Raw genomic sequence first — 144,179 nt, forward strand, 5'->3', positions numbered from 1 at the left:
TCGGTTTCTCAATTGCCAGAGGAGTACCGAGAGTTCCTAGACGTGTTTGACAAGGTGCGTGCCGGTACGTTGCCTCCTCACCGGTCTTACGATTGTGCCATAGACCTGCAACCTGGAGCCATTCCTCCTCAGGGCCGGGTGTACCCTCTTATGTTGCAGAGAATTGTGCTATGGAGGAAAATGTTGCCGATGCTCTGTTGCGGAGGATCATCCACAAATCCTGCTCTCCTGCAGGGGTTGGCTTCTTCTTTGTGAAGAAAATGGGTGGCAAGTTAAGACCATGTATCGATTATATGGGTCTTAATCGTCTTACCATTAAGAATGCTTACCCTATTCCGCTTATTACTGAACTCTTTGACTGCCTCAAGGGAGCTACGTTCTTTACTAAACTTGATTTGAGAGGAGCGTACAATCTCGTTAGGATTAAGGAGGGCCACGAATGGAAAACAGCATTTAACAGCAGGAGTGGGCATTATGAGTATCTTGTAATGTCCTTTGGCCTATGTAATGCTCCTGCTGTTTTTCAGGAATTTATTAATAATGTCCTACGAGATATGTTGCAACAATGTGTTGTGGTGTACTTAGACGACATCCTCCTACACTCACCCACACTTGAGGCTCATCGTTCTGATGTTACATGGGTTCTTCAGAGACTTGTAATGCCCTTTCGCCTATGTAATGATCCTGCTGTTTTTCAGCAATTTATTAATGATGTCCTACGAGATATGTTGCAACAGTGTGTTGTGGTGTACTTAGACGACATCCTCCTACACTCACCCACACTTGAGGCTCATCGTTCTGAAGTTACACAGGTTCTTCATAGACTACGTGAGAATGGCCTGTTTTGTAAACTCGAGAAATGTGAGTTCCATCAGACTGAAGTAACCTTCCTAGGTTATGTTTTCTCCGTTGCAGGGTTCTCCATGGATTCTGACACATTATCTGCAGCACTGCAGTGGCCTCACCCAGTTGGTCTTCGGTCTATTCAAGGTTTTTTGGGGTTCGCCAATTACTATAGAAAGTTTATTAAAAACTTTTCTTCCTTGGTCAAACTTATCACAGACATGACCCGTAAAGAGAATGATCCACTCCATTGGTCACCTACTGCCATTAAGGCCTTTGATAGTCTTAAGACTGCCTTTGCTGCCGCTCCAGTTCTGGCTCATCCTAACCCTGTCCTGCCTTTCTTTCTTGAGGTTGATGCGTCTGAGACTGGAGTAGGTACCCTCTTGTCTCAACGTCCTACGCCTGATGGTTCCTTGCATCCATGTGGTTTCTTCTCTAAGAAATTGTCTCCAGTGGAGTGCAATTATGAAATTGGCGACAGGGAATTACTGGTCATAATTTTTTACTTAAGGAATGGAGGCATATTCTTGAGGGTACTAGCGTGCCAGTGCTCATTATTACTGACCACAAGAATTTAACTTATATGTCTGAAGCAAAACGTATTTTTGTCTCGGTTTAATTATGTGGTCTCCTACCTGCCTGGTAGTAAGATTGTTTGGGCTGATGCCCTCTCTCGACAATTTTCGCCTCTGTCCAAGGAGGAGTCTGTACTTACTCCTGTTATTCCTCCTGACCATATTTTTGCTACCATACGTACTAATTTGACTTCTCCCTTGGGGGAGGAGATTCTGGTTGCAAAAACCAATGCACCTCCTGAGAAACTTTTGCACACTTACCACTATCCTAAAGCCACAGGTCATCCAGGCAAGAACCAAATGATTTGGTCTGTCACTCGACAACTCTGGTGGCCAGGTCTTCGTTCTGATGTTGCTGCATATGCTACTTCCTGCTCAATTTGTGCACAGAATAAGACTCCTTGATGTCTTCCTGTGGTTCTTCTTCAACCTATTGCTAATCTATCCATGGACTTCATTGTCGAGCTCCCTGTTTCCAATGGCAATACTGTTATCCTTATGGTGGTTGACCATGTTTCTAAAATGTCACATTGCATTCCCTTGATAAAGCTGCCTACCGCTCAGGAGCTTGCTTCAATTTTTGCCCGGGAGGTCTTCTGTTTACATGGGTTACCCAAGGAGATAGTGTAGGACCGGGGTAGCCAGTTTGTCTCCAGATTTTGGCGTTCCTTTTGTGCTCAAATAGGGATCCAGCTTTCCTTCCCCTCGGCATATCACCCTCAATCCAATGGGGCTGTGGAACGGTCTAATTAAGCTCTGGAACAGTTCCTCCATTGCTATGTCTCAGATCACCACAATACTTTGGGCATAGTTTGTTCATAATAGTATTATTAATGCTTCCGTTCATGGAAAATTATGGGTTTCAACCATCCTTGTTAACCAATTCATTCATGTCTCAGGGTATTCCGGCTTTGGAAGAGCATCTCCGGCAACTCCGTTCCACGTGGGTACAGATTCAGGAATGGCTTCATCGTTCTATGCAGCGCCAAAAGTTCCAGGCTGATCGTAGGCATCTGCCCGCACCTTCCTACCAGGTTGGTGAGAGAGTTTGGCTGTTCTCCCGCAAATTGAACCTTTGTGTGACTTCCAATAAATTGGCTCCCCGTTATGTTGGTCCTTTTTTAATACTCCGACGGGTTAATCCTGTGGCCTACGCTCTTGACCTTCCTCCTGCTATGCGCATCTCCTATGTTTTTCATGTCTCCCTCTTGAAACCATTGGTTTGTAATCGGTTTACCACTGTGTTGCCTCATCCCCATCCTATCTTTGTTGACAACCATGAAGAGTATGAGGTCAGCAGCATTATTGACTCTCGTATGTCCAGGGGCCATGTACAGTATTTGGTTCACTGGAGAGGCTACGGTCCAGAGGAGTGTTCTTTGGTTCCCTCCTCTGATGTTCATGCTCCCGCCCTTCTCCGTGCCTTCCATGCCCGTTTCCCCAATAAGCCTTTTGTCCTCCCGTGGGAGGGGAGAGTACTGTCAGGGTTTTTTCCCTGTTGTGATTGCCATGTGCTGCTAGCAGCCATTTTACTCACCTCTCTTCCTGAATATGGTGCATTGTGGGAGATGCTGCTCAATTCCTGCACTTCCTTTTATGGCCAGACTGGTGTGCATCATCCATGTGAGACAGGATGCAGTCTCAGAATTGTGATGTCATTACTTATTATTTGAAGGGCCTCTGTTCAGTATGCTTTGCCTTTGCGTTGTCTTAGACCTGTTTGTGAGAGTTCCTGTATATTACCTGGCTGCCTGATGTCCTTCCTGGTTTCTGATCCCTGGCTTGTTCCTGTTTTCCTTGTTCCTGATTCCGGCTTGTCTGACTATTCGCTTTGGCTCCTGACTCAGCTTGTCTGACTACCAGCTCTGGTTTTGATTCCTGGCTTGTTATTTGACTTGTGAACTTTTATTATTTTTTGCTATTAATAAAGGTGTGATTATTTTTGCACTTCTCGTCTCAGTCTGATTCCTGGCACCCTGACAGTGGCGGGATAGGGGAGCTTGGGTTTTTTTAGATTAGGTTTTTATTTGGGGGGTTGGTTGTGTGGGTGGTGGGTTTTACTGTTTGGGGGGTTGTTTGAATTTTTTATTTACAGGTAAAAGAGCTGATTTCTTTGGGGCAATGCCCCGTAAAAGGCCCTTTTAAGGGATATTTTACTTTATTGTAGGTTAGGGGGTTTTTTATTTGGGGGAGGGGCTTTTTTATTTTCATAGGGCCCTTAGATTAGGTGTAATTAGTTTAAATCTTTGATAATTTATTTTTTATGTTTTGTAACTAAGACCTAGATTTGGAGTTTGGCATTATCCGTGAAAACCAGCGTTAGAGGCTCCTAACGCTGGTTTTAGGCTACCGCCGGTATTTGGAGTCACTAAAAATAGGGTCTAACGCTCACTTTTCAGCCGCGACTTTTCCATACCGCAGATCCCCTTACGTCAATTGCGTATCCTATCTTTTCAATGGGATTTTTCTAACTCCGGTATTTAGAGTCGTTTCTGAAGTGAGCGTTAGACATCTAACGACAAAACTCCAGCCGAAGGAAAAAAGTCAGTAGTTAAGAGCTTTCTGGGCTAACGCCGGTTTATAAAGCTCTTAACTACTGTACTCTAAAGTACACTAACACCCATAAACTACCTATGTACCCCTAAACCGAGGTCCCCCCACATCGCCGACACTCGAATAAATTTTTTTAACCCCTAATCTGCCGACCGCCACCTACGTTATCCTTATGTACCCCTAATCTGCTCCCCCTAACACCGCCTACCCCTGTATTATATTTATTAACCCCTAATCTGCCCCCCTCAACGTTGCATCCATCTGCCTACACTTATTAACCCCTAATCTGCCGACCGCAAAGCGCCGCCACCTACGTTATCCTTATGTACCCCTAATCTGCTGCCCCTAACACCGCCGACCCCTATATTATATTTATTAACCCCTAATCTGCCCCCCTCAACGTCGCCTCCACCTACCTACACTTATTAACCCCTAATCTGCCCCCCTCAACGTCGCCTCCACCTACCTACACTTATTAACCCCTAATCTGCCGAGCGGACCTGAGCGCTACTATAATAAAGTTATTAACCCCTAATCCGCATCACTAACCCTATAATAAATAGTATTAACCCCTAATCTGCCCTCCCTAACATCGCCGACACCTAACTTCAATTATTAACCCCTGATCTGCCGACTGGAGCTCACCGCTACTCTAATAAATGTATTAACCCCTAAAGCTAAGTCTAACCCTAACACTAACACCCCCCTAAATTCAATATAATTTACATCTAACTAAATTAATTAACTCTTATTAAATAAATTATTCCTATTTAAAGATAAATACTTACCTGTAAAATAAATCCTAATATAGCTACAATATAAATTATAATTATATTATAGCTATTTTAGGATTTATATTTATTTTACAGGTAACTTTGTATTTATTTTAAGCAGGTACAATAGCAATTAAATAGTTAAGAACTATTTAATAGTTACCTAGTTAAAATAATTACAAAATTACCTGTAAAATGAATCCTAACCTAAGTTACAATTAAACCTAACACTACACTATCAATAAATTAATTAAATAAAATACCTACAATTACCTACAATTAACCTAACACTACACTATCAATAAATTAATTAAATACAATTCCTACAAATAAATACAATTAAATAAACTAGCTAAAGTACAAAAAATAAAAAAGAACTAAGTTACAAAAAATAAAAAAATATTTACAAAAATATTACAACAATTTTAAACTAATTACACCTACTCTAAGCCCCCTAATAAAACAACAAAGCCCCCCAAAATAAAAAATGCCCTACCCTATTCTAAATTACTAAAGTTAAAAGTTCTTTTACCTTACCAGCCCTGAACAGGGCCCTTTGCGGGGCATGCCCCAAGAAGTTCAGCTCTTTTGCCTTTAAAAAAAACCCATACAATACCCCCCCCCCCAACATTACAACCCACCACCCACATACCCCTAATCTAACCCAAACCCCCCTTAAATAAACCTAACACTAAGCCCCTGAAGATCATCCTACCTTGTCTTCACCTCACCAGGTATCACCGATCCGTCCTGGCTCCAAAATCTTCATCCAACCCAAGGGGGGGTTGGCGATCCATCATCCGGTGGCTGAAGAGGTCCAGAAGAGGCTCCAAAGTCTTCATCCTATCCAGGAAGAAGAGGCGATCCGGACCGGCAACCATCTTGATCCAATCGGCATCTTCTATCTTCATCCGATGACGACCGGCTCCATCCTGAAGACCTCCACCGTGGACCCATCTTCTTCCGGCGACGTCCAACTGAAGAATGATGGTTCCTTTAAGGAACGTCATCCAAGATGGCGTCCCTGGAATTCCGATTGGCTGATAGGATTCTATCAGCCAATCGGAATTAAGGTAGGAATATTCTGATTGGCTGATGGAATCAGCCAATCAGAATCAAGTTCAATCCGATTGGCTGATCCAATCAGCCAATCAGATTGAGCTCGCATTCTATTGGCTGATCGGAACAGCCAATAGAATGCGAGCTCAATCGCATTAAGAATATTCCTATCTTAATTCCGATTGGCTGATAGAATCCTATCAGCCAATCGGAATTCGAGGGACGCCATCTTGGATGACGTCCCTTAAAGGAACCGTCATTCTTCAGTTGGACGTCGCCAGAAGAAGATGGGTCCGCAGTGGAGGTCTTCAGGATGGAGCCAGTCGTCATCGGATGAAGATAGAAGATGCCGCTTGGATCAAGATGGTTGCCGGTCCGGATCGCTTCTTCTTCCCGGATAGGATGAAGACTTTGGAGCCTCTTCTGGACCTCTTCAGCCACCGGATGATGGATCGCCAACCCCCGCTTGGGTTGGATGAAGATTTTGGAGCCAGGACGGATCGGTGATACCTGGTGAGGTGAAGACAAGGTAGGATGATCTTCAGGGGCTTAGTGTTAGGTTTATTTAAGGGGGGTTTGGGTTAGATTAGGGGTATGTGGGTGGTGGGTTGTAATGTTGGGGGGGGTATTGTATGTTTTTTTTTTACAGGCAAAAGAGCTGAACTTCTTGGGGCATGCCCCGCAAAGGGCCCTGTTCAGGGCTGGTAAGGTAAAAGAGCTTTTAACTTTAGTAATTTAGAAAAGGGTAGGGCATTTTTTATTTTGGGGGGCTTTGTTGTTTTATTAGGGGGCTTAGAGTAGGTGTAATTAGTTTAAAATTGTTGTAATATTTTTCTTATGTTTGTAGATATTTTTTTATTTTTTGTAACTTAGTTCTTTTTTATTTTTTGTACTTTAGTTAGTTTATTTCATTGTAGTTATTTGTAGATATTGTATTTAATTAATGTATTGATAGTGTAGTGTTAGGTTAAATTGTAGGTAATTGTAGGTATTTTATTTAATTAATTTAATGATAGTATAGTGTTAGGTTTAATTGTAACTTAGGTTAGGATTTATTTTACAGGTAATTTTGTAATTATTTTAACTAGGTAACTATTAAATAGTTCTTAACTATTTAATAGCTATTGTACCTGGTTAAAATAATTGCAAAGTTGCCTGTAAAATAAATATTAATCCTAAAATAGCTACAATGTAATTATAATTTATATTGTAGCTATATTAGGGTTTATTTTACAGGTAAGTATTTAGCTTTAAATAGGAATAATTTATTTAATAAGAGTTAATTAATTTCGTTAGATTAAAATTATATTTAATTTAGGGGGGTGTTAGGGTTAGACTTAGCTTTAGGGGTTAATCCATTTATTAGAATAGCGGTGAGCTCCGGTCGGCAGATTAGGGGTTAATAATTGAAGTTAGGTGTCGGCGATGTTAGGGAGGGCAGATTAGGGGTTAATACTATTTATTATAGGGTTAGTGAGGCGGATTAGGGGTTAATAACTTTATTATAATAGCGGTGCGGTCCACTCGGCAGATTTGGGGTTAATAAGTGTAGGCAGGTGGAGGCGACGTTGAGGGGGGCAGATTAGGGGTTAATAAATATAATATAGGGGTCGGCGGTGTTAGGGGCAGCAGATTAGGGGTACATAGGGATAATGTAAGTAGCGGCGGTTTACGGAGCGGCAGATTAGGGGTTAAAAATAAAATGCAGGTGTCAGCGATAGCGGGGGCGGCAGATTAGGGGTTAATAAGTGTAAGGCTAGGGGTGTTTAGACTCAGGGTACGTGTTAGGGTGTTAGGTGCAGACTTAGGAAGTGTTTCCCCATAGCAAACAATGGGGCTGCGTTAAGAGCTGAACGCGGCTTTTTTGCAGGTGTTAGGATTTTTTTCAGCTCAAACAGCCCCATTGTTTCCTATGGGGGAATCGTGCACGAGTGGCCGCTTGCGTAAGCAACTCTGGTATTGAGATTTGAAGCTGCGTTAAAAATGCTCTACGCTCCTTTTTTGGAGCCTAACGCAGCCATTCTGTGGACTCCAGAAAAAAGCCGGCGTTAGTTTTTCGGGTCGTTACCGACAAAACTCCAAATCTAGCCGTTAGTGTTTATTTTTTTGTAGCTTAGTGTTTGTTATTTTTTGTAACTTAGTTGTTAGTTTTTTGTAACTTAGTAATTTTTTAGTGTAGATTTTAATTATTTGAGTAGGGTTAGGTGTTTAAATATATAATATAGTTAATTTAATTTGTAGTTTAACGTAATTTTAGTATAAAAGTTAAGGTAGATTAATTATTAATTTAATATAGTTGAATTTAATTTTAGTATAACAGTTAGGGTAGATTAATTATTTATTTAATATAGTTTAATGTAATTTTAGTATAAGAGTTAGGATAGATTAATTATTAATTTTATATAGTTTAATGTAATTTTAGTATAACAGTTAGGGTAAATTAATTATTAGTTAGTTTAATGAAATTTTGTATAACAGTTAGGGTAGGTTAATTATTAATGTAATATAGTTTAATGTAATTTTAAAGGTAAGTTTAAATTTATTATAAGATAGGGATGAGTTAATATTTAATATAAAGTTAGCGGGTTGTTAGGTTTAGGGGTTAATAGGTTAATTTAGTTTATGGCGATGTGGGGGGCTGGCAGTTTAGGGGTTAATACATTTATTCAGTTGCAGGGAGCTCCGGATGCAGCGAGATAGGGGTTAATAACTTTACTTAGTTGCGGTGGGCTCTGGGAGCAGTGGGATAGGGGTTAAACATTTTAGTATAGTGGCGGTGTTTAGTGACAGTATACAAATGCAGCTGGGAAAAAGCCGAATAGAAGCGAGATCGATGACTGTTAGTTAACAACAGTCCGCTGCTCATCGCCCCGTACTTGGTGCGTGGATTTTTGACAGCTTTTTTTGTTAAATATGGATTGCGTATTCAGGTCTGTGGAAGCGAGGTTAGGTGATGTCAGGCCAGCGTATTGGTGCGAATGCAGCACAGTTGACGACTTGATAAATAGGCCTCATAGTGTTATTAAGAGTGTAACTGTACTGTTATATGTATTTTAGATGTGTTTTGTGACACTTTTTTGTTTTGAGAAACAATTAACCAGAGCTCTGAGGATGCGATATCCCGACTCGTGTTAACTTGAATTGCACTCAAGCAATTGTGTTTAATTTAAAATTGTAATACAGGCGCCACATCCGATGCACGCGAACACTCACAATAAACTTCTTTTTGATTGCGCGTAACTGTTTTCACAACACTCGTAATCTGGCTGCATCATATTGTATAGCTCACTTTCGCATAGATTACGAGTTTTGCACTATAGAGGGTGTGAAAAGAACGCAAAAAAAGTTGCGTTTTTTCACCCTACATAGCGATTCCTTTACAAGTTTCTGAAAATCTGCCTGTGCGTGGGATATAGTGGCGATAAGCTCAATACCGCACAAAATCCAAGGGCTGCTTTGATGTGCTTGTGCATGTTTTCCCTATAGACATCAAAGGGGAGAGAGTGTTAGAAAAAACATTTACACCTGAAACGCGGAATGAAAAGCTCCATAATGCAACCCCATTGATGTCTATGGGGAGAAAAAAGTTAAGTTTAAACCTAACACCCTGATATAAACCCCTAGTCTAAACACCCCTAATCTGCCGCACCCAACATTGCCAACCCCAAAATAAAGTTATTAACCTCTAACCTGCCGCTCCCGACATCGCCGCCACTAATAAAATGTATTAACCCCTATTACGCCGCTCCCAGACATTGCCGCCACTATAATAAAGTTGTTAACCCCTATTCCCCCGTAGCCCAACATCAGTGACACTATAATAAAGCTATTAACCCCTATTCTGCCGCTACCTGAAATCGCCACCACTAAATAAAGTTATTAACCACTTAACCTCTGGTCTCCCACATCACCGCCACTAAATAAACCTATTAACCCCTAAACCGCCAGCCCTTCACATTGCAAAAAATTAATTAAACGATTAACCCCTAAACCTAACAACCCCTTAACTTTATATTAAAATTACAATATCCCTATCATAAAAGAAATAAAAACGTACCTGTGAAATTACAAAAACCTAAGTTTAAACTAACAATTAACCTAACATAACTTTTATACTAAAATTAAAATAACTACTAATTAAAAAAACTAAATTACACTTTAAAAAAACCTAACACTACTAAAACAATTTAAGTCTAGAATTCCAAAAAAAAATTACTAAATTACAAAAAATAACAAACACTAAATTACTAAAAATAACAAATTAAATTATCCAAAATAAAAACAATTACACCTAATCTAATAGCCCTATAAAAGTAAACCACCTCAAAAAATAAAAAACCCTAGTCTACAATAAACTACCAATAGCCCTTAAAAGGGACTTTTATAGGGCATTGCCCTAAAGAAATCAGCTCTTTTACCTGTAAAAAAATACAAAGACCCCCCCAACAGTAAAACCCACCACCCAACCAACCCCTCAAAATAAAAAACCTAACTCTAAAAAATACCTAAGCTAGCCATTGCCCTGAAAAGGGCAGTTATATGGGCATTGCCCTTAAAAGGGCATTCCGTTCTTTTACATTGCACTGAAAAGGGCATTCAGCTGTTTTAAAAACAAACAAACCCTATTCTAAAAAAAAAAAACACCCAAAAAGATTAAAAAAAACCCTAACCCCCGAAGATCCACTCACAGTTTCTGAAGTCCGGACATCCATCCTCATCCAGGCGGCGAGAAGTCTTCATCCAGATGGAATCTTCTATCTTCATCCAGACAGCATCTTCTATCTTCATCCTGGCAGCGTCTTCTATCTTCATCCCGGTAAGCGGATCCATCCTTGAAGACATCCAGCATGAAGCGCCCTCTTCATATGGTCACCGCTGTACACTGGATCTTCAATGCATGAGAGACTTTTCAAAATGGCATCCCTTGCATTCCTATTGGTTGATTTGATTCTTGAAATTCAAATAAACAAATAGGATGAGAGCTACTGAAATCCTTTTGGCTGTTCAAATCAGCCAATAGGATGAGAGCTAATGAAATTCTATTGGTTATTCAAATTCTATTGTCTATCATTCTTTTTCAAAGGTCTCTGTGAGGAACTGTGTTATCTCATATCTTGTAACTGTCTATATGCCGGACAGCAGAGCAGTTAAGTGCTTTTTCTTCCAGTTGGGGAGACCATGCACATAACAAATTAAAAGACACTGCTTTTTTATTGGGACATAGATAATCTTGTTGTATGGGTTACACTGGGGCATGAAGCAAGCACTGTAGCATGTGTGAGACTAACATTTAAACTCTGTTAAAAAGAAAGGGTAAAATGTTTTATTAGGCTTTATTTTCTTGATATTACTTGATACAACAATACAAGTTTAAAGGCTGATTTTTTTTATTTCAGCAGCTTATTCATTTCCCCTTTGCTTTAAAATAAAATGATGCATTATTTTAAATTGTCAGGTTTGAAAAAGCGATTATTTCTGGTACTCGGTGTACTAGGAAGTAGTGCCTCTCTGTGTCGCAGCAGTAATTTGAGCTTGGCAGTTGCAGTCACATGACAGGCTTTACTTCATAATCTTTCTGAAGAGAAAGTTGTTTTTCTCCATTTCTGGTTGATCCGGTCTTAATTGGGAGTGGTAAGGCACCTGAGTAATGAATGTGGGTTGTTGCCTGAGGGGTATTTTAGAAGTTTATTTGATGCTTATTAAATGTTTTTTCTTAACTTTTATCACATAATTTTAGCTGGGGATCAATCCTAATTTGGGATTAAATTTAAAGTGTATTTTTTCCATGGCTTATTTTAATTGCTTATCTGTACAAGTTTATTTACTGTTTCACAACATGTCTGATATGGAGCAAGAGCCTACTCTCATTAATTCATACTCATTATGTTTAGATGCACAAATTGCAGCTCCTATGCAATTTTGTTCTTCATGTGTCAAGAAAACCTTGCAAAATAAAGGTAAAATGTTTGAGCCTAATGTCTCTCAGGATGATGCTGTTAAAATAATACCTCAGCTTTCTCCTGCTATGTCCCAAGCCTCAATGGCGTCACATGAAGTGCCCTGTGGTTCCTCAATAACTCCTAGTGGAGTTTTTTTAAAAGCAGAATTTGCTGCCCAGGTATCTTCTGTGGTATCTGTGGCATTCCCAGATTATAGTGAAAACGCAAGAGGAAATCTAGAAATTCAGAAAGTAAGGTGCCTGTCCTTAGTTCTGCTTCCCAAGTTGACCTTTCTCATAAGTTTGCTGAGGAAGATACATCGGGACTTTCTGAGGGTGAAATCTCAGATTCGGACAGTATAATTCCTTCTTCTGAGACTGAGGTGTATCCTTCAGATTTAAGTTTAAAACCTTTGTGTAGTGTTAAAGGAGGTTTTAGCTACTTTAGATGACTCTGATACCCCTGTCATTGTCACTCCTAAAAATCTAGTAAAATTAATAGTTTATTTGATGAACCTTCCACTTCAGAGGTTTTTCCTGTGCCGGACCGTGCTAGGGAGATTATCTCACAGGAAAATGTTTCCTGTCCAGGACTCCATTAATGACCCTTGGTATACTGTACCCAAAGTTGAAGGGGCCATCTCCACTCTGTTTAAGAGAACCATTATTCCTATTGAGGATAGCTGTTCTTTTAAGGATCCAATGGACAAGAAGCTGGGGGCTTATCTGAAAAAAAATATGTTCATCAAGGTCTCCAATGGCAACCTGTGGTGTGTATTGCCACCGTGACTAGTGTGGCATCTTATTGGTTCAATGTCTTTTCTGATTCTCTTCAAGTAGTGACTTCTTTGGATGAAATTCAAGATAGGATTAAAGCTCTTAAGTTGGCAAATACCTTTATTGCAGATAACATTTTACAGGTTGTTAGACTAGGAGCTAAAACTTCTAGTTTCACTGTTCTAGCTCACAGGGAGTTATGGTTCAAATCCTGGTCTGCAGATGCTTCCTCTAAACTCAATCTTCTGGTGATTCCTTACAAGGACAAAACCTTGTTTAGGCCCAGTTTGGCAGAAATTATCTCTGATATTATGGGTGGAAAAGGGTATTTTCTACCTCAAGATAAGAAGAATAGGCCTAAAGGACATCAGAGTAATTTTCGTTCCTTTCGTAACTTCAGAGGAAAGCCTTCTTTCAAGAAGGAACAATCCAAGTCTTCTTGGAAACCCTATTAGTTTTGGAACAAGGGGAAACAATCAAAGAAACCTGCAGCTAACTCCAGATCAGTGTGAAGGGTTTGCCCAAATCTCAGTTCAGGTGGGGGGCAGACTTTCTCAGTTCTCTCAAACCGGATACGAGATGTCCCAGATCCCTGGACTGTGAACATAGTATCACAGGGTTACAAATTGGAATGTAAGACGTTTCCTCCCAGAGAGGTGTTCTTGAAATGTATACAACATTTTTCCTCCCTGGGAGTGATAGTTCCAGTTCCAGTGCAAGAACAGGGTTTTGGGTTCTACTCCAACCTATTTGTGGTTCCCAAAAAAGAGGGACATTTCCATCCCATTCTAGACTTGAAGTGTCTAAACAAGTTTCTCAAAGTTCCATCCTTTAAGATGGAGACTATACGCTCCATTCTTCCTTTAGTACAAGAGGGTCAGTTCATGACAACCTTAGACCTAAAGTATGCATATATTCATGTTCCTATTCACAGGGACCATCACAGATTCCTGAGATTTGCCTTTCTGGACTAACATTTCCAGTTTGGGGCCCTTCCATTTGGTCTAGCCACGTCTCCCAGAATTTTTTCAAAGGTTCTGGTTTTTTTTTTTGCAGTGATCCATTCTCGTGGAGTTTCTGTGGCACCCTACCTGGACGACATATTGATTCTTTTCAAATAGCAAAATCTCACACAGAGATATTCTTGTCTTTTCTTTGTTCCCATGGATGGAATGTGAATCTGGAAAAAAAAGTTCCCTTTCCCCTGCTACAAGAGTAGTGTTCTTAGGGACCATAATAGGTTCTCTATTGATAAAGATTTTTCTGACAGAGGTCAGAAAAAACTAAATAATTTCCTCTTACCTCTCTCTTCAGGCTAGTGCTTATCCTTCAGTGGCTCAATTTATGGAGGTAATTGGTCTGATGGTGGCTTCCATGGACATCATTCCTTTTGATTGATTCCATTTGAGAGCTCTCCATTTGTGCATGCTCAGACAATGGAATGGTGACCATCTATCTCAGAGAATAGAGTTAGATCAGTCGTAAAGGGACTCTCTCCCATGGTGGATTTCTCAGAAACATCTGTCTCAGGGCACATGCTTTTGGAGACCTTCCTGGGTGATCGTAACCACAAATTCCAGCTGGGGAGCAGTCTGGAACTCGTTAAAATCTCAGGGCCTTTAGACTCTGGATGAGTCTGCTCTTCCCACCAACATATTGGAGTTGAGGGCAATTAGCAATGCTCTATTGGCTTGGCCTCAGTTGTCCTTAGCCCAGTTTATCAGGTTCCTGTCAGACAACATAACCTCTGTGGCTTACATCAATCACCAGGGAGGAACTCAGAGTTCCTTAGCAATGAAGGAGGTTACTTGGATTCTTCAGGAGGCAGAGACCCACAATTGCATTCTATCTGCCATCCACATTCCAGGAGTAGACAACTGGGAAGCAGATTTTCTGAGCAGACAGACTCCATCCAGAGATGTTTTCCAGCTTAGTCCTCAAATGAGGGGTGCTGGACTTAGATCTGATGGTGTACTGTCAGAATGCCAAGCTTTCAAGGTATGGTTCAAGGTCAAGAGATCCGCAGGCCGTTCTCATAGATGCTCTGGTGGTTCCTTGGGTTTTCAGGTTGGTATACCTGTTTCCTCCATTTGCTTTTCTTTCCACGAGTCATTGCTCGTATCAAACAGGAGAGTGCGTTGGTGATTCTAATAGCCCCTGCGTGGCCTCGCAGGATTTGGTTTGCAGACCTAGTGGAGAAGTCATCTCTCCCACCTTGGAGACTACCTCTGAGGAAGGACGTCCCAATTCAGGGTCCCTTCCTTAATCCAAATCTCATTTCTCTGAAGCTGACTGCTTGGAGATTGAATGCTTAATTCTGTCTAAGCGTGTTTTTTCTGAGTCTGTCATTGAGACCATGATTCAGGCTTGCAAGCCTGTTACTAGAAAGTTTTAACATAAGATATGGCATAAATATCTTTATTGGTGTTAATCCAAGGGCTACTCTTGGAGTAGAATTAGAATTCCTAGAATTTTATCTTTTCTTCAGGAAGGCCTGGAAAAGGGATTGTCAGTCAGTTCCCTGAAGGGTCAGATTTCTGATTTATCAGTTTCACTGCATAAATGCTTGGTGGATGTGCCAGATGTGCAATCTTTTTGTCAAGCCTTGGTCAAAATCAAGCCTGTCTTTAAGTCTGTTGTTCCTCCTTGGAGCCTTAACCTTGTTCTTAAAGTTTTACAGCTGGCTCATTTTGAGCCGTTTCATTCCATAGACATTAAATTGTTATCTTGGAAGGTTTTGTTTCTTGCTGCTATCTCTTCACCAGCAACAAGAAACAAATGTTTGCTTACCTGATAAAAGTATTTCTTTCCAGATATGGTGAGTCCACGGCCCCACAATTTATTTTAAGACAGGTACCTCTACACCTTGTGTTACTCCTTTTTCGCCATTTCCCTTTGGTGGAATGACTGGGGGTTGTTGGTAAGGGAGTGATACATAGCAGTTTAACTGTGGTGCCCTTTGCCTCCTCTTGCTGGTCTGGAGTGATATTTCCAACAGTAACTACTCAAGCCGTGGACTCACCATATCTGGTAATAAATACAGGGAGTGCAGAATTATTAGGCAAATGAGTATTTTGACCACATCATCCTCTTTATGCATGTTGTCTTACTCCAAGCTGTATAGGCTCGAAAGCCTACTACCAATTAAACATATTAGGTGATGTGCATCTCTGTAATGAGAAGGGGTGTGGTCTAATGACATCAACACCCTATATCAGGTGTGCATAATTATTAGGCAACTTCCTTTCCTTTGGCAAAATGGGTCAAAAGAAGGACTTGACAGGCTCAGAAAAGTCAAAAATAGTTAGATATCTTGCAGAGGGATGCAGCACTCTTAAAATTGCAAAGCTTCTGAAGCGTGATTATCGAACAATCAAGCGTTTCATTCAAAATAGTCAACAGGGTCGCAAGAAGCGTGTGGAAAAACCAAGGCGCAAAATAACTGCCCATGAACTGAGAAAAGTCAAGCGTGCAGCTGCCAAGATGCCACTTGCCACCAGTTTGGCCATATTTCAGAGCTGCAACATCACTGGAGTGCCCAAAAGCACAAGGTGTGCAATACTCAGAGACATGGCCAAGGTAAGAAAGGCTGAAAGACGACCACCACTGAACAAGACACACAAGCTGAAACGTCAAGACTGGGCCAAGAAATATCTCAAGACTGATTTTTCTAAGGTTTTATGGACTGATGAAATGAGAGTGAGTCTTGATGGGCCAGATGGATGGGCCCGTGGCTGGATTGGTAAAGGGCAGAGAGCTCCAGTCCGACTCAGACGCCAGCAAGGTGGAGGTGGAGTACTGGTTTGGGCTGGTATCATCAAAGATGAGCTTGTGGGGCCTTTTCGGGTTGAGGATGGAGTCAAGCTCAACTCCCAGTCCTACTGCCAGTTTCTGGAAGACACCTTCTTCAAGCAGTGGTACAGGAAGAAGTCTGCATCCTTCAAGAAAAACATGATTTTCATGCAGGACAATGCTCCATCACACGCGTCCAAGTACTCCACAGCATGGCTGGCAAGAAAGGGTATAAAAGAAGAAAATCTAATGACATGGCCTCCTTGTTAACCTGATCTGAACCCCATTGAGAACCTGTGGTCCATCATCAAATGTGAGATTTACAAGGAGGGAAAACAGTACACCTCTCTGAACAGTGTCTGGGAGGCTGTGGTTGCTGCTGCACGCAATGTTGATGGTGAACAGATCAAAACACTGACAGAATCCATGGATGGCAGGCTTTTGAGTGTCCTTGCAAAGAAAGGTGGCTATATTGGTCACTGATTTGTTTTTGTTTTGTTTTTGAATGTCAGAAATGTATATTTGTGAATGTTGAGATGTTATATTGGTTTCAATGGTAAAAATAAATAATTGAAATGGGTATATATTTGTTTTTTGTTAAGTTGCCTAATAATTATGCACAGTAATAGTCACCTGCACACACAGATATCCCCCTAAAATAGCTATAACTAAAAACAAACTAAAAACTACTTCCAAAACTATTCAGCTTTGATATTAATGAGTTTTTTGGGTTCATTGAGAACATGGTTGTTGTTCAATAATAAAATTAATCCTCAAAAATACAACTTGCCTAATAATTCTGCACTCCCTGTAAATGTATCAGGTAAGCATACATTTTTTTTTTTATAGCTGAATTGACATTTTTCAGCGTTAAAACCGTAACGCAAAACTTGTAATCCAGGTAAATATTTCCCATTGGCATCCCAGAAGATGTGAGCGGGCCCTGTGAACAGCAGTAGATCTGTGCTTTTGTGAGCAGAGATCTTGTAGGGGGAAAATACCTCATGTTATCTGTCTAATTATTTACACAAAGACCTCCTTCTTTTCTTAATTAATGTCAAAGGCCAATATGTAAAGAGAACAGTGGAAAATGAGCATTTTAGTACATCTCTGTCTAAGCGCCCCGCAGGGAATATTACTTTATCTAAACTTTCTTGTTTATTTTAAGCATTTATGAGTACTATGCTGCTTGGAAATGCCCCACCTGGAAATCTTGGAGATGTGCACCTCTTACTTTGTTTTTCTGGAACCCCTGTTGCTGTGTATCCCTCATCCTGGTTTCAGTCACTGCAGGCGATCAGTCAGCTGGATGGCTGAGAAGTTCCAGCTTGAGCATTGTGCACTTTACATAAAATGCCACTACAATTGTGAGTGTTATACCTTCCTTTATTACTATTATAGATGATACAGTGTCGTTTTGGAAGTAAAGAGCCAATCTTCCATCACAAGGAGCTGCCTTGGTACCAACATTTAGAAAGTTTTCTTGCCTTTGATTGACTGAGAATACAATTTTTCTATATATCAAGTCTATATAAGGATCCTATTGGGACTATTTTTTGCCTTGCTTGACTTTTATTGCTACACGTTTGTATTTTCCTTTGTACTTGGCATGTGCCCCCTATGATATATGTGCAGATGTATAATAATTTAATATTTATGATATGAAAAAACTAGATCACCTCTCTTTAGCCATCACTCAAATGTAATCTATTAATTGTCATTGGTAATGCAAACAATAAAAGTATTCATTGGTATTGTCGGTTCTAAGTTAAAAATCTTAAAACAAGGTATATCTTGAAAGAGCAAAGAGAAAGTGTATGGGGTAATCCCATAGCATTAAACTATTTTCTATAGCATAAATACTAGATACAAAACTTCCATAATAGAACAGCAACTTTCTTTTACATTTTCTTCATTTAAATTCATTTGTAAGAGTATATACTTAGGAATATATTATAGCCCCATTAGTGACATGACGTTATTTATAGTTTATATTGTTCATTTTTGATAATGAAAGTAATAAGACTTTGAAAACACTATTGTTGAATAAAGGATATCAATAAATATGATAGCAGGTAAAATATATTTACAGTTTTGTCACATAAAAAAGATCATCAATGATATTCAAAGTTCTTCTTAAATAACATACTGTTTCTGTCTGAAGTTTGATTCTATCTGTATTATCAATAAAACAAACAAACACATACTTTTTCATGTGTAGCATGTAGACCAGATGAAGAACACTTTTATATCTTTTTTTTGTGTGTGTTAGAACTTTAAAGAAACCAATCTGAAGGCTGCATTGATCTTTCTTGCAGTTCTGCAGAAAATACAGTAATTTATTTACTAGTCATGTCATCCGACACAGACAGAAAATCAAAAATACATAAATATTCAACAAGTTTCCTGAATTACATTGCATGAAAATATTACTTTTAGAACAAAGTTTTACAGTACAAACAATATACATATCTGCCAGTTTACTTCTGTAACAGAGAAACAACTCATGAGACTATTATGAGTAAGAAGTATATATTTACCATTTCTTGACTTGATGCCATTTTTTATTGTGAAACAAACTGAGCAGAAAATAAAAGAACTAATACTGAAACTGATCTAGGATTTCTGATATATATACATCTATGTCCATCAATCTATCTATCTATCTATCTATCTATCTATCTATCTATCTATCTATCTATCTATCATCTATCTATCTATCTATCTATCTATCTATCTATCCTTCAATCATCTATCTCTCTTTCTCTCTCTCTCTTTCTTTCTCTCTCTCTCTCTCTCTCTCTTTCTCTCTCTCTCTCTCTCTCTCTCTATATATATATATATATATATATATATATATATATATTTTCTCTCTCTCTCTCTCTCTCTATATATATATATATATATACAGTATATATATATATATATATATATGTATTCATGTGCAATTTCTTAAGAAAATCAGAAAAAACTAACACCCATACTGGTGCGGTACCCCAAATAACTATAAACCCCCTACTCTAATAACCACTAAACCACCACATAGTCCAATGCAAAGTACCCCACTACACTATTAACCCCTAAACCGCCACACCTCCACATTGCAAAGTTCCTGCTACACTATTAACCCCAAAACCACCACACATCCACATTGCCTACTACTCGTTACACTATTAACCCCTAAACCACCACAACCCCATTGCAAAATACCCCTCTATGCTAATAACCCCTAAATCGCCACAACCCCATCGCAAAATATCCATTAACATCTCAACACCCTAACCAGCTAACCCTCCTAAACTAACACCTCTTAAGTTACCAACAAAAAAAACTAACCTTATCTAAAAATAAAACTATTTCCAAAAAAAAAACACAATTATGCCTATTCTTAAACTGAAGCCCCATTTAAAAAAAAACACCCCAAAATAAGAAAAACTATACTAACACTAAACTATAACAATAGCCCTTAGGAAGGTTTTTTGTAGGGCGTTGCCCTAAAGTGATTTAGCTCTTTTTTCCAAAAAAATACCAGCCCATTCTACAAGTACCCCCCCCCAAAAAAAAAAGGATAGCTAAAAAAACTACTTTATAAATTACCCTGAAAATGGCATTAGGTTGGGCATTGCCCTTAGAAGGGCATTTAGCTCTTTTGCTGCCGAAACCCCACCAAAAAAAAATAAAAAAAAATACTGTCACTAATTGAATCTTGCTCCTAAGGTGGCAGCGGTCCATCTTCATCCCGGTGGCGGTACATCTTCTTCCCAGTGGCGGTATTCTATCTTCATCCATCTTTTTTTCTTCTTATCTTTGGATCTTCCTTCCTCAATGTCCTCCTCATGCAGTCACCCACCACATAGGGGTATCTTTGCATTTCTACTGGCTGATTTTTGTTTTCAAATCAGCCAATAGAATGAGAGTTTTTCTATTTCTACTGGCTGATTTGAATTTGAAAATGAAAAAAGTCAATAGGAATGCAAGGGTACCTTTATATAAAGTGGGTGCCTCACATTCCAAATTCAGTGTGTGGCAGGTGGCCGCATGAAGAGAATGTCAAGGATTGGAAATCTGAAGATAAGAAGATGCATGAAGACAGAAAAATGCTGCCGGGATGAATATGGTCTGCTGCCGCCAGGTAGGAGCTGGATTCAACTTTGGTGAATACAATCTTTGGGGTTTAGTGATAGGATTTTTTGGGTGGGTTCTTTTTTTAGAATAGGGTTATTTTTTTGTTTTTGTTTTTCTGGGCAGCAAAAGAGCTAAATGCGATATAAAGGGCAATGCTTTGAGTAGGTTTCTTAAGATAGCCTTCTTTGGGGCGGGTTACTTGCATTGTAGGATGAGTTAGTATTTATCATGAAAAAAAGTTAAATCACTTTAGGGCAATCCACTACAAAAAGCCCTTCTAAGGGCTTTTGTTATTGTTTAGTGTTAGTATACGTTTTGTTTAAGTGTGGCTTTAGTTTTAGAATAGACATAACTGGGTTTTTTTTTGGGGGGGTTGGTATTTTTTTTTCAGGTAAGGTTAGTTTTTTTGGGGGGAATTTAGGTAGAGTTGGGTTAGGGAGGTGGGTATTTTGCAATGGGGATTGTAGCAGTTTGGGGTATAATAGTGTAGTGGGGTATTTTGAGATGGGGTTGTGGCATTTTAGGAGTTAATAGGGTAGTGGTGTATTTTGCAATGGGGGTTGGGGCAGTTTAGGGGTTAAAAGTGTAATGGGTATTTTGCAATGGGGGTTGTGGCAGTTTAGGAGTTAATAGTGTAGTTTGGTATTTCACAAATTGAGTTTTGGTGTTTTAGGGGTTAATTGTGTAGTGGAATATTTTGTGATAGGGCTGTGGCGGTTTAGGGGTTAATAGAGTAGTTTAGTGCAACTGTTTCCTCTGGCCAAACGCTTGATCGATAAATGCGATTTGCCTGAGAATTTTTTTTCCACTTTTTTTTCTCCATTGACTTCTTGTAAGTTTGTTTTTTGTGCAGGTCGAGTTAGCGGGAGAACGATAACTTTTTACTTTTAACTCGTGATACCAGTGCAAACCGATGCATGCATTTTTTTTCTTCTAGCACAATTAGCGCTATAGCAAAAGTGCTAAATCGTGCTCTACTTGTAATCTAGACCATAATCTTGTACGCAACTAAAATGTGGCAGCTGAAAAGTTGAGTTACACATTAAAGGCCAGTAGAGCACTAACTCTGCTAGAAGTAAGCTTTTTGCGCGTACTGAGTAGCGCTCATATAACAAGTTGAAAGTAACCTGATGCACGCAAACAGCCGAAGTTTGGATATTGCACGCATGTTGACCTATTCCCCCATATATATCAATAAAGCAAAAAAAGACCCTACTTGCTCAAAAACCTGATCACATATTTTCTAGTCCTTTAACCAGACATGAAAATATGAATATTTCACATTTCATTGTTCTTTTTATAGCAGAATATGTTCTATTTATTCATAAATACATATTCCTACAGGGAGTGCAGAATTATTAGGCAAGTTGTATTTTTGAGGATTAATTTTATTATTGAACAACAACCATGTTCTCAATGAACGCAAAAAACTCATTAATATCAAAGCTGAATAGTTTTGGAAGTAGTTTTTAGTTTGTTTTTAGTTATAGCTATTTTAGGGGGATATCTGTGTGTGCAGGTGACTATTACTGTGCATAATTATTAGGCAACTTAACAAAAAACAAATATATACCCATTTCAATTTTTTATTTTTACCAGTGAAACCAATATAACATCTCAACATTCACAAATATACATTTCTGACATTCAAAAACAAAACAAAAACAAATAAGTGACCAATATAGCCACCTTTCTTTGCAAGGACACTCAAAAGCCTGTCATCCATGGATTCTGTCAGTGTTTTGATCTGTTCACCATCAACATTGCGTGCAGCAGCAACCACAGCCTCCCAGACACTGTTCAGAGAGGTGTACTGTTTTCCCTCCTTGTAAATCTCACATTTGATGATGGACCACAGGTTCTCAATGGGGTTCAGATCAGGTGAACAAGGAGGCCATGTCATTAGATTTTCTTCTTTTATACCCTTTCTTGCCAGCCACGCTGTGGAGTACTTGGACGCGTGTGATGGAGCATTGTCCTGCATGAAAATCATGTTTTTCTTGAAGGATGCAGACTTCTTCCTGTACCACTGCTTGAAGAAGGTGTCTTCCAGAAACTGGCAGTAGGACTGGGAATTGAGCTTGACTCCATCCTCAACCCGAAAAGGCCCCACAAGCTCATCTTTGATGATACCAGCCCAAACCAGTACTCCACCTCCACCTTGCTGGCGTCTGAGTCGGACTGGAGCTCTCTGCCCTTTACCAATCCAGCCACGGGCCCATCCATCTGGCCCATCAAGACTCACTCTCATTTCATCAGTCCATAAAACCTTAGAAAAATCAGTCTTGAGATATTTCTTGGCCCAGTCTTGACGTTTCAGCTTGTGTGTCTTGTTCAGTGGTGGTCGTCTTTCAACCTTTCTTACCTTGGCCATGTCTCTGAGTATTGCACACCTTGTGCTTTTGGGCACTCCAGTGATGTTGCAGCTCTGAAATATGGCCAAACTGGTGGCAAGTGGCATCTTGGCAGCTGCACGCTTGACTTTTCTCAGTTCATGGACAGTTATTTTGCGCCTTGGTTTTTCCACACGCTTCTTGCGACCCTGTTGACTATTTTGAATGAAACGCTTGATTGTTCGATGATCACGCTTCAGAAGCTTTGCAATTTTAAGAGTGCTGCATCCCTCTGCAAGATATCTCACTATTTTTGACTTTTCTGAGCCTGTCAAGTCCTTCTTTTGACCCATTTTGCCAAAGGAAAGGAAGTTGCCTAATAATTATGCACACCTGATATAGGGTGTTGATGTCATTAGACCACACCCCTTCTCATTACAGAGATGCACATCACCTAATATGCTTAATTGGTAGTAGGCTTTCGAGCCTATACAGCTTGGAATAAGACAACATGCATAAAGAGGATGATGTGGTCAAAATACTCATTAGCCTAATAATTCTGCACTCCCTGTATTTTGGTACAATATATAACTTTACTTATATATACATGATTATATACAGGTACAGATATGTATAGCTATATATAGGAATATCTATTTATAAATACAAAGAACATATTCCCCTATGTGCAGAACTTTGCAATGTGAAATATTTACAGTAAATACACAGTATAACACTTTATTAAATATGAATATTGCATAAATATGCTCTTACATGTTTTCATCTACTTGACTTAAAAAAATGGCTCCAATGCACTTGTATACTGTATATGTCTATATATGTATGCATATGTATTTATGTGTTTATATGTGTATATATGTCTGTAAATACATATATGCACATATACATACATTTGTACACACATATGAACAAATATATATTGTTATTGAAGCCGGATGAAGCCCCAGTGCCTAAGGGGTTAAATTTCGCATAGCTGGCCAATAGTTACATGTCTAACAGGTTGAAGTACAGTGGAGAGTGGCTGATGATTTTATTCAGGAGCTGTCAGGACCTGTAAGAGCTAATTAATTATAACACCTGCTGATGATAGACTTCCGGTGGGCGGCAATCTAAGATGGCCACGGACTGCTGAGGCTCTGCAAAGCTCATGGCAAGAAGTGGTTATATATTGTGCCATCCTTTCCTCCCTTGGCAACACCTGTGCCCGGGAACTCTCCTGGATCAAGGAAAACCATCCCTTGGCCGCCGAGAAGCAAGTTAAAGTTGAAAAAGCCGTTTGGCGTTGTGGGGCATTTTTCGCCGCCACGCTACCACTTTACTTCTGACATCTTCTGACGCTCATCTCTCACTTTGTATGATGGATATAGCCGGCACTGTAGGATCCAGTGCCCACATCTCTATCCTATCTGAACTAAAGACCCTACTTGCGCCTAGATTAGATCGACTCCTTTCTGCCTGCACGGACCTCTGTGCAGCGGTGCAGTCAATGGAGCGGCCTCTCCGACTAAAAAGTTTCACCGATAGCCAAAAGGGCTCTGTTCTACAATATACTACAAACAATGTCACACGCAACACAGGGGAAACCAATTGCTCCACAGATACAGCTCACCCACAGATGAGAAAAGCCGCAGTGATATCAGTGGCTGGAGCGACTCCATTCTACCCGCACCTGCCAGATCATGACATAGGTTCACTTATGGATCCAGAGACAGACCCGCTGCTACCCTTGGGGTCCCCCCCCACATTTACCGTGAGTCCGGACACAGATTTGGAATCTAGCATTCGGGAGAGCCTAGCCTACAGTACCGCTAATCTAATAACGATGGCGGGGGAAATCTCTCACTTGCATTACCAGCTCAACCCCACACGCGGGGACCGGAATGGCCAGTATCCAGTTGGCGGGCTTGGCTCCTGGTTTACTCTTCCAAGAAATGGGATCGGCTAAAGTATGGTGATTGTGCAGGACTACCCATGTTGCATAGGCGAACTCTAAAGGCTGCAAGCTTTTGATCCTTTTGCTGGGAAAAACTTTACCCTGAAATCACTACTTATGGGACTTTAAGCCACGTAAAAGATGCCGTTTAATAGTGTGTTCACATTGTCACCGTGCTGTGGCGGGGATATCAGGGCTAAATCTCATGTTACAATAAATAAATGCACACTGAAAGCCACCCCTCTGAAACGGCACCGTAAAAATATATCTGTCTGCAGGTTCCTAATGATCATCACACATAGTACTTGTGCAGTATAACAAATTGCATGCAGTCCTTCCTAAATGAGCATAAAGTGTGCTAATGTTTAGTCATGTATTTGTTCAAAGCATTTGGTTAGATATAGGATTGGGATGGGTTTTACATCCAACTAAGAATCTTTAACACTGTTTGGGTTTGGTTTCTTTTTGCAATGTTGGACAATTCATATGACCGTCCTGCCATCCTCTGTTTGCTCATAACCTAATTATTGTCTTGCTTGCATCACAGCTACTTAAGTCATAGTACTATAAGAACCTCTGCCTGTCATAATGTACAACATACCAACATACTACGTGATGCTCACACCCTTTGACTATCTCCAAGTGCTAAACACCTGCTATATGATAACATGCTCACATCTCATTTATACATCTCTTATATATACAGCTTATGATCTCTTCTGCAATATCCATGTCAGGCTTAACCTTTACTTTGCTACTGACACAAATTAAAGTTTTGCATCAAAAATCTAACCTACACAACCTAGCAGAGAATGTACTAACTGATACAATGAACTGGAAGGGCCTAACCATTTTCATACATGCCCTACCATACCTTGCTTATCATGCTTATGGGAATAACTAACGGACTAGCCTGTCACTGTACATGTAGCAACCTCCTAAATTCACGGTGTCATGTTTCCATTTCTACTTTTATGTAAAATTATTACTCTATTCAGAGGGGGTCTGGATATTTACTATGTTCTGTTTAGCTGCTTGTTTGCTTTATGTTTTGTTTCACGTTACTTAGAAAAATGAGGACCAATAAGAGGCTCCACTTAATCAACTAAAGAATATGTTTCCTCGGTAATCAGTATGTAATCAGATGCGCTTTAGCATTTTATGTATCATTCATTGTTCTCTTTGCATCTACCGGTTTATAACTCTCTTCTCACTCTCCTATACTCAAGTTACGCCTTATAACTGCCACCATGTGCTAAATACTCGCTACAGCACTATACTTGTTATTTTATGTTGTAAACGATAGAACTAATAGTTATCTGTCAGAACTAACTTATAAATCCCTGCAAGGAATACATTAACTGATTATATGCAATGTCACTGTTACCCTCAGAGACACAGCAAATTTAGACCCCTTGCAACTTTTTAACTCCTTGTTGACTCCTTTTATGTAATTGTTTACTTGTCATATGCATAACCTCTGTAGCAGCCATTTGGTTCCTAACAATGACAAAAGCAAGTTAAAAATCTCATTACATCACTCTGTACAAATCCATATGTTTAAGTCTCCTAAAAGTCCTCAGTATTAGTGCGAGAAGGGAAGGGACTAGTGTGTTTTATTTTAGGTTACCTAGTTGTTGTTTTTGTTTAGTTACGATAGGTTTTAAGATAAAAATCCCAGCGATGTATGCAGTTATCCCACAGAAAATAACCATAAAATCTGTAATTGAAAGTTGTAACCCCTGCATCAGTACAATCTTGTTTAAGTACTATCCACCTTTTTCCGCATTGTACAAAGCTTCACCCTGCGTGGTGAACTGAAGTGAACTATGCTTGACTGTATGCATTGTTGGATATAAATAAAATATTTAAAAAAAAAAAACACCTGCTGATGATAGTATTCTAACTCAGTATCGAGGGAAACGCTGGATAGGAGGGAGGCCAGACCAGCTTAGATCAGCAAACGAAGGGTGCTGTGTTCAAGGAAGCACAAGCAGCATGCTAAACACCTGGGGAACAACGTGGTGTTTGGACAGAGATACCACTATGAAGGAGGTTTGACAGTGCAAGTATCAAGACAAGCAATTTATTTTTTTATTTTTTGAGAGCTCTCTATACAGTTCCATACGTGCATTATGGTTTAACATGGGGTTATTGTTTATTTGCCTATGTGACTGTAACCAATAAATAGCAATGATGCTCAGAGAATTGATATGCAGACCAATGCTTTAATTATTGCAGATTTATTGTTACTATATTCCCTTGTTTTTTATTTTCCCAATATCAATAAATATTTATTATTTATCCTTTGTTGCAATTCACTTTATTAGCGCTGTTAGTGTTTGATATATATGTCTCCCCTTTTTTATATATATTTTTATATATATTTTATATTATCACATATTTTCTAATATCACATATATTTATATAATTTACAAGTGGCGCTCTCACTTTTTTCACTCATATATATATATATATTTATTTAGACATGTATGTGTATGTATCTCTATGTTAAAGCCCTTTGCCCTTCTAGCACCTGAGATCTCATATATTTGAGGCCTTATATATTTTTTTAATATTTTTATTATATAGTGGTATTATAAGTGTAAGTGTACTTATCATTGTATTTTTTATGTGTTTTGTCACACTCAACCAGAGCTCTGAGGATGCTCTATAATGACACACTATGGGGCTGAATTAGACCGCTCTCCTTAACTTATCCCCCACCTCTGAGGTGGAGAACAGCAACCATCCTGATCAGATATGATCTGGATGATTGACTCCCCCTGCTAGCGGCTGATTGGCAGTGAATCTGCAGGGAGCGGCATTGCACAAGCATTTCACTAGAAATGCTTGTGCAATGTTAAATGCCGACAGCGGATTCATGTCTGCCCGACACTTGATAAATTGGCCCCTTTAACTTTAATTGCTCTCAAGCAATATGTGTGTGTGTGTGTGCATTGGAGACCTTTGCAATGAAATATCTGAAAAGATGAAAAAGCCTTTTCATTCAATATTACTATTATAATATTGGGAGATAACATTAATACGTTCGCAATATTCAAAGTTAAAATTTTTGCACGTGTTGGATTTTTGCTTTCGTGTTAACTTTTTACTTTTAACTTGTAATGTGAGCGCAACCTGAAAAGTGCAAGCAGGAGCGCAAAATAGCACTCCACTGGTAATCTAGCCCTAAGTGTGCAAAAAAACATACCTGCAGGTCTTAAAGGGACAGTCTACACCTGAATGTTTATTGTTTTAAAAGATAGATAATCCCTTTATTACCCATTCCCCAGTTTTGCATGACCAACACAGTTATAATAATGTTCTTTTAACCTCTGTGATTATCTTGTATCTAAGCCTCTGCAAACTGCCCCTTTTTTCAGTTCTTTTGACAGACTTGCAGTCTAGCCAATCAGTGCCTGCTCCCAGATAACCTCACGTGCACAAGCACAGTTATCTATATGAAATACGTGAACTAACACCCTCTAATGGTGAAAAACTGTTAACATGCAATCTGAAAAGAGGTGGCCTTCAAGGTCTGAGAAATTAGCATATAAACCTCCTAGGTTAAGCTTTCAACTAAGGGCTCCATGTACTAAGCAGTCAGCGAGCAACCCGCAACAAATCTCGCGCCCAAACTCGCAAACTGATATGTACAAAGCCGTCAATTATGTAAAAACTCGCATCTTTAAAATAGCGAGCGTACTTATCCGCCATACCTCGCTACCTCTCAATTTTTTACTGTAATTAGACACATTTGACCACCAACTCGCCAAAAACGAATGTACTAAAAAATCTATTTGTCCGCTCGCGTCAATTTCCGCTCCCACCTCGTTATTTTTGCCTCGCCACCTTTTAGGTGGCGGGCAAGGTACAAAACAATAGGAAAGTCACTCTAGACGCCAGTCTAGACATATATAAAAGGCAGTAATATCAGCATTGTACTTACATTGTTCATTTCAGCAGCTATGGAGAGAATTCTGTTTTTGTTTATTCTCCGTTTGATGCGAATCCGGGCTAGAAGACAGAATACTGGAAATGTAGCTAATCGATTGGTTAGAAGAAGGAGAGTTCGAGTCCCCCGTGTATTCCTTCCACGGGTTGGTTTGCACGGCCTTTCTGACCGAGAGATCATACAAAGATTCCGGCTTGATCGTGAATCGATATTACACCTGTATCGAGAGATTGAAGATCATTTGGAGCCGATGACTGCTCGTTCACAAGCTATTCCGGGACTTCTCAAACTATTAGCGGCATTGCATTTTTTTGCAACAGGCTCCTTTCAGGCAGTTTCTAGCGTCATTATTGGAATGAGTCAATCTGCTTTTTCACGCCACTTATCCAAAGTAATAGGGGCTATGATGGTTATTTTTCATCGATATGTTTGTTTGCCATCTACCCCTGAAGAATGGCAATCTATAAAGTCAAATTTCTATAGGATGGCTGGGATGCCCAATGTCCTAGGTGCCATAGACTGTACCCATGTTGCTGTAAGACCACTTCAAGCTCGTGAGGAGATCTATAGGAATAGAAAGCATTTCCATTCCTTGAATGTCCAGATGGTCTGTGACCCCCACATGAGGATTATCAGTGTCCGTTCTAACTTTCCTGGCTCCTGTCATGATTCTTACATTTTAAGGCAGACTGGGTTATACCGGAAGTTCGAGGATGGAAATATGCCTGACGGATGGCTTCTAGGTAAGCATAACTGGCTTCTAATATGTCTCTCATTTCAATGTACCAAAATTGCGCCCAATTTGTCGACTGTAATCTGTATAGTTTAATTGTATTGTATAGTTCTGAATCTTTATAATTATTCTTATATTAATATTTATATTTATTATATCTTCTATTAGGAGATGGAGGGTACTCATGTACAGAATGGCTGTTGACTCCCTATAACAACCCACAGACCAGAAGTCAAGTACGTTTCAATGAAGCTCACCGATCTACCAGGGGGATTATTGAGAGGACTTTCGGTCTTTTGAAAATGCGGTTTCGATGTCTTGATCGTTCTGGTGGTGCTATGCAGTATGCACCACAGAAAGTTGCCAAAATGATATTGGTTTGCTGCATACTGCACAATATTGCAATTAAAAGAGGCTGTCCATTAGAAGATGAAGATCCAATAGATACTGATGATTTACCAGAAGAAATATGTGTCGAACAAGCTAATAGGCATGGAAATGCAACAAGGGACATGGTTTCAGAACAATATTTTGTGTTTGAGGATTAAAGTTTCAGTTGATCAATAAAAAACTTTCTTTATTAACTTGTCTCCATTTTTTTTTAAGAGTTAAGGTTATTAAAAATCACTCATGATAAACAGTTAAATACATAACAGGTGTTGCTCTTCAATTATCAAAGGTTTCAAATAAATAAAGTTTATGATCAAAGTTATTACAGACAATATATTATAGGTAATACATTGTCTTTGTGACATCACACTAGTGTCTACAGCTGCTCTCACTCTTTTACATATGTGATTATTGTAATGTAATCCCTCCATAGCTGATGCTAATTCATTGTATTGTGTCATTGAATTGTAGCTGTAACAAGCGACAGTATATTCAACAGTGCTTTATGTTATCAGATTGGATTTTTGAGTTAAGAAAGACTTGCTAATTTTATTTGTTTTATTCTAACCTCTATTTTTAACAGCTACTAGGTTTTCCCATATTCAAATAAATACCTTAAGGGATTACTCTTAGCACTTATTTTCTTAACCTTTATAATATATTTTTGCATTCAAGATTTGTTAAAAGAATAGTGGCATATAGAAAATAATGGCAAAATAAATTATTTTATTACAAAATTATAATCTTTAAACATTATATATTAACAATTGCAAACCAAAGTAACTTGTTAAACATATAAACACATATGAAAAAAAAGGAAATGTTTAGAAACCAAATAACAATTGTAAACCAAACAACATTTTAATACATATAAACACATCTTTAAATAATTAAATGTTTATAAACAAAATAAAAATTGTAAACCAAATTAAATTTTAATACATAAAAACACATCTGAAACAAATAAAATGTTTAGAAACAATAACTATTGTAAACCAAAGTATAAATGTTAATACATATCAACACATCTGAAACAAAGAAAATGTATATAAAACAAATATCATTTGTAATAACTATAAACATCGATATTTACAAACCTTCATAAAATACATTAATCTACATATACATTATATTTTTCTCTATTTTTCGGGGATACATATCTATATCAATGCGCTAATGATTGACATAACGATTAATCACGTCATCGTCTAACATGTCGCGTCCTGAACCTTTTGGTGCTGGAGAATTGGTGATATTAGTTTATGCCATGGATAAATATTTCCCTAAACGGATTGGTGGTGTGAGGGGAGTGAGACAGTAATGCCGAGACAAAATTATATACGAGATGCTGAGAAGAATGCATCGTATTTCAAAAATTAAAAGAACAAGACGACAGTGTCTTAGAAAATATAGTGATTTGAAGAGAAGAGAACCGAAGTACTATAAATCGATTCGAAGATTGATAAGGACATGTAAGTTTCAAAATTATATATGAAATAATTTTTAATAATATAAAAAAGGGTTTATTTTTGAACTGCGTCATCATTGACGAATCCAGGAAAATAATATTTCCTGACTGTTACTTTGACTATATTAGTATATACAATTGCAAAAAGTTACAAAAGTAAGCATGCAGAACTGAGTTAGTAGATTAAAATTTAACTATATAACTATATACACTTAAAAGGTTAGAAAACTTAGCATACAAAAATGAGTTAGTAGAGTAAAATATAACTATATTAGTATATAACATTGAAACATGCAGAACTGAGTTAGTAGAATAAAATATAAATATATTACTATATAACATTGAAACATGTTAGAAAAGTAAGCATGCAGAACTGAATGTTTTGAAAACCAAAAATTAATTTGAATAATTATTTCAATTTTTTTTATTAAAATTTTTTATTATATATATGTTTATAGATATGAGAAGTAGGAGAATGAAGTGTGCACACCCACCACGCTACTTAAGGTCAATGTTGGTGCAAACACCCAGAAGTGAAGCTCTTTCTCCACCTTTGCCAATAACACTATTGGATATTGAATTATCTCCAAATCCATATGAAATTTGTCATAAAGAGACACAGACAGGTAATGACTTATTATTTAAATTTTAAATCATATATTTTAGGTTTTGGCTTAAAAAGTTTTAGCATGCAATATTAATCAAGTTGCTAATTTACTTCTATTATCATTTTTTTCCTCATTAACTTTCTATCTTTATTTGAAAAAGAGGGCATCTAAGCTAAGGAGCCAGCCAATTTTTGGTTGAGCACCATGGACAGCACTCTTTGATTGGTTCTGTCCAATTATCAAGTACAACACAGTTGGTTCACCAAAAATGGGCTGGCATCTAAACTTAGATTCTTGCTTTTCAAATAAAGATACAAAAAGAATGAAGTAAAATATAAAGTTTATTTAAATTGCATGCACTATCTGAATCATGAAACTTAGAAATTGGTTTCTATGTCACTTTTAATGATTATTATTTTTATTGTTTTCAATAATATATACAAGGTTTTTGATTTAATAGTTTTCTATCTTTGTAATTTCGTTCATAGATATTACCATGGAAGAAATAGAAACTAGTATGGAAATGGAAGAATTTCAAAATCCTGATAGTGTGACAATATTTGAAGCATTAACTTCAGATGATACTCAACCAAGGATAGAAGTTTTACCAACAATGATGGTAGATAAAGGTATGTTTCATACTCAGTAATCTTAAATCTAAGAAAATACAAGTTTTAACTAATACATATATTGTATATTTCAAATAGGAGTTGGCTCAGATGAAAGCTTTAAAGGAGTGGACATAAGTGTGGAAGCTAATATAGTAGATAACGTAGATAACAGCACATCAGGAGGTAATATTTGTGATGAAAAACCCTATCATACATTGAATATGTATATGACAATTGAATTAAATTTTGCTTTTCATTTATTTTTCTACAGATTTATCTTCAACATCAACTATTGAGACTGCAGACAAAAGTACTCAGAGTTGTCTAGAAGATCATGTTAAACAAAAAATTTCTAAAATTAGGGCAACTTTGGGAATGTTAATGGAGCAAGTAGATTTTTTATACCCTAAATATGTAATTTGATTTCATTTTTTGTTTTGTCATGATTAATAACTGAGAAAAAGTTTTGTGTTGAAGAATCAAAAGTGAGTTTGAATTTATGTAAATAAACTTTTTTTTTGGCCATAAAAAAATTTGTCTTTATTAAATAATAACATTTTAAACTTAAAGGGACACTGTATCCAAATTTTATCTTTTGTGATTCAGATAGAGCATGCAATTTTAAGCAACTTTCAAATGTACTCCTATTATCAAATTTGCATGCTCTATCTGAATCACAAAAGAAAAAATTTGAGTACAGTGTCCCTTAAAAATACACAAACAATAACTTTGTAAACAATATACAGAGTAAAAAAATTAACAGTGACTAACATTTTAAACTTAAAGGGACACTGTATCCAAATTTTATCTTTTGTGATTCAGATAGAGCATGCAATTTTAAGCAACTTTCAAATGTACTCCTATTATCAAATTTGCATGCTCTATCTGAATCACAAAAGAAAAAATTTGAGTACAGTGTCCCTTAAAAATACACAAACAATAACTTTGTACACAATATACAGAGTAAAAAAATTAACAGTGACTAACATTTTAAACTTAAAGGGACACTGTATCCAAATTTTATCTTTTGTGATTCAGATAGAGCATGCAATTTTAAGCAACTTTCAAATGTACTCCTATTATCAAATTTGCATGCTCTATCTGAATCACAAAAGAAAAAATTTGAGTACAGTGTCCCTTAAAAATACACAAACAATAACTTTGTACACAATATACAGAGTAAAAAAATTAACAGTGACTAACATTTTAAACTTAAAGGGACACTGTATCCAAATTTTATCTTTTGTGATTCAGATAGATCATGCAATTTTAAGCAACTTTCAAATGTACTCCTATTATCAAATTTGCATGCTCTATCTGAATCACAAAAGAAAAAATTTGAGTACAGTGTCCCTTAAAAATACACAAACAATAACTTTGTACACAATATACAGAGTAAAAAAATTAACAGTGACTAACATTTTAAACTTAAAGGGACACTGTATCCAAATTTTATCTTTTGTGATTCAGATAGAGCATGCAATTTTAAGCAACTTTCAAATGTACTCCTATTATCAAATTTGCATGCTCTATCTGAATCACAAAAGAAAAAATTTGAGTACAGTGTCCCTTAAAAATACACAAACAATAACTTTGTAAACAATATACAGAGTAAAAAAATTAACAGTGACTAACATTTTAAACTTAAAGGGACACTGTATCCAAATTTTATCTTTTGTGATTCAGATAGAGCATGCAATTTTAAGCAACTTTCAAATGTACTCCTATTATCAAATTTGCATGCTCTATCTGAATCACAAAAGAAAAAATTTGAGTACAGTGTCCCTTAAAAATACACAAACAATAACTTAGTAAACAATATACAGATTAAAAAAATAAACAGTGACTAGATAATAAAAAATGTTCACTCCAGACGTCGCCTCTTTGGGTCTGCCTTTCACTGACAATAGCCAACAGAGATTGTAATGTCCTTTCGCTGATGCTCAAAGCTCTGTTAATTTGATGGTTTTTCTCTTCATCCATCTGCCTCTGCCACTGGAACATCTCTCTTTGCAGCTGTAATTTCTGCATCTCTATCTCATTCCTTTGCCTTTCGATTTCCACATTTTTTTCTGACAGAGCAGCCCAGCGTTCAATATTAGTGTTAATAATATTCTGCATTTCTCTGTGGTCCTCTCTGTATTGCCTTGCCAGTGTCAACATTTCCCTCAATGCAACATCGCCAAATTGTCCTTCTGCCGGTGTATTGTCAATATTTACACCACCTGTTTGCAGTTCAATTGGTGGTGCCTGTGTTTCAACAGGTTCATCAATGTTTTCTGGTGTGTGAATTTCATCCGGTTGCGCATCTCCCAAATCTTCAAGAATATCTGGAGTCTCACTTCCATCATGCCCTCCTGGTGGTTCATCTTGAATGGGATTTTCCACTATCGGCATGAGATTGATAGTGATCTCCCTTGATGAGTTTTCTTCTTCTAGATCAAGACATAACAAATTGTTAGTAAATAAAAATAAAATGTTCTAAAAACACTTGCAGAAATAGAATAGAAGGAGAGAGCAGATACAACCGTCATACAACAATTTAAGTTACATTATATATTTATACATATATGATACATACCATCAAATAATGGAGATGAATGTCCAGTCAATCTCTGGAAAAGACGTCCCAAATCACCTATAAAGAAATAAATAACATAAAAATAAATAAATAAAATGCTTTTTTGTCAATGTAACGATATATTCAAAATTATTAATGGAAATGTATTTTGCAATTAACTGGACACTGAAGCAAAAATAATCTTTTTGAGAATAAGATATATTGCATGGAATTTCTATCAGCTTTCTTATGTAATACTATGATCAATTCTCAAAAAGAAAATAATGATAAATTTTAAAAAAATTAGAAAGTTGATTAAAATAGCATGCATGCTCTACAAGAATCCTCATTTAAAAAAATATGTACAAGATCTCGAAATAGAATATGTCAATAATGACATTTGACATTTAAAAAAAAAATTAAAAAAAAAAAATTGAGAGATAAAAGAGATAAAACACACAACATTGAAATTATTCATTTGTAAAGTACTTACCAGTTGCTCTACCAACACCAGTTTGTGGAGTGCTGGTCCTTAGATCCGGAAGTGTGTCCACCGAGGAAGTTGTGTGTGTAACATTAGATGATGAGCGTATAAATTGTCCATGTGTAAAACTGTCCGAAGGTCTTGAAACAGCTGCACCGGGTGGTCTCGAAACCGCAGAAGAAGAAGTAGAACAAGTGGGCACTTTGTTACTCCTCACAGGCTCTGCTGTTGTTGGCATCGCTTAAAAAAAAAAAAAAAAAAAATTAGGTTTATTTTTATTTATATTTGAAACTGAAAGTTAAAAGTGTTAATAATAATAATTACAGCAGTGAATGCAGGCTCAATCATTAAAGGGACATGCCAACCACCTTTTTTTATGATTTGGAAAGAGAATGCAGTTATAAACATCTTTATAATTTACTTATATTATCTAATTTGTTTTATTCTCTAGATATTCTTTGTTGAAAAGCATTTGATTGATGCACAAAGAAGCCTCGTGTGATTGGCTCAACATGTGTATTTATTTTTCTTCAACTAAGAATATCTAGAAAATTGAAGTAATATGTTGTTTAAATTTCAATTCTCTATCCGAATCATTAATAAAAGATTTTGGGTTTAGTGGCCCTTTAAAGGGACATGAAAAAAAATAATTACCTTTACAAATTGCATAAGAAAATGCTTTTTTAAAAATATTTAAATGTATTATGTTTTTGCATTCATTGGATTTTTATACTTTGAGGAAAAGCAAATCTATACAGGCACAGTAAATGATCATTGGTTGATGCACATAGATGGTTCATGTGACTGCGTCAACTATGTGCATAGCTATATCTGAAAAATGTATGTTTATAAAGCGGAGAACAATTTTGAAAGATGTTAACAATAATATTCTATAGTGAAATAACGCAACATGGAAGTCAATAGATCAGAAATTTAAGAAGGCATGTGATCTGGGGTTAGTCTCATGATTAATGTCGGACATACAATATTATTTTAATAGTTTCAAATTACATTATTTCTATTGTCATTATCTCTTTAAGGTTTCTATGCAATACTGGTTTGAAAATAAACACATGGGTGTTATCTTTAGGGATCACTATATTAATAATCAACAAATCTTTAGTTCCGTTAGACCATTAAAAAAAAGGCAGTATAACAATACTATTATTGTACAATCCCTTATACATATATGAGACATAAATGATTACAGTATTTGGGGCCTAAATGGCTTGTACAATCCCTTATACATATATGCGAGATAAATTATTACAGTATTTCGGGCCTAAATGGCTTGTACAATCCCTTATACATATATGCGACATAAATGATTACAGTATTCAGGGCCTAGATGGCATATAGGATACTGAAGCGTAAGAAGTCAGATAATGTTATTTTAAAGAAATATATATTGGAGACAATAACCTATCATAACTTTAAAAAGAACATTTAAGTCAACTATGTTGTACATTTACCTCTTAAATCACTGTCACAATCATCCGTTATGCCAGTGATGATCTCCGGTCCCAGACGCTGAACAAGCTTCTGCTCATAGTCATTGAGGTCTGCCACATATGCTGGTCCACCTCCGGTAGCACGTGCCGAATTTTTCTCTCTGGCCAATTTAGCTTTGGCGAAGCGTTTAATGTCGTTGTAACGCTTCTTCAGCTGATCGACATCCTTTTTTCCTGGACCCTGGGCACTAACAGCGTCGCTGATCCTTTGCCAGATCTGCTTCCTTCTAGAAAAATTTGTCTGTTTGACACGACATCCAAACAAATAATCATAAGAGTCAATAATCATATCAATCAAAACGACGTTTTGCTGATGAGAAAAGTGAGGATTCTTGGATTTTGAAGCGGTTTCAGATCCAGATGAAGCATATCGAAATAGTAAATAAAGATCACAAAAACGAGCGCTCTGTAATTACTCTCCAAAAATTTTGGAACAATAATAAAGTTGTTTAGAAAACTTGTCCATTTATAGGAGCAAAATTCTATTCCCGCGTCTACTATGACGTTCATGACACCTTACATGTCACGTGTTAACAATTGGCCAGACAATTGAACTGAAAGTTAAGTACATCAGCTTATTCGCGGCGAGCGAGGCATCAAATTTATCAATATTCCGCCACTGCTCGCGGCGGGCTAGAGGTGTCTATTTGTTGTGGGATTATTAGTACATAGCTACAGCGGACACCATTTCGCCCGCGGCGAGTAACGGCGAGTTTAGCCGCGTCTAAAATGACGGATGAATTGACGGCTTAGTACATGGAGCCCTCAGCATACCAAGAGAACAAAGCAAAATTGGTGATAAAGGTAAATTGGAAAATTGTTTAAAATTACATGCTCTATCTGAATCATGAAAGTTTATTTTGGCCTAGACTGTCCCTTTAAGAAATTGGACTTCCTATTGTACATAATAAGGAAACACTAAAATGCATGTCAGTGGGCATCATAATGCTGAAGCATTTTTTTAACATCTATACTCTCAAACGTATTTGTATGTTGCTCTGAAATATGAGTTGAGGCCTACTAATCTTGGCTATTCCAAGATCCCTGGATATTACTCCCTTTCACCCTATTTCAAAGATATAATGGCTTTGTATTCTAGAGTTTGCGACACAAGTTAAGAGCATGTGTATTTTCGAAATTCTGTGTGTCTGACATTCAATAGGCCAATGAGAGTCCAAAGGCAGTGAAATCAAATCCATTGTTTTTCTAGATTTCTAATGTGTCACTGGTTTCTCTTAGGGGTCTATTTATGTAGGTGCGGATAGACATGATCTGCTATAGCGAATCATGTCCGCCGTACATCGATAAATGCCGACAGCATATGCTGTTGGCATTTATCATAGCACCAGCAGGGGATGTTAATCAACCCGATCATATTTAAAAGGAAGCAGAATCTGCTGCTTCATAAATAGACCCCTTAGACTCACCTTATATGCATTCCCTTCTTTATTTCTAAGGGAATGTTTCACTTAAATTTTGAATAATCTAATCTTTCATATTAATAAGTCAAGGGCTATATATCTGAAAATATATACTATTTTGCTATGTATGTGGATACAGTGCATTTGCCCAACTAATATATATAGAGAAAAAAAAGTGTCTGGAAGTAAAGTAGAGGTAGGGAATTGTGAGGATGTAGCTTAAAAATTCTATTTTTTTATTACATTTTTATATGATATATTATTTTTCAAACGCTCCCCAATATTACCCCTTCATTATAGCTGCTTGTAAAAACAGCAGCACTGGAAATCCATTTTTTTTCCAAGGTTTTCACATAATTCTGACTTGTATAAGTGTCCATATAATGTGGTCACGTTTGTTGTAAAGCACGGTAAATAGAAAAAAAAAAGGAAAAAATTGAACCAGAGGGACATATCCTGAAACGATCCATCTTTCATAGTTTTAAATATTGTTTTCTTTTCCAAGTTCCTTTTTAATAACTCAAATAAAATGCCTAGAGCAACCAAACAGCTTTAAGAATACAATTCTTTCTGCAATAAATCAACATATATAGTAGCATAAGACTTAACAAGGGCACATAGAACACAAATCATGGGCTTGTTATGTTATGTCTAAAAAATACATTTTGTAGAAATTACTAAGTTCCTGAACACTGAATCGCACTATAATGCACCTATTGCATTTTATTTTGCACTTACCAACTTGCTAAAGTCTATGAAAATATCTACTGACTTGGCGTAGATAAGAAAAAAAAAAAATACAGTATGTATGTGTGTGAATTATATATTTGTTTATGGTATGGTACATTATGGAAATGTAATGCATATAACTTATGCAACCGGACCACACTTCTTTGATGGATCAGTGAGCATAAAAGAGCGTGCACTGCCTACTGAAGCAGAAGAGCGCCTGTGTACGGAGACTAGTGGTAGATTGTATTGGGGGCAGCTGTGGAGGATTATATTCTCTATATATCGCACAATTCTGATGACAATATAGCACAGAGGGGTCGATTTATCAAGCTGCAGTGGACAGGGGCACACATACGTGCCCCTGTCCGCCGCAGCTCACCTCTGACGGGCTGAATTCCGCTGCCCGAATTCAGCATTGCACAAGAATGCAATTATGTGCTCTTGTGCAACTCCGCCCCCTGCCAGCACACAGCTAATTACACGTGGGCAGGAGCTGTCAATCTTCCCGGTCGGATGAGACCGGGGGAGATTGAAATTCACCACCTAAGAAGTGGTGAAAAGTTAGGGAAGCTGCTGTCTAATTAGAGCTGCTTGTTAAATACGGACTGCAGGTTCTCTTGTAAAAACCTGCAGTTGTAGGATGTTAAAGGCTGCCGAAAGCCTTTGATAAATCAACCCCATAGTTTATATGGGACATGTGATTAGATATTTTAGGTTCTGAAAACCTACTGTCTGGCACCTACAGCAGGCTATAAGTTAAATATGTGTGCATTATGCTGTTTAAAAAAATGTCTATGAATGCTACATTCATGCTATGGAGAGATTTAATAAGCAGCAGATGTTGCTATCTCTGCCCGTAGTTTCCGACTCGCCAGAAACAGAAGATAAGAAGCAGCGGTCATAAGACCGCTGCTCCTTAACTTCTCCACCACCGCTTATTAAATCTCCCACATGGTACACATATTTATGTTGATAAATGTACAAAAAATGTATATTGAAAAACACAAAGTTTAGCTCAATTTGAATCCTGAAAGCTTAATTATTTAAAGGCAAAAACATACAACATTATGAGCATAAAGTCAGCACTCACAGTTCAAAAGATCAGGCCCGGGGTGCATTCCAAAGTTTTCAAATATGCATAGTCCCACAGAGAGCACTTGCCAGAAATGTTCACATTAACATGCTTCCTTTATTTTTAACAACCTTTTGGGTTTCACCACCGTCATAAGACTTTAATACCTAAAACAATGTGTAAGTAAAGCAATGTCTTTTGTATTGATTCAATCGGCAAAACATTTGGCTTCCTCTAAGGTTTTTCTAGCCTTGTTATTTCTATCTTTATGCCTCTCTTTACCTAATATTCATGCTTTTCATTAATAATTTGTCTTCTCTTGTATTTTTGTTATTTTTGATGGAGTCTTCACATAAAGCTATACTATTGTGTTTGTATAAAAATCATGGATACTTTTACACATAAATCAAATGAATTGATTATCATATTTCATGGGCTATTCCATTCAGCCACAAGACTAAAATGAAATATAAAAGACCCAACATGAGTTGAATGCTTTATTTTAAGAGGTAAGGGTCAAAATGTTTTAACAGTAATACTCCATAATGTATGTCTTTGTTTCTCTGCTTTTTTGTATGTTTTTTTATTTTGTTATAGTATATCTATCTAATACATAACTGTTGTAACATTGTACTGCATACCACTTTTAGATTTAAAAATAAAAACAGTAGGGGGAAAAGAGGTTCTGATAATACAGCTTATTAAAAATGGATATATACAGATGACTACATTTATAATCTCATTTACTTCCCAATCTATTTTAAACAGAATAAAGACTATTTAAAAAAAAAAAAAAAGATTACACTGAGAGCCAAATATAGAATTAAAAAAAAATTATTCAGTGTTCACTGCAAATATTTTGATAAATCTGTGAAATGTATAAATAGTATATACTTATATTCGGTCGCTCACACTCCTGGATAAATTAAGATCCTCCCCCTGAAGAGATTGGAGTGTGCCCTGAGTTAAATGAGCAAAGTAACAGTTTTCTCTAAATTTTTCTACCACTTAATTTGTTTCCAATGATTCCTTTCACCCGCTCAAGTTTTTTAAATTGTTTTCAAACATATACTTTATTTTTATATCAGCATTTGACGAACTGATTTTGCCTGTGGCATCTCTACCTATAATGAAAGTTTCTATACTTAAGTATAGGCTAAAGAAAAGCTGTGCAAATATAGCCAGACGAATAAATTACACTCCCAGCAGGGGTAGGAAAGATACGTAATAAAAAGTTAGTTTGAAAGTAAACTGTTGTCGCTCTTGCTGTAACTTGATGAGTACAAAAAGCTGAATTTAGAATATCGCGTGTGCATTCACGTATTCCCCCAAAGATGTCAATAGAGCAAAAAAAGTGGAAAAAACACCCTCCTTACACACAAACCTGATCTCATATTCTCAAGTGCATTAACCCGACATGAAAATATGAATATTTCACATTAGAATGTTCTTCACATAGCTGCGTTATTTCAAGTTGTATTTTTATATTTTACTTAAAGTAAAACTTAAATTATAATACTGACACTACAAGTAATATTATTGTCTGTAAAATAAATATAAACAGCCAAAATAGTTATTTAGAAAGTTATCCAATTGGGAATCATACTAACACAAATCTGACCGAACTACTCAGGAGTACAATGTCACAGGGATCTTTTGGTGTCATGTTGGATAACTGTACTATCCTAAAAAGTAACACCCCACTCTCGAGCAAACCCAATCACATATTCTCAAGTGTGCAAACTCGACATGAAAATTTGAGCATTTCACATTCCAATATTCTTCACATAACAGAATATGTTCTATTTATCCATAATTAAATATTTCTACATATATCTGATGTTTTTTTTTTTACAATATATATCAATACCTATCTATACATGATTTTATATAGGTATAGCTATATACAGATATATATATATATATATATAATAATCATTGGTGGTACAGCACTCTCGGTAACCATTAAGAGGAAATTCTTCTGCCCAGGGTGCACTTAAAGGGCCACTAAACCCAAAATCTTTCTTTCATGATTCAGATAAAACATACAAATTTAAACAACATTACAATTTACTTCTATTATTTATTTTGCTTCATTTTTTGGATATCCTTATTTGAAGAAAAAGCAATGCACATGGGTGAGCCAATCACATGAGGCTTCTATGTGCAGCAACCAATCAGCAGCTACTGAGCATATCTAGATATGCTTTTCAGCAAAGAATATCAAGGGAATTACACAAATTAGATAATAGAAGTAAATTAGAAAGATGTTTAAAAATGCATTCTCTTTCTAAATCATGAAAGAAGAAATGTGGGTGTCATGTCCCTTTAATATAAGTGTATGTAGTTCAAGAAAGAGAAAGGCACTCACTGGGTCTTAAGTTCTAATTCCTTTTATTTTTGTGACGTTTCGGGTTTCACCCCGTTTTCAAACCAACAATAAAATATATATATATAGGAATATATATTTAGAAATAGTTAGAACATATGCTGCTATGTGCAGAACATTGGAATGTGAAATATTTACAGTAAATACACACACACTATAAGACTTTATTAAATTTGAAGTCTATGGGGGAATACATTAACGCAGACACAATATTCCAAATTCAGCTTTTTTGCGCACACCGGTTTAGCGTGCAAGCAAACATTTTTACTTTCAACTTGTAATACCCGTGTAACCAAACATGGAACAAGGAAGTGCAGAATACAGCTCCACTTGTAAACAAGCGCTTTGATGGGTTTTGGTCTCAAAGAACAAAACAGCTATTTTTATACCAATAAAATAAACACAAAGGAGTCGTTTTGTATAAATTTTTTACATTGCTGTTGGTATAACAAGTCATTGGAAACACATTAATGAAAAAAATATTTTTACAGTATACTGTCCCTTTAAGGTAGACAATACTTAAAGGGACACTGTACCCAAAAAATTTCTTTCGTGATTCAGATTGAGCATGAAATTTTAAGCAATTTTCTAATTTACTCCTATTATCAAATTTTCTTCATTCTCTTGGTATCTTTATTTGAAATGCAAGAATGTAAGTGTAGATGCCGGCCCATTTTTGGTGAACAACCTGGGTTGTCCTTGCTGATTGGTGGATGCATTCATCCACCAATTAAAAAGTGCTGTCCAGAGTACTGAATAAAAAAAAAGCTTAGATGCCTTGTTTTTCAAATAATGATAGCAAGAGAACGAAGAAAAATTGATAATAGGAGTAAATTAGAAAGTTGCTTAAAATTGGATGCTCTTTCTGAATTACAAAAGAAAAAATTTGAGTTCAGTGTCCCTTTAATAAGTTAAAGGGTGTGTCCGTATCCCAAAAAACAATGCAATGTTTGCAAACCCAATTAAAGTTTAAATTCATGTATTTATTTTTTAAACTGTTCTAATTTCTAAGTACTTCAATTTAATAATAACAAAACATTATTTAGGTTAACAGCACTTACCTAATAATATACAGTATATATAAAAAACAGCACCAGTGTAAAGTATATTGATCAAGGGTATAAGAGTGCCACTGGCATAAATAGCTTATAACACTGGCATATGAAGAATAACTCTCTCACCTTAAATAACATATAGAAGAAAGCAAGTAAAATGATGAATTTTCAAATCATAATAAATATTTATGTCTACAGGGCATAAACAGCATTACCAGATACCTAATGCCAGATAATGCTTTGCATTAGGTCAAGGCATCAATTATTAGTGTCCAAACAAGGAAACCCTTGAATATCCTGTGATACAGAGATTGTTGTTCCTGAGGCTTCTGAAGCTAGAAAGAAAGTCAAATCTATTAGTACTTGATTCTCCAAATAAGAAAACACTAGTAAGGACTGCAGATTTGTTTTTGAGGAAAAGGCTGTTGCTGAGTGACTCAATTTTATGAAATTTGTATTTAGGAGAGATTAATAGAGAAACAACAGAGGTTAGATCTCCTACAGGAGCTTCTGCGCACATGGTTAAAAATCATATTTTGAAAGTTGTTAAGGCAGCAAGAAAAGTAAGCAACTTAGTTAATTTAGAAATGCATGATATGGCTAATAATGATGCTGCTGTTCAGAAATATTATGTTGAGACCTAGGCAATCATTTAAATCATGTAGCATCAGCTAAATATTTTCTATTTTCCCTGTGTATGGAACGTAGGAAAGATGCAATGGATAATGGAATTTGATGCAGGTGCGGGGCACCGTCTTTCACCTACTGGCTGATCACAGCCCTCTGCTCGTCACTCTTCTATGACTTTGTTGCTTGTCGGTTGATCCGAAGACATATCTTTATAGCTCATTAGGTAACAGAGATAGAGCAAGGGGAGGTCCTAGCAACACTCACCACTCAACAGAGCAGGACACTGGAAGGTAAAAGTGAGAAACAGGGAAAGTCCAAGTCCGATGAAAAAATCATAAACTTTATTTATTCCATAATAATGTAAGGTGTCTTATGTCATTTATCTTATCACATGTGACAGTTGTCATCTCCAATATGTAGGGTTAACTACTAGGGATGTGTGGTCAAGAATGAGAGAACACTTCTCTACCATTAAGGTTGGAGAGGCCACTACGCCCATAGTTCAACACTTAGCAGGCATTCACAAAGGAAGATTAAACACATTTAATTGGTGTGCTATCGAAAAAGCAGTTATGCCAGCCAGAGGTGGTGACCTTGATCAGATATTATCTAAGAGAGAAATGTTTTCAGTGTTTAAGCTGAAAACAAGAGTACCCCTTGGGCTTAACTCAAGTTATGATATAATCAACTACTGGGATTAGATTCCAGTGGCTTTTATAGCCATATACTAATTTGCTGACAACTATCTTGTATTTTTTTCCTGGGATGTTTTATATTTATATGAATATATCATATGCTGATTTAATGTATACCTCTATCTAGACTGTGAAGATGTGCATAGTTGAATATATTATCTTTCTAACATTGTATCCTGTCTTGATCATGATTTATACATATTCATGCTAGTAGTGTAGTGGATTAAATGTGACTGATCATTTACAAGTATTCTGGAAGCCTTGATTCCTATACTTCATGCATGATTATGGGTATTTCTCATTTTGTTGCATGCTTGCTATTAAAAAAACTATCTAATCAAAAATGAGATGTAATTATATTCTATGTTCAAACTTAATAGTTTTTAACTGAATCCGTAAATTGTCCATGATAGTTTTCTTACTATTTTGTTGTGACATTAGTTCAATAGTATAGGACTGTGTTTAAGATTGTGTTTATACAGGTATGTACTGTATGCCATTCTGTAATTTATTGTCATCAACTTGAACTATTGTATAAACTTTAATAACAGTGTTTTACCTTTTGTAACAATGAAGCATATATGTGTCATATAGAGCTGACGTATGTAAAGGTTAACCAAGTTGAGGGCGTTTTAAGTATTTGGGTTTTAACCAATCAAATAACAGAAATGTGTTTAAATACCTAGAGAAATGTGTTATGCACAGGCTATGATTACGGCTCCTTTGCCAAAATGCAGCTACTCTCTCTTCTTTTTGCTGTACTACTTAATTTTTTTTTTACATGGGATAAATAAAGTTTTTGATTTTATCATCGGAGCTGGACTTTTCTTGTTTTTCGGTTTTTCTCATGCAAAAAATAAATAAATCTTATATATTGTTAAATATACACTTTCAAATAAAAGGTTTATAATCTAGGTTTAAACAGCTTAAAGTGATATGAAACCCAAAAATATTATTTCAGGATTCATATAGAGCATTTAATTTCTAAACAACTTTCTAATTTAATTATATTATCAAATTAGCTCTGTTAGTAGTATCTTTGGTTGAAGAAGCAGCAATACACTACTGGGAGCTAGCTAAACGCATTGGGTGAGCAAGTGACAAGAGACATATATTTACAGCCACCAATCAAAAGCTAGCTCCCAGTAATACATTGCTGCCTTTGAGCCAACTTAGGCAAGTTTTTTTTAACAAAGAATACCAAGAGAATAAGGAAAATTAGAAAATATATGTAAAGTGGAAAGCTGTGTAAAATTGCATGTTGTATCTAAATCATAAATTAAAAATTTGGGGTTTCATGTCCCTTTAAAATAACCTTTTTTTTTCTAACTTCAGATATGCTTAATTTTTTTAAATTTTAAAATTCAAATAGTTTCTTTTAGTACATTCCATTAACGTTTTAGTCACTTCTATGCTACTTTAACTTCTTGGTTGAAAGAGAATATTGCATCACTTTGGATTGTAATGCCTTGAAGCCCTCTTCAGTAGCTAAAGAATTAAACATATTTAAAGCCATGAGCCTGTACCTTATAAAGAAACTCAAAATTTTCACATCTAATGTACTGAAAGGGATATTAAAGGGACGCTGAACCCAATTTTTTTTCTTCCGTGATTCAGATAGAGAATACAATTTTAAGCAACTTTCTAATTTACTCCTATTATCAATTTATCTTTGTTCTCTTGCTATCTTTATTTGAAGAAGAAGGAATTTAAGCTTTTTTTTTTATTCAGACTCTCGACAGCACTTTTTTATTGGTGGATGAATTTATCCACCAATCAGCAAGAACAACCCAGGTTGTTCACCAAAAATGGGCCGGCATCTAAGCTTACATTCTTGCATTTCGAATAAATATACCAAGAGAATGAAGAAAATTTGATAATAGGATTAAATTAGAAAGTTGCTAAAAATGTCATGCTCTTTCTGAATCCTGAAAGAAAAAATTATACACATCATATTTGAATTAAAATGCACTTAAACTGTTATAGTCCTCATTTTTCCCCTTATGTTGCTGATACAGGTCACTCTCGTACCTAATGAACTGTTCTTATGCACATCCAGGGGTTGAATTGAAATAACAATGAAAATAAACATATAAAGATAAACAGCATCTATAAGAAAATGAATGTTAAAATAATAGTTTCACTGTAGTCATAAAGATGCTAGTGCCAAATCTGGACCTTATTTTAAACAGAAGGTAAACAAAACAAACAAGATTGCAGTGAAGTAGTTATTAATGCTATATTGGCAAGGTCCCCAGGAGAACAAAGATGTAAAAGCCGTAACTAGGTACACTCAAAGTGAAAAGAACCATACTATTCTTACCACAATATAACTGGTATATCAGCTGATTCTATTGTTATGAATTTAAGGGGGTAGGGTAACAAATTAATTGCGGTCTGGTTCATGTAAGTCACGCAATTAACACCTATATTTGGAAATATTAGTTTGCAATAGGGTCATGTACAGACAATTCAAGGGAATCCACCCCATGTGTCTCTATCATTGGCTCATCTACGGTCCAATATGTAGTGGACAATTGTGGGAATATTTTAGCGAGTGGGATCTGACATGCTAATATAAATGGAGGTTGAATGAGGGTTTATAAGCAATGTTAGCTCCCAATTGTGCAGATTTTGATGTTGTATAGTACTGTAAAGCCGATACACTATTATATAAAGATGTATATTAGTGCCTAAAGAGCTTGATAAAGCACAGTACTCAACTGCTGCCCCGGCCGCAGGCAGCTAAGTTGAGACCTAATTTGGGAAAGGGATCTAGGGATCACTCTTATACTAGGGCACGTTATGGGCATTAGATGTTTCAGATATGCGCTTGTATCTAAAACTCGGATGCTGGGGTTTGACCAGGAAGATTTATGTCATTTTAGCGCATATAGAAAGCTCCTTTTGATAGGGAATACATTTCAAAAGCTAACCCCAGCCCTTCAATAAGGTGTTCCCAGAATTCCATGATATTATATTAAAATGTAGAAATTGCTAAACATCTATGTTTGTAGAGAGCCATTGAGTATCAAATATCTAACTGGCATGGGTAATAATTTGACAAGGCAGGCAAAGAAAAAAAAAAAAAGAAAAAATATAGGATTAGCATTTTAGTTTTTTTGAATATTATATGGCACAAGCCTATTTTATATATTACTAGATGTAAAAATGTGCTCCCATTAATCAGCTCATTGCCGATACTAAGACACCACCCCCATTAATGCAATAGTAGTTTGAATCTTTAGAGAAGAAGTATCTCTCCTATACGTTAAATATCACAATCAGCGCAACAAAAAAGTTAACCATAAAATCCCTGTCAACTTCAGTGCGGCAATGAAGTAGCAATTTACTTCTAACTTATAGAGCCTTTGCTCTGTTTAGTAATGAAACGTTATATGTGAACCTATAAAACATTTAGGTAAAACATGAATTCTAACACGTGAAACGTAAAGGGAAAAGTTAGTTCACTCTTTTTCCTTCCTCTCGTGAACTAGAATACATGCTCCCAAGTCTAGATATGTGGTATAGCAGTTAGTGCCTATCCCTCTGCGTTCCTCTTCTTCCCCTCCATTGCCCTGTGCCGTGTGTCGGTAAAAGCATAACCCTCAATCTTTTCAGGCAGGATTGGGCGTTTTGGGAGAAGTCTTTGTAATGGGACTTGGTTGGCTGACTTTGACTTAGAGAATGTCTCATGTAGAATATTACCCCGATGAAGCGTTGAGGAGAAGAATGCTTTTCTGCCATACACCTGATAGTTCTCTGAATGAGTCTTGAAAGATGGCGTCTGCACCTCACAGGGACCCGCCGCCATGTGGGGTCTCAAGGCTCCGATATCATTCCATTCCGATAGTTCCAACTTGAGGGGGAATTGTGTGGAGCAGGAGGTAAGCCCTCTGGTGTCATTTAATGGATTATATTCACATCCCTTAGTCATCGAGGTAGGTAACTTTAACTGACAAATGCCTTGCTGAATGGCCTCTCCATCTGTCGGTGTGTTGAAATGTTTGTCCTCCACATTATACAGCACCACACCATATGTGTCTGAGGTTAGGAAGGGTTGCTCCGAACTGCCTGCGTCCTTTGATGTAAATAAGATTACTGTGGCATCAAAGCTGCATTGTTGCATTGTCTCTGGATGTTCATTAGGGTAAAAATCTATCTCACTTTCCATAGCTAATCGGTTCAGTAGGTAGTCATATGGTGACCTTTCAATCAGCCAATTCATAAGGGATTCCAGCTTTGCGGGAAAAACCACAAGATATGAGGAGCTGATCTCTTCTTCCTTGTCCGCCATATTAGTGTATTGTTACCTCTCTGTTCCCAAGTGTCCCGTACCAATAAAGTGGTGTTCAGCAGTAAATTAGTTTAGTGTCCGGATAGTGATGTGACCAGATTCAGTAAGCCAGGATCCCTGGCAGCACCGATAACCCGGCTCTTCCCAGGGGGGAGGTGAATGCCTAGTAGTAGGCCGCCGCCTTAGGCCTTTATGTTCCAATCTGTAGTCCCAGCGTCATGCATACAGCGAGAAGAACAAATATAGGATCAGAAGTGACAGTGCTGCAATGCCTTTGGATTATATGCTTTTATTCTTGCTGTTATATGCCAATAATCGGCGGATTATCAAAACCTCTGCTCAGAGCTCTCAGAGTGTGTGTCCTATTCAGAACGCTGCTTGGACACGCCCCCCGTTACAGTACTTGTTTACTGAGTGCAAGGCTTGTTGCGCCTGCCTATGTGTGGCGAGCAGAAAAAGGAGTAAAATATCTCCATTCTGCATGCGTAAGTTCTTACACTGCATATGTGGCGACACCAGTTCTGTTAGTTTATGAGAGTAAAACTGCGGCCGAAGTGTAAAATATATGTGCCTAACTTTTCAGCTGCACCATATATATGATCTCTAGATTAGACTAAAAATTGGCATCACCAAAAATGTAAAATTGGGATCATAGTCAAACAATATGGCCATAATCTGCTTAGCCAGTCACCAACTTACAAGGTGTCCCAATTTAGACTGGTCCTAACACTACAGTCCTTTGCCTTAATAGACCAGTCTATATTGGGACACCCTGTAAGTTGGTGATTGGCTAAGCAGAATATGGCCATATTGTGCGACTAAGATCCGAATTTTATTTAAAAGAATAGATGTTTTTGTAGGCAATGTTTTGCAGCATTAAAAATGTGTTGTGTATATGCAAATGGATGTGCGCCAATAACCCCTGTTTTTTATTTTATTCTGTCAGTTCTGGGCATGAGCAAATCTGACTTCCTGTTATTAAGTCTATTCACTAGGCTAAGATAAAACTTCCTGCAAAAAACTCCTCCTCCATGTAGGGCTGTGACATGAAGTACAAATGTAGAGTTAAAAAATAAAATAAAATAAAAGATAAAATCCATTTAAATAGATAAATAATACTTATTTACACAATTTCTATTAAGTAAAAGCAACTGTTTAGTGCTTTTTTATTACAACAATGAAATATACTGTTTGACTTCCCTTTAAAGGCTAGATTATGAGTGGTGCGATAATTGTTGCACATGAGCGGTAATGGGTTTATTGCAGCTCTTTGTGAGCATCGGAAGTAACAGGCATATTACAAATTGAAAGTAAATGCATTAGATTGAGTGCAATTGAGTTTAACGTGCATCGAGATAATGCGACTTCGGAACTCTGGTTAAATGTTACGCGAGTCAAAAAAGTTGCACAAAACACATCACAAATGCATACACTGCATGCAGTTACACTCATAATAACACTATCCAATAAAGGGATAAATTACAAGTGGAGTGCTAATTTATTGCAAGCCAGGAAAAGGGCAAATTTTATGGGGCGCATGATAAATAAACAGCCTTTACAAGTGACTGGTTATTGCTACCATGAGCTTGCGATAGCAATTAGCACTAAGAAAATTAGATCTCTGGTTAATTTTCTAAATGTCCCCCAATTGCCTCCAAATTTCAGTGTAGTGTTAGTAATAATAAAATAAAAAAGGTAGCTTATTTTTTGTAAATAACTGCACAAAGTTTTTATTGGCGGATGTGGGGTGTTAGAAAAAAAACTTTTCTGAAAAGTGCCTTTACATTGTGGTCTATAGGGTCTGTAAATATAGATGTATATGCTTATATACACATATTGTTATGTCTTAAAGGACCAGTCAACACAGTAGATTTGCATAATCAACAAATGCAAGATAACAAGACAATGCAATAGCACTTAGGGCTCGATGATTGAAAGCTCTCTGGGCTGGCGAGATTGTTAATGAATGCTCGCCAGTCCTTCTATTTCCCTGGTGGAATGATCTAAAGCCATTTTTTATTCTGAAAACGGGGTGTCTCGCTAAGGGGCGTATACTGCATTTTCATTTGAAATGTGCACAACAAAATCTGAATTTTAAACATTATACAAAACAAATATTTGAACCATTCACACAAAAATAAGTAGAGAAAATTTGTATTGTTAAGGTGCATCAAAAATCCTAACAAAATTCTTCACCAAAAATCGTTTGTTAACAAAAACGTAAAATTAGTATGTAATTTTCATAGGAATAAATCAAATTAAATATTCACAGCATAAATCGTAATTGTAGTACACTGGATGTGCAAAAATCACACAGAAATTTGAATTGAAAATGCAAAGCGTAATTGTTGTTTTTTCATAAAATGGGCGTTCCATGGGTGTTCCATGGGCGTATATGACAATGTCTCACTAATCCCAGTGTAATACTATAAAGATTTTCGCACTGCAGATATCACGTTTTTTTCTCACCAACTAAAAGGTGGCAAGCTTTTGTCAAAACAATACGAACACTTATAACCCAAATAGAAAAACAAATGCATACTAAAATATAGGCGAATGTAAGATGCTATAAGCAGAAAGCAGCGTAATGTGAGTTATATTGGCTGCAGGATTTTAATTTTAAAGTGCTCCCCCTGCTCCCTGCTAACTTCGCACTAAGGAGCGAAGTTTCCCTATCCAGCGAGCTTCATTACTTTTAATAGGAGCAATCTCACAACTCGCAGGGACTGCCCCTATTTTACAATCATTGCCCTGGGGCAGCCCTGCGAGTGTCAGTGAGAAAAAGAAGGTTTGAGCTGGCGAAGAATATATCATTGAGCTCTTAGTCTGAACTTCAAATGAGTAGTAGATTTTTTTTCTGACAATTTTAAAAGTTATGTCTTTTTCCACTCCTCCAGTACCATGTGACAGCCATCAGCCATTCACAAATGAATACACTGTAATAATCAACCTCTGCAGTTTGGCTGACTGTTAAGAATATAAGTGCTAACAAACCCACTTCAAATGTAAAGTTGTATTGTGACATCGAATGTTTAGATAACAATTATTCTTGAAAAGTTATCTTACAATTCAGTGTATTTATATTAGTAATTATGATAAGGCGGAAGAGTATTTAAATACCTCTTTGAAATACTCTACTTAAAGTAGACAAACATTGGACTATCATGAAAGAGTTAAGGAGAAACAGCAACCTAATAGGAACATAGCCATATATTTGCAGGTACAAGTTATGACTGTGAGTAACGTAACCTTAGCTCATTTGATCAGGAAAACGCAGCATGGAAAAGTTCAGGAACAAGCCCTTATACTTCACATATTAGACATTTGCTGAGTAGTTAGAAATAACATTAATGATTCCAATGTAAATACGAAGTTTGCATATCACACAGTATATTTCACCTTAAAGCTTACTTAATCAGTAGGGAGAGAAGTCTTTGGCGTGGCTGCAGCTTCGATGCTAACCTCCAGAATGAATCAGCCGTGAGAGTGTGTGAACGTCTCTACATGTGGTGTGTGACGTCACACTCAGAAGCGTTACTTGCCAGATCACAGGGAAGTGAGAAATCGGAGTTTTAACTTCAACGAAATGTAAGTGTGAATTGAAAGTTTTACCTTGATGCTCCAGTGGATAGGAGTATATGTTAAATACTTGATCCGTTATGCTGTGAAGGCAGACAGGAAAACAGAATTGTAATCCAATGGTGTAGAAATACGGCACAACGATGTTATTAGATGTAGCCCTTCTCAGAAAGCACTACTCAGTATAAATCTGCAAGCAAAAGGAATTTGGTTAGAGGTAACTCCAGACAGAGAAGGAGATGGCTCAGAGATAGCTCCAGTAGTGGGAACAAAATACTAAGCAATGATTGCTACTAGATAGAATGGTTAAATAGGATCAGCTGGTATGTCATTGGAGGGATGGTGATTAGAGGCAGCAGCTATAGTTTAACCCTGACATGACTCCCCCCTCAAGCAAGCTGATCCTCAGCTTGAGGTCTAGGACGGTCCGGAAACTTTCGGTGAAACTGAGAAACCAGACGTGGTGCCCGAAGGTTGGAAGCTGGTTCCCAAGTGTCGTCCTCTTCAGAGAAATTTTTGCATCTGACAAGGTACTGTAAAACACCTTTAAAATGTCGTGAGTCAAGCAACTCTTGTACTTCATAGAAATCTGAATCCTTAATTGATGAAGGAAGAGAAGAAGTGGTCCGAGTAGGCGTGTAAGATTTCAAGAGAGAAACATGGAAAGTAGGGTGCACTAGCATGCTGGGAGGTAATTCCAGAGTAACGGCATTCTCGTTAACTACTTTCCACAGCATTTCTGATTTAATTTCCTACTGGGAACTTGCAGTCTCAGATTTTTGGTAGCTAACCAAACTTGATCACCAATTTGGTAATGTGGTGGTGCTCTCCTACGGAGATCATAGTAATGTTTTTGAGAACATTGGGCTTTCAAAATGTTTTCTTTTATGAACCTAAAATTATCCAGTAAGGTGTTATTCAGTTCATCAATCAAAGGTGACTCAGATGCTTCAGGTGAAATCGTGGAAATGGTCGGGTGATAACTATAGTTCGCAAAGAAAGGAGACAATTTTGTTGAGGAATTGGTTAAATTATTATAAGAAAATTCTGCAAAAGGAAGATAAGTGAACCATTGGTTTTGTTGATAAGAACAGAAGCATCACAAGTATTCATCCAGCCATTGATTTATCCTCTCCACTTGTCCATTAGCTTGTGGGTGAAATGAAGTCGTATATTGGTGAGATATATCAAGAGATTTACATAAGTTTTTCCAGAAATGTGAGGTGAACTGGGTTCCGCGGTCTGAAATTATAGTAGAAGGAACACCATGGAGTCGGAGAATTTGTTGAATAAAAAGGGTGGCTGTTTCAGCTGAAGTTGGAAGCTTATGGAATGGTATGAAATATGCCATTTTTGTAAAACTATCTACCACAACCATTATAGTTGTTTGATTGTTAGATACGGGTAGATCGACTATAAAGTCAATTCCAATTTGTTTCCAAGGTCTGTCAGAAACTGGTATGGAGGTCAGGAGACCATAAGGCAGTTTCCTTTCGGTCTTGCAGGTTTGGCAAATGACACATCCCTTTATGTAATTCGAGACAGAATCCTTGAGGTGTGGCCACCAGTATGTCCTTTTGATGAGTTCCATAGTACGATTTTCTCCAGGGTGACCTGCGAGAGGGGGATCATGGTGTTGTTTGATGATTTGATCCTGTAAGGTTTCTGGAACGTAAATTTTATCTTCTTTGTAGAAAATGCCATCTTTTTCTTTTAATTCTTTAAGCAGGTACTCAGGTATCGTTGTAGAATTGTTTTTAATTTCTATGAGATTTTGTGAAGTGACCCCAATGAATCGTTCCTTTGGAATGATGGATATGGGGTTTTGAGTGATTTGAGGTGCAGATAGTTGGCGAGAAAGGGCATCTGCTTTTCCATTTTTGTGTGCCGGTCGGTATACTATTTGGAAATCAAATCTAGAAAAATAGAGACTCCACCTAACCTGTCTGGCGGATAAAGTTTTATTATTTTGAAGATACTGCAGGTTCTTGTGATCAGTAAATATGATAAAGGGTTTCTTTGCTCCCTCAAGGAGGTGCCTCCAGAAATCCAAGGATCTTCGAATAGCAAGTAGCTCCTTATCCCCAATTGAATAATTCCTTTCAGTGGATGTCATAGTTTTTGAGTAAAAGGAAATGGGGTGCAAAGGCGTCTTTGGTCCATCTTGTTGTGAGAGAACTGCTCCTATAGCGTAATCTGATGAATCGACTTCTAAGATAAACTGCAAATCAGTGTTAGGAAAACGTAATATTGGGGCTTCAGTGAAAGCCTGTTTGAGGTAGTTAAAAACTTTTGAATGTGTATCGTTCCAAACATAAGGATGTGTAGTACCTGTCAGTTGAGTTTGTGGTCTGACAATGGAGGAAAAGTTTTTTATAAATTTTCAGTAGTAATTCGAGAACCCTAAAAATCTTTGTAGGGATTTCTTGTCTTTTGGTAGTGGCCAATCTTTAACTGACTCCACCTTTTCAGCTTGCATTTGAATGCCCCCAGGTGAAATAGTATAACCGAGAAATGAGACAGTGGTGTTGTGAAATGAACATTTTTCTAGTTTAGCGTATAGTTTATGTATCTTAAGACGAGCTAACACCCATCGGACATGTTTAATATGTTCTGTTAGATTGTGAGAATAGATTAGTATATCATCTAAGTATACTACAATACAGATATCCAACAAATTTCGAAAGATATCATTTATAAAGTGCTGGAAAGCTGCGGGGGCATTACAAAGGCCGAATGGCATCACAAGGTATTCGTAAAGCCCATACCTAGTTCTGAATGCTGTGAGCCATTCTTCACCTTCCTTAATTCGGATGAGGTTGTAAGCCCCTATTAAATCCAGCTTAGTGAATATAGTGGCATTAGACAATCTTTCGATCAGTTCGGGAATCAGAGGGAGTGGGTATCGGTTTTTAACTGCCCATTTGTTAAATTCACGGTAATCTATTATAGGCCTTAAGGTGGAATCTTTGTTAGTGACAAAGAACATTCCGGCTGCAGTGGGAGAGGAAGATGGACGAATAAAACATTTCTTCAAATTATCTTGTAAATACTGTTTTAAGTGATTTAACTCAGGTTGATTTAATGGATAAAGATGCCCTACTGGTAAAGTAGAACTGGTATTAGTTCGATTTGGCAATCATATATGCGGTGGGGAGGTAGTGAGTCAGCTTTAGTTTTACTGAATACTTCTTTAAAATCTTTATAGGGTTCTGGAATATTTAACTCTTCAGTTTGTGTTTGTAACACAACTGGGTGTGGGAAACAAGTTGAAGTACAATATGAGAATTTAAAGTTTAGTGTAAAGTGTACCCAATCTATTTCAGGATTATGTAATTGCAACCAAAACAAACCTAAAACTATTGGGAAATGTGGGGAAGTTATGACGTTGAAAATTATATACTCAGTATGGCCTTACCTAGTAGTGACCAGGAGAGGAATTGTTGGAGAGTAATGGGTCCATTGGAAATTATGGAACCATCAATAACTTTCAGTGAGACAGGTTTTTTTTTTAACATCAAAGGTTTTTTTATTTTGCTGTACAATGGTTGTGTCTATGAAGTTGCCGAAAGCCCCGGAATCTACTATTGCGTCTGTTGTTATTCTCTTAAGGTCCCACTGTAATAGAAGAGACAAATTACAGTAACACATAGGTTTTCCTGTACGAGCAGAATTATTAAGGAATGTGAACTTACATTTCTTATTCTTTTTTAAAATTGAACATTCAGTAACTGGATGATTTGGGTTAGCACAATACATGCAGAGTCGGTTGTTCCTCCTTCTCATTTGTTCTTCCGGTGTGAGTGGTCCACGAATAACCCCAATCTCCATTGGAATTGTTTGTTCTGTCGCTCCAGCTTTCATGTAGGATTGAGTGGTTATAGACCCTCTGGATATACCTTCTGAGGCTGTTCGTTCTGCCTTCCTTTCTCTAAGCCTACGATCTATCTGAGTAGCGACTTTCATGAGTGCTTCAAGGGTACTTGGTAGTTCCATTCTTGCGAGTTCATCCTTTATTGCTTCAGCCAAGCCGAGTCTGAACTGGTTCCTAAGTGATACCAAACTCCAAGCGGAATCTGAGGCATACAATTTGAAGTCGGTAATATATTCTTCGACGGATCTTTTCCCTTGTTTCAAACTCCTCATTTTTTGTTCGGCAGACAATTGAATATCTGAGTCCCTGTAGAGTTCATCCATTGCTGCAAAGAAATCCGCCAGGGAGTGTTGTAGTGGGTCATTAGTTTCGCATAAATGGTCAGCCCAGATTCTAGGTTCAGACCTTAAGAAAGTAATGGTAGAAAGCACCCTAATCCTATCTGTAGAGTAGGTTTTAGGTTTAAGGTTAAACAGCAAATGACAGGCATTTTTAAACTGCCTAAACAACCTTCTGTCACCAGAAAAAAGTTCAGGTAGGCTTACCTGTGGTTCAGGAGAGGTTGTTAATTGTTCTTTTAAGTCTTTTATTATTTCTCTCAGAACTTGATTCTCTACTTGCAAATCCAATATTGCCTGTCCCATACGGTCTACTTTTTGATTTAAATTATAGACAATTTGAGGCAAATCAACTTGGGGTGATTCTGTGGGCTCCATGTTAGCAAAATCTTTTTAAGGCTTAGTATTATGTAATAATCAACCTCTGCAGTTTGGCTGACTGTTAAGAATATAAGTGCTAACAAACCCACTTCAAATGTAAAGTTGTATTGTGACACCGAATGTTTAGATAACAATTATTCTTGAAAAGTTATCTTACAATTCAGTGTATTTATATTAGTAATTATGATAAGGCGGAAGAGTATTTAAATACCTCTTTGAAATACTCTACTTAAAGTAGACAAACATTGGACTATCATGAAAGAGTTAAGGAGAAACAGCAACCTAATAGGAACATAGCCATATATTTGCAGGTACAAGTTATGACTGTGAGTAACGTAACCTTAGCTCATTTGATCAGTAAAACGCAGCATGGAAAAGTTCAGGAACAAGCCCTAATACTTCACATATTAGACATTTGCTGAGTAGTTAGAAATAACATTAATGATTCCAATGTAAATACGAAGTTTGCATATCACACAGTATATTTCACCTTAAAGCTTACTTGATCAGTAGGGAGAGAAGTCTTTGGCGTGGCTGCAGCGTCGATGCTAACCCGCAGAATGAATCAGCCATGAGAGCGTGTGAACGTCTCTACATGCGGCGTGTGACGTCACACTCAGAAGTGTTACTTGCCAGATCACAGGGAAGTGAGAAATCAGAGTTTTAACTTCAACGAAATGTAAGTGTGAATTGAAAGTTTTACCTTGATGCTCAAGTGGATAGGAGTAGATGTTAAATACTTGATCCATTATGCTGTGAAGGCAGACAGGAAAACAGAATTGTAATCCAATGGTGTAGAAATACGGCACAACGATGTTATTAGATGTAGCCCTTCTCAGAAAGCACTACTCAGTATAAATCTGCAAGCAAAAGGAATTTGGTTAGAGGTAACTCCAGACAGAGAAGGAGATGGCTCAGAGATAGCTCCAGTAGTGGGAACAAAATACTAAGCAATGATTGCTACTAGATAGAATGGTTAAATAGGATCAGCTGGTATGTCATTGGAGGGATGGTGATTAGAGGCAGCAGCTATAGTTTAACCCTGACATACATGTACCATGTGACAGCCATCAGCCATTCACAAATGCATACACACTTATTCTTGCACATGCTCAGTAGGAGCTGGTGACTCAAAAAGTTTAAATATTAAACAACTGTGCACATTTTGTTGATGGAAGTAAATTGGAAAGTTGTTTAAAATGCTCTATCTGAATAATTAAAGTTTAATTTTGATTGAGTGTCCCTTTAATATGTATATAAACACATAAATATATATGTATATATTCATATACATATATATTTCAATTTGATGCCGATCGCTGTGTGACTTACCCCCTTTGCATGCTATGTCTCACCTGTATACATGTAATTAAGGGCATTAGTTATTTATGAAGGAATACGTTAACGTGTTCGTGATTTTAAAATTTTGGCTTTTTTGGGTAGTTAACACTTGTGTGAAATCTTTTTACTTTCAGCTTGTAATGTGCATGCTACCCAACTCTTGCAAAAAAGCTTACTTTTTGCAAAGTTATTGCTCGAGCGGGAGTGCTAAAGTGCACGTCATGGTAATCTAGCCCTAAGTATATAGCCACACCCTTACTATTATACTTACACTTAATAATTCTGACTAAACTTTTCTCCTGCCTTCTCACAGTTCCTAGTTTTATTATAAAAAAAAATACCTTACCTGCTCTTATTCATATTAACAAACTCAACACTCATCTTATCTCTTGTGGGGAACTGCACTGTCTAGTCAGATTTTCCATCATTATTTGAATCATAATTCAGTGCCAAAAACATGTCTGAAATATGGATCAGTAACTTTTAAAATCAGGATCACAATATGTTGTATGGTTTCCTTTTGATCGTGTTTGCATTTTATTGGAATGAGTCAATAGAATAGAAAAGCATATTGATAGGGGCGGAGCCAACTGCCGTGCAGGACAGTCGCATCAGTGTGGAGCTCTGTGTGATTTCTAAAGTTAAACTTTTACTACAGCCTGAGAAAGAGCTTTATTTACATCAAAAAACATACCTGGTGTTACGGTCACCTTACTGATCAAACCTCTCCTTGGTCCGGCTGGACTGAGGGGTTAAATGTGCAAGAACTCAATAGCTAAGCCAGGCGCCTTTAGACCTAGGCCTATCACCGCATCTGAGCTCTCTCTCTCCTGCCTAAGCTCCGGAGGGTCGGGGATCCGCTCCGGAGCTGCCACCTACATAGAAGCTCTAATCGGTCCCTGAGAAGGAGGCATTAGCGTTGCTGCCGTCTGAGGTACGATCGAGTCCACGAGGCGGGTGATCACGGCAGCGCATGCACACGTCGGATCCACTACGGAGGGGCTGACACAAGACTAACCTGTGGCTACAACGGGCTCTTGGGCTGTTGAAGTCGGGGCTCAATACCTGTGGAGAGTGTCGCTGCAGGCAGCCCTGCGTGCTTCCTGGGAGCCGCGCACCGCATATTGCCGCCATCTTGAAAGTGGAGCCTCACACACCGGACCTCCTGTGAGCAAACAGCCCACTGATGCTGCAGACCTACGGCTCACACGGTGTACACACTCGGCACTGCTAACCCGACTGCTGAAATATTCTGAGGGGTAAGAGTGAAAAGTTTTCCATCCACACTACGCACAGCATAAATAGGGTCTACTGAGGCCCTATATATTAAGTACGTCACACTGCCCCACGCCTAACAACCTGGGCTATTATCTAAATCTGTCAGTCCCTGATTCCTCATATAGCCTTGGACTATAGAGACACATTATTGGGGGCTCTCCTATAAGAACTGTGTTGCTTGTACTATACCTCAAGTGCTCTAGAGCGCATATCAAGACACAGGCCTTTTTTGAACCCTGCTATACTTGTTAACACCTACACTGTGTGAGATTAAGATAACGTCTGCCTTTCTTTCACCTGTGGCCCAACACTCAATATCTTCAAACAGAGAATTTAACATCTTAAACTGTTGGTGCTCTATCCAAATTCTTTATGGTTTGCCTACACACAATACTTCTGGCGAGCTAGGCCCTGCTGGAATACATAAACTTTAACACCATAGGCAACTGTACTGCAACTGAGCTATATGAAGGAACTGTAATATCTGAGCACTAATAAGCTACAGATCCACTTTGTGGCACATCCTGCTTAGTGAACTATTCAGAACTTGGGTAACATTACTGCTACAAGGTTTAGGCTGCTGCGTCAGCATGTGTATCTCTGCAGTTTAGGCTCAGAGTGGAGTGTCTTAACCCATGCCTTTTTTTTTTCTCTTTCTGCAGGAAAAGAATTAGTTTAATTGTACTAGACCTTGAGTGGTGTAACATTTAAGTAAAGTGTTTGCCTATTAACATCTATTTTTTATGTTTTAGGTTACATATCTGGTTTATAATGTTTAATGTTTAACCTAACCTTGGTTCTCTCATTACAGACCCATTATTATAAGGGGTTACCTTTCCACAGATATATAGTGTAAGGGGGTATCTTGTCCTCTCAGATGTATCACTGTTTTACAGGTCTAGAGATGTTATTTTTCACTAAGTGTTAAAGACCAGAAGCTCACCACTATAACAATTTGAGCACTCTCTCCACCCCTTTCCTGCTGTGCGCAGTCACAGTATTTCATACCCCCATTCCTTTCTCCGTCTTGACCCAGTGTGGGTAATTTCCCCTGGAGAGGGTGTACATTGAGAATCTCGCTCTGCCGACCTTAGCAGTGGACTGACTGGGATCTACTCATACTCAAGGACATACCCACAAAATCCACTCTGGCAGTAAGCAATTTGCTGGAAATGGCCGCCTAAATCAAGATTGACGTCAGGGGGACTTTAGTAAGGCACTCCTCACCATTGTCCTACTTATTATTCTCTATACTATAGAGCAAAGGCCCAACCACACTGGTCTTTAAAATATGTCCCAGGCTTCTAAGAGAAAATCAAAACCGTCCCACCCACCCCGGAAAACAGTTGCAGATCATTTCAAAAATCATCACGCTGGGAAATCCCAAATGTATAGAGAATCTGCTTCTGCACTGGAGGGCAGCGAATCTGAGGGCAGCATGGACTCCCAATCCCCTATACCAGATGCTCTGTCTACCAACATTGTTGATGTCTTAACCAGGCGTATGAACCTCCTTCAAGACACGCTAACAAAAGAAATTAAAGGTTCTACAGCTGAGCTTCGTAGAGAAATTGGAGCATTAGGAGAGCGCACTGAAACCTTAGAGCGCAAACAAGAAGACCTAGCTGTGGATCATGCCCACCTACAAGCTTACTCTCAAAACCTAGCGATACAGATATCTGATCTGGAATTAAAACTAGCCGATATGGAGGACCGCTCCAGACGAAATAATCTGAGATTTCGTGGAATATCAGAAGAAATCGGCCCCCAAGAACTGGAGTCTTATGTTTTGGAGTTCTGCAACATCTTACTACCTTCTTTGGATCCGCCTGGTCTCCTGTTAGACAGAGTCCACAGAGTAGCACGGCCTAGATCTGTTTCCCAAGACAAGCCCAGGGATGTCCTAGCTAGGATCCATTTCTTCACCCATAAAGAGAAGATATTGAGAGAGCTGGTTAACAAACCTCAACTCCCGGATAAATTCCGGCAAATTACTGTATTCCCGGACATCTCCAGTTACACCTTGCAGAAAAGGAGATCCTTCAGGAATATTACTCAAATCCTAAGAGCGGATAATGTCAGATATAGATGGGGATACCCAACAAGGCTCATAGTTTCTAAGAATGGTGAGACTCACACAACTTTTACCCCTAAAGAAGGATTTGACCTGCTACAAAGCTGGGGCCTAACTTCAGCTAAACCCCGATCAGAAGCAGATTTTTTGACCTCTAGAGACTGCTCTGAAACCACGAGCACGGCTCAATCATCACAGAAACCTAGTCGTACCGACACCCCGCAGGTCACAAGAATCCGAGCTAGTGCCCTAGATTTCACTCCTGGACTCCAAAAGCCCACTAAATGAAAGATAGATAGCTCTGGTCTTTACACCTAACCGCTCCTGTTACCATAATGTTTCTACATCTGAAATTGAGCAAAAATGTATATATTGTTGAATATATTTATCATGTGTTAATTGTTCATAACCTAAATGGTGTGGGGCGACCCGGGATTCCCCGTGAAGGAGGGGCTGCTTGCCCAGAGATACCTGATTTCCTAAGTAATTATCTCCTCGCGGCTGGGACTCAAGGGTACTCCCTACCCCATTCAACTATCCAGGCAGCTAGACCTCCCTTGAACACTTACTTGTTGCTAAATTGAATTATTCCTAGGGATAGTAGAGACCATGGTGCATTTTATAACACTAATGATATCTATCACTATGCTAGTAGAAATGTAATATGTTATTCAGTCTGTTTTAAAGACAATGGTTTGTTCTTTTTGTTCATACTCCCCCAATGACAGTCAATCTACATTTACAAGTTACATACTTGTACTACCCCCCCCCCCCATATACGCAAATTTATTTGTGCTATCCCCTTGTACGGGGACTGGAGAAGTCAGTTTTGTATTCAGACGCACTTCTCCTCTTGGTGATCCAGTGGTTCACCATACTGGCTAAAGTTTTTAGATCTCACCTAATTCACACAATTACGATTGGCTCAAACCTATAGTCTTACTTTGTACTGTCTGTGTTCAACAGTTGTTTGTCCAGTTCATTTGTTCAACATTTCCATGTTCTCTCTTTTACTTTTCTCTCATTACACCCCAGGTATTGTTATTGTCCACTAATACGAACACTGAGCTTTGGGCTCATCAAGTGCCATATTCAGGTGCGCAGACCCAGGCGGGGTGAGTTACATACCTAATTCCTCTCCTTTTCCTTGTCCCCTATTGCCTATCCCCCCCCTTACCCTTCCTAAACTTAAAGATGGCGGCGACTTCTAATAGTATTTCCTTTGCAACCTTAAATGTCAAAGGACTTAATTCACAAGAAAAGAGAAGCATGCTTACCAATATCATGAGGTCTCTGAAAGTACAAGTTGTATTTCTGCAAGAGACTCATTGGCTTGCGACAACCCAGAACCCATACAGAACCCCTGATTATCCTATAGTGGTCCTAGCCTCCCATACTGAGAAAACAAGAGGTGTAGCAATTGCCATACACAAATCCCTACATTTTGAACACATCCATGCAGAGAAAGATAACCAGGGACGATTCATATTGCTTAACTGCAAGCTAAATGGTATCCTGTTTACTCTCGCCAATATATACGCCCCAAACCAATTACAATCTAAATTCTTGAAAGGGATACTGGTTAAAATTGAGAAACACAGGACGGGAACGACAATCCTAGGGGGCGACTTTAATATGATTTGGGATCCCCTACTGGATAAGAAAGTTCAGAAGGGGAAAAAAATTGACGCATACTCTATAACCACTGCTAATAAATTTTGACAATACATTATCCAACATAATCTATACGACATATGGAGGGCGCTCCACCACGACGACAGAGACTATACATACTTCTCCAGACCCCATAATTCATACTCAAGGCTTGATCACTTCTTCACTGACTCGTGGACTTTGAATAGAGTCTTAACGTCACATATTAGGGTTTGCCCTTGGTCGGACCATGACATCCTTACGTTTACTCTCTCTACAGACTTCACCACAGAATCTAGACCTAGCTGGAAATTCCCGAAACAAATGCTCCAAGATAAAACCTTTAGAGCCTCACTTCAAACCTCTATTATAGAGTTCTTGAGGATAAATGAGACCCCAGATATGTCCCCTCAAACAGTGTGGGCTGCTTTGAAAGCATACATAAGAGGGATATGTATTAGAAGAAAGGCAATATTAAGACGCCAAGCCGGTCTACCTCTGGGTCTCCTCATGGTTGAGCTGCGCTCTGCAGAACAAGAGAAAAAAAATTCTCCAACTACAGGTCTAGCTGATAAAATTGGGGAACTAAGAGCACAACTGGCGGATAGGGAACTGCAGAGAGTTAAAGACTCCTATGCCCGATTCCGACAGCTGATGTATTGTCAAAGCAACAAGGCCTCGACCCTTCTTGCTCACAAATTAAAGGGCAGAACAGCGGCAGCTAGAATTCTGTCACTCAAAAGAGACACTACCTCGGTCTCCTCACCCAAAGAAATTGGAGAGACGTTTGCGTCCTACTATTCTGACCTATATCATCTTAAGCCCTCGATGGCTAACAAGGAATCCTCCGCACAGGAGGTTATAGACTTTCTGCAGAGCCTAGGTTTGCCAACTCTCCCAGAGGATGATAGAGAGGCACTTAAAGCCCCATTCTCCTTCACGGAACTTAACCTAGCCATTAAACATACTCAGAATAACAAAGCTCCAGGGCCTGATGGCTTCCCGGCAGCCTTTTACAAAGTGTTCAAAACAGAACTAAACAAGATCCTCCTGAGGGTCTTTTGTGAAGCCCGAGAGGCAGGTTCATTTCATAAAGAATTTTTACAGGCAGTGATCCTGCCCATCCCTAAACCGGACAAAGACCCCTCGTTATGTACGAGTTATAGACCAATCTCATTAATAAATGGGGATGTTAAGCTTTATGCGAAACTATGGGCTAACCGCCTTAATAGCTTACTCCCAAAGGTGATCCACACGGACCAGGTCGGGTTCACGTTCGGTAGGGAAGGCCCAGACAACTCTCGGAAAATGTTGAACATACTTACAGAGTCATCCCGGCTGAGGTTACCCATGCTGGCCCTGTCACTAGATGCAGAGAAAGCGTTTGACAGGGTCAGATGGGAATACTTGTGGCACACGCTCGCCCAATTTGGCATACCTGACGTAGTGATCACGGCAATACAAGCCCTATACTCTTACCCCTCTGCAACGGTTAGAGGGCTGGGATTTGCTTCTCCGACCATTCATATCACTAATGGCACTAGGCAAGGGTGCCCTCTGTCACCCCTAATTTTCTCCATGGCCATTGAACCTTTGGCTCAGGCTATTAGGCAATCACGCGCAATCAGAGGTGTCCAACTTGGCAGGGAGGCTGTGAAGATAGCATTGTACGCGGATGACGTGACACTATTCCTAACGAACCCAATAGGCTCCTTGCCGGCACTTTTTGATATTGTTGCCGAGTTTGGAGCTCACAGCTACTACAAAGTTAATGTCTCCAAAACGGAGGCTCTGCCGGTATGCATTCCAACCTTTGAATTGGATGTATTACAAACATCATACTCCTTCCGATGGTCGCAAACCACTATTCGACACCTGGGGGTACAACTTGATCCGAAAATGGTGATCAATGTTAACTACACAGATCTTATCAGAGTAGTCACTGAGCTTACCTCTTCCTGGAGTCTTAAAGAGATTTCGTGGTTGGGTCGTATTGCATCTTTTAAGATGACGATCTTGCCTAAAATCCTATATTACTTTCGTTGCATCCCACTAAATGTCCCCAATGCTTTAATAGACAAGCTCCAATCTCTTGGACAACGCTATATTTGGGGCAAATCTAAGCCTCGGATTGCGGCGAAAATACTTAAAAAAAAATATGAACATGGAGGGGTTGCAATGCCTAGCATACGTGGCTACTATGAAGCAACCAGATTATCGCATGTCATGGCATGGGCGAACAAAGGAGAACCGCAGGGATGGAAGAATATAGAAGCACTAGCCCTTCCTTTGGGCTTAGAGCTAGCGGACCTACCCTGGATCCCTGGAAACTGCCTTGATGATCTGGGACTAAAAAACGCCATTGTTAGAGATACTCTAAAAGTTTGGCATAACCTTAGAAACCTACGCGACATTGCCCCGCATCCGTCCCCCATTCATTCCCTGTCAGCTTTGCTGACAGCTCTACCTGACACACATGTCCTACAATGGTATGAGTGGGGCATGCATTCGGTTTCCCACCTATACCCCGCGGGTACTCTACTCACTCCCCATAATATCGGAACAATTATCCCAGAACCCCCTCTTTGGGTCTCTTTTGAATACTCGAGACTTTACGCTTTTATGACATCCTGGGGATTCACCAAGACCCTAAATAGACCCCTGACTAACTGGGAAAAACTGTGGCAGCTTCCTATCAAGACTCCTAGACTCATATTGTTTCACTATGACCTCCTACAAATGTCCACTAACAGAGATAGACCCTGGCAACTAAGGGCCTGGGAGGGAGACCTATCCAGACCAATTACAGATAAGGACCTACGCACAGCTATGACGTTAACTAAAAAGACGGTTCACTGTGCAAACACCTTGGAGGCCTACATGAAACTATTTCTGAAATGGTACTACACCCCCTCGAGACTGTCACAAATGTTTCCTACAACGTCTCCTTTGTGCTGGAGAGAATGCATGCAAAGAGGCTCAGATATACATGTATGGTGGGACTGCCCCAAACTTGCACCCATGTGGAGTCAGATAGCTAACCTATGTACCAACCTAGGGCTCTCTATCCCACTCACCCCCGCAATAGCTCTTCTGCACATCTTTCCAAGAAGCGTTCCAGCCCATGTTTCCAAACTGATCATCTTTGTCCTAGCGGCCATGAAACTGGCAATAGCAAGGGCCTGGAAGCAGGCCATCCCTCCAGATATTTCAACTGTTACATCTATAATACCGATGTACGCCAAAATGGAACAAAGTTTCTATTTTAATATGGATAAAGAAGACCTATATTGGCAGATTTGGGAGCCTTGGTTTACTTACCAGGGAAATCATAGTTAAACATGTAGACATGATATAATCCCCGACCACCCACTTTAACGCATTTAATCTCTCATACCTAGTTATAATGTGATTGGTAATTGATGACTCCCGCCTCTTTGAATTTATTGTCAAAGTCTGACCACCCTCCTCCTCTCCCCTACCCTGCTCCCCCTTCCCCTCTACCCCCCCCTCCTACAATATGCTCTGCCCTAACCCGTGTCTCTCTCCCCCCCTCTCCACCCTCTCAAGAAAGATCTCCCCCGCCTGGGAATCCGCATTAGGGTCACTAGTAGAAGTGTGTTGAAAGGCATTTCCGAACTGACTTTATGAAGTTTCTAGAAAGTTGAGTTTATGTATGGGACTGGAATATTACCCTGATCCCTATATTTAGGTTTGTTCATAATAACTGAAAATGAGGTTTATGTAAATGTCATTATATTTTAATCTGATATGCTCATTCCAGATGCTTTAGATCACCAATAATGTATATACTTACGGTGTTGCTACAACAAAAGTATTGTATGTATACATGTATAGTTCCTGGACATTTATGTTGTAATATTTGTTGTGACGCATATTCCTCAATAAAAAGATTTAAAAGGAAAAAAAAAAAAAAAAAAGCATATTGATAGCTATGCATACTTTCTTAATATATACTTTGATGATAAGAAAACTATTTCCTTTCATGCTTAACACTATTTTATTCATAGCCATTTCCATGTCATATAAACTAAAATAATTTACATTTCGATGGCATTTTCTTGTTGACATTCTTTTTTTATACTTATAAATATTTACTCATTGTTCATTTTTGTTCATGAATGTTGTGATTTAAAGACTTCCAAAAATACTTTTTTTTATGGTTATAGTCTAAAGCTACTGAAATATTTTCATTATCATTTATATTATGCTTCAAAAGTTTAAACTTGTAACTTTGTTGTATATGCAAGGAATTGATTCATAACTGTTGTACAGGTAGAAAACCCTATATCCAAAATGCTTGGGACTGGAAAAGGTTTGGATTTCGGAATAAATTTGATTTTGGAATATTTGCATCTGTAAAATACAACAGTTTGGACAGAGCATGGTTAGGCAATATTCATGACATTATGCAGTTTATACATGCAATCTAAAGGTAGTTTTATATAATTTTTATAACTTTAGTATATATAGTATCATTAGTAAGATAGTACAGTAGTCTAATCAGAAACGTAAGATTTGTTGTTTTAAATTAATTTAAATTTATTTAGAATATTATTTGTATTTTAGAACATGAAAATCAAAACCAAAGACATGGCGGAGAAGATTGTGACTTACAAAGGGGAAAAAAAGTTGTTGTTTTTTTGTTTTGTTTTTAAATGCGATTTAAAAAGTTTGGATTTCATAATAAGGGGCCTTCAGACTTGTTGCTCCATAACCTGTCTGCCTGATCTGAGGAGGCGGACAGAGATTGCGTGAAATCAACCTGATCGAATACGATCGGGTTGATTGACACCCCTGCTAGCAGCCTATTGGCCGTGAATCTGCAGGGGGCGGCGTTGCACCAGCAGTTCACAAGAGCTGCTAGCGCAATGCTGAATGCAGAGAGTGTATTGCTCTTTGCATTCAGCGATGTCTGTCGGACATGATCTGCTGAACGGATCATGTCGGACAGACATTTCATAAATAGGCCCCAGTGTCTGGATCTGGGGGATTTGTTTCTTTACCTATTAAGAATGGATCAATGGTAAAAAAAAAGAATTAGCCACAGGTTGGAAAAAACTCTTATCAGAAGAGTGCTAAATATTATAGCTGGATGTTATCAATGAATGCTGAATATTATAGTAAAAATGTATGCAATGTTTTATGATAAGTCTAAGAGAAGTAATATTCAAATGTACCTGATATTAAAAAGTTACCAGCATGGAGAGAAAGCTTGCAAATTCTTTGTGGACTTTTTTTGAGCATTATATTGTAATAAATGTTTCTCAAGCATAAACAGCTCTCAGACCAAAATTTGCATTTCTTAAATTCTTTTAGAGGCCTTGCAGTACTGATGAGACTACTAAAACTCCTCACCAGAGCTGAGAGCTTTTGGCCCTATTGGTACAGTATTTCTGAGTCACTAAAAATGTGGCTTAGGATTGGTTAAATGCATAAATACTATGGGCCCCATCCGATATGCAGCGACGCCAGATTTTGCGTGGGTTTGGTATCACATATACAGCGTAACATAGATGTTACGCTCGTATATTTCTGCCTTCGCCCGTAGTTTTTTGGCCCATAGACTGATATACAAAACACGCGCAGTTTGGTATCCAATATACAGCGTAAGGACTTACGTGGCGAAAATGGAGAAATCTTACTCCATTTTCACCTTGCCACAAAATGCAGGCGTAGCAAGCCTTGCGTTGAGTATTGGAGCACCGTAACTCCCTAAAATGCCTGCAAAATAAAACCTAACACCTAACGCATGCGCAATGTCTATCTACCTGTCAACCACAATCCCCCACCGCAATACCCATCAGTGTTTAACCCCTAAACCGCCACTCCCGGACCCCGCCACCACCTACATTAAATGTATTACCCCCTAATCTGACCCCCCTACACCGCCGCCACCTATATTAAATATATCAACCCCTAATCTGATCCCCCTACACCGCCGCCACCTATATTAAATATATCAACCCCTAATCTGATCCCCCTACACCGCCGCCACCTATATTAAATATATTAACCCCTAATCTGACCCTCCTACACTGCCGCCACCTACATAAAATATATTACCCCCTAAACCTAAGTCTAACCCTAACACACCCTAGCTTAATTATTTTTTAAATACATCTAAATAATATTAATATTATTAACTAAATTATTCCTATTTAAAACTAAATACTTACCTATAAAATAAACCCTAAAATAGCTACAATATAATTAATAATTACATTGTAGCTATTTTAGGGTTTATATTTATTTTACAGGTAACTTTGTATGTATTTTAACTAGGTACAATAGCTATTAAATAGTTAATAAATATTTAATAGCTACCTAGTTAAAATAATTACAAAATTACCTGTAAAATAAATCCTAACCTAAGTTACAAATACACCTAAGACTACAATATCAATAAATTAATTAAATAAACTACAATTATCTAAATTAAAATACAATTAAATCAACTAAACTATATTACAAAAAACAAACACTAAATTACAAAAAATATAAAAAATATTACAAGAAGTTTAATCTAATTACACCTAATCTAAGCCCCCTAATAAAATAAAAAGCCCCCCAAAATAATATAATTTCCCTACTCTAAACTAAATTACAAATAGCCCTTAAAAGGGCCATTTGCGGGGCATTGCTCCAAAGTAATCAGCTCTATTACCAGCCCTTAAAAGGGCCTTTTGTGGGGCATTGCCACAAAGTAATCAGCTCTTTTACCTGTAAAAAAAGAACAATCCCCCCCCCACTACAACCCACCACCCACACACCGCTACTCTAAAACCCACCCGATCCCCCCTTTAAAAAACCTAAGTCTAACCCTGAGAGCTACTGTAATTCTATTGGCTGATTTGAATAGACTATAGAATGTAAGTAGCTCTTATTCTATTGGCTATTCAAATCAGCCAATAGAATTACAGTAGCTCTCATCCGATTGGCTGATTTGAATTTGAAGGCTCAAATCAGCCAATAGGAATTCAAAGGACGCCATTTTTAATCGCGTACCTTGAATTCCAATTCAGTGTACGGCGGAGATCGTATGAAGAGGATCCTCCAGACTCCATGGCTCCGCGGTCTTCAGTTCCAGCGTCACCGATCTTCAGTTCCAGCGTTGCCGGTCTTCAGTTCCAGAGTCGACGGTCTTCAGCTCCGTGGTCATCGGTCTTCAACTCCTCTGCTCCGCGCTAGCTGGTTCCTGGAAGAAGACGAGGTCATCGATGGGAAGAAGACTTCACCGCCTGAAACAGGACCTTCTCCGCTGGTCTTCAGGACAGGTAAGGACCACTTGGGGGTTAGACTTAGGTTTTTTTAAGGGGGGATCGGGTGGGTTTTAGAGTAGGGGTGTGTGGGTGGTGGGTTGTAGTGGGAGGGAGATTGTTCTTTTTTTAACAGGTAAAAGAGCTGATTACTTTGGGGCAATGCCCCGCAAAAGGCCCTTTTAAGGGCTGGAAATAGAGCTGATTACTTTGGGGAAATGCCCCGCAAAAGGCCCTTTTAAGGGCTATTTGTAATTTAGTTTAGGGTAGGGAAATTTTATTATTTTGGGGGGCTTTTTTATTTTATTAGGGGGCTTAGATTAGGTGTAATTAGATTAAACTTCTTGTAAAAAAAAAATATTTTTTGTAATTTAGTGGGTTTTTTTTGTAATATAGTTTAGTTTATTTAATTGTATTTTAGTTTAGATAATTGTAGTTCATTTAATTAATTTATTTATAGTGAAGTGTTAGGTGTATTTGTAACTTAGGTTAGGTTTTATTTTACAGGCAAATTTGTCTTTATTTTAACTAGGTAGTTATTAAATAGTTAATAACTATTTAATAACTATTGTGCCTAGTTAAAATAAATACAAAGTTACCTGTAAAATAAATATAAACCCTAAAATAGCTACAATGTAATTATTAATTATATTGTAGCTATCTTAGGGTTTATTTTATAGGTAAGTATTTAGTTTTAAATAGGAATAATTTAGTTAACAATATTAATATTATTTAGATTTATTTAAATAATAATTAAGTTAGGGGTTGTTAGGGTTAGACTTAAGGTTTAGGGGTTAATATATTTAATATAGGTGGCTGCGGTGTAGGGGGATCAGATTAGGGGTTGATATATTTAATATAGGTGGCAGCGGTGTAGGGGGGTCAGATTAGGGGGTTATATATTTAATATAGGTGGCGGCAGTGTAGGGGGGTCAGATTAGGGGGTAATATATTTAATATAGGTGGCGGCGGTGTAGGTGGGTCAGATTAGGGGGTAATACATTTAATGTAGGTGGCGGCGGGTTCCGGGAGCGGCAGTTTAGGGGTTCATACTAGGATAGGCTTATTGCGTTGTGGGGGGTTGTCGGTCTAAGGGTTAATACATTTATTGTTAGGAGTGAGAGGGGGGATTGCGGATAGAGGGGTATACATGTCAGGCTATTTTTGGGAGGCAGGTTAGACAGTTACGGGAGATTTAAAAGTTTAGTTAGTTTTTTTAGGCGCCGGCAGTTTCTAAAGTGCCGTAAGTCACTGGCAACTCCAGAAATTTGTACTTAGGCTTATTTCTGGACATCGCTAGTTTGTCAGACTTTCGGCACTCTAGGAACTGCCGGCGGGGAATATTGGATACCCCAATGTGCGAGATGAAACTACGGGCGGTGCGGGTTACTTCGCTTGCGCCGAAAAGTATGCCGTATATCGGATCGCGCCCTATATGTTTGTGTCAATATTGTAATTGACTAATTTACATCAACGTCATACTTTCTTCTGACTTTTCAAAGACCTTAAAGTGATGGTAAATTACAGACTTTAACAATGTTACAAAGTAAAATGTATTAGTGCACAAGCAAAACCATATACCGGTAATATATATTTTTTAAAGTGTAAATATTTTTTAGAATAAAAAAAATATAATCCTACTTGGGATCTTCTGTTCCTCCGCCCCCTTCATTTCCTCTTTTGGCTGGACTGTGATATAGAGAGCAGTCCCACCCACTCTCTACACAGGCTTCCTTCAAGAGTGTCATATGGCACACACACTGATAGGATGTTCATTGGAATTTTCACAAAAGAAATTCTTCCTAGTGAGCTGGCATAACATTGTAATAGAAGCATTGTAATAGAAGCATTGTAATAGAAACATACTATAGACATGAATTTAACCCTATTCACTAATAGATTAAAAATAAAGTTACACATATACTTTTTAATGATAAAGGATACATATATGGCATTTGATTAGCTTAACTTTACCATCACTTTAACTTAAACAGTTATAACCATCCAATGGTACATAAGACACCTACACCTAGATTACGCGTTTTCTGTTAGAAGCTGTGCGGTGCTAACGAGCAGTTTATGCTCACCGCTCACTTACAGACAGCGATGGAATTACGGGTTTTTACAAACCTGGCGTTAACCGCAAAAAAGTGATCGTAGAGCAAAATTTTGCTCCACATCTGTGAGAATACAGGTCTGAAAATCTTATATTTAATATGATTTTTAATTTTAATGATAAAGTAAATGTTTGTATTCATAATCTCCAATAATACCATGGCTTAGATATTAGGAACCTGTATGAATACAATATTACTAATAGATTTGTGGTTTATGTCACAAAACTATATTACTCTATAGTTGTGACAGACTCTATTTAAATGTTGAGAGAACAGAGAAATGAGTAGGTATGTAAATGTGATGAATAAAATATGATAATCTGGTTATGTTATTTTTGATTGGTGGTCCAGTGAACAGAAGCCCAATTAGGCTTAGAATCATGTATTGCTGATAAAGATGAATTTGAACACAAAAGAAATGATAATGACCTTAGACTTGATATTAAGTTTGTTTGCAAGTTATAATCCTTGAATTGACCACTGACATGGATATATCAAATATATGTAGTATGGATAATAAACCCTTCTTAAACTTAAGATCATTCAGTAATGCATTACATTCAGTTTATGTCCAAGCATGCTTATTATATTTATCGTTGGTGCACATACCTTACAAAGAGTAGGATTTAGGTTTGTGAGAAGTTGCTTGTCTTACTTGTGAAGCGGAGATCCAAGCGTCTAATGAGGATGCAGGAGAGCAGCGTCTGAAGAGAGCAGCAAGTTACCGACTCTGGCGTGCTGCGCAGTGTATAAGCGAGAGCGGAGATGATGTCACCAACAGCCTGAGCGTCCGTTCCCAGGCTGAATCGAAAAGAGCTGCAGCTACTCACAGCTGTTAAGCAAACAAAGTAGAACTCTCCTATTTTACAAGGAATAAGGTTATATAATTGTTTAAGTATTCACTTAAATAAAAGGCACTTGCAGATATGATTATAGAAGTATAGCTTTAGTTCAGGAATGAGATTGGCTTAATAATCTTTAGAAGATAGAGAGACTTTGTAGTGGTCTCCTATTACTCTTTAATAATCAAGCAATGATTTCTGGGAAAAGTGATGTTTAAATAGGATATGTTTGGGGAGGAGAACTTGTCTTAAAGGCATAGTGAGAAGCCAAATGCTGACAGATCCCCCCATTCAAGAGCCCCTCCCAGCAGACTGAGGACCTGGTTTACAGGGAAAGCGAACATGAAAGTCCCTCAACAAATCAGGTGCATTTAAGTCTTGTAAAGGAACCCATGAGTTCTCATCATCACCATAATCTTTCCAATGCACTAGGTATTCAAGCTTCTTCCTCCGAATTCTAGAGTCCAGAATCCCATCAACTTCGTAATCCTGAGGATCAGGTAAAGTGAGAAGAGTGGTGTCAGTAGAAGGGACTGTGGTACCCAAAAACGGTTTTAATAATGACACATGGAACGAGGGGTGAATTCTCATAGTGGAAGGTAATTTCAAAGTCACCGCATTCTCGTTGATTACCTTAAGTATTGGGAATGGACCGATGTATTGATCTGCTAGTTTTTTACTTGGCACAGGTAATTTGATATTCTTCGTGGATAACCATACCATATCTTGAGGTTTATATTCCGGAGATGGCATTCTCTTTTTGTCATAATATTTCTTCTGAGTTTCTTTAGCAGTAACCAAATGGTTCTGTAAAGTTTCCATAACATCTTTCAAAGACTCAGTGTAATTGGAAACTGATGGAGAATGAGAACATTTAAGAGTATTTGGATAAGTACGTGGATGAAAGCCATAGGTTGCGTAAAAAGGAGAGACTTTAGTTGAGGTATTGATCGAGTTATTATAAGCGAATTCAGCGCTAGGTAGCCAATCATACCAATCATCTTGTTGAGATGAAATAAAACATCTCAAGTACTGTTCGAGGGTTTGGTTTAGGCGTTCCGTTTGACCATTTGACTGTGGATGGAAGGCGGTTGTTAGTCTGAGTGAGATTTGTAAGGTCTTACATAAGAATTTCCAAAATTTTGAAGTGAACTGACTTCCACGATCTGTTACAATGGATGCTGGTAAGCCATGTAGTCTAACTACATGTCTATGGAAGTATTTTGCAGTTGTGAATGCAGTTAGTGTTCTTTTTAATGGAATGAAATGAGCCATTTTAGTTAAATGGTCTACTACAACCATTATGGTGTTGTGACCGTTTGAGATGGGTAAGTCTACAATAAAATCAATAGCTATCATATCCCAAGGTTTTATGGGTATAGGTAAAGGTGTTAGGAGTCCATAGGGCTTATGGTGTTCCTTCTTTTTCTTAGCGCAGGTGTGACAATTTATTATATAGATTTGAATGGCAGTTTTCATCTGAGGCCACCAATAATCCCTACTGACAAGTTCAGTAGTTTTTTCAATGCCTGGATGACCGGCTAAAGGGGAATCATGATGTTGTTGGATGATCTGGTTCCTTAGAGTTGGTGGAACATATATCAATCCATTATTCATGTATAGCCCAGAATCAGAATCTGGAGTACAAATTGGTGGGATATCAGGATCCATATGTTGTGCTTGGAAAATGTCAGGTGTTTCTAGAACTGTTGCAGCAATGATTTTAGTTGGCGGAATGATATATGTATTAATATGAGAGTCTTCTGTAGTTTTAAAAGACCGGGATAAAGCGTCAGCTTTTACATTTTTTGGACCTGGTATATGAGTAAGTAAAAAATTAAACCTATCCAAGAAAAGAGCCCACCGTACCTGTCTTGAAGACAGAGTTTTATTTTTCTTCAGGTATTGAAGATTTTTATGATCTGTGAAAACCTGGAAAGGGATTGTAGTTCCCTCCAAGAGATGTCGCCAATGTTCCATTGCTGATTTCATCGCTAGTAATTCCTTATCGCCTATTGAATAGTTAGTCTCTGCAGGAGTTAATCTTCGAGAATAATAGGCGATAGGATGAAGATGAATATTTTGTTTTCCAGCTTGTAAGAGTATAGCGCCAATTCCAACATTTGAGGCATCCACCTCCAAGGTGTATGGCAAATCTGGATCAGGTATTCTCAAGATAGGAGCTGTTGTAAATTTCTCCTTTAAATTGTGAAAGGCTTGCTCAGCCTTGGAATCCCAAACAAATTTTTGTTTTCCTGTCAGACGAGTTAAAGGTTGAACTATGGTAGAATAATGAATTTCCTGTAAAAGTTTGAGAAACCTAGAAATCTTTGTAGAGATTTCAAGGTAGTTGGTGTTTGCCAATTGATTATGGCTGTTACCTTTTCTTGATCCATTTGAATGCCTTTGGGAGAGATTATGTATCCCAAAAATTTAATGGTGTCTTTGTGGAACTGACATTTCTCCATTTTGGCGTATAGCTGATGATCATGAAGAGTAGAGAGAACCCATCTTACATGTTTTCTATGGTCCTCTAGAGTTTTGGAATAAATAAGAATATCTTCTAGATAGACAATTACGCACACATCCATGAGTTCTTTAAAGATTTCATTTATAAAGAACTGGAATGTGGCGGGGGCGTTCGTCAGACCAAAGGGCATTACATTATATTGGAATAGCCCATAACTTGTTTTGAAAGCTGTCTTCCACTCATCTCTGGATCTCATACGTATTAAATTGTATGCACCTTTTAGATCTAACTTGGTAAATATGGTTGCACCACTAAGGCGTTCAATTATCTCCGGGATGAGTGGTAATGAGTATCTATTTTTTATGGTGACAGCGTTTAGGGCTTGGTAATCTATTATTGGTTTGAGTGTGCCATCTTTGTTAGTAACAAAAAAGATAGCAGAGGCAACTGGTGAAGAAGATGGGGATATGAAACCTTTTCTGAGGTTTTCATCCAAATATTCTCTTAAATGTTTCAAATCTTTTTGTGAGAGAGGAAATATTTTTCCTGATGGTATCTCTACCCCTGGTTTAGTGTCAATCGGACAATCAAAATGCCTATGAGGTGGGAGTGATTCAGCGTTTTTTAGATTAAACACATCATTGAAATCATGATATTCATGTGGTAATGCAGAACCTATGTGTCCAATGTTAACATATGGATAACATGTCTTTAGGCAATATTGTGAGGTGAAGGCGATTTTATTTTGGGACCAATCTATGGATGGGTTATGTTTTTGTAACCACGGTAACCCAAGTACTATGGGATGAATTGAACTAGGAATAATATCATATGATAGAAACTCTTTGTGTCCATCTGGTGAGATGGTTAACAATGGTATTGTGTGGTGAGTGATAGGTCCCTTTAAGATCTGAGTACCATCTATTACCCTTACAAAGACAGGAGAGGATTTCTGCAGAATAGGTATTTTATTTTGTTTTACTATTGATTCAACAAGGAATATACCATTAGCTCCGGAATCAATAATGGCTTCGTTCTGAAGTTGCAGATTGTCCCACTGTAAAGACAATGTTAATGACAAGTGTGATGGGTGTTTAAATTTTTCACATGCAGAATTAAGCGACAACTTACCCTTCTTTTGACAAGAAAGGATTGGACACGAGGCAACATCGTGATCTTTGTTTGTGCAATAGAGGCAGAGATTAGCTGACCTTCTCCTTTGTTTTTCTTCCAAACTAAGAGGTCTGCGAATGGTACCTATTTCCATTGGTATAGGAATTGAATGGGTTTTTTCTTGATAAGATTGAAAAGATCTTTTGGGTGTTGTTTCATAATTATGTTTTTCAGTCTTCCTTTCGCGATACCTCCTATCCATTACTATGCACAATTTGATTAATGCATCCAAGCTTTCAGGGAAATCCACTGAAAAACATAGCCTGGTTTTTCAGGCTAACTGAGTTCCACTCTGAATCTGTGGCAAATAGCTGGAAGTCCGCTATGTAATCTTCCACTGGTCTTTTTCCCTGTTTAAGGGATCTTAATCTGTGTTCAGCGGTTTGCTGTTTATTTATATCATCGTAGAGTATGGCCATTGTTTGAATAACGTTTTCCAGGGAATTTAGAATCGGATCTTCTGTCTGCCCATGCTCTGGGCTTTCCAGTGAGGTAGGAGATAGCTGTAAAAACTTTGATCTTTTCAGTTCGGTAGGTTTGTGGTTTCAGAGTGAATAAAAGTATACAAGCATTCTTATATTCACGAAATTTTGTGCGATCACCAGCGAATGGTGTTGGAGAATTAACCTGTGGTTCAGGAGTCTCATTAGCTTTTTGGGTCACAAATTCATTTATTATTTGTTTTAGAGTGATGTTCTCATTTTTTAATTCGGTTAGACCTTGAGCCAAAATTTCCACTTTTTGATTTAGAGAGGAGATTTGGTTGGCCATTTCTATAGGATCCATGATGTACCTAGAAATATGTGTCTTAGAATTAATATTTAATTTTTTAAGGCTTGATTATTCTGTGAGAATACAGGTCTGAAAATCTTATATTTAATATGATTTTTAATTTTAATGATAAAGCAAATGTTTGTATTCATAATCTCCAATAATACCATGGCTCAGATATTAGGAACCTGTATGAATACAATATTACTAATAGATTTGTGGTTTATGTCACAAAGCTATATTACTCTATAGTTGTGACAGACTCTATTTAAATGTTGAGAGAACAGAGAAATGAGTAGGTATGTAAATATGATGAATAAAATATGATAATCTGGTTATGTTATTTTTGATTGGTGGTCCAGTGAACAGAAGCCCAATTAGGCTTAGAATCATGTATTGCTGATAAAGATGAATTTGAACACAAAAGAAATGATAATGACCTTAGACTTGATATTAAGTTTGTTTGCAAGTTATAATCCTTAAATTGACCACTGACATGGATATATCAAATATACGTAGTATGGATAATAAACCCTTCTTAAACTTAAGATCATTCAGTAATGCATTACATTCAGTTTATGTCCAAGCATGCTTATTATATTTATCGTTGGTGCACATACCTTACAAAGAGTAGGATTTAGGTTTGTGAGAGGTTGCTTGTCTTACTTGTGAAGCGGAGATCCAAGCGTCTAATGAGGATGCAGGAGAGCAGCGTCTGAAGAGAGCAGCAAGTCACCGACTCTGGCGTGCTGCGCAGTGTATCAGCGAGAGCGGAGATGACGTCACCAACAGCCTGAGCGTCCATTCCCAGGCTGAATTTGAAAGAGCTGCAGCTACTCACAGCAGTTAAGCAAACAAAGTAGAACTCTCCTATTTTACAAGGAGTAAGGTTATACAATTGTTTAAGTATTCCCTTAAATAAAAGGCACTTGCAGATATGATTATAGAAGTATAGCTTTAGTTCAGGAATGAGATTGGCTTAATAATCTTTAGAAGATAGAGAGACTTTGTAGTGGTCTCCTATTACTCTTTAATAATCAAGCAATGATTTCTGGGAAAAGTGATGTTTAAATAGGATATGTTTGGGGAGGAGAACTTGTCTTAAAGGCATAGTGAGAAGCCAAAAGCTGACAGCATCTCACCTCAATACAAGCACTGCTTATGGTAGCAATGAGCAGGTAAAACGTGCTCATGCACGATTTCCCCATAGGAATCAATGAGGGAGTGCCGGCTGCAAAAAAACTAACACTTGCAAAAAAGCAGCGTAAATCTCCTAACGCAGCCCCATTGATTCCTATGGTGAAAATACATTTATGTCTATACCTAACACCCTAGCACCCCTAGTCTAAACACCCCTAATCTTACATTTATTAACCCCTAATCTGCCGCCCCGCATCGCTGACACCTACATTATATTATTAACCCCTAATCTGCCACTCCGTATACCAATAGAATGCCAGCTTAATCCTATTGGCTGATTGGATCAGCCAATAGGATTGAACTTCAATCAAATTGGCTGATTGAATCAGCCAATAGGATTTTTTCTACCTTAATTCCGATTGGCAGAATTCTAGAATTCTATCAGCCAATCGGAATTGAAGGGATGCCATCTTGGATGACGTCATTTAAAGGAACCTTCATTCTGTGTTTAGCCGTCGGAAGAAGAGGATGCTCTGCATTGAATGTCTTGAAGATGGACCTGCTCCGCACCGGATGGATGAAGAAAGAAGATGCCGTCTGGATGAAGACTTCTGCCCGTCTGGAGGACCACTTCACCTGGCTTGGATGAAGACTTCTCCCAGCTTCATTCAGGACTTCGGCCCGGTTGTGTGAAGATGTCTCCTGGTAAGGTGATCTTCAGGGGGTTAGTGATTTTAAGGGGGGATTGGGTGGGTTTTAGAGTAGGGTTGGTTGTGTGGATGGTGGGTTTTAATATATATATATATATATATATATATATATATATATATATATATATATATATATATATATATATATACAGCCAAGGAAAGGATTATGCAGACAACGGTCTATGTGAATAAAACTTCATCTTTATTGTGCAAAACATAAAAGCATTCCAGGGGTCAGCACAGGCACACAACAACACGAAAGTCCGCGGCTCTGCTGACCCCTGGAATGCTTTTATGTTTTGCACAATAAAGATGAAGTTTTATTCACATAGACCGTTGTCTGCATAATCCTTTCCTTGGCTGTGTGCTTATATCTGGGCTGCAGCAAGGGTCTAAGGACTCTAAGCTCCAAAGTTCACGGAGGTTTTTCCAAGCTGTGCAGATCTTCCTTTGGATTGGTCCATGGATAACACATGGTGAGAGAGAACCGGAACACACCCCCTCCCGCATAGTGGGACGCTCTGCCGAAGACGCTGCAGCATTTGGATCAAGCCAGCTCTGGGAATATGCTTTCTAAGGGACGCTGATCACACACACCAGACGAAAGGTTAATCGGTGCACCCGTGTGGTGGTGAGTTGAGGCGGTAGTGCCTCTTGGGAACACGGTTTCCCCCTGATAATTACCTGATACCTGTGTGTGGTAAAAGTATGTATAACCCTGCTGTTCTCAAGAGCTGTGAAATAATATGCTGCAGTTTATCGCTAATGCACAGTGAGCGTGTATAGGGGGAATTTTGCTGGATCAGTATTACTTTGATCAGTCTTTGAGCTGTGATATGTTTCTCTGTTAACCCATTGGTTCTTGAACGTTTATCCTCCGGAGCCAGAACTTTGTTCATGTATTTATTTTTGGACATTTTTGGATGTTGCAGTTAACTTTACTTTATATATATATATATATATATATATATATATATATATATATATATATATATATATATATATATATATATATATATATATATATATATATATATATATATACATACATACAGTATATGTGTGTGTGTATTTATATACATACATACATAAACAGACATGTATACACATATATACATACTTACAAAAAAACTTTTGAGCCCCTCCCATTCCAACACATTGTCATATACCACATTTCTTTAAATCACTGTTTAAACATTTATTTTAATAATAAACATAGATTTACATTTTTATATATAGCGTGCAACTTGGATATTACAAGTCCTGGGTACATTCACATTAACCAGAAAAATGTTAGCTCTGCTGACTTCACTGGAGCACAACCTATTCTTTCAATAGATATCATTGCACTAATTTGCATTGATATAATAAAATGAAAGTTATAGTTTGTTTGTTAGTTATAGTGAAAGCCAAAACTGCGCTAAAATAATTAGCGCAACTTCAGACCTGACTTCAGACCTTAAAAAAAAAAGTCATCCAAAACACATAAAAATAAAATAATTTACACATATATATATACTTTTGTAAATAAAAATATATTAATATTAATAAAAAGGTTTTTAAATAGTCAAAAGGATATGGTATATGCCAGTGTTTGTGTAGAAAGGCCTGTGTGTGTGTGTGTATGTATGTACAGTATGTATGTTGAATGTATGTCAAAATATGCGTGAATATGTGTATCTTTGTGTTTATATGTGTAAATATATATGTGTGTGTGTTCGTGTGTATATATGTGGGTGTGTGTGTGTATATATATATATATATATATATATATATATATATATATATACTGATCTTGTTAGTGTTATTCACTATTAGATAGTTTTATTACATGATTTTGTTTAAAGCTAGTTTGTTTGATCACGTCATTGGTTAACACATTTACACATTCGTTGTGTACATTATTATGATCTAATCTGTTAGCTCCTTTTGAGTGTTTTTTGAACGTTTTAATAAAGTTTACACCGGTGTATTGTTTTTGGCTTAATTTGAAGGTCACATTTAATGTTTAACTCTAACCTTCTTTACATTTGAGCTGAAACCCATTGACAGGGTTCTGTAAATGTTTAGGTTCAGAATACTTATGTTCGGTGGAGAAACTGATTGCCCCATGAAAATTGTAATGTTGGTTTTGCAATGACTTGTAGTTGGCACTGATGGAGCTGGTCATACATTGACTATATATACTATTTTTAGTGCAAGTGAATAATTAGTAGCTTATTTAATGATGTACGATTAGGCTCATTGGCATTGCATAACCTACATTGTCACTATAAGTTCAGAATGTTGCTTACTGAAGACTACAATTGATCATTATAAGTACAATCTCACTTGATTCATTAAGCCTGGGTCAGAGCTTTTACACACACTTACTATTATGAACCATCAGTCAGGCTATATGGTTGTAGCTGTAAGTAGTTAGCATAGTACATTTGCTATGTTTTTAACTCGTATGTTGTGTTTCATTCTGGTGTTGTTGTAAATGTGCTTATGTGTATTTGGGGGTATACAGTCATTTGTCATTTTATGTTGTGTTGTGATTTGGTTAGTTTAATAATAATAATAATAATAATAATAATACTGATAATAAACATAATCCGAGGGGCATTACAAATCAAAATGTCACATTTTAATAAATGTATGTGGCAAAAATGTGTCTCCGTAGTATATGAATAATAATGCCTGAAACTGTGTGGACTAATATAACCTTTCAAAAGTGCGTATAATCACAAATGCCTAACTCTGTATAGTTTAACATTACCTCCTACATGCACTTAAAATCAGTAAAACTGTATTGGACTGGAGTGCCATAATCATGAATGGTGACGATTACAGTAGTATTTTATCTTGAGATTGTATACATTTGCACACTGTGCGATAGGAATGTATACTACCCGGACATTCATGTATGAACACTTTAGGCGATGTCTGAATGTTATAGGTATGACTTTGAAGGCGGCTGACAGCGATGTAGTTCCCGGTAATGATTATTCCACATAATATGAAAGAATAGGCAGCGTCAATAGAATGGGCGTATGTGTATTGGTGACGTCACTTGGTTTGGGTCCCAATATAAACTTGCCGCATTGGTAGATTATTACAAAATGTATCACCACCACTAGCAGAATTATTAAGTAATCTTTAGCACCACAGGTGTCACTTGATATCCTGGAAACACACAAGATAGAAATAGTCTATTGATTTATAATGTTAAATGAGTACTGAGCTAAGCACTAGTTTTTGCACTGTACACAATACAAGGTTTTATTTTGAGTGTGTTTTCTGTCACCCCTTTTTCCCTCTTTAAAACACTATAATAGATATAGAATGACATGAATAAGAAATTACACAAATGACAAACTATCTACGTTGTTGAACTCACAATGATGATGCAAATATAAAGATTGAATGTATAACTCGGCAATAATGTTATAACAACACCTCTCACAATAACAAAAGGTTTATATCAACATAGAGAATATACACTTATTGTAGTGGTCTATTAATATAAGCATAGGTATTCAAGTTCAAGTGAGTTGTCAAAAGAATTGACAGCTCACGTAAATCACAGCACCAGGCATACATAACATTAGTATCCAAGGATTGAGACCTTAAGCTGTCAATCACCTAATACGGTCCAATCGAAAATCAAACTGAAACTAAACAAGGCGGGACTTCTGGTTAAACCGGCATATACCCCCAAAAAATCGGCGGCTCGCCGCCTTTGACAAAGCCCGGAGGGGCGAAACTAGTCAGGTGTTACTTTGAGTGTTTGGGCGCTCAATTTTAACATGCCTAGCACTAGAATGTTACTCTAAACCTTTGTTAATTATCTGCTATACTTAGTTAAATACGTTGAATAGTCTGGGTTGTGCCAGACTTAGCCGTAGTTTGTGTATATATTTATCATACTGACATCCGCCTGTTATATGTTAAAATATGATGAAATACACGCTGCTCTCAACAGTTATATTGATGGTTATTACAGAGCAAGATTGAGATAAAAACTGTAATCTATAACAAACTGAGATTTTAGAACCATTAGGGTGGTGTGTATCACAAACAACCAGATTATATCTGTAAATCATATCGGCAACAAAATATCAGTGTTGTTTTTCAGCAAAGATAATGTGCAATTGGGTGCATATAATATAGAATGGATCAATATAAATGATTCAAATATTGACTACCCACATAGGTATATGAAGTGAGCACATTTGTGAATATATATCACAGTATTTTAAAGATCACTAAAAATATACAGAGAGGTAGTCAAATAGAGAAAAACCTGAATTGAGCCATATTGAACGGCGAAAGTATAAAGGGATACACTATCTTTATTGGTATATTATGCACTATACCCAGACAGTGATTAACCAGGTCTGATACATAGCACAGTACTGATAATATGTAGCAACACTGTAACGCTGGAAACTAACAGTCCACAATTGTAGTATACACAAACATTATAAATCTATCAAGATACTGTTTGATTATATCTCAGCATTACTAAAGCCTAATGATTTACCAACGATAGTGTTACTAATAGCAGCAATTAGCATAAAAAACAGGTGGTACAAACCAGACCCTAGTGCAGTCAAATATTTGCATATATTACATAGGGACTGAGTGGAAAAACTACTGGCGTTTTCAAACACTTTACAGTGCAATTGGGATATCCAAATAACCCTATATAGGGGACCATTCACTAAAGAGGTTACATATATACACTACTTGGATATACCATTTCAGTATAGCAGAAAGAACATAATACTGTATAGAGGACTTATATTCATTTACCCTAGGCGGAATTACACAGTCCTCCCTATATTGTGCAAATAGAGTTAGACAACATATCAGTGCTAGTGTCAATTTTAACTTGTGTGTGTTACCCTTATTTTAAGTAAATAAACAATAAAAGTTATATTTTATTTTGTTCTAACCAGAAACTGCCTTACAGTCTAGGCTAAGAGTGCTTACAAGTGCATACTTCCAGAAGATATCTACACCTCTGTGTTAAGATTCTTCTTAGTTTTCAGTAATTATAATATTTATGCATTAGCACCATTCCCTATACATTTATGACTTTAACAAACAACAAACATTAAGTTTGATAAAAGACTATAATAGGGAAAAAGCCCTAGTGGTGCCATTGTTCTTGTGTAGTAACAGAAACTTGCCACATAGTAGATGAAGGAGCCGTAACATACCGCTGATATTATTGGCTGACCGGAGGGTGTTGTCAGAGGAATGCACCTGATTGGCTAAGCATAAGGGGATAGGCTTTTAAAGCAGCCGCTTGTAACACTCGGTTTGCCAGTCTGACTAACTGAAACACATTGAGAAAGGCCGGTTTTGCGGCCAAAATGCATTTGTGAAATAACTTTGACCTAGATTTGGAGTTTGGCGTTAGCCGTGAAAACCAGCGTTAGAGGCTCCTAACGCTGGTTTTAGGCTACCGCCAGTATTTGGAGTCACTCAAAATAGGGTCTAACGCTCACTTTTCAGCCGCGACTTTTCCATACCGCAGATCCCCTTACGTCAATTGCGTATCCTATCTTTTCAATGGGATTTTTATAACTCCGGTATTTAGAGTCATTTCTGAAGTGAGCGTTAGACATCTAACGACAAAACTCCAGCCGCAGGAAAAAAGTCAGTAGTTAAGAGCTTTCTGGGCTAACGCCGGTTTCTAAAGCTCTTAGCTACTGTACTCTAAAGTACACTAACACCCATAAACTACCTATGTACCCCTAAACCGAGGTCCCCCCACATCGCCGACACTCGAATAAAATTTTTTAACCCCTAATCTGCCGACCGCCACCTACGTTATCCTTATGTACCCCTAATCTGCTCCCCCTAACACCGCCGACCCCTGTATTATATTTATTAACCCCTAATCTGCCCCCCTCAACGTCGCCTCCATCTGCCTACACTTATTAACCCCTAATCTGCCGACCGCAAAGCGCCGCCACCTACGTTATCCTTATGTACCCCTAATCTGCTGCCCCTAACACCGCCGACCCCTATATTATATTTATTAACCCCTAATCTGCCCCCCACAACGTCGCCTCCACCTGCCTACACTTATTAACCCCTAATCTGCCGAGCGGACCTGAGCGCTACTATAATAAAGTTATTAACCCCTAATCCGCATCACTAACCCTATAATAAATAGTATTAACCCCTAATCTGCCCTCCCTAACATCGCCGACACCTAACTTCTATTATTAACCCCTAATCTGCCGACTTGAGCTCACCGCTACTCTAATAAATGAATTAACCTCTAAAGCTAAGTCTAACCCTAACACTAACACCCCCCTAAGTTAAATATAATTTACATCTAACGAAATTAATTAACTCTTATTAAATAAATTATTCCTATTTAAAGATAAATACTTACCTGTAAAATAAATCCTAATATAGCTACAATATAAATTATAATTATATTATAGCTATTTTAGGATTAATATTTATTTTACAGGTAACTTTGTATTTATTTTAACCAGGTACAATAGCTATTAAATAGTTAAGAACTATTTAATAGCTAAAATAGTTAAAATAATTACAAAATTACCTGTAAAATAAATACTAACCTAAGTTACAATTAAACCTAACACTACACTATCAATAAATTAATTAAATAAACTACCTACAATTACCTACAATTAACCTAACACTACACTATCAATAAATTAATTAAATACAATTCCTACAAATAAATACAATTAAATAAACTAGCTAAAGTACAAAAAATAAAAAAGAACTAAGTTACAAAAAATAAAAAAATATTTACAAACATAAGAAAAATATTACAACAATTTTAAACTAATTACACCTACTCTAAGCCCCCTAATAAAACAACAAAGCCCCCCAAAATAAAAAATGCCCTACCCTATTCTAAATTACTAAAGTTAAAAGCTCTTTTACCTTACCAGCCCTGAACAGGGCCCTTTGCGGGGCATGCCCCAAGAAGTTCAGCTCTTTTGCCTGTAAAAAAAAACATACAATACCCCCCCCAACATTACAACCCACCACCCACATACCCCTAATCTAACCCAAACCCCCCTTAAATAAACCTAACACTAAGCCCCTGAAGATCATCCTACCTTGTCTTCACCTCACCGTGTATCACCGATCCGTCCTGGCTCCGATATCTTCATCCAACCCAAGCGGGGGCTAGACATCCACTGAAGAAGTCCAGAAGAGGGTCCAAAGTCTTCATCCTATCCCGGAAGAAGAGGCGATCCAGACCGGCAACCATCTTGATCCAAGCGGCATCTTCTATCTTCATCCGATGACGACCGGCTCCATCCTGAAGACCTCCACCGCGGACCCATCTTCTTCCGGCGACGTCCAACTGAAGAATGACGGTTCCTTTAAGGGACGTCATCCAAGATGGCGTCCCTCGAATTCCGATTGGCTGATAGGATTCTATCAGCCAATCGGAATTAAGGTAGGAATATTCTGATTGGCTGATGGAATCAGCCAATCAGAATCAAGTTCAATCCGATTGGCTGATCCAATCAGCCAATCAGATTTAGCTCGCATTCTATTGGCTGATCGGAACAGCCAATAGAATGCAAGCTCAATCTGATTGGCTGATTGGATCAGCCAATCGGATTGAACTTGATTCTGATTGGCTGATTCCATCAGCCAATCAGAATATTCCTACCTTAATTCAGATTGGCTGATAGAATCCTATCAGCCAATTGGAATTCGAGGGACGCCATCTTGGATGACGTCCCTTAAAGGAACCGTCATTCTTCAGTTGGACGTCGCCGGAAGAAGATGGGTCCGCGGTGGAGGTCTTCAGGATGGAGCCGGTCGTCATCGGATGAAGATAGAAGATGCCGCTTGGATCAAGATGGTTGCCGGTCCGGATCGCCTCTTCTTCCCGGATAGGATGAAGACTTTTGACCCTCTTCTGGACTTCTTCAGTGGATGTCTAGCCCCCGCTTGGGTTGGATGAAGATATTGGAGCCAGGACGGATCGGTGATACCCGGTGAGGTGAAGACAAGGTAGGATGATCTTCAGGGGCTTAGTGTTAGGTTTATTTAAGGGGGGGTTGGGTTAGATTAGGGGTATGTGGGTGGTGGGTTGTAATGTGGGGGGGGGGTATTGTATGTTTTTTTTTACAGGCAAAAGAGCTGAACTTCTTGGGGCATGCCCCGCAAAGGGCCCTGTTCAGGGCTGGTAAGGTAAAAGAGCTTTTAACTTTAGTAATTTAGAATAGGATAGGGCATTTTTTATTTTGGGGGGCTTTGTTGTTTTATTAGGGGGCTTAGAGTAGGTGTAATTAGTTTTAAATTGTTGTAATATTTTTCTTATGTTTGTAAATATTTTTTTATTTTTTGTAACTTAGTTCTTTTTTATTTTTTGTACTTTAGCTAGTTTATTTAATTGTATTTATTTGTAGGAATTGTATTTAATTAATTTATTGATAGTGTAGTGTTAGGTTAATTGTAGGTAATTGTAGGTAGTTTATTTAATTAATTTATTGATAGTGTAGTGTTAGGTTTAATTGTAACTTAGGTTAGTATTTATTTTACAGGTAATTTTGTAATTATTTTAACTATTTTAGCTATTAAATAGTTCTTAACTATTTAATAGCTATTGTACCTGGTTAAAATAAATACAAAGTTACCTGTAAAATAAATATTAATCCTAAAATAGCTATAATATAATTATAATTTATATTGTAGCTATATTAGGATTTATTTTACAGGTAAGTATTTATCTTTAAATAGGAATAATTTATTTAATAAGAGTTAATTAATTTCGTTAGATGTAAATTATATTTAACTTAGGGGGGTGTTAGTGTTAGGGTTAGACTTAGCTTTAGGGGTTAATACATTTATTAGAATAGCGGTGAGCTCCGGTCGGCAGATTAGGGGTTAATAAGTGTAGGCAGGTGGAGGCGACGTTGTGGGGGGCAGATTAGGGGTTAATAAATATAATACAGGGGTCGGTGGTGTTAGGGGCAGCAGATTAGGGGTACATAAGGATAACGTAGGTGGCGGCGCTTTGCAGTCGGCAGATTAGGGGTTAATTATTGTAGGTAGCTGGCTGCGACGTTGTGGGGGGCAGATTAGGGGTTAATAAATATAATATAGGGGTCGGCGGTGTTAGGGGCAGCAGATTAGGGGTACATAGGGATAATGTAAGTAGCGGCGGTTTACGGAACGGCAGATTAGGGGTTAAAAATAAAATGCAGGTGTCAGCGATAGCGGGGGCGGCAGATTAGGGGTTAATAAGTGTAAGGTTAGGGGTGTTTAGACTCGGGGTACATGTTAGAGTGTTAGGTGCAGACGTAGGAAGTGTTTCCCCATAGCAAACAATGGGGCTGCGTTAAGAGCTGAACGCGCCTTTTTTGCAGGTGTTAGGTTTTTTTTAGCTCAAACAGCCCCATTGTTTCCTATGGGGGAATCGTGCACAAGCACGTTTTTGAGGCTGGCCGCGTCCGTAAGCAACTCTGGTATTGAGAGTTGAAGCTGCATTAAAAATGGTCTACACTCCTTTTTTGGAGCCTAACGCAGCCTTTATATGGACTCTCAATACCAGAGTTATTTTTATGGTGCGGCCAGAAAAAAGTTGGCGTTAGTTTTTTGGGTCGTTACCGACAAAACTCCAAATCTAGCCGTTTGGTTTTAAAATTTAATTTGGCTCACATTGGTTAGTGTACATTGGAATTGCTGGGAGTGCGCCTCTGTCACCTGAAGCCGTGTATCCCGTTATGGCAAGGAATACAGGGAGGCTTTTACCCCAGAGCTTCTGTATACCCATATGAGAGATGTAGTGTATTATATTATTTTATCTTGAGTCTATCTTTTGTGATATCTCCCTTAATAGGAGATAAGTAATGTCAATCACTTTTAATGTTTATATAATAAAGTAAATATATTTTTTATACCTTAAGTTACACACAATTTATTAACTGTTTAATTACAGTAAGATACAAACTTAGCAGTTGTGAGTGCTACTAATTCCCACTTTCTGTCCCTTCTTCCCCCCGTTCCTTCTAAATATATCTGTGTTATTGGGAATAGCACCGAGGTCATCACCTCATAGACTCCTAACTTCATTAACACTGTGCCAATACTACCTTTGTTGCATTAAAAATGTGTCTGTGTCATTTCCATTATGAGCAACCAACAATGGCACCATCCACAGCTTGATATGAGCAGCCAACAAACCCATCTTTCCCAGATGATAGCATTGACAAGACACCCATACATGCCTTAACTAGTGTTTATCACAATAGTCAATAACATTCCAGAAACATACATATGACCTACTGTCCCTCATACTAGGATGTTATGGATACCGGGCTGCAAGGGCTAAACCGCTACCCTCTACTACCTCACCCCCTCTTGTTTCTTGGTGTTTTTGGGCTCCTCAGAGCAACAGCGATCTTCAAACTCTTCCTTTCTGTGACAAATGTATGTTGAACCTGATCTTGAAAGAGCTGGTCTCTGACCTACTTATCCCTCTCTGGCCGGCTGGGCTCCTGGAACTACTGGCCAGCCACTGCATCCATCACCCTCTGGGAATCTTTACCTCTGGCCACTCCAGAGGCCCCTTGTTCTAGAGCTCCGCTCACTTGGGGATTAGTACCCCTTGGGGAGGCAAGAGGTGGGCCAGTTGCCAGAGGTAAGCTCCATTGGGAACTGGGGTTTCCGAGCTTTATTCAGCAGACCACCCTTCAGCTGGCCAGCCCCATGGAACTGCTGACCGTCTGGCTGCATCAGCTCGGATCCCCGGTCCTCTTTAACCCAGGTTGTTCCAGCGGTCCTTTTCCCCGTTATTTATGGGGAGGACCAGAGGTGCAGTGATTGTGCGGTAGGAGCATCCATGGGAACCAGGGGTTTCGGACTCCCCCTCATCAACTAGGCCTCTATTTATCAAGCTGTCAACCGCAAATATGCTGGAATTCTGCAGCGTATTTGTGGCGAGCCTGATTCGCCATAGTTATCAAACCCTACAGACTGGCAAAAGTAGAATATAGTGACATAACATACGATCCGCTGGACTCAGTCTGACACAGATCAATGGTTACAGATGTTCCAAACGCAAGTTCGGCACAATCTGACTACTTTTGGTAGTTATCAAATACCTACCAGGTATGCTCGCCAATATTCCGGCACAGCGTACCTGTTTTTCAATCCGCTGCCCTGGAGGTGGCGGATGCCATAGGAATCAATGGGAGTCTGACAGCAGCGAAAGCTCCTGTTCGCTGCTGCCCGATATCCCATTGATTCCTATGGGAACGTCTACACCTAACACCCTAACATGTAGCATGAGTCTAAACACCCATAATCTGCCCCCCCACACCGCCGCCACGTACATTATACTTATTAACCCCTAAACCGCTGCTCCCGGACCCCGCCACAACTCTAATAAATGTATTAACCCCTAAACCACCGATCACGGAGCCCACCGCCACCTACATTATACCTATTAACCCCTAATCTGCCGCCCCTATACCTCCACCACCTACATGAAGTTATTTACCCATATCCTGCCAATCCCGGACCCCGCCGCAACTAAATAAATTGTTTAACCCCTAATCTGCCGCTCCCAGAGCCCACCGCCACCTACATTATATTTATTAACCCCTAATCTGCCCCCTCTACACCGCCGCCACTATAATAAACATATTAACCCTTAAATCTAAGTCTAACCCTAACACCCCTTAACTTAAATATAATTTTAATAAATCTAAACAAACATTACTATAATTAACTAAATTATTCCTATTTAAAACTAAGGACTTACCTATAAAATAAACCCTAAGATAGCTACAATATAACTAATAGTTACATTGTAGCTAGTTTAGGGTTTATTTTTATTTTACAGGCAACTTTGTATTTATTTTAACAAGGTACAATACTTATTAAATAGTTATTAACTATTTAATAACTACCTAGCTAAAATAAATACAAATTTACCTGTAAAATAAATCCTAACCTAAGTTACAATTACACCTAACACTACACTATAATTAAATTAATTAAATAAATTAACTACAATGAAATGGAATTAATTAAAATTAAATAAAATTAACTAAAGTACAAAAAAAAACTCAATTACAGAAAATAATAAAATAATTACAATTTTCTTAAACTAATTACACCTAATCTAATCCCCCTAATAAAATAAATAAGCCCCCCAAAAATAATAAAAATCCCTACTCTATACTAAATTACAAATAGCCCTTAAAAGGGCTTTTTGTGGGGCATTTGCCCCAAAGTAATGAGCTCTATTACCTGTAAAAAAAATAACAATTCCCCCCCAACATTACAACCCACTACCCACACACCCAACCCTACTCTAAAACCCACCCAATACCCCCTTAATAAAACCTTCACCCAACCGTGCCTAAGTCCTTAACGAAGTCGGGCAAAGTCTTCATCCAACCGGGCAGAAGAGATCCTCCAGATGGGCAGAAGTCTTCATCCAGACGGCATCTATCTTCATCCATCCGACGAGGAGTGGCTCCATCTTGAAGACATCCGACACGGAGCATCCATCCAGACCGACGACTACACGAAGAATGAATATTCCTTTAAATGACTTCATCCAAGATGGCGTCCCTTGAATTCTGATTGGCTGATAGAATCAGCCAATAGGATTGAAGTTCAATCCTATTGGCTGATCCAATCAGCCAATAGGATTGAGCTTGCATTCTATTGGCTGATTTTTCCTACCTTAATTCCGATTGGCTGATAGAATTCTATCAGCCAATCGGAATTCAAGGGACGCCATCTTGGATGACGTCATTTAAAGGAATATTCATTCATCGTGTAGTCGTCGGTCTGGATGGATGCTCCGCGTCGGATGTCTTCAAGATGGAGCCGCTCCTCGTCGGATAGATGAAGATAGAAGATGCCGTCTGGATGAAGACTTCTGCCCGTCTGGAGGACCTCTTCTGTCCGGTTGGATGAAGACTTCACCCGGCTTCGTTGAGGACTTAGGCTCGGTTGGGTGAAGACTTCTCAAGGTAGGGTGATCTTCAAGGGGATAGTGTTAGGTTTTATTAAAGGGGTATTGGGTGGGTTTTAGAGTAGGGTTGGGTGTGTGGGTAGTGGGTTGTAATGTTGGGGGGGAATTGTTATTTTTTTACAGGTAATAGAGCTGATTACTTTGGGGCAATGCCCCGCAAAAAGCCCTTTTAAGGGCTATTTGTAATTGAGTATAGGGTAGGGATTTTTATTATTTTGGGGGGCTTTTTTATTTTATTAGGGGGATTAGATTAGGTGTAATTAGTTTAAGAAAATTTTAATTATTTTATTATTTTCTGTAATTTCGTTTTTTTTTGTACTTTAGTTAATTTTATTTAATTTTAATTAATTGTATTTCATTGTAGTTAATTTATTTAATTAATTTAATTATAGTGTAGTGTTAGGTGTAATTGTAACTTAGGTTAGGTTTTATTTTACAGGTACTTTTGTATTTATTTTAACTAGGTAGTTTTTAAATAGTTAATAACTATTTAATAAAAATTGTACCTAGTTAAAATAAATACAAACTTGCCTGTAAAAACATAATTTATGTAACAACTTACCTGATAAATTCATTTCTTTCATATTAGCAAGAGTCCATGAGCTAGTGACGTATGGGATATACATTCCTACCAGGAGGGGCAAAGTTTCCCAAACCTTAAAATGCCTATAAATACACCCCTCACCACACCCACAATTCAGTTTAACGAATAGCCAAGAAGTGGGGTGATAAGAAAAAAGTGCGAAAGCATATAAAATAAGGAATTGGAATAATTGTGCTTTATACAAAAAAATCAAAACCACCACAAAAAAGGGCGGGCCTCATGGACTCTTGCTAATATGAAAGAAATGAATTTATCAGGTAAGTTCTTACATAAATTATGTTTTCTTTCATGTAATTAGCAAGAGTCCATGAGCTAGTGACGTATGGGATAATGATTACCCAAGATGTGGATCTTTCCACACAAGAGTCACTAGAGAGGGAGGGATAAAATAAAGACAGCCAATTCCTGCTGAAAATAATCCACACCCAGAATAAAATTTTAATGAAAAAACATAAGCAGAAGATTCAAACTGAAACCACTGCCTGAAGTACGTTTCTACCAAAAACTGCTTCAGAAGAAGAAAACACATCAAAATGGTAGAATTTAGTAAAAGTATGCAAAGAGGACCAAGTTGCTGTTTTGCAAATCTGATCAACCGAAGCTTCATTCTTAAACGCCCAGGAAGTAGAAACTAACCTAGTAGAATGAGCTGTAATCCTTTGAGGCGGAGTGTTACCCGACTCAACATAGGCATGATGAAATAAAGATTTCAACCAAGATGCCAAAGAAATGGCAGAAGCTTTCTAGTCTTTTCTAGAACCGGAAAAGATGACAAATAGACTAGAAGTCTTTCGGAAAGACTTAATAGCTTCAACATAATATTACAAAGCTCTAACAGCATCCAAAGAATGCAATGATTTATCCTTAGAATTCATAGGATTAGGACATAATGAAGGAACCACAATTTCTCTACTAATGTTGTTAGAATTCACAACCTTAGGTAAAAAAATTCAAAAGAAGTTTGCAGCACCGCCTTATCCTGATGCAAAAATCAGAAAAGGAGACTCACAAAAAAGAGTAGATAATTCAGAGACTCTTCTGGCAGAAGAGATGGCCAAAAGAAACAAAACTTTCCAAGAAAGTAATATAACGACCAAAGAATGCATGGGTTCAAAAGGAGGAGCTTGAAGAGCCCCCAGAACCAAATTTAAACTCCAAGGAAGAGAAACTGACTTAATGACAGGTTTTATACGAACCAAAGCTTGTACAAAACAATGAATATCAGGAAGATTAGCAATCCTTCTGTGAAAAAGAACAGAAAGAGCAGAGATTTGTCTTTCAAGAAATTTGCGGACAAACCTTTATCTAAACCATCCTGAAGAAATATAAGTCTTCCAGACTCTATAATATATCTCTCTAGATATAGATTTACGAGCCTGTCACATAGTATCAATCACAGAGTCAGAGAAACCTCTTTGACCAAGAATCAAGCGTTCAAACTCCACACCTTAAAATTAAGGTTTTGAGATCCTGATGGAAAAAAGAACCTTGAGACAGAAAAACTGGTCTTAACGGAAGAGTCCACAGCTGGCAAGAGGCCATCCGGACAAGATCCGCATACCAAAACCTATGAGGCCATGCTGGAGCTACCAGCAGGACAAACGAGCATTCCTTTAGAATATTGGAGAATACCCTTGGAAGAAGAACTAGAGGCGGAAATATATAGGCAGGATGACACTTGTAAGGAAGAGATAATGCATCCACTGCCTCCGCCCGAGGATCCCTGGATCCGGACAGATACCAGGGAAGTTTCTTGTTTAGATGAGAAGTCATCAGATCTATTTCTGGGAGTTCCCACATTTGAACAATCTGAGGAAATACCTCTGGGTGAAGACCATTCGCCCAGGTGCAACGTTTGGCGACTGAGATAATCCGCTTTCCAATTGTCCATACCTGGGATATGAACCGCAGAGATTAGACAGGAGCTGGATTCCGCCCAAACCAAAATTCGAGATACTTCTTTCATAGCCAGAGGACTGTGAGTCCCTCCTTGATGATTGATGTATGCCACAGTTGTGACATTGTCTATCTGAAAACAAATGAAAAACTCTCTCTTCAGAAGAGGCCAAGACTGAAGAGCTCTGAAATTGCACGGAGTTCCAAAATATTGATCGGAAATCTCACCTCCTGAGATTCCCAAACCCCTTGTGCCGTCAGATACCCCCACACAGCTCCCCAACCTGTAAGACTTGCATCTGTTGAGATTATAGTCCAGGTCGGAAGAACAAAGAAGCCCCCTGAACTAAACGATGGTGATCTGTCCACCATGTCAGAGAGTGTTGTATAATCGGTTTAAAGATATTAATTGAGATATCTTTGAGTAATCCCTGCACCATTGGTTCAGCATACAGAGCTGAAGAGGTCGCATGTGAAAACGAGCAAAGGAGATCGCATCTGATGCGGCAGTCCTAAGACCTAAAATTTCCATGCATAAAGCTACCAAAGGGAATGATTGTGACTGAAGGTTTTGACAAGCTGAAATCAATGTTAAACTTCTCTTGTCTGACAAGGACAGAGTCATAGACACTGAATCTATTCTAGAAACCTAAAAAGGTTACCCTTGTCTGAGGAATCAATGAACTGATTGGTAAATTGATCCTCCAACCATGAACTTGAAGAAACAACACAAGTCGATTCGTATGAGATTCTTCGAAAATGAGAAGACTGAGCAAGTACCCAGATATCGTCCAATAAGGAAATACCAAAACCCTGTTCTCTGATTACAGAAAGAAAGGGCACCGAGAACCTTTGAAAAAAATTCTTGGAACTGAGGCTAGGCCAAACGGTAGAGCCACAAAACTGGTAATGCTTGTCTAAAAAGAGAATCTCAGACACTAAAAGTGATCTGGATGAATCGGAATATGCAGATACACATCCTGTAAATCTATTGTAGACATATAATGCCCTTGCTAAACAAAAGGCAGGACAGTCCTACAGTAACCATCTTAAATGTTGGTATCCTTACATAACGATTCAATATTGATAGATCCGGAACTGGTCTGAAGGAATTGACCTTCTTTGGTACAATGAAGAGATAAAATAAAACCCCAGCCCCTGTTCCAGAACTGGAACTGGCATAATTACTCCAGCCAACTCTAGATCTGAAACACATTTCAGAAATGCTGAGCCTTTGCTGTGTTAACTGGGACACGGGAAAGAAAAAAAAATCTCTTAGCAGGAGGCCTTAACTGAAGCCAATTCTGTACCTTTCTGAAACAATGTTCTGAAACCAGAAATTGAGAACGGAATTGATCAAAATTTCTTTGAAGAAAACGTAATCTGCCCCATACCAGCTGAGCTGGAATAAGGTCCGCACCTTCATGGGTACTTAGGAGCTGGCTATAGGTTTTCTATAAGGCTTGGATATATTCCAAACTGGAAATAGTTTCCAAACTGATACCGCTCCTGAGGATGAAGGATCAGGCTTTTGTTCCTTATTGTGAGGAAAGGAACGAAAATGATTATTAGACCTAAATTTACCTTAGATTTTTTATCCTTTGGTAAAAAAGTTCCCTTCCTTCCAGAAACAGTTGAAATAATAATTTATTACCCTGGAAAGAAAAGGAAAGCAAAGTTGACTTAGAAGACATATCAGCATTCCAAGTTTAATCCATAAAGCTTTTCTAGCTAAAATAGCTAGAGACATATACCTGACATCAACTCTAATGATATCAAAAGATGGTATCACCAATAAAATTATTAGCATGTTATAGAATAATAATAATGCTATAAAATTATGATCTGTTACTTGTTGCGCTAAAGCTTCTAACCAAAAAGTTGAAGCTGCAGCAACATCCGCTAAAAATATAGCAGGTCTAAGAAGATTACCTGAACATAAGTAAGCTTTTCTTAGAAAGGATTCAATTTTCCTATCTAAAGGATCCTTAAATGAATTACTATCTGCCGTAGGAATAGTAGCACATTTAGCAGGAGTAGAGACAGCCCTATAATCTTAGGGATTTTGTCCCAAAAAAACTCTAATCTGTCAGATGGCACAGGATATAATTGCTTAAACGTTTAGAAGGAGTAAAAGAATTACCCAAATTATTCCATTCCCTGGAAATTACTTCAGAAATAGCATCAGGGAGATTAAACACTTCTGGAATAACTACAGGAGATTTAAAAACCTTATTTAAACGTTTAGATTTAGTATCAAGAGGACCAGAATCCTCTATTTCTAATGCAATTAATACTTCTTTAAATAAAGAACGAATAAATTACATCTTGAACAAATACAAAGATTTATCAGCATCAACCTCTGAGACAGAAACCTCTGAACCAGAAGAACCATTATCAGTATCAGAATGATGATGTTCATTTAAAAATTCATCTGAAAAAAGAGAAGTTTTAAAAGACTTTTATGTAAACTAGAAGGAGAAATAACAGACATAGCCTTCTTAATGGATTTAAAAAATAAAATCTCTTATGTTTATCAGGAACACTCTGAAAATTAGATGTTGACGGAACAGCAACAGGTAATGTAACAGTACTAAAGGAAATTTTATCTGCATTAATAAGTTTGTCATGACATGCAATACAAACAACAGGTGGAGAAAAAGATACCAAAAATTATAGCAGATACACTTAGCTTGGTAGCTCCAGCACTAGACAGCGATTTTCCTGTAGTATCTTCTGACTCAGATGCAACGTGAGACATCTTGCAATATGAAAGAGAAAAAACAACAAGCAAAATTGATCAAATTCCTTAAATGACAGTTTCAGGAATGGGAAAAAAATGCCAAAGAACAAGCTTCTAGCAACCAGAAGCGATGAAAAAATAAGACTTAAATAATGTAGAGACAAAAGCGACGCCCTTATTTTTTAGCGCCAAATAAGACGCCCACATTATTTGGCGCCTAAATGCTTTTGGCGCCAAAAATGACGCCACATCCGGAACGCCAACATTTTTGGCGCAAAATAACGTCAAAAAAATGACGCAACTTCCGGGGACACGTATGACGCCGGAAACGGAAAAGAATTTTTGCGCCAAAAAAGTCTGCGCCAAGAATGACGCAATAAAATGAAGCATTTTCAGCCCCCGCGAGCCTAACAGCCCACAGGAAAAAAAGAGTCAAATTTTTGAAGGTAAGAAAAAATGATTAATTCAAATGCATTATCCCAAATATGAAACTGACTGTCTGAAAAATAAGGAAAGTTGAACATTCTGAGTCAAGGCAAATAAATGTTTGAATACATATATTTAGAACTTTATAAACAAAGTGCCCAACCATAGCTTAGAGTGTCACAGAAAATAAGATTTACTTACCCCAGGACACTCATCTACATGTTTGTAGAAAGCCAAACCAGTACTGAAACGAGAATCAGCAGAGGTAATGGTATATATAAGAGTATATCGTCGATCTGAAAAGGGAGGTAAGAGATGAATCTCTACGACCGATAACAGAGAACCTATGAAATAGACCCCGTAGAAGGAGATCACTGCATTCAAATAGGCAATACTCTCCTCACATCCCTCTGACATTCACTGCACGCTGAGAGGAAAACCGGGCTCCAACTTGCTGCGGAGCGCATATCAACGTAGAATCTAGCACAAACTTACTTCACCACCTCCATCGGAGGCAAAGTTTGTAAAACTGAATTGTGGGTGTGGTGAGGGGTGTATTTATAGGCATTTTAAGGTTTGGGAAACTTTGCCCCTCCTGGTAGGAATGTATATCCCATACGTCACTAGCTCATGGACTCTTGCTAATTACATGAAAGAAATAAAAATAAACCCTAAGCTAGCTACAATGTAACTATTAGTTATATTGTAGCTAGCTTAGGGTTTATTTTACAGGTAAGTATTTATTCTTAAATAGGTATAATTTATTTCATGATAGGAATATTTATTTAGATTAATTTAAATTATATTTAAGTTAGGGGGTGTTAGGTTTAGGGTTAGAATTAGGTTTAGGGGTTAATACATTTAATATAGTGGTGGCGACGTTGGGGGTGGGAGATTAGGGGTTAATAAATTTAATGTAGGTAGCGGCGGTGTAGGGGGGTCAGATTAGGGGTTAATAAATTTAATGTTGGTGGCGGCAGGGTCCGTGAGCGGTGGTTTAGGGGTTAAACATTTTATTTAGTTGCGGCGGGGTCCGGGAATGGCGGTTTAGGGGTTAAACACTTTATTAGAGTTGTGGTGGTCTCCGGGAGTGGCGGTTTAGGGGTAAATAACTTTATTTAGTTGCGGCAGGCTCCGGGAGCAACGGTATAGGGGTAAAACAGTATAGTATAGTGTGGGTGCTTAGTGACAGGGTACCAAGAAAGCTGCAAATAAGCCGATGAGCAGCGAGATCAATGACTGTTAGTTAATAACAGTCCACTGCTCATCGCACCGTACTTGGTCCGCGGCTTTTTGACAGCTTTCTTGATAATTTTGGCGAACGTATTCAGGTCCACGGCAGCAATGTTAGGCGATCTTAGGCGAGCGTATTGGTGCCATCGAATGCAATAAAGTCGACGGCTTGATAACTAGAGGCCCTAGTCTCCAGCGGCCTTACCTGTGTACTTTTGGGCATCCATAGCTCTGGCCTCCAGCCATGGATCAGGGTGTTTTTTGGACTGTATGAGCTGGGGACCAAGGGCTTTCCAATGAAACCCTGGAAGTGTTGCCGCTCCCCCGGGATCACCCCGAATGCACCATCCCTTACCGCTGGTCCCTGGGGAACAATGGACACTATGGTGGCACCAGCCTGTCTGGAGGGGCGGGAATGGCGGGAAATTTGAGGGACTGATAAGACTCTAATCAAGATCAGTTTGTGTATAAATGTTGTGTGTGTTTCCTAATAAAGTGTACTTCGTGTTTTCACCTGAATGATAGTTTGTCTAGTTTGGTGGGCTTCTGCTAAAATCACTTTCTCCACTACATAGCAGATGGTTCTAGATGCTGGGAGAATCCTTGGCAGAGCTACCCAGTCGGGGTAGCCGGTAATCCGTCACATAGGTCATAAATAAAGGTTACCTTTTTTTCTTCCTTCCAAGCAGGATAGCTTATTATTATTTTATGTTCTATTCTATTAAATATTACTGTTTCTTTATCTAAATACTGCTTATCTACAATATCATCACATCTAGTATTATCTAGACACTAATAAATGTATTTCAACAGTCCTATGTGGGTTTACACATAAATTATACTTTCACTTAAATAATACCTGTTGGAACTTCTTAAATACTAATTTACCTCTATTATCTAATTTTTTTGTTCTCTTGGTGTCCTTTGTTAAAAGGATACCTAGGTAGGCTCAGGAGCTGCTGATTGGTGGCTGCACATATATGCTTCATGTTATTGGCTTACCCAGTGTGTTAACGAGCTTCCAGTAGTGCATTTCTGTTTCTTCAACAAAGGATATCAAGAGAATGAAACAAATTAGACAATAGAAGTACATTGGAAAGTTGTTTAAAATTGTATTCTTTATCTGAATCATGATAGAAACTATTGCCCCTAACCTTAATAATGACACTTCTAATGTACCACATGCAACCTTAGCATTAATAATACTTATTATATTTATGGGCAATTGAACCCTATAATTTAACTCCTTAACCATTTGGTAGCAGCCTTCGATATTAGCCCTGGTGGTTAGGGCAGTAATCCTTAATAACGATTTACAATTATATTTATTATAGAACATATACCATTGTAATATATTTATAGAAATGTTTTCAAATCTACTTTAATAACAAGGTTGATATACTCTGTGTGTAAACAAATCTGTAGTTTGCTACTTAATTTGAAGGATAATCAATCCATTCTATACAGATTTGAGGACAGCATACTGCTGGTCCCAAGCGTAAAGGCTGTGACACACTGCAAGCTATGCAACATCGCTTCTGAAGTTCAGATATTTCATCTCTGAGCGCTCAGCTACGGTACCTGACGCAGCAGAGTGCTCAGAGATGAAAAGGCAGGACACACTGAGCGCGCACAGCCGCATCTACATGCTGTGCGCCGCTTCGCTTGCAGTGTGTCACAGCCTTTAACCTCCACTGTTCCAATCAGTAGCACTAGTCACAAAGCTCACATGTGTAACTAGCACTGCTGATTATATCAGTGGTGGTTTTTCACAGGACCAGCACAGCTATGCGGGTAACAAGCAGTGCTTCTAATGTGTGTTTAAGCCCTTTGCAGGGGGTTAAACACACAATAGATCATGGCCAATAGACTTAAAGGGACAGTCTAAACCAGAATATTTATTGTTTTAAAAGATAAATAATCCCTTTATTACCTATTCCCTAGTTTTGCATAACCAACACAGTTATATAAATACACTTTTTACTTCTGTAATTACCTTGTATCTAAGCCTCTGCAGACTGCCCCCTTATTTCAGTTCTTTTGCCAGACTTGCATTTTAGCCAATCAGTGCTGACTCCTAGGAACTCCACGTGCATGAGCACAGTGTTATCTATACGAAACACATGAACTAACACCCTCTAGTGGTGAAAAACTGTCAAAATCACCTGAGATGAGAACCGGCTTTCAAGGGCTTAGAAATTAGCATATGAACCTCCAAGGTGTAGCTATCAACTAAGAATTCCAAGAGAACAAAGCAAAATTGATAATAGATGTAAATGTGAAAATTGTTTAAAATTACATGCCCTATCTGAATAATGAAAGTTTGTTTTGGACTAGACTGTCCCTTTAAAATTACACGCTTTAATAAATTAGAATGTGATTTTTTTTTTTAACTATTATGGCCTTTTAACATCCTTATTTCTACGTAGAGGAATTCTCCTAAGCTTTAGTTAAGTTCTGAAAGTATTCTTCACAAGGTTTTCACAAGTCGTTAATAAAATTAGCAGTCACTTTTTAATTAAATCAGCACTCCAACAGGTTTAGGGCTCAGTTGCATGTTTTTTTTCAACCACATTTCATGCTAATATTAATTAAAATCTTCATCATAATCATAAATTAAACAAAAATATGTCCAATAGAAATAAAAGAAAAATGAAAATTGTATTCTTCATAAAAACTTGAATCAGTAGAAACTGTTTATTATTGATATAACTGAAATATTTTAGTTTTCTTAAAAATAATTATCATTATTTACTTTAAAAAAAACATGGTCAGTGCTGTAAAGGAATACTTTTTGCTGTAACATTCAAAATCCAATATAATTTATTGACCCAACCATAAAAGGTGGTGGTTGCTGCATTATTAGAAATTCAGAAAGATTTATTAATTTTTTAAAACATTTATTTCATTCACCATAAAACTAATGTCACCTCTGAAACCATTACATGTGGCTGGTTATTGATACCGCAAGTTTGAAGTAACAATTTTCACTCATACAAACCGCAATGTAAATATATATACAAGCTTATATTCATATATATTTATGTGTAAATATGTGTGTATACACATATTAGCTTCAAAAAGAGAAAAGTTGAGACTGTCCCATAAAACCAATTCCTTTATTTGATTGTTTAAAAACGGCAAACACAGCAACAAAAAGACATGGTATAGAAGGCGCAGCACAGTCTGGCTTACGCGTTTCGGATATAATCCGTAGTCATAGCCTACTGTGATGTGCTCTACACCTGGTTTAAAACAAGTTAAAACAAGTGTGATTGGTACAAATATTCGAACGTGCCCTCAACTTTCTACCAATGTCTATCATTCATTCTATTAACCCTCTAATGTCTGGAAAGCACAATCCTAAAACGCTATATATGTGTATACATATTATATTATATATGTTTCCTGTTTGCACAGTACAAAAGTGAATATCCAAATAACATTGGTACACATATTTCTCACACATTAACAATAGACACAATAATTAATAGAATAGTCATTCATGTGATTATTATACAGAAATAGTCAAAAAATGTCTAATATATATAGTATGGGGGAATCTGAATTCTGAAAGAAAAAGGATGCTTATATTGCTAGTGCTATCTATATCAGTGCCCATTACTTATTGATTGTTCCTCTATACACGGTACACTGCGTTCATAAACCAATTAATGGATGGGGGGAGGTGACTTAGATCAACTGCTCGCTAGACGCGAGGCATTTTGGATTTTTACCTTGGGCACTCGGGTGCATGATGGTTTAAATTCAAGATATGATGTAATGAACTTGTGGGAATGAATTCTATTACATTTTCATTTATCTTATAATACATCTGAGAATGTTCTCTTGTTTATCTTGTACGATAATTTTAACATTATGACAGTAGGGGTAGTTACCTATCTATCCACAATAAGCATTGGCAGCACCTATTTCCATAGTAGATAGATTAATTTTTTATTCATGATAATGTTCAATACACTAATTTTTTCAATTTTTTTAGTCATGATAATATCCAACACTCTTATCTGAATATTCATTCAGTGTTGTGATTTGTTTAGGATATGGTGCTATTATCTTATTAGTATTTCCCATATATGTATCTAGTCTCTAATAATGTTCTAAATTTCCAATTTTGGGGTGATTTTTTGATTTTTTTTGCTTATCTTACCTTCCTAGTTATACATCTGAAATAGAAATATTAATATTGGCATCCATTAATTGGTTTATGAACGCAGTGTACCGTGTATAGAGGAACAATCAATAAGTAATGGGCACTGATATAGATAGCACTGGCAATATAAGCATCCTCTTTCTTTCAGAATTCAGATTCCCCCATACTATATATATTAGACATTTTTTGACTATTTCTGTATAATAATCACATGAATGACTATTCTATTAATTATTGTGTCTATTGTTAATGTGTGAGAAATATGTGTACCAATATTATTTGGATATTCACTTTTGTACTGTGCAAACAGGAAACATATATAATATAATATGTATACACATATATAGCGTTTTAGGATTGTGCTTTCCAGACATTAGAGGGTTAATAGAATGAATGATAGACATTGGTAGAAAGTTGAGGGCGCGTTCGAATATTTGTACCAATCACACTTGTTTTAACTTGTTTTAAACCAGGTGTAGAGCACATCACAGTAGGCTATGACTACTGATTATATCCGAAACGCGTAAGCCAGACTGTGCTGCGCCTTCTATACCATGTCTTTTTGTTGCTGTGTTTGCCGTTTTTAAACAATCAAATAAAGGAATTGGTTTAATGGAACAGTCTCAACTTTTCTCTTTTTGAAGATTATATTGTCCGGAGATTGGCTGTTCCCATCTGTGCTATGTTTTTTCTACATGAGGAGAGTGTGCATATTGCAATTTTGAACCCAGCAGTGTTTGACATTTTCGAGAGGGGACTATTTTGACTACGTCACTGGCGGAGCTATATTGTTTCACCGGAGGAGCAAGTGTCTGGAATAAGTTGAGGCGGAGCAAGGATTTCCCTGCCTCGTTCCAGAGTGTGCTTCATTGGCCAGGACCAGTCCTCACTTATACAGAGGCGTCCGGATAGAACTAACAGCCGCGTTTGGCAATACCTGCCTTACCAATTGGATTGGGTGAGTGAGATCTTCACTGTTTACCTGGAGCTACGGAACAGGTTATCACACTGCGAATCCTGAGGGGTTCATGTACAGCACTTTGCACTTTACACGTCAATTGAACATGTTTATTACATTAATAGGCTGCCTTCTATTTTCTGGGTTTCTCTTTTTCTAATTGTATACACATATTAACATAAATATATATGTATATCTTCATAGATATACATACATATTTAAAAATCCTGTTCATCGCTGAGCTACTTACCCCCTTTGCTGCGCGAGGTTGCTGTCTCTGACAACATCAGAACAAGACTCCCTTAGAAGCTTATAGAAGCATTTTCGCATTTGCATTGTGATTAATACCAGCATACTTTATCGTGCGCTGGTATTACAAAGTGGAACGCTTATATCACTTGCTTGCAAGCTGTATTTAGCGCTCCACTTGTAATCTAGTCCTAAAAATTTAAATACACCATATTCTGAATTTTACTTTGTGTTCACTACATCCTTCTTAACTTGTTTTAATATTTGACTTTCTGAATATTTTCCGTTAAAGTTAATCTTGGCATTGGGAATATAGGCAAATACTGTCAGTTTAATATCCAGGTCATCCTAGAGACCTTTTTGAATATTTAAATTTAGTTTATTTTTGCCTCAGATTAGTTTTTATATATTTTCTCCAAACTCATATGTTCATATACCACGTTACTTTTTAATAATATACTATTAGTAAGACACCTCCAACATTTACATGCACTCTCAGCAAATACATAGATTTATTTGTAAATGTATTTATTTATAATTCTGTATTGATTTTTTTTTTCTCCTGATACCTTTGTTTGGATGGAGGTTTATTATATTAAGCACTTTTGGGAATCTGATCTAAAAATTAATCTACTTCTCCCTTGTTAGCTGGCTTAATTTGCTCAGTACCCTTTATAACGCCGGAGGCTTTGTTGAACTTGAAGAAATAACATGCTTCTGTAACTTTATTCTACAAAGAATTTCTATAACTATTATACACCGGGAATGTTCAAATATGTATATTGAATTAATTAATTTTGACTGTGATCGATGTATGACTTCTATATAAAAATGCAGTCCTGTTAGTCACAAACCTTTATTTTAACACTCTGCTGGAGTAAATTGAGAATTCTCCTTCACCTATTAGTTACTGTTTTATAACAAGTTCTCCAAGTTTAACTTTGTTTCTGTTTGAGGTGAGCCTTAGGGAAAATGTGCATGGTTTCACAATGGAAATTAAAACATAACACATAGCTGAACATCATATCTTTGAAGCCACCACCCAGCGTGTTATCATTTAATTGACTCTATGGGAAATAGGCAAGATTATTTGACAACTGGTTAATACTATAAAATTATATTATATTTGTTGTAGGCTAAAACTTTTATTTCAATATAAACTGAATATGTTTTTGTTATAATTTAATTTTAACGTTTATTCTTAAAGCATTGTCTTTTTCTTTTTTAACGTTTATTCTTAAAGCATTGTCTTTTTCTTTAATTATGAATATAGGATCAAGGAGTTATATAATAATAAAGATAATAAAATATAATAATAGATATAAATTATATATATAAATTATAATCATAATATTATCTGATACAGGAGAATAAGGATCCCCCAAAAATACAGAGATTGGGGAACAGGGTGTTGTTGCAGCAACAAGAAGAATACGAACCTGTATGTTTATTTTGGTGGGTTAGGATGATGAACATTTAGGTAGGAAGGTGGTAAGTTATTATTTGTAAAGATATGTTTGAAAGAGCATGGTGGAAAATAGATATGTGCATGGAGAAAAAAATTGGTTTGGTTCGGTTCGGATCGATTCAGAATTTTTCGAATTTTGGTTCGGATCAATTCGAATTCGGAAAATTTTGAATCGATTTGGTTCATTCGGATTCGAAGAAATTCGGCTGGATTCGGTTTGATTCAGTTCGGTTCGGAAATTCGGAGTTTCGGTAAGTGTTAGGTGGGATTAGACTAGTATTATGTACTATGAATTTGACACACAAAGATAGCAAGGGCACTATAAAGGCAAGCTCCTCATTAGTTTTAATGACTTAAGATACAATATTTATTTTAGTATCAATATATTATATTCCTTTTGAGGAGTGGTGCTAGCATCTAGTACTGAACTTGCCGAAACAATTGGGATAGACTCCCTGGAAAGAAATGCTATGTAGCACTCTCTGCCTAGACTGGGGTAGAGACCACTGATATGATTTAAAATTTAACTTTTATTTGTTACCTTAAAAAGATGGGTAGACACGGACAATTAAAATCACTCTATCTCAAGTTGCTGCTAGCAACTGTCTCTAGTTGCTATTAGGTAATTCGTTGTTCGGCAAGTTTAGTATTATGTACTGTATATTAGGTGTAACCCATAGCAGAGTGATATAACCTAATATACTGTACAATACTAGTGTAATCCATGGCCATCCAAATTGACCGAATAAATCCGAACTAATTCGGATTTATTTGGTAAATTCGGCAGTATTTTAATTCGGAAATTCGGTTCAATACGAATCTCGGAATTTGTAGAATTTTCCGAATTTCCGAATCGATCCGAAATGAATTGCACATATCTAGTGGAAAATTCAATAGAGCAGGTGCAGGACAGGAGACATTTTAGCGATATAAAATAAGGGGGGATGTTGGATGTCAAAATTTAAAAGTGCAATGTGTAATGGGTAATGTGAAGTAGAGTGCTGAGTGAAGACAGCAGAACTTGGTAGAAGTAATGATTAGAGAGTCCTCCAATATAAGTAAAACAATATTGTATTGGATGTCTAGAGGAAGAAGGAATGAGCACAACCTCCATTTTTGCAATGTTGAGCTGTATGCAGTGCAAGAATATCCAGAAAAAAATGTAATAGGGCAGATTGTAATCATTGTTGAGTAAAGAAGGTTTGATTTTTCAATAAAAGATAAAGAGCACCCTCACTAAATACTGAATACTGTGTGAATCTTACAAAGAGTGCTAAAGCCTTACAAGATGTGCCACTGAAAGAAATTTTTAAATGAGTTGTTGGAAAGGTAAGATGAAAAAAAAATGGCTTTTTCTTACATACCAAAAGGGTTAATAATGTGTTAAAAAATGGTATTGTTTGTTAACAGCAGCAGAGACATATAAAAGAAAATAATAAAATGGTCCTTGGTGGAACCCTAAGCATATCCTAACTTATTTTTGAGAGGACCATTAATGTGAAGTGTTTAGTTCCTGTCATGTGTAAAGTAAAGAATTGGATGTGAAAGTGTGTGATTGTAAATTGATTGTTTGGAGCCATAAGGTATTATGCTGATTTGGCATTATAAAGTGTGATTAGATTAGGAGAGATATTTATTAGGATAGGTTGGATACAAAGATACATGAATCAGAAAGTGAGCCACAGTTGAGAGATAAGATCAAAAACATAAGCTCCTTTAAACATAAAAGTAACCGAGAGACATGAATGGGATTGACGATACAGGTTATACAATGAAAAAAGGATAAGAGATGTAATAGAAGGAAAAGGTATAGCTGTATGAATGTATGAATAAAATAGATTTTGGTTGTAATGGCTAGTAGAAAGCAGAGGCACAGAAGTGAAGATGGGACCATAATGACATGAGAACCGTAAATGTTGCTGTAGGTTTGTGATTAAATCAGCGCTGATAATGCTGTTGTTGCTGCTAAATTGTGGTCTAATGTCAAAAGATGTTTCTCAAGTAGATGGTAGGAGGTTAGAGAAAATAGAGCATAAATTTACAAAGAACAGATGAAAAGAGTGTCCCTCATTGTGGATTGGAGACGGGATTTCCTAAAATATACTGGATGAGGAATGTAGTTTGAGTGGTTTCATAATTATTGTAGGCATGTACATTAAATAATGTGACCGAATATTGAAGCAGCTCCAAAAAGACCTATAAATAACAATTCAAAGAGCAAAATACACAAATAAAAAGACAGTATGGGCTTCAAATGATTGTTAGTTACATTGTAATCAAATATGCTTTAGAAAACATATGATTTTTCTATTGGCTGATTTGAATTTGAACAAGCAAATCAGCCAATAGGAATGTAAGGGTATACCTATATGAAAGGTATACCTCACATTCTAAATCCAGTTTGCGGCTGGTGAACGCTTGAAGAGGACCTCTGTGTTAAAGATCTGAAGATAGATGAAGACCACCACAGTCGGTGGGATGAAGATAAAAAGATGGACCACCACAGGGATGAAGAAGGACTAGTCCCGAGATGAAGATGGAGTAGCGCCTTTAGCTGTTAGTAAATTAATTTGCATTGGGGGGCTGGCGGTTTAGGGATTAATAGTGTAGTGGGAATTTGTGATTTGGGGGTTGGTGGTTTAGGTGTTAATAGGGTAGAAGCTTACTTTGCAGTGGTGGTTTAGGGGTTAATAGTGTAGTGGGTTACTTTGTGATGTGAGGGGCTAACAATTTAGCAGTTAATTGGTCATGGGAATTAGCGGTGGGCTATGTTGTGGTTTGGGGTTATTAGAGTAGGGGTCTTATGACAATTCAGGTTATTTTCCACTTTTTTCTCCATTGACTTCTATGGGGGAATAAGGTATCATGTGTGTGATAATGTAAGTTCCGCTTTTTGCGTGCTCGTAATACCGGTGCAACCTGACGCATTCAAACAGTTTACTTCTAGCGCAGTTATCACTCTAGCGAAAGTGTTGATTAGCACGCCACTTGTAATCTAGCCCTAAATGTCTTGATAACACCACAAGAGGCTGAAAAATAACATAGCATATATTAGCAGCACTTATTACATATCATGTAATATTACACTTAAACAAATTGATATTGCATTTTAACAACGATATCATAATAAAGTGGTATTAGTATTGGGACATTAACTTTATTAAAATGGGTACTGGAAAACAAAAAGGAAACAGCCAACAAAAGCAAACCAAGTTATCTTTTAAAATTAAGTGGGGGGTTTTTCTAGAGAGGGTATATGCCTGATCAAAATAATTCAATTGGTGGAAAATGCTTTTGAAAAAAAAAAAGGGCTAGGCACATTGGTTATACCTAGTAGAAAGTTATTATGTGAAATGGCACCTTTTTACAAAGAACGCTTTACAGTCACCTAGATTACGAGTTTTGAGCGCTATAGGGAATGTAAAGAATGCCACAAAAGTGGTGTTATTTAATTCCTTATATCGGTGCTATTACAAGTTTTTTAAAAAAAACTGTTAGTGCTGGCGATATGGAGATTTTAAGCACCATACCGCTTCCAAATCAAGCACTGTTTGACGTGCACGCTTTCCCCGTAGACATCAATGGGGAGAGCCGGCAAAAAAAAGTCTAACACCTTCGATCGTGGAAACACAAGCTCCGTAAAGCAGCCCCATTGATTTCTATGGGGAAGATAAAATACAGTTTAAACATAACACCCTAACATAAACCCGAGTCTAAACACCCCTAATCTGCTGCCCCCGACATCACTGATGCCTGCCACAGTTATTAACCCCTAATCTGCTGCTCCCGTTATAGCGCCACCAAAATAAAGTTATTAACCCCTAAACCTCTGACCTCCCACATCACTACCACTAAATAAAACTATTACCCCCTAAACCGGAAGCCCCCCACATCGCAACAACCTAAATTAAACTATTAACCCCTAACCCTAAAGTAACTCTAACCCTAAGGTAGCCCTAACCCTAACACCCCCTAACTTTAACATAATTAAAATAGATCTAAATTTAACTAAATAATACCTATTAATCCCTAAACTGCCAGCCCCCCACATCGCAACCGAAATTAAATTATATTAACCCCTAAACCTAACCCTAACTCTAACGTAACCCTGACCCTAACACCCACTAACTTTAACATAATGAAATTAGATCTAAATTAAAGTTACTATTATTTACTAAATATTACCTATTCAAAACTAAAAACTTACTTACCTCTACTACTAATAGTTATATTGTAGCTAGCTTAGGTTTTATTTTTATTTCACAGGTAAGTTTTGTATTTATTTTACGTAGGTAGACTAGTTTTGAAAATAGTTATAATCTATTTAATAACTACCTAGTTAAAATAAATACAAACTTATCTGTGAAATAAAACCTAAGCTACCTTACCAAAAAATAAAATACACTAAAATCACAAAAAATAAAAAACCTTCCCTTACAAAAAATAAAAAACCTAACATTACAAAAAAACAACGAAATTATCCAAAAAAAAATAAAGATTATTCCTATTCTAATACCCTTAAAAAAAAAACACACCCCAAAATAAAAAAGCCTAATCTAGAATAAACTACCAAGGGCCCTTAAAAAGGCATTTTGCATTGCTTCAGATAAGCAGCTCTTTTGCTCTAAAAAAAATACAAACACCCGCTAACACTATACAAACCCCACCCCCAAACTACCAAGGGCCCTTCATCCAGCCAGCGCGGATCGGGTCCATGCTGAAGAAGTCCGGCACAGAGCATCCTCTTCATACGGTTGCCGCCATACACTGAATCGTCAATGCAATGGACACTATTCAAGATGGCGACCCTTGCATTCCTAGTAGCTGAAAAATTTGAATCAGCCAATAGGAATTAGGGCTGCTAAAATCCTATCGGCTGGTCAAATCATCCAATAGGATTTAAGCTCTCATTCTATTGGCTAATAAAAATTAGCCAATAGAATGAGAGCTGCTTAAATCCTATTGACTGATTTGAATACCCAATAAGATTTAAGCAGCCCTAATTCCTATTTGCTGATTCAAATTTTTCAGGCAATAGGAATGCAAAGGACGCCATCTTGTATTGCATCCCTTGCATTGAAGATTCAGTGTACGGCGGCGACCATATGAAGAGGATGCTCCGTGCCAGATGTCTTCAGGATGGACCCGCTCTGCACTGGCTGGATGAAGATCGAAGAGGCCACCTGGATGAAGACTTCTTGCCACATGAATGATGACTTCGCTGGCTGGATGAAGATCCTTCAAGCGGGACTTCAACAACTGTAAGTGGATCGTCGGGGTTAGTGTTAGGTTTTTTAAGGGTTTTTTGGGTGTTTTTTTTTTTAAATTTAGGGTCTGGGCAGTTAAATATATAAATGCCCTTTTAAGGGCAATGCTTATACAAATGCCCTTTTCAGGGCAATGGGTAGCTTAGGTTATTTTAGATAGTTTTTTTAATTTTGGGAGGTTGGTTGGGTGGTGGGTTTTACTGTTGGGGGGGGGGTGTTTTTATTTTTTTTGCAGGTAAAAGAGCTGATATCTTTTGGAGCAATGCCCCACAACAGGCCCCTTTAAGGGCCATTGGTAGTTTATTGTAGGATATGGGTTTTTGTTTATTTGGAGGGCTTTTTTATTTTGATAGGGCTATTAGATTAGGTGTAATTCTTTTTTATTTTTGATAATTTGTTATTTTTCGTAATTTAGTGGTTTTTTGTTTGTAATTTAGTTATTTTTTATAATTAGATACTTTTTGTAATTTTTAGTGTAGTGTTAGTGGTTTTTTTATTGGTAGTTTAGTTTTATTTAATTAGTAGTTAGTTTAATTTTAGTTTAATAATTATAATAGTTGAATTGTTAGTTTAAAATATTTTTTAAAAATTTAAGCTAGGGAAGTTGTAATTTTAATATAAAGTTAGGGGGTCCTTAGATTTAGGGGTTACTAGTTTAAATTAGTTTATTTTGTTTTGGGGGACTTTCGGTTTAGAGTTTAATAGTTTGTTTTAGTATATTTCGTCAAGGGGGCTTGCGGTTTAGGGGTTAATAGGTTTATTATAGCGGTGTTGTGGGCGGACAGCAGATTAGGGGTTAATAATATTTAAATAGTGTTTGCGATGTGGGAGGGCGGCAGTTTAGATGTTAATAAGTTTATTATAGTGGCGACAATGTCGGGGAATGGTTGAATAGGGGTTAATTATTTTTTTAGTGGCAGCGATGTCGGGAGCGGCAGATTAGGGGTTAATACATTTATTATAGTGTTCGCGATGTGGGAGGGCCTCGGTTTAGGGGTTAATAGGTAGTTTATAGGTGTTAGTGTACTTTTTAACACTTTAGTTATGAGTTTTATGTAACAGCTTTGTAACGTAAAACTAATAACTACTGACTTTAGATGGAGGTACAGACCTTGAAGTTTTAAGCTGTAACGCTCACTTTTAAGCCAGAACGCAAAACTCGTAATACCGGTGCTATGGGAATCCGATGAAAAAAAAACGTCATTTTTAAGTGTGCGTTACACCTATACCGACAAGACTTATAATAGCTGTGGTGCTGTTTTATCGCTGAAAATGCCATATTTTCAGCGTTACAAGCCGCAGCGCAAAACTTGTAATCTAGGTGCGTGTGAGAAATGTTTTTAATGTGAGATATGAATAACCCCGTACAGTTTATAGCCTAAAAATGTTTTTTTTTTTATTATTGGCCTTCCTACTATAATAGTCATAATCTAGGACCACTATTGTGCACATCTTTATCCTTTGTACAAATCATAATAGTGTGATCATTAGATCATCATCATAAGATCTTTTAACGCTGTTTATAATTCCCTGGATAATGTGGGTGGACACCCAGGTCAAAAAACTTTGCATGACTGGTCTCTTTCCATCCATTGGCTGAGAGTGTTCCACAAGATTCATCTATCATAGGAAACAACTGAGGAGAAGAATTATAGACTGGAGGACCACCATATTACTGGTTTTTCGAGTGCAAACATTACCTCATATGATTGGGGTAAATTCTGGTAAGAAGAAAACCATTTACCATCCACATTGTTTTTACCTTACTGGACTTTTTAGTTCATAAAATATATGTAAAAAGACTTTTTATCTGTGCGCTGAACTATACTGATTTCCTCTTGTCTATTACAATTTCTAACAGTGTTAAGTGTACACTGTATCATTTTCATGCAGCACGATTACATACATAAACTTGTCCCCTCCACTGGTATAAATACTCTAGGCATGTATAGAATAATACCTCATATAGACCTATAAGTCTAACTATACAATAACTACCAAAGAAAGATCTAAGTTTTAGCGCTGGTATTCCCTCTTTATTTAAACACACACACTGTAAATACATATATACACATATAAATACATATGTAAACACATATATATATATATATATATATATATATATATATATATATATATATATATATATATATATACACACAGTATATATATTAAAAGAGACTGGCACACTCTCACTAACAGATATGCTGATGCCAGGGTGCTAAATGCAGGTTAATATATAGATGTTAGAAGACAGCACTCACTGGTCTTAGAGTTAGCAACATCTGCTTTTATTTAAGTGACATTTCGGGGACAGCTCCCGTTTATCAGACCAGTGAGTGCTGTCTTCTATCATACACACATATACATATATATATATATATATATATATATATATATATAATATATACATACATATTCATTTGTAGACATGTATATGTCAAATATATGGTGCTGGTCTGTACAATGATGTTTCTCTATATGGAAAAGAGAAAAAGGGCTTGAGGTGTGTGTAGGATCCAATTAATATAAGTGCAGTATACTCACTCCATAAGTAGTGGGAGTTCAGCTGCAATGTAATGTGTCTCCAGAGTGGTGTAGTTCCCCAGAATAGTTTCAGAATCTCTCAAGAACCTGTTAATAGGTCTGCAAGCAAATGAAGACTCAAAATGACCAAAGGTGTCCAGTAAATCAAGAAAAAACAAAATAGTAACTTACTCCATAAATAGGAGAATCCGGCTTGTCTCAGCAAAGAAGAATATCAACAGTCTTCCAACTTTGATAAAAAGATATTTATTTAAGCTCAACGCGTTTCAACTTTTAGCAAGTCTTTCTCAAGAGCAATATAAAATCAATAAAAGCAAGTAGCTGTGTATGATTGCTGTGTCCACAAGCCGGTTTCTATACAGAGGTGATGCTATCCAATTTCCTGTGTAAGACAGGAAGTTAGATTTACAATATACAATGTGAAAAATAAAACAAAATAAAGAATATGGATTGGTGGCAGACTAATTATATACTTAAATTGTTATTAAAATTTCAAATGCCGATATTTTTGATACATTTATAGTTAAAATACATAGTCTGGCGTCAATCCGATTTTTAACCAATCAGAAACGATATCTATAAGTTGACCAATTGGGACTGACTCGAGATTCAGTCCTCAAACAGGTAGTCAATGGTTCATGTGTTCCTTTTCAGGTCCGGTTGGAGTCATGTGAATCAAACTGCCAATCCGTGCAAAGTTGTGTGCTAAACAAAGGCGGCCAATATGTATGGAGTTTGCAAAGCTTTTCAGTCTGCAAGGGAGTTGTTGATAGGTCCATATTTGAGAGGGGAGGATCTTTTGACTTTTGCTTATTGTGTCCTTTATATCGGAATTAAATGCATTTAAATTGTCTAGAAAAAAGCGGAAAAGATATGAACAGTATTTGTTCTTTCTCATGCATATAAAATATAAGGATGATTTTCATCATATGTTATCGTATATAACTTTGATCTACATTACGTTAGATTTATTACATTCGTAAAGAAACAGCATTTATAGAAAAACAACATATCTCTATATGACATTGTGATGTATATATTCCAACTACAGTAACAGCAAAGATCATTCGCTTCAAAAAATGATTCAAATCCCTATAGTTTGAATAGCGGATCAAAATTTTTTTATAATTTGTTACGAAGAACTTTGTTTCTTAAATTTTACCCAAAGATAAGAAAAAAGTATGTCAGGTTAGGAAATGTCCAGAAGAAGACCCAAATACTATGGCGAACTTAAACAACACCCTTGCACTCTGAGTTTAATCCAGGACGTGACCCCATGACAACCTCCAAAAACAAAGTACTCACGATATGGAGCAGGGTTAGCCTGTGCCAAAATAATTCTGATATCAGCCAGATAGACTTCTGAATAAGGAACTGGTTTCAGGAAATGTCTTCCACAATATCAGGAGAGCAGGGATAGTCCACTTATACTCAGACAGAAGAAGGGTAAAACAGGAAACAGTTAATAATGCAGGACTAGGTCATTTGTTATCAGGCAGTCTGAAGGTTAAGACTGTGTAGACAGTCTTTGCAGAGTATGCAACAGGTAATCAGGCAGTTTGAGGGTTAACACTGAGTAGACAGTCTTTGCAGAGTATGCAACAGGTAATCAGGCAGTTTGAGGGTTAACACTGAGTAGACAGTCTTTGCAGAGTATGCAACAGGTAATCAGGCAGTTTGAGGGTTAAAACTGAGTAGACAGTTTTTGCAGAGTATGCAACAGGTAATCAGGCAGTTTGAGGGTAAACACGGTGTAGTCAGAACTTGCAGAATTAAAAACATGTAATCAGGTAGTTTGAAGGTTAACACTGTGTTGTCAGAACTTGCAGAGACAGCAACAGGTAAGCTGGTAGTTTGAAGGTTAACACAGAATAATTGTATTTGCAGAGTTTGGAAACAGGTAAACATGCAGATTGAAAGTTTCACAAAACAAGCAGTACTTGCATTGTTTGGAGACAGGTAATCAGGAGGTTGAAGGTTAATCCAGCATAGTAAATCCTTGAAGAGATTGGCAACAGAAAAGCAGCAGTTAGAGAGATTCCTCAGAGAAATCCTATCAGAAGCCAAAAAGTTAACAAACAAACTGGCACTGGAGAAACAGGAAGCCAAGAATATAAAGCCTGGTTGTGACATCATCAGGAAGGGGTGGCTCAGACACCTGTCAATCAAGCACACAGAGAGGACTGCAGAGCTTCCCAGCAGCTGAGCGTGACAGTGCCCCCTCCTCAAGGACCCCTCCGGGGGACCCGACCGGGCCTGGCAGGGTATTTCTTGTGAAAAGATTTGACAAGAGCTGGAGCATGAACATGAGAGGCCGGTTCCCAAGATCATTCAGTGATAGGATAACCCTTCCAATGGACCAGGTAGTACAGCTGATTGTCCCGTTGCTTGGAATCGAGAATCTGGCTGACTTCAAACTCAGAAGTTCTCTCTACGGAAAGTGGAGGAGGTGGTTTACTCTTGATAGAGTACCGATTGTAGATGACTGGCTAGGGAGACATGAAAACACTGGATGGATCTTGAGTCTTGGGTAAGGCCAGGCGGTATGCAGAAGAACAAACTCTGGAAACAATTCGAAAAGGTCCAATGTACTTAGGACCCAACTTGGTAAAAGGTTGTTTTAGAAGTATGAATCTGGTGGATAAAAATACTCTGTCTCCAGTACGAAGTAAAGGAGCCTTGCACCTTCTGCGATCAGCATATTTCTTATGTCTTAAGGAAGAAGAGAGTAGATTTTGACGAATGAGTTGCCAGTGATTACTGAGATTTTTCACTGTACGATCTGCTCCAGGGACTTTAGTAGAACTGGTAATCATAGGAAAGGTTCTAGGTTCAAATCCATAAGCTGCCTTAAAGGGAGAGGTCTGTAATGAGGCGTTATAGCGTGAGTTGTGAGCTAATTCCGCCAAAGGCAATAACTGAGACCAGTTGGAGTGGTGATGGTCTACATAATGTCTTAGAAAAGATTCCAACGCTTGATTTACACGCTCAGTCTGTCCGTTGGATTGAGGATGGTGTGCAGTAGAAAGTGATATGTTGATTCCGAAGTGTTTACAAAAAGACCTCCAAAATTTGGAAACAAATTGGACTCCACGATCTGAGACTATGTCAGTGGGAAAACCATGTAAACGAGATATATGTAGAACAAAGAGTTCAGAAAGTCTTTGAGCTGAAGGCAAGCCTGGAAGAGGTATGAAGTGAGCAGACTTGGAGAACCGATCCACCACTACCCAAATGGTCGTATTTCCAGCAGAAACAGGAAGATCTGTAACAAAGTCCATGGATAAGTGAGACCAAGGGTAATGAGGAATAGGAAGAGGGTGTAATAGACCAAATGGTCGATGAGAAGATTGTTTGTTTGAAGCACAAGAACTACAAGCAGCAATATAATCCTTAACATCCCTCCTCATAGTGGACCACCAAACATGCTGCTTCAGTTTCCACAATGTATTGGTTATACCCGGATGACCTGCTAAATGTTGTCATGAGCCCAATGTAGAAGCTTAAGACGTAATCCTTTGGGTACATACAGGATACCAGAAGGTAGTTTGCAAGAAGATGGTACCCGGACTTGAGCAGCATGTAAAGCCTGTACTGGAAAAGAGGATACTTGAGCCAAAACTTTGACTGGACGTAGTATAGGTTCTGAATCCAATGGAGAAGGTTCAGAAGATTGGAACTGCCTAGATAAAGCATCTGCCTTGGAATTTTTTGAACCAGGAACATAGGAAAGTACAAAATTAAACCTGGAGAAGAACAAGGCCCACCGAGCCTGACGAGTATTGAGACGTGTAGCTGTTTGGAGGTATAAAATATTCTTGTGATCTGTCAGAATGAAAAAAGGTTGACTGGTACCCTCTAACCAATGCCTCCATTCATCCAAAGCTAATTTTACAGCCAAAAGCTCCTTATTGCCCACATCTTAATTTAACTCGGCAGGATTGAATTTTTTCGAAAAGAACGCCACAGGATGTATCTTGCTGGTAGTCGGATCACGTTGGGAGAGAACAGCTCCAGCTGCTATAGAGGAAGCGTCAACCTCCAAAATAAACTGGAAATCAGGAATTGGATGACTGAGAAGAGGTGCAGAAGAAAATGCTGATTTTAGCGTTTCAAAAGCATGTACTGCCGAAGAGGACCAGTTCTTACAATTTTGCCCTTTCTTAGTAAGAGAAGTGAGTGGAGACGTGATGTCAGCAAAGTTCTTTATAAACTTTCTATAGTAATTGGCAAAGCCAAGAAACCTCTGCAGGGATTTGAGAGTAGTTGGTCTGGGACAGTCCTTGATAGCCGACAGTTTAGCAGGATCCATCTCAAAACCTGATTCAGAAATTATATACCCCAAAAAGGGGTTGGAACTCTGATGAAAAGAGCATTTCTCCAATTTAGCGAACAGGGAATTGTCTCGTAACCTCTGAAGAACCAGTCTTACATGATGTACATGTTCCTGTAATGTTTTCGAATAGATTAGAATGTCATTGAGGTAAATGATAACAAATTGATTTAGATAATCTCTGAAGATTTCGTTGACAAAGTGCTGAAATACTGCTGGTGCATTGCACAATCCAAATGGCATTACTAGATACTCGTAGTGAACAAATCTTGTGTTAAATGCCGTCTTCCATTCGTCTCCTTTATGGATTCTGACCAGATTGTAGGCCCCACAGAGATCTAACTTGGAAAAAATAGAAGCACCTTGAAGACGATCGAATAACTCAGAAATGAGCAGCAGAGGATAGCTGTTTTTGACAGTAATCTGATTCAAGGCTCGATAATCAATACAGGGACGAAGACCTCCATCTTTTTTCCCAATGAAGAAAAAACCTGCACCCACAGGTGAAGAAGAAGGACGAATGAATCCTCTGGCTAAGTTGTCCTTTATGTATTCCTCAAGAGAGACAATTTCTTGACGAGAGAGGGGATAGGTCCTTCCCTTAGGTAGAGGAGCCCCTGAATACAATTCGATAGGACAGTCAAATATCCGGTGTGGAGGTAACGTCTCAGCCTCTTTTTTAGAAAACACATCACAAAAGGCATGATAGTAATTGGGCAATGATTCAGGAACTTCCACCATAGCTACGACAGGACAGGATGGTTTAGAGGGATTTTGCAGGCAATGTTTGAAACAGGTAGTTCCCCAGGAAATAAATTCTCCTTTAGACCATGAGAAAACTGGATCATGAAGCTGCAACCAAGGTAACCCCAGAATCAATGGTATGTGGGGAGAAGAAATGACATCAAAACGAATAATTTCAGAATGAAGCATGCCCACAGTCAAAAGAAGAGGAATGGTAGAATGTTGTATGATACCAGTACCTAGAGGCTGTCCACTGACAGTAGTTACCTTAATTAACTGTTTCTTGGCTTGAAGAGGTATCCTGAGAGAGTCAGCAAAGTTTGAATCAATGAATACTCCAGCAGCTCCAGAATCGATGAGAGCTTGAGCTCGAAACTTGGTGTTTCCAAAAGAGATAGTTACAGGAACAAAAAGTTTAGAATTGAGGGAAGACATGGGATTCTGGCTTAACTCTGTCCCTCTATCAAAAGTTAAGCCTTGGCTTTTACTGGCCGGATAGGACAGTCCTTCAGTAAATGTCCTTTGGTACCACAATACAGACATAACCCAAGAGTACGCCTTCTATGGCGTTCAGCTTCTGACAATTTAATAGCTCCTACTTCCATGGGTTCCACAGACTCAGGAGATTGGGAATTATTATTAGAAAGACTTGAGGTTCGAATAGGAGGACGAAAAGAAGATTTAACAAAGGATCTCCGATTCCTATCTCTCTCCTGAAGACGTTCAAAATGCCGGGCGTCAAGAGTAATACATAAATTGATAAGACCCTCCAATGAATCAGGGAGTTCCCGAAATACAAGTTCATCCTTAAGGCGTTCGCAAAGTCCTTTGCGAAAGGCTGCCCGTAAGGCTCCATGGTTCCAATCAGTTTCTGCGGCTAAAGTCCTGAATTCAATAGCATATTCAGCTACCGAAAGGGATCCCTGTCTCAGATCCAACAATCCTGCCTCAGCAGCTGCAGACCGCCCAGGCTTGTCAAAAACAGAAGAAAAAATGGACACAAATAATTCCATATCCTGTAGTAACGGATCATTCTTCTCTAAAAGAGGGGACACCCAGGCTAGAGCCTTACCCTTCAAGAGAGAAATAATAAAGGTGATTTTGGAAGTAGAATTGGAAAAAACTTGAGGATTGTTTCTGAAGTGTAAACGACACTGATTAAGGAATCCACGGCATTCTTCAGGATTACCGTCATATTTATCTGGAAGTGGGATTTGTGGTATATCCTGTCCAACAGTTTGAGGTGGATTAAAGGCAGCATTGGTGCTAGTAGCAGTGGCAGCAGGAGTCACCGTCGCTTGAGAAGGAGCGGAGAGGTTATGTAGCAGAGCAGTAATCTGGTCAAGCTTGGAATCCAAAGATTGCAAATGAAGTTGCCCTTGTAGAGCCACAGCCCTGGATAACTCGTCAGGGTCCATATTATGGCCAGTTTGTACTGTCAGGTTAGGAAATGTCCAGAAGAAGACCCAAATACTAGGGCGAACTTAAACAACACCCTTGCACTCTGAGTTTAATCCAGGACGTGATCCCACGACAACCTCCAAAAAACAAAGTACTCACGATATGGAGCAGGGTTAGCCTGTGCCAAAGTAATTCATGATATCAGCCAGATAGACTTCTGAATAAGGAACTGGTTTCAGGAAATGTCTTCCACAATATCAGGAGAGCAGGGATAGTCCACTTATACTCAGACAGAAGAAGGGTAAAACAGGAAACAGTTCATAATGCAGGACTAGGTCATTTGTTATCAGGCAGTCTGAAGGTTAACACTGTGTAGACAGTCTTTGCAGAGTATGCAACAGGTAATCAGGCAGTTTGAGGGTTATGCAACAGGTAATCAGGCAGTTTGAGGGTTAACACTGAGTAGACAGTCTTTGCAGAGTATGCAACAGGTAATCAGGCAGTTTGAGGGTTAACACTGTGTAGACAGTCTTTGCAGAGTATGTAACAGGTAATCAGGCAGTTTGAGAGTTAACACTGTGTAGACAGTCTTTGCAGAGTATGCAACAGGTAATCAGGCAGTTTGAGGGTAAACACTGTGTAGTCAGAACTTGCAGAATTAACAACATGTAATCAGGTAGTTTGAAGGTTAACACTGTGTTGTCAGAACTTGCAGAGACAGCAACAGGTAAGCTGGTAGTTTGAAGGTTAACACAGAATAATTGTATTTGCAGAGTTTGGAAACAGGTAAACATGCAGATTGAAAGTTTCACAAAACAAGCAGTACTTGCATTGTTTGGAGACAGGTAATCAGGAGGTTGAAGGTTAATCCAGCATAGTAAATCCTTGAAGAGATTGGCAAGAGAAGAAATCCTATCAGAAGCCAAAAAGTTAACAAACAAACTGGCACTGGAGAAACAGGAAGCCAAGAATATAAAGCCTGGTTGTGACATCATCAGGAAGGGGTGGCTCAGGCACCTGTCAATCAAGCACACAGAGAAGACTGCAGAGCTTCCCAGCAGCTGAGCGTGACAAAGTAAAAGTAAAAAAGTACAGCTATGCAACTGCCAGTGATTTATAGCGATCACTGGCAAGCTAGGGGTTAATGGCTCTGAAAATTAAATTAAATTAACTAAATTAACTAGCAAAAAAGTACAGCTATGCTACTGACAGTGATTTATAGCAATCACTGGCAAGCTAGGGGTTAATGGCTCTGAAAATTAAATTAAATTAACTAAATGTTTCTGAAAAGAGCCTTTGGGTTTTTAAAAAATTACAACAACAAAATTATCCCCTAAAAAAATGCACAGACAGCAAAATGCAGCAAAAAAAAGTGCACCTATGCTACTGCCAGTGATATATAGTGATCACTGGCAAGCTAGGGGTTAATGGCTCTGAAAAGAGCCTTTGGTTCTATATTTTTTAACAAATAAAAGAAATAAATCTCTCTCTCTGCTAAATACAGGTCTCTCTCTCCAACAAAATGGCAAGTGAGGAGAGGGAGGGAGATCCACACTGATCATAGTCAATATTTACAAATATTGACATGATCAGACAAATGGGGTATTTTATTATTATTATTTTTTTAGGGTGGGAGGCTCAGATTGGGTGACCCTAGCTTGCCCCTATGATGATGCAGGCTAGGGACACCCCCAGAGGCCCCATGATGCACTGGGCATCGCCATCTTGGATGCCTAGTGAAGGGGGAGGGGGGGGGCTATTTAGGGCTTTTTTTATTTTAATCGTTTTTTTTTTTTTTCTTTTTTAATTTTATTTTACAAGTAACTAAGTGCCTCGACCCACCGAGGCACTTAGCACACAAGCAGAGCATCGGAAGCGTGTCCGATCGCTTCCGATGCTCTGAAACACTGCCGGGCTCCACGTGGAGCGAAACCGGAAGTGATAACTCGTGGGGGAGTGATCAATCCGGTCCCGGCACTCGGGAACAGTATTGCAGGATGCCTAGACCTCAAGGCAAGCCTGCAATACTGTTAGAGCAGCTGGAAGAGATTTCGATCGCTTCCAGTGCTCTGTTAAACCGACGACGTATGCCATACGTCCTCGGTCATTAAGTGCTTTTTTTCTGAGGACGTATGGCATACATCGTCGGTCGTTAAGGGGTTAAGGACAATAAAGTTCTCTTCTAGCAAACCTTTCTGGACTTGGACTTGTAACCTTGAGACTGTCCATGCTTTTCCACAATTTTTGTTCTCAATTCCTCAAAAATTCTTTGCTGCTCTTTCTCTTGTCCATGCTCAGTGTGGCACACAGAAACACACAACAGAAAGGTTGAGTACATTTTTCTCCATTTTAACTGGTTGCCGGTGTGATTTCTATATTGTCAGCACCTGCTAATTGCTACAGGTGAGTTTAATTACAAATTACAGGCGCATCACAAGCTTGGAATGCAATTATTTCTTACAATTTTGAGAAGGTGCCAATAATTTTGTCCAGTCCATTTTTGGAGTTTTGCTGGAATGTTTCAGATTTGGCTTTTTTTCTCCAGTCCACCAATACAAACAAAAGACATACACATGAGAATGCCTAAACATTTGTAATTGCAAAAAATTTCTGGGAAAAGTGGTCCATTATCTGACAGAAATGCAGGGGTGTCAATATTTTTCCATGACTGTATGTATGTATATATATATATATATATATATATATATATATATATATATATATATATATATATATATATATATATATATATATAATTTAAATCCTGTGTGCCTTTAACACATTCTATAGAGGTTGAGCTAACTGAAATGAAAGATATGGAATAACAGTATAAATTTATGTACTTCCCTTGGCGAAAAAAAAATCCTCTGCAGTATTATGCTCATCATAATCTTTCTTACTTCATGTAGTTGATGATTGCAGTATGGATGCCTTTTTGTAACATAGATACAGAGCATTGTGATTCCTCTGAAGCTGACTATAATTTAGGAGCCTGATCAGCCTGCCATCTGAGGAGCTGCTGACTCCATCTCTCTCTCTTTTCATGCGCTTCAACCTTGCATTGCCAAATGATAAATGAATCTTGAATTTTGAATTAGCACTTTTGCTTCCCTAAATCACACCAGCTCACCTGTTTATAGCCTGATCATATACTTACAATGGGCAAAAGAAGAACATAAATCAATAAAACAAAGCACAGAAACTGCAATACAGGCATTATATGAGTCTATAATCCCTGTTATACAGTCTAAACTTATTTGGAAACCATGGATATTGGATCAGACTCGAGGACTATAAAGTTGTTTGGGCTTCTAAGATCTTACAAGAAATGTTGCCAGTTCTATGTAGCCCCTGTTCTAATTCTATAAAAGGTAGTTACCTTGAGAACCATGTGTCTTGCAAAGGGATGTTACCTGCTCTTAAGTATGTATGATTTTCAGGCTATGCATTACAATACATTACAATAGAGCTAAAAAAAACATAACTTAAAAATCGTATCAAACAGATAAAAGAAGTGTGGGAAAGAAAAATACACAGCAAAATATGTATTGTTCAATTGCATTAAAAATCATAATGACAATTTTCTGCAAAAATCATTAAAATGTCTATTAAAATTAAACAAGAAATAAATTATTTATGATGCACAGTAGAATTCTTAAGCTGATTACTTTTCTTATTTTAAAACATTTCCCCAACTATGCTAGTAGGCTGAATAGGGGCATTCCGTGGGTGTAGGTGAAATTTCTCCTCCAGGTCTGGCGTATTTTGTAAAAAAATGTCCCCTGCAGTTCTTGCTGTTTTTTTTTTGCAAACTAAAAGGTGCCAACATTGAGTGAACAGATGCAAAACACTTATTAACCCCTTAATGACCACAGCACTTTTCCATTTTCTGTCCATTTGGGACCAAGGCTATTTTTACATTTCTGCGGTGTTTGTGTTTAGCTGTAATTTTCCTCTTACTCATTTACTGTACCCACACATATTATATACCGTTTTTCTCGACATTAAATGGAATTTCAAAAGATACCATTATTTTCATCATATATTATAATTTACTATAAAAAAATTATAAAATATGAGGAAAAAATTGAAAAAAACACACTTTTTCTAACTATGCCCCCCAGAATCTGTTACAAATCTACAACCACCAAAAAACACCCGTGCTAAATAGTTTCTAAATTTTGTCCTGAGTTTAGAAATACCCAATGTTTACATGTTCTTTGCTTTTTTTGTAAGTTATAGGGCCATAAATACAAGTAACACTTTGCTATTTCCAAACCATTATTTTTCAAAATTAGCATTAGTTACATTAGAACACGAATATCTTTCAGGAATCTCTGAATATCCATTGACATGTATATATTTTTTTTTAGTAGACATCCCAAAGTATTCATCTAGGCCCATTTTGGTATATTTCATGCCACCATTTCACTGCCAAATGCGATAAAATACAAAAAATCGTTCACTTTTTTACAAATTTTTTCACAAACTTTTGGTTTCTCACTGAAATTATTTACAAACAGCTTATGCAATTATGGCTTAAATGGTTGTAAATTCTTCTCTGGGATCCCCTTTGTTCAGAAATAGCAGACATATATGGCTTTGGCGTTGCTTTTTAGTAATTAGAAGGCTGCTAAATGCCACTGCGCACTACACGTGTATTATGCCCAGCAGTGAAGGGGTTAATTATGGAGCATGTAGGGAGCTTTAAGGGATAAATTTAGCTTTAGTGTAGTGTAGTAGACAACCCCAAGTATTGATCTAGGCCAATTTTGGTATATTTCATGCCACCATTTCACCGCCAAATGCGATCAAATTAAAAAAAACGTAAAATTTTTCACAATTTTAGGTTTCTCACTGAAATCATTTACAAACAGCTTGTGCAATTATGGCACAAATCATTGTAAATGCTTCTCTGGGATCCCCTTTGTTCAGAAATAGCAGACATATATGGCTTTGGCATTGCTTTTTGGTAATTAGAAGGCCGCCAAATGCCGCTGCATTTCACACGTGTATCATGGCTAGCAGTGAAGGGGTTAATTATGTAGCTTGTAGGGAGCTTGCAGGGTTAATTTTAGCTTTAGTGTAGAGCTCAGCCTCCCACCTGAAACATGAGACCCCCTGATCCCTCCCAAACAGCTCTCTTCCCTCCCCCACCCCACAATTGTCCCCGCCATCTTAATTACTGGCAGAAACTCTGCCAGTACTAAAATAAAAGCTATATTTTGGCTTTTTTTTGTGTTTTTTTTAGCATATTTACATATGCTGCTGTGTAGGATCCCCCCTTATCTCCCAGCCTCACTGATCCCCCACCAAACAGCTCTCTAACCCTCCCCCTCTGCCTTAATGGGCGCCATCTTGGGTACTGGCAGCTGTCTGCCAGTACCCAGTTTAGTAAAAAAAAATGTGCCTTTTTTTTAAAAAAAAAAATGCCCTTTTCTGTAGTGTAGCTTCCCCCCCCCCAAAGATCAACCCCCCACACCTTCCAGATCCCTTAGCTGTTTATTTACAGCTTTAAAAACTTTTTATTTTTTCACTTTTTTACAGTTTATTTTTCTGTAGTGTAGCGGTTCCCTCCCGCCCCATGCATGCGCCCGCCCGCCACCCCCAGTGCACGCTCCCATGCGCGCTCCCGCCTGTCCCGCCTCCGATCCCGCCCCCCTCCACTCCAATCGGCACATCGATGGCCGCCCACCCGCCTCCCAGACTTGCTCCCACCCACCAACAATACCGGCCACCGATGTCCGGTGCAGAGAGGGCCACAGAGTGGCTCTCTCTGCATCTGATGGCCAAGGGAGGTTATTGCAGGATGCCTCGATATCGAGGCATCACTGCAATAACCGGAAAGCAGCTGGAAGTGAGCAGGATCGCTTCCAGCTGCTTTCCAGACCAAGGACGTACGCCACACGTCCTCTGTCATTAACTGTATTTTTTTGAGGACGTGTGGCGTACGTCCTTGGTCATTAAGGGGTTAAAGGGACACTGAACCCAAATTTTTTCTTTGGTGATTCAGATAGAGCATGAAATTTGAAGCAACTTTCTAATTTACTCCTATTATCAAATATTCTTTATTTTCTTGGTATCTTTATTTGAAATGCAAGAAGGTAAGTTTAGATGCCGGCCAATTTTTGGTGAACAACCTGGGTTGTCTTTGCTGATTGGTGGATAAATTCATCCTCCAATAAAAAAAGTGCTGTCCAGAGGTTTGAACCAAAAAAACTTAGATGCCTTCTTTTTCAAATAAAGATTCTAGCTCCCCAGAAAGTAAGACACCTAGGCCTAGATTTGGAGTTCGGCGGTAAAAGGGCTGTTAACGCTCTGCGGGTTTTTTTCTGGCCGCACCATAAATTTAACTCTGGTATCGAGAGTTCAAACAAATGCTGCGTTAGGCTCCAAAAAAGGAGCGTAGAGCATATTTACCGCAAATGCAACTCTCGATACCAGAGTTGCTTACGGACGCGTCCGGCATCAAAAACGTGCTCGTGCACGATTCTCCCATAGGAAACAATGGGGCAGTTTGAGCTGAAAAAAAACCTAACACCTGCAAAAAAGCAGCGTTCAGCTCTTAACGCAGCCCCATTGTTTCCTATGGGGAAACACTTCCTACGTCTGCACCTAACACTCTAACATGTACCCCGAGTCTAAACACCCCTAACCTTACACTTATTAACCCCTAATCTGCCGCCCCCGCTATCGCTGACCCCTGCATTACACTTTTAACCCCTAATCTGCCGCTCCGTAAACCGCCGCCACCTACGTTATCCCTATGTACCCCTAATCTGCTGCCCTAACATCGCCGACCCCTATGTTATATTTATTAACCCCTAATCTGCCCCCCACAACGTCGCCGACACCTGCCTACACTTATTAACCCCTAATCTGCCGAGCGGACCTGAGCGCTACTATAATAAAGTTATTAACCCCTAATCCGCCTCACTAACCCTATCATAAATAGTATTAACCCCTAATCTGCCCTCCCTAACATCGCCGACACCTACCTTCAATTATTAACCCCTAATCTGCCGACCGGAGCTCACCGCTATTCTAATAAATGTATTAACCCCTAAAGCTAAGTCTAACCCTAACACTAACACCCCCCTAAGTTAAATATAATTTTTATCTAACGAAATAAATTAACTCTTATTAAATAAATGATTCCTATTTAAAGCTAAATACTTACCTGTAAAATAAATCCTAATATAGCTACAATATAAATTATAATTATATTATAGCTATTTTAGGATTAATATTTATTTTACAGGCAACTTTGTAATTATTTTAACCAGGTACAATAGCTATTAAATAGTTAAGAACTATTTAATAGTTACCTAGTTAAAATAATAACAAATTTACCTGTAAAATAAATCCTAACCTAAGATATAATTAAACCTAACACTACCCTATCAATAAAATAATTAAATAAACTACCTACAATTACCTACAATTAACCTAACACTACACTATCAATAAATTAATTAAACACAATTGCTAGAAATAAATACAATTAAATAAACTATCTAAAGTACAAAAAATAAAAAAGAACTAAGTTACAGAAAATAATAAAATATTTAAAAACATAAGAAAAATATTACAACAATTTTAAACTAATTACACCTACTCTAAGCCCCCTAATAAAATAACAAAGCCCCCCAAAATAAAAAATTCCCTACCCTATTCTAAAATACAAATATTACAAGCTCTTTTACCTTACCAGCCCTGAACAGGGCCCTTTGCGGGGCATGCCCCAAGAATTTCAGCTCTTTTGCCTGTAAAAAAAAACATACAATACCCCCCCCCCAACATTACAACCCACCACCCACATACCCCTAATCTAACCCAAACCCCCCTTAAATAAACCTAACACTAATCCCCTGAAGATCTTCCTACCTTGTCTTCACCATACCAGGTTCACCGATCCGTCCTGGCTCCAAGATCTTCATCCAACCCAAGCGGGGGTTGGCGATCCATAATCCGGTGCTCCAAAGTCTTCCTCCTATCCGGCAAGAAGAGGACATCCGGACCGGCAAACATCTTCTCCAAGCGGCATCTTCTATCTTCTTCCATCCGATGACGACCGGCTCCATCTTGAAGACCTCCAGCGCGGATCCATCCTCTTCTTCCGACGACTAGACGACGAATGACGGTTCCTTTAAGGGACGTCATCCAAGATGGCGTCCCTCGAATTCCGATTGGCTGATAGGATTCTATCAGCCAATCGGAATTAAGGTAGGAATTTTCTGATTGGCTGATGGAATCAGCCAATCAGAATATAGTTCAATCCGATTGGCTGATCCAATCAGCCAATCAGATTGAGCTCGCATTCTATTGGCTGATCGGAACAGCCAATAGAATGCGAGCTCAATCTGATTGGCTGATTGGATCAGCCAATCGGATTGAACTATATTCTGATTGGCTGATTCCATCAGCCAATCAGAAAATTCCTACCTTAATTCCGATTGGCTGATAGAATCCTATCAGCCAATCGGAATTCGAGGGACGCCATCTTGGATGACGTCCCTTAAAGGAACCGTCATTCGTCGTCTAGTCGTCGGAAGAAGAGGATGGATCCGCGCTGGAGGTCTTCAAGATGGAGCCGGTCGTCATCGGATGGAAGAAGATAGAAGATGCCGCTTGGAGAAGATGTTTGCCGGTCCGGATGTCCTCTTCTTGCCGGATAGGAGGAAGACTTTGGAGCACCGGATTATGGATCGCCAACCCCCGCTTGGGTTGGATGAAGATCTTGGAGCCAGGACGGATCGGTGAACCTGGTATGGTGAAGACAAGGTAGGAAGATCTTCAGGGGATTAGTGTTAGGTTTATTTAAGGGGGGTTTGGGTTAGATTAGGGGTATGTGGGTGGTGGGTTGTAATGTTGGGGGGGGGGTATTGTATGTTTTTTTTTACAGGCAAAAGAGCTGAAATTCTTGGGGCATGCCCCGCAAAGGGCCCTGTTCAGGGCTGGTAAGGTAAAAGAGCTTGTAATATTTGTATTTTAGAATAGGGTAGGGAATTTTTTATTTTGGGGGGCTTTGTTATTTTATTAGGGGGCTTAGAGTAGGTGTAATTAGTTTAAAATTGTTGTAATATTTTTCTTATGTTTGTAAATATTTTATTATTTTCTGTAACTTAGTTCTTTTTTATTTTTTGTACTTTAGATAGTTTATTTAATTGTATTTATTTGTAGCAATTGTGTTTAATTAATTTATTGATAGTGTAGTGTTAGGTTAATTGTAGGTAGTTTATTTAATTATTTTATTGATAGGGTAGTGTTAGGTTTAATTATATCTTAGGTTAGGATTTATTTTACAGGTAAATTTGTTATTATTTTAACTAGGTAACTATTAAATAGTTCTTAACTATTTAATAGCTATTGTACCTGGTTAAAATAATTACAAAGTTGCCTGTAAAATAAATATTAATCCTAAAATAGCTATAATATAATTATAATTTATATTGTAGCTATATCAGGATTTATTTTACAGGTAAGTATTTAGCTTTAAATAGGAATCATTTATTTAATAAGAGTTAATTTATTTCGTTAGATAAAAATTATATTTAACTTAGGGGGGTGTTAGTGTTAGGGTTAGACTTAGCTTTAGGGGTTAATACATTTATTAGAATAGCGGTGAGCTCCGGTCGGCAGATTAGGGGTTAATAATTGAAGGTAGGTGTCGGCGATGTTAGGGAGGGCAGATTAGGGGTTAATACTATTTATGATAGGGTTAGTGAGGCGGATTAGGGGTTAATAACTTTATTATAGTAGCGCTCAGGTCCGCTCGGCAGATTAGGGGTTAATAAGTGTAGGTAGGTGTCGGCGACGTTGAGGGGGGCAGATTAGGGGTTAATAAATATAACATAGGGGTCGGCGATGTTAGGGGTAGCAGATTAGGGGTACATAGGGATAACGTAGGTGGCGGCGATTTGCGGTCGGAAGATTAGGGGTTAATTATTTTAAGTAGCTTGCGGCGACGTTGTGGGGGGCAAGTTAGGGGTTAATAAATATAACATAGGGGTCGGCGATGTTAGGGGCAGCAGATTAGGGGTACATAGGGATAACGTAGGTGGCGGCGATTTGCAGTCGGAAGATTAGGGGTTAATTATTTTAAGTAGCTTGCGGCGACGTTGTGTGGGGCAAGTTAGGGGTTAATAAATATAATATAGGGGTCGGCGGTGTTAGGGGCAGCAGATTAGGGGTACATAAGTATAACGTAGGTGGCGGTCGGCAGATTAGGGGTTAAAAATTTTAATCGAGTGGCGGCGATGTGGGGGGACCTCGGTTTAGGGGTACATAGGTAGTTTATGGGTGTTAGTGTACTTTAGGGTACAGTAGTTAAGAGCTTTATAAACCGGCGTTAGCCAGAAAGCTCTTAACTCCTGCTATTTTCAGGCGGCTGGAATCTTGTCGTTAGAGCTCTAACGCTCACTGCAGAAACGACTCTAAATACCGGCGTTAGGAAGATCCCATTGAAAAGATTGGCTACGCAAATGGCGTAGGGGGATCTGCGGTATGGAAAAGTCGCGGCTGAAAAGTGAGCGTTAGACCCTTTAATCACTGACTCCAAATACCAGCGGGCGGCCAAAACCAGCGTTAGGAGCCTCTAACGCTGGTTTTGACGGCTACCGCCGAACTCTAAATCTAGGCCCTAGTTTGTCTTCAGGTTTAAATACGTATTAAATGAGGATCTAAGGAGCGCCTCACAGTGGGCAGGGATATTAAATTACACTTGGTAGGTATAGATGATATGTAATAGGTGTATTTATTATAACAAGGTAAAAAATAGTAGTGTTAAATTTACTCAACACAACGGTATGTCTAATCTCATAGATTCATACACATAAATAAAATCACAAAGCATACATATAAATATACATAAAAATACTCATGGATCCATGATTACACTAAAAACAAGATAAAAAACATATATTCCTGAATGGTAAAAGGAACTATCTCCAATGTTAATGCGGTCTATATGAAAAAAAAAATCCCCAAAATGGCTGATAAGAATAGTAGTCCAAGATGGCGATCTAAAATGTTAGTCTAGCAAAGTCAATACTCGTTGTTGTCACCTCTCTGGTACTCGTGGTGTTGTACGTGGCTGGGGGAAGAAGATACCATCAGTGAGATCAGTGAGGAGGAGGAACGCGACATGATTAGTTCAGCATCCAACCTTGTTCAAATGGGTTCTTTCATGCTGTCGTGTATAAAAAAGCTGAAGGAGAACGACCTGTACTGGGTGTCCACGCTCCTCGACCCCCGGTATAAGCATAAAGTGCCTGAAATGTTACCAAATTCCCGCAAGTCGGAAAGGATGGAGCATTTTCATAATAAATTAAAAACTATGCTTTACACAGCATATAAGGGTGATGTCACAGCACAACGGGAATGTAACAGGGGAAGAGATGAAATTAATCCTCCTCCTCCCACGACCACGGCGGCAAGGACCGGGTGCTTTCCTGACGTCTTGTTGATGGAGGACATGCGTACCTTTTTAACTCCCATGCACCATCAGAGCCTTTCGGGATCCAGCCTTAGAGAAAGACTCAACCGACAGGTAGCAGACTACCTAGCTTTAACTGCGGATCTCTACACTCTCAGGAGCGATGGACCCCTTGACTACTGGGTGTGCAGGCTGGACTTGTGGCCTGAGCTATCACAATTTGCAATGGAACTTCTGGCCTGCCCCGCTTCAAGTGTCCTGTCCGAAAGGACTTTTAGTGCAGCAGGAGGTTTTGTCACTGAGAAGAGAAGTCGCCTAGGTCAAAAAAGCCTTGACTATCTCACTTTTATAAAAATGAATGAGGGCTGGATCCCGAAGGGACTGACATTGGGCGATACATTTGAGTAAAAAACTACTGATGATGATATGAGCTGGCTTGGGCTACAACTTGTACACAGGCTGGCCTTTTTTTTTTGGTTATAAAGACGGAGGACTTGCTTGACTTATCCGCCAACAACTAGTGTTCAAGCCACAAGCTTTCAGGGCACTTTATAAATGTTTTACAAACATCGATTTTTCTGGCCGCTGCTACAGCAGTTGCTACAACAATACCCCAATTTTTCAGTCATTTGTACATTCCTAATTTTTCTGGCCTCTGCTGCATCTCTGTGGGTACAAAACTCAAATAAAAAAAATAAGGCACATAACACTAGTGATTAAACTGTTACGAATTGTACAACTTTATACACCACTCATATCCGGTGGACCATTCAATTGAACGCAAAATGCAACAAATTTGAAAGAGTAGGACCGACCAAGCATCTTTATCCATCTCTTGGTTGCTCTAAATTATCTCTGTGTTCCATCTATGCCATACCTGTACTCTATTGTGCAAAAGGGTGGCATATGTTGTGTTTCATGCTGTTGTGCCTGTTGCGGGTCATGGCCCATGATATAAAAAGGCTGAAGGAGAACGACCTGTAGTAATGGGTGCCCCATCCAGTTTTTAGAAAAATGTTCCTGGTTCCTCTCAATTATCTTTGGGTTTCTAAAATGGATGCCATACCTGTACTCGCTTGTGCAAAAGGATGGCATATGTGGTGGTGTTTCCTGCAGTTGTTTCTGTTGAGGGTGCTGGACCCTCTTATAAAAACGCTGAAGGAGAACGACCTGGAGTGGGAGTCCAAGCATGGTTTTTGGGGCTATTTCACTTTTACAAACAATTATCTGTGGGTTTCACAAATCAATGCCGTACCAGTACTCTATTGTTCCAAAGTATGCCATATGTTCTCTTTCCTGCTGGTATTTTGTTTGAGGGTCCTGGACACTCTTATAAAAAGGCCTAAGGTGAAAGAGGTGTACTGGGTGTCCACTCATTTTTATTTTCTATTTCTCATTTGACCTAAATTATCTCTGGTTTTGTAAAATCAATGCCGTACCTGTACTCTATTGTTCAAAAGGATGCCATACGTCCTGTTTCCTGCTGGTGTTTTTTTGAGTGTCCAGGACCCTCTTATAAAAAGGCCTAAGGAGAAAGAGGTGTACTGGTTGGCCACTCATTTTTATTTTTCTATTTAACAATTGACCAAAATTATCTCTGGGTTTGTAAAATCAATGCCGTACCTGTACTCTATTGTTCAAAAGGATGCCATACGTCCTCTTTCCTGCTGGTGTTTTTTTTTGAGGGTCCAGGACCCTCTTATAAAAAGGCCTAAGGAGAAAGAGGTGTACTGGTTGGCCACTCATTTTTATTTTTCTATTTAACAATTGACCAAAATGATCTCTGGGTTTGTAAAATCAATGCTGTACCTGTACTCTATTGTTCAAAAGGATGCCATACGTCCTCTTTCCTGCTGGTGTTTTTTTTGAGGGTCCAGGACCCTCTTATAAAAATGCCTAAGGAGAAAGAGGTGTACTGGCTGTCCATCGAATCATTTTTTTGATTCAAATTTCCATTTTAAAAACAATTTCTATGGGTTTCTAAAATCAATGCCTTTCCTGTACTCTATTGTTCAAAAGTATGCCATATGTCCTCTTTCCTGCTGGTTTTTTGTTTGAGGGTCCTGGACCCTCTTATAAAAGGCCTTATGGATAAAAAAATTGTACTGGGTGTCCATCCAATCATTTTTTTTAATTAAAATTCACGGTTGCAAAAAATTATCACAGGGTTTCTAAAATCAATGCCTTTCCTATAATCTTTTTTTCACAAAGGATGCCATATGTCCTCTTTCCTACTGCTGGTTTTGTTGAGTGTCCTGGAGCCTGTGCTAAAAAGGCCGAAGGATAAAGAAGTGTACTGGGTGTCTATTCAATGTTTTTTTAGATTTCCCGTTTGTAACAAATTTTTTATGTCTTTCTAAAATCAATGCCTTTCCTGTAATCTATTTTTCAAAAGGATGCCATATGTCCTCTTTCATGCTGTTCTTTCTGTTGAGGCTCCAGGACACTCTTCTAAAAAGGCCTAAGGATAAAGAAGTGTACTGGGTGTATAATCTATGTTTTTCTAGATTTCACGGTTGCAACTAATGATCTCTGTGTTTCTAAAATCAATGCCTTTCCTGCAATCTAATTTTCTAAAGGATGCCATATGTCCTCTTTCATGCTGATGGTTTTGTGGAGGGTCCTGGAGCCTCTGCTAAAAAGGCCTAAGGATAAATAAGTGTACTTGGTGTATAATCGAAGTTTTTTGCAATTACACGGTTGCAACTAATGATCTCTGTGTTTCTAAAATCAATGCCTTTCCTGTAATCTAATTTTCTAAAGAATGCCATATGTCCTCTTTGATGCTGCTGGTTTTGTGGAGGGTCCTGGAGCTGCTAAAAAGGCCTAAGGATAAATAAGTCTACTTGGTGTATAATCGAAGTTTATTGTCATTTCACGGTTGCAACTAATGATCTCTGTGTTTCTAAAATCAATGCCTTTCCTGTAATCTATAATTCAAAAGGATGACATATGTCCTCTTTCATGCTGTTGTTTCGGTTGAGGCTCCGGGACCATCGTATTAAAAAGGCCTGAGCATAAATAAGTGTCACGGGTGTGAAATCAATGTTTTTTTCTAATTTCACGGTTGCAAATAATGATCTGTGGGTTTCTAAAATCAATGCCTTTGCTGTAATCTTTTATTCAAAAGGATGACATATCTCCTCTTTCATGCTGTTGTTTTGGTTGAGGCTCCGGGACCCTCGTATTAAAAAGGCCTGAGCATAAATAAGTGTCACGGGTGTGTAATCAATGTTTTTTTCTAATTTCACGGTTGCAAATAATGATTTGTGGGTTTCTAAAATCAATGCCTTTACTGTAATCTTTTATTCAAAAGGATGACATATCTCCTCTTTCATGCTGTTGTTTCGGTTGGGGCTCCGGGACCCTCGTATTAAAAAGGCCTGAGGATAAATAAGTGTCACGGGTATCTAATGAATTTTTTTTTTTATTTCACGGGTCATATAAATGATCTCTGGGATTCTAAAATCAATCAATGCCTTTCCTGTAATCTATTATTCAAAAGGATCACAGTACTACCAAAATACAGCCAATGAAGGGCCTTAGGAAGACTGAGCCAAGGTTGGATTGTAGTATTTGGTTAGGCTAATCATGATGGCCATGTAGACCACCACCACCGAGAGTCCTGGAAGTAACAGGGATGAGATGAAAGAGCTAAGAATAGTAGAACTTGAAACAACAGAGTTAGCTATGGGTGTCAGTGCAAAACCGCTTGGCTTTTTTTTGGCTTTGGGTGCGGCTATTCATGTAGGCCATATAGAGCTGACAACATTCGGTGTCGTATCAGCTATTAAACTAATAAGAACAGTACTACCAAAATACAGCCAATGAAGGGCTTTAGGAAGACTGAGCCAAGGTTGGATTGTAGTATTTGGTTAGGCTAATCATGATGGCCATGTAGACCGCCCGTAACAGGGATGAAAGTGCTAAGAATAGCACTAATTGAAACAACCGAGTTAGCCATGGGTGTTAGTCTAAGATCACTCGGCTTTTTTTTCCACCGAGAGTCCTGGAAGTAACAGGGATGATGAGATGAAAGTGCTAAGAATAGTACTACTTGAAACAACAGAGTTAGCCATGGGTGTTAATCCAAGACCGCTTGGATTTATTTTTGTATTGGGTGCGGCTAATCATGCTGGCCATATAGAGCTGCCACCATTCGGTGTTGTATCAGCTATAAAAATAATAAGAACTGTATTATCAAAATACAGACAATGAAGGGCCTATGAAGACTGAGCAAAGGTTGGATTGTAGTATTTTGTTCGGCTAATCATGATGGCCATTTAGACCTCCCGTAACAGGCATGAAAGTGCTAAGAATAGCACTAATTGAAACAACCGAGTTAGCCATGGGTGTTAGTCTAAGACCACTCGGCTTTTTTTTTGGGTTTGGGTGCAGCTAACCATGAAGGCCAGATAGACCTGCCACCATTTGGTGTTGTAACAGGTATGAAAATGCAAAGAACAGTACTACTTAACACAACCTACTTACCATGGGTCCCAGAACATATGTTTGGTTGTTATATTTTGTAAGGGTAATCATGCAGGCCATATAGACCTCCACCGATAGGGTAAGTATGAGTAACAGCTATTAAAATGCGAAGGACATTACTAATTAACACAACATAGTTACCATGGGTCGCAGACCAAGAGCAGATGTCTTATTATTATATTTTGTATGGGTAATCATCCAGGCCGTATAGACCTCACCAAATAGGGGGAGTTACAGAGATTAAAGTGCTAAGAATGGTAGTACTTAAAACACAACCTCGTTAAAATAGGTAGCAGACCACATGTCTTATTATTATAATTTTTCAGGGTAATCTGGCAGGCCATATAGAACTCCCCCGATAGGGGGGGAGGGAACAGGGATTAAAGTGCTAAGAAAAGTACTAATTAACACAAGCTAGTTGGGTCCAAGAACGCATGTTTGATTATTAGAATTTATTAGGGTAATTATATATCTAACAAATCTATCTATTTCTCTTCTATCGATTCTATCTAACTATCAATCTATGTATATTTATCTATCCTATCTATCACTGTCAATCTATCTTCTGTCCGGGATGTTTTGAGACAGCCACTTTGGGAATGTTAGTTGATTTAGACCCATTATGGCTTAAAAGCAGACTCTGCATCAACTATGTAATTTTCCATGGGAGTTTTGCCAGGGATCCCCCTCCAGCATGCAACAGTCTAGGTGTTAGTACCCTTGAAACAACTTTTCCATCACTATTGTGGCCAGAAAGAGTCCTTGTAGGTTTTAAAGTTCGCCTGCCTATTGAATTCAATGGTGGTTCGCGTGTTCGCGAACAATACCGGAAGTTCGAGTCCGCCGTTCGCGAACCGAAAATTTTAGGTTCACGACATCACTAATCCCAAACAGCTTTGTTAGAAATCTACAGGTAATGTTAAATAGATACGTATGGGGTTCGGTGAAACCTCGGGTTAACTGGAACACACTTTATAGAACACTCGCTAGTGGAGGGGTTGGTCTCCCTTGTTTGGAGACGTACTATAAAGCCGTCAGTATACAAAGGATACTGGACTGGCACAGGAATGCTTCCATGAAAGCCTGGATAATGATTGATTCACACATTTTAAAAATCCCACAGGTTGGAGCCTTGTGTTGGATCCCTAAATCATATAGACCGGAAGTAGTCAGCTTGTGCAAAATCTACACCTCAGTGTTTACAGTCTGGGATGAGATATTGAAATCACAGTCTTACATATCCACACTGAGGTTGCCATTAACTCCAGTCTCCCCGAACGCGGAGTTTGTGGGAGGGATGGAGTATAGACAGATTGATAATTTGCCAAAAGAGTTTGGTTATACTGTGCCAATCCACTCTATTTTAAGTGGACAGAGGGTGAAAGCAAGACACGAGCTAGGTGACATACTGTATGGGGCTTTCACAAATTGGTTAAAGTATAGACAACTTCAACACTTAGTAGACATATCAAAACATAAATCTGACTGGACGAGACTGCTGTAACATTTTGAAAGTATTTGCAGCTCCCAGGGTCCTCTCAGGCACACGCTATCACTGGCAAAATCTATACTAACGGCAAATAACAGCTTAACACGACCGACATATACATACAAATGGCAATAGGATCTAAACATTAAACTTAGTGATAAGGAATGGAACCGTATTTACTCTCTGGTTAAAAAATCCTCATCATCAACGAAGATATTAGAGCTCAATTATAAGGTATTATCTAGGTGGTATTTGACCCCTTCACATTTAAAAAGCATATATCCACTCTTGTCCGACATTTGTTGGAGAGGGTGTAAACAGAGAGGCTCAATGTCACACATGTGGTGGAGCAGCCCTATAATTAAGCCCCTATGGCAGGGAATTGAAACCTTCTTACAACACTTATTAGGTGATGCATTTAAGTTAACCCCTGAGATGGCCCTCTTGAATGCTCTCCCCAAAAACATGTGTCAACTCAGACAAAGAGTGTTACAGTTCGCCCTGACTTTGGCCAAGTCCTTAATAGCCAGCAAATGGAAAAACCCAGTATCGCCTACAATTAGTAAATGGCTGAAACATGTAGAAAACACCCTCCAACTGGAGGAATATGGTTATTTTAAAGCCCAGAGAAAGGAGGTCTTTTTGGATATAAAACTATACTGGGATCTGACAAAATCCTGGTTCTCACAAGTTCGGCCTGCTCAGCCCTCCCCGGCCCTGGTATAGGACACTGGGTTTAGATACAGTTGTAGGGAATAAGAGATTTGTGATATGATTTGGGTTGATAACTGTTACGAATATTTGTGGAAAAATCTCTCATTTTATCTAATCTCAATTTGAAAAGCTGACTTTTGTAAAGTTAAAAAATTGTAAGTTAGTATGTTCTTTTTGTTTTTGTTTTATTTTGAGTAATAACACGCGCATTCATGAATCAAGACTGTATGTATAAGGATGAAACTTAATAAAACTTTTTTTGAAATAAAATTACACAAGGATGGAGTGTGATCAGGCTAGAATATTCAGCAGCCAGAATAATGCTCACCATACCAGCAATAGGTAAAAAGCCCCCGTATGCAAAGGGGTATTTTTATTCATAAAAAGTTAAAAACAAACTGCAACGAGTTTCCCAGTGCTAATGGCACTGCTTCCTCAGGCAGATACATAAATAATGAGCACACAAGAAGCTTCATATAAAGCTTAACAATTAGCCCTTAGGCATTTATACAGGTTAAAACATTTGGGTAATCAACGCAGCGACTAATAGCAATAACCCGTGAAGTTCTCATTTGACTACTAATTTAATCAGTTACTGCTATGTCGTACCTATTATATGTCCATTACCTTCCTTATATGGTACCTCTATTTTTTATTAACAAAGATGTTACACAATGAAAAAGTAGTACAAACACACTACCATATTATACATCCATTTCCCCAATAGCTGTTTGATCACCCTCTAGGATCTTCCGCGATCATGTTGTAAAAACAAACACCTCTTGAACCGCAATGTTCTGTCGACCCGCAATAACTTCTGCACCACATGACGTTACGTCACTAATGGATCCACGTCACAGGGCGTTTGCCATGGCGAGTCATAACATACACATTTTAAAACAATGGTAAGAGACGATCACGGATATCAAAAAGAGGGAGAGCAAACATACAAAGACCCATTATTATAAACAGAGACTCATTCGTTGTTAACCCGCAAACCTCCCCAGCATTTATGATGGGCATTTATGATGGGCATCAATATTGGGCCAGGATAAATTTGACAGTACACAATTATATTGGGCAATCATAATTGCAACATTATAACATTGTAACGATATACACAACTTGCATTTGTTACAGTTAGACCCAACAGATTAAGTATCATCATTCCTTTTTGTATTTTATTTTTCTACTTTGCGTTGTGAGGAGGTGGCGGTTTATGGGGTTAAAAGTTGTATTTAGTGTTTGCAATGTGGGGGGATGGCGGTTTAGGGGTTATGAGACTAGGGGCTTATGGTAAGGTGTTTTTGGTCCACTTTTTTCTCTCCATAGACTTCAATGGGCAATACAAAAATAAGATGGCAATTTCGCAATCGCAGGCGTTAGATTTTTCTCCCCACATTTTTTCTCAATTGATCTCTATGGGGGAATATGTGCACACGCATGTCAAGTCGGGTAAATGCAGCATAACGTGTGAAAAGTACATTATTTTGAAACCTGTAATGGCGGCGCAATGCAAATTGCGAAAGTCATATTGCATGCAATATTTTTTGTTGATTTGCTGCTCAACTTGTAATCTAAGTTTTAGAGTTTAAATGTTAATTTTGAGGAAAATGTATTGATAAAATTTTCAGTTGAAACAAATATCTTGAGTTGGATATTGGATTTCATTTAGAGACCTCAATCGGAAAAAAATAGCAATTGTTTGGAAGCAAATGTTTGTTTTTATTGTTCATATAACGTATTCCATTTGTTTCAATAAAGATTTTTCTTAAAAAATTGGAAGAAAAAAAACAGCTTTGTTTATCAAGTGAAATTGGGTTGATCACTGTATATGTTCATAAATACATGGTTTGAATAGTGTAAAATAAATACATTACATTAATGATTTTTCCAAAGTAATAGAACAGAAATGGCCACCTAACAGCACATGGGCTTCATGTAGATCACTACTTGTGTAACTCCTGTGAAAAAGCAAATCTAAGAATGTGTTTCATATTTTTTGTGACCCCAAGAAAAAATCAGAACTAAAAATGTGCTTTGACTAGCAACAGCTCAAAATGGCTTCTGGATGGGAGAAAAGCAAATAAAGAGTAGCCTTCAAACTATAATAAATCTGGCCCTGTGTCACTTAACATTTTAAACAAATATATATTAATATGTATGTGTTTTGTAGACATAAAGTTTGATGTGGCCCCTAAGGCTTTTAAAATATTGTTTCTATGTTTTAAAAAGTTGGTCATGACTGTTATAGATCATAGCATTTGTAGGTGCTGGTTTATTTTTTAGTACAGTGTAATTATTAATATATGTTTATTTTTCTTTCAAATATCATTTAGCATGAATAAAATTTCAACATTTACCTTACAACTGTCTTTGAATCTGTATATGGACCAAGCTGCAGTAAATGCAATACAAGGAATTTCTTCGCGAACTTCCGCAAAAGTTCGCGAACCGCCAACCGGGCGAACCGCCATAGACTTCAATAGGCAGGCAAATTTTAAAACCCACAGGGACTCTTTCTGGCCACAAAAGTGATGGAAAAGTTGTTTCAAGGGGACTAACACCTGGACTGTGGTATGCCAGAGGGGGATCCATGGCAAACTTCCATGGAAAATTACATAGTTGATGCAGAGTCTGGTTTTAATCCATAAAGGGCATAAATCACCTAACATTCCTAAATTGTTTGGAATAACATGCTTTAAAACATTAAGTATGATGTTTAATAGTTCAGGTAGTGTAAGGTTTTTTTTTTTTTTAAATGTACACTACTGTTTTAGCAGATATGACTTGCATTGGTGTGACACTGTGCCCTGGCAGGACCTGGAACGCACACGTGTGAGGGAAACTGACTGCTATTATTTCAGAGTAAAAAAAGGGTTTGTTTTTTTTAAATGTATGTACACTACTGTTTTAGTAGATATGACTTGCACTGGTGTGACACTTGCCCTGGCAGGACCTGGAGCGCACACGTGTGAGGGAAACTGACTGCTATTATTTCACAATGAAAAAGGTTGTTGTTTTTTAAATGTAAGTACACTACTGTTTTAGCAGATATGACTTGCACTTGTGTGACACTGTGCCCTGGCAGGACCTGGAACGCACACGTGTGAGGGAAACTGACTGCTATTATTTCACAATAAAAAAGTTTTTTTTTTTTTTAATGTATGTACACTACTGTTTTAGCAGATATGACTTGCACTGGTGTGACACTGTGCCCTGGCAGGACCTGAAACGCACACATGTGAAGGAAACTGACTGCTATTATTTAAAATTAAAAAAAGGTTGTTTTTTTTTAAAATGTACACTACTGTTTTAGCAGATATGACTTGCACTGATGTCACACTGTGCCCTGGCAGGACCTCAAACGCACATGTGTGAAGGAAAATGACTGCTATTATTTCAAATTAAAAAAAGTTTTTTGTTTTTTTTTAAATGTACACTACTGTTACACCAGATATGAGTGGTGGCACTGGGCAAGTGGGCACAGTATACGCTGTGAGCCTGAGCTGGCAGGCAGGCTGCAATTAGATTACACAGGGGGAAAAAAAAAAAAAAAGCAGACTGATGTTCTAGCCCTAAAAAGCGCTTTCTGGGGTGCTGTCCATACAGCAGAGATCAGATGAGTCCTTCAGGACTGTAGTGGACACTGAATACACTAGCCTAGCTATCAATTTCCCTATTAAATCAGCAGCAGCTACACTGTCCCTCCTCTCACTAAGAATGCAGCGTCCAAAATGTATCTAAAATGGATGCTGTCCAGGAGGTGGGAGTGTCTGGGAGGGAGTGTCTGCTGCTGATTGGCTGGAATGTGTCTTGTAACTGTGAGCTACAGGGTCAAAGTTTACTCAATGATGACGAATAGGGGGCGGATCGAACATTGCATATGTTTGCCGTCCACTGCGAACACGAACATGCTATGTTGGCTGCGAACTATTCGCTGCAGAACTGTTCGCGACATCACTAGTCACAATCAGTGTATTCCTGATGCGTTTCACGCATGCGCTTCATCGGAGGCTTGTTTTTTAGACTTTTTTTAACTTTAATTTAATTCCATTCTATTCGTGAAAAAAAACCCATGAAAAACAAAAAAGAACTATAAGTAATGGCGTTATCAAATATGGTTGTCAGATAAATTATTCTCACAAGGATTTTTTGACATCTTCTGCATTAATGACATATAACCAATTCATAATTTCATTTAATTTTGTTTTCATTTTTAAACTAATGTGCAATCAACATTAAAAATGTTAAAAAAAAAAAAAGAATTGTAAAAGTGTGATTTTTTTTTCTTTACCTTTAGTTATTATCCAGATCCATCACACACATAGGAAATACATTTACAGCAATGAAAATCCACATAACAAGAATAGTTAACACACTGACCCACTCCATTACTGTAGAGTAGGACCGTAATGCCAAGATGACCGGATGGGAATCTAATTTTTCTAATCCGGATGGGAATCTAGTTTTTCTAATCCGGATGGGAATCTAGTTTTTCTAATCCGGATGGGAATCAAGTTTTTCTAATCCGGATGGGAATCTAGTTTTTCTAATCTGGATGGGAATCTAGTTTTTCTAATCTGGATGGGAATCTAGTTTTTCTAATTTTATCTTAATTAACAGAAAAAAATTAACAATA

The sequence above is a fragment of the Bombina bombina genome, chromosome 1 (genome assembly GCF_027579735.1).
Source record: "Bombina bombina isolate aBomBom1 chromosome 1, aBomBom1.pri, whole genome shotgun sequence".
Classification (NCBI taxonomy): domain Eukaryota; kingdom Metazoa; phylum Chordata; class Amphibia; order Anura; family Bombinatoridae; genus Bombina; species Bombina bombina.